This window comes from Poecile atricapillus, chromosome 2 (assembly GCF_030490865.1).
Source record: "Poecile atricapillus isolate bPoeAtr1 chromosome 2, bPoeAtr1.hap1, whole genome shotgun sequence".
NCBI lineage: Eukaryota > Metazoa > Chordata > Aves > Passeriformes > Paridae > Poecile > Poecile atricapillus.
In genome coordinates this window covers 37159822-37304000 of record NC_081250.1, presented here as the reverse complement: position 1 = coordinate 37304000, position 144179 = coordinate 37159822, and the positions used below count along the sequence as shown (strand labels likewise).

Sequence of the window (144179 nt, the reverse complement as noted above, 5' to 3'; positions counted from 1 at the left end):
GGTTTTGACTGTTGTTTTCTTTCCACTTCCCTCCTCCATCCTGTCACAAATTTATGTGGTGTTTTCATACTTCTTTTCAAGTTGACTCATCTATTTATTTTAAAAAATTCTTGGTTAGATGGAGGACCATGTGGGTACCCCAAAGAGGTTATACCAACTGGTCCATATAGGGAAAGAAGACAGTGAAGAAGCTCTTCTGGAGAAGCATTTATCAGTTTCAATATATTTCTACCCTCATCCATTTGAACAGCATCTGGTCAGAAAGCACTCACACTCCATCAGGGCAACATTTGGGGCAAACTTACCACAGGGGTTAGCGAACCAAGAACACTGTGGATTATTCTGCTACCAGACTCCTGCTGGATTGCACTCTCCCTGCTTGGATCAGGCACTGGGAAAGTGCCACTTAACCTCCCACTGTGGCTTCAGCTTTAATTAGTCCTCCAATTGTCACAACATTTAGACATAATGTGATCAGCACCTTGCTCTGCTAAGATATCCAATCCTTAGGAACGTAACCTCCATAGAAGGTACTTTAGAAGTACAAACTTGGCTTTAAAACTAGGTAAACATTGAGGAATGGAAGCTGCTCTCTTTTTATGAGAGCAAATTCACCACTCTATAATTAAGATGTATAATTATATAAGGCCTGAGTGCATCAAGTAGCAAGAGAGTCATCCTAAGAGATTTGTGTGTAATAGGTCAATTAGTCCCTAGATCCCTATCCTGGATTTTGAAAACAGTGAGAAGATCCAAGAAAGAGTGATTTTTTTGCTATTAGTAATATATACCATGTACCCATCTTCAGGCATGGTCATCAATAACCACTATACTTGTTCAGTATCTGTGTGAGGAGAAAAGTTCTTTTTCAGGAGGCTTTTCATAAAGCATAATTAGATGAATTAAACTGTCCCTGCTAAATCTGCAGTCTCCAGAATGCCACTCTATGGTTAATTTACTTGTCTTTGTTCCAGCCCTATTGTACTGGCTTTTGTTATCCATGGATTGATATAGCAACCATCTGTAAACATGAATATAGTCCTGGCATAATAGGAAAAACATGCAAACAAACAAACAACAGTTTGCTCTGCCATGTAAAGGAATACCTTTATCTCAGGCCAGATAGTTTTTATGCAGAGCATGGAGGTAACTAGGAGAAGCAAGTGGCTTCTGAAAGTCACTTTTGTTCTCTATGCCCCATCGGGGAAGCAGAAGACACAAAATAAAGGAGACATTAAAGATATTTTGGTCCTCTTTGCCAAAAAGCTGAGTCTGGAGGCTGTTACTATAATGATGCCTTGAGAGGCTACCTAGAACAGAGGCTGTTAAGATAGTGTTAGAGGAATAAAGTAGGTATTTACTTAAAAAGCCTTCAAAGGACACACCTTGGGCAGTACAAGAGCCCAGCCAAGGCTCCACACAAGATGGACAATGGATCACACGTTTTTACACTTTTATAAATTTTGATCCATTCACATATTGGGGTTTATTGTCGAGTTACAGCTTCAGGTTATGAAGTCCCATCCTCCCAGATTGCTTTCCTCAATTCACTGCTGTTTATACATTTTGGGCCTGAAGCTGCAATGGTGCCCTTGGTTCTCGGGCTGGAAAAGGATTGTTTTGTCCATCTACCCTGTGAAGAGAACTTGCTAATGCTTAATATGAAGTTCATATACCAATGCAGTACAGAATCTGGAAAATATGAAAGCTAAAATTTAAGGCATCATTAAAATGCTGCTGTAAGGGGTTTTTGTAGTGGAGCAACAGTCTGTTAACAGTAAACAGAATGAGAACACAGCAGAAATATCATAAGTCTTCCAGTTCAATGCAATCAATATTAAATATTTAATCAAGAATACAAAAATGGATAGCAATGCAAGTCTTCAAGGAAAACAAGAACAAAAGTAATTTAAATTTAAATTTAAGTAATTTTAAGAAATGACTTATCAAGTAGTTTTCAGAAGCTTATTCTGTAAGCAGAGTAACCAAACATCAGAGACTACAGATTACACAAGTCTTTCCCCTTTCCTGGTCTCCTTACACATGTTCCAACTTATATTCAACTTTACAGCACAACAGGTAGCACTTATCTATATGAATATGGGATAACCCATTTGCAACACTCTTAGACTATGTTCTGCCCACAACCCCTCAAGCATCAACCACGCACATCATCCCAATGCCTCTAATTTATGCCCTTCCTTAACAGCAGTGAGGAGAGTGATCCTTGATTCACTTTGCAGAGCAATATGATACTAATACTAATACTGAGTAAAAACTGATCAAAAAAACCTCACATTAAAAAGTAAACTACCCAGATGTCAAGCAAACATCTAAAACATACATACTTTTAATGTATGATATTTGAAATTGAAGGGCTATTCAAGTAGCTCTACATAAGTTGAGGAATACAGAAGTAAAAAATTATTAACAAATCTCAGAATGAAAACTACGTACAATTTTGACTTGTCGAGCTCTTGGCAGTGGAACTGAAACAGCCATTCCTTGACTGAAGTGCCCTTATACCATGAATATCATACTCAATAAATACAAAGTAAACTTAGCAAAGGAGAGACCAGTCAGAACAGAATGATATTTGACAATCACCAGGGTGACCTTTCAACCACAGGGAAATTGCCAGAATTCAATTATAATATTGAAATATCTTGTTTCAGAACATTTAGAATACATTTAACAATTTAACATAACATAGCACAAAAAATATTTCAAATCATCATAAAACACATTCTTTCTATGAGGTGGTGAATTCTACCAACACTAAGCTCTGCCTATATTTTGGAGCATGCAAATCAGCTGGAATTTCAAATTTAAGGTCCAGTTGCTAACATGATGCCAAAACATTCTTGCTCAGCAGCCCTGGGACTAAAACATGCGTTTGCACTGATTCAATTGCACTCTTGCTTTGAGTTGGCTCAAACCATTTGCTGGCCAGTTCAGAGAAAGTTTGCAAGCCTAACCTAACAGGCTTTTTCATCAGCTCAGAAGAAACTCTTGTTGACATGGCTGTCCATGTGGCAGTATAGCTTGTTTCAGTGCTATTTGCTCAGACAAAATCAAAACACTGGTCATGGTGCTTGGAAGCCAACTACAACTTGCATGTTTTATATCTGTAGGAAAAATACGAACAAATTAAAGTTTTAAGAATGCTCCCCAAAATGCCAGGTTTTCTTTCAGAAGACAGAAAGAAAATTTTAAGCACTGTTTTAGTCAGCTAATCTGAGTCATATTAAACACTTGAACAACTTTGAGGGCTCAGAAAGAATAAAAATTAACGGCGTTTAATAAAAGCACAATTTCTATCTTGCTAACCTTAAAACACCAGTGCTGAACTGGATTCAGGGGACACTTTATTGGTACAGAAGGCAATTTCTTGCACTCCATCACTGTTTGGTGATGGATACTTAACAACCTGCCTGATCAAGTGTACTAATGAGGCACTAAAATGTTTTAAGGCATAAAATAGGTATTAAAATTTCTTTAATACATGGTATGCATTTAAAGGCAACTCATTTAAAAGTTGCAGGTCTTCTTAATGGGCATATAAAAAGGTTTGTTATCCAGAGATTTTTCTCATTATTTGCTTTCAGAGTTCATTTACCCTTGATTCACTTATTAATTCCAGCAGGCTTCATTGTTCTCAGACAAGGAAAAAAACACCATTTCATATACTTTGGCACAGTTATGGTGGGTTAGGAAAGAAAAAGACAGGAAACAGAAGAACAATCCATAACTTAAAAATGACAATAAACTTCATGTATATTGCTCATTTCTCCTCTAATTTATCTACCCTGTAACGATATAGCTAAGGGCTGAATTCAGAAGGCTTCAGAAGAGAAAGACATGATTCTTTTCAGGGGCAAAGTGAACTGGCCCTAACTATTCCATGGATAATTATGTTTCACTAGCTAGTGAAGAGTTTTCAATGAGCCTTCATTAATTGAAATTCAGGGAGATTTTTTGCAGTGCAAACCAGAAAGAGTTTTGTTTTATTTCCTGTACAAACAAGCAGAGGGTATGAAACTGAATTAACTGCTCTTCAGGAAAAAAGGAAAGAACTAAGCAAGGCTGTGAATAGTTATCACTTAGGGGAAAGCTGTAAGGAATAGCAAGCAACAAAATTGTCTGTAGGTTTCCTTACCTACTCCTAGAGAAATATTACAAAAATTTAGAGATGTTTTCCAGACTGTATCCCTAAAGTCTAGATGCTTAAAGTCACAAACAGCATCATAAACTTTATTTTAGATCTAAGGAGATCCACTTTAAGGCACCTGTAGGTTTTTGCCCTATTATCATAAACACACTGTTCTAAAATCTGCTTGTAACAATAGCTAGAAGCTTTTGTAAAGTCTAAGCCTCTTTTTCCTTATGGTCAGACTGTACTTATTTCCCTTTATACCAAGGCCAGCACTTACCATTTTTTTCCTTTTGTTTTTGGTTTTTTTTTCCCCTCTCCTTTGTAGTGTATCAGAAGCTTTGTCTCCACCTCTTCTTTGTTTTATTAAACAAGAACACCAGGTTCTCCAAAATCATTACCTTGGCAAGGGCTGTCCACCAACAGTGTAAGTACATCAAGATGGTTTAACAGCTGAAGCAAATAGCCCTGCTGAGAAACAACACCTCTTAGCCCAGGGATTCAGTTAACACATCCATGCTGCCCCAGACAGCCTAATGTAATAGGACACTGCTTTGGGGGGTCAGTCATCACTCTTGGTGATGGACCATTTTGTTCTGGATGTTTCTGGGATCTGCCAACAGATTTTCTTTTGTATGATGTAATTTCCTTAGAGTTTGCCAAAGTCTCATTTGGCCAACCAATCCATCAGGAAAAGCAACACATCTCTGTGAAACTCTATAATGGGAGCAGATATTAAGCACAGATAAACCAAGATACCTTTCACCATTTGAGGTACTGACAATTGAACTGTTTCAAGGTAGAGTTGCACCACTGAGTTCTTTCCAGAGATGAGACTCCCACGGTTTTACTTGCTTGACTTTTACTAGTTGTAATTTTCTGTTTGTAGTTTACTAGATGTTGGGACAAAAGGCAAAAGAGAACATGAGCAGTTGTTAATTTTTCATAATTGGGTTTTTTTTTAAAGGGATTGACAGAAGCTTTTTTCCCCCAATTATAACTGCTGCTTTGAGAAGACAGTCAAACAATGAGCCCCATATCCATGGCATAAATCTTTTTTTGTTAGGCTATGTTTTACCATTAGCATTTGGCCTTCCTGTGCAATTACAGTTCATCAAGCACAAAAAGTATTTGTCAGTCTATTAATTTTCTGCTGGAATCCTCAATTATTGCTCACTTGAGTGTGCAGATCAAGCTTCTTCAGGATCCAGCTGGTAGTGACCACTGTCATTTAAAGAGGAATTCCATCCACTGCACAGCCCTCCCCTGCATCAGTGGCTCCTAACTTTCTCATGCAAATTCTGTCAAGCCAAAATGTCTGCGCCTGTTCTCAGTCCAGTGATGAATTATTTTGGAAAGCATGAGTAAAATCAATTCAGTCACTTCAGTTAAGCCAGCATGAAAAATAAGCTGTGCTTTCGCCATATGTGCTGATTGAAATTTTCAAGCATGGAAATCTTAAAAATGGCTAATTCTCCACACGTCATTCTAGGTTGTTTTATAAATCCTCACAAAGGAAGGAAAAATTATTCATGGCAAATGAAAAATGGTCCAGTAATTGTAAACTTATGAGCATTTGAAGTCACACATTTGTTTAAATTTTTCCTGAAATAAGAGATGTGTTAATACTGTTCAACTTTAAAGCTAATCAATTATCAATAATGTCCCTTGCTTAAGCCTGTTTCAGTGTACAATAAGTGTGGCTGTTTCACATTTTTAGATATTTTTTTCTTTAAAAAAAGACACTAAATAACACTGACACAACATTTATGAATCAGGATCTGGGTTTCTAAGATATTCCCAGAAATATGTAATTCTTCCAGTATCAACTCTACCATATTCTAAACACTCAGTACTTACAGTGACTGTTTCGCACTGCATGAACCTTGACAACCTTTTTTTTTCTTGTATTTAAACTGTTATCTTGCATACAATGTACAGAAAGAATACAGGGGCTAAAACAACAAAATTATGCTAGTGGTCATATATCAGGGGTAGGGACAGGGATAGTTCCAGGTAGTAGGAAGGGAGGAAGAATGGGCTGTGCAGTCAGCACAACCATATTACCTACAAGTATGAGTACACCAAGTTTGTGAGTCACTGCTTACAGAGAAAAGGGGAAGAAGCCTTGAGCAATGCAGGAGCCAATATTTCCTTGGGACTCCATAGAGTCAAATGGAAGAAAACAAATCCCTACTTTAAGAGCTTTCAGCTTTGAGGATAATTGAGGGCAAAGGAAAGTGAGATATTATGTCAGTAGATCATTACAGGTATGACAGTAACTGTCATCTTGGATTTATTTTATTTGATGGCCATGGAGGTAAAGTCCAGAATTATGGAAGATATAGAGTTAAAACAGTCAAAGAACTATAAAAGAAGAAAGTAGGGTAAAAAAACTGAGATGAAGCAAATGAAAAGAGCTATAGTGCAGAGCATACGAGATTAAAAGACCTACAATCCCTTAAGGAAATACCACTACCTAAAATGTAAATCAGTAAAGAGTATTGAGCTAAAGACTATTTTTCTCTCTCAATTTCCTAACTGATCTCTCTGTTGGAAGTTTCATCCATCTAGAATTAAAAGGACGAAAAAGTGCATAAAAATGAAATAAGGATCCCAGAATTTGGTCTCTAGTATTTTCACCTGACCCATTTTTCATATCAGCACTAACAAGCTACAGCTTTATGTTAGAAAGGTAAAGCATCTGTTTAATTGTAGTCAATAGTGTTCTCATTAGGAGTAACTAATGTTCTTACAATTGTTTGAAACACTTTATTTTCTATAGGAGGAAGGTCAAAGGCTTGCAGAAGGAAAGTAATTGTAGTAGTGTTTGTGCTAGTTGAGAACACCTGCAGCTATTCCTAAGACCCAATGGTATGTCACTAACCTTACCTGGGACACGATGATATGAAAGTAATGATCTTGTCAGGTAAATAATCTTGCTGTTTTGAAAGATGAGGAGTTTAACACTCCCCCCCCAAATAATATTTTAGCATAACTAATAATTTTAAATAACTACTAAGCTGTAAAATCAACATCATGGGATCAGTACTTGCATGGTGCCTTTTCATCTACATTTATTACTTTATATTTCATTTTAGTGGAGTTGCATATGTTCAGCCAAGTCAAATATACAAGTGTACACCGTTCCATGTTTACATTGCAGGCAGTGTCCATACAGGTTTCTTCACATGTCTGCTGGATCTGATCAGAGCCCAGGCTCTCTCCCCCAGACAGTGTCCAAATGCTTTTAAACAGTCCATGTAATAGTTGATCTGAGTCGTGAATTGAGTCTATGTGCTGCAGAGCTAATATCATGATGCTAGTCAATGATCAAATGTTCTCAGTGAGAAACACTGAAAGGAGTGTTTGGAGAAAATGCCTGTTGCCTCAGGCTCTTTCAGATTAAAGTCAGATCCAATGTTAGGTTTTTTATGTAATATGTATTTGTATTTTTTAACTTTTCTTGAAAGATTTTAGCACCAATATAAACACATAATTTAGAGATTCATATATTTTAACCATTTTTATTCTCTCATAATATTTCATAGTTGTGAAGTCCTCACGTGACCATTTCCTGTGAAAACAATAACAAAAAAAAATTTTTCATCTTGTTAATAGTATGAATAGATGTCAGTAACAGCGGATCCTTCTACCTCTAGCAGAGCAGACATTACTGGACAGATAATCCATCCATATGAGAAACTAGGAGTAGGACACCTGATATGTATCTGCCCCATGCTAAGACAGCAGGGATTCTCTGATTTGCACAGGGTTTTGAACTAATCTGCAGCAGCTGCATCTTTTCAGTGTGTTTTTGTTATGGCCCTTTTCCTCTATCAGTAATTGCTTAGTGGCTAGGACGTTTAAAAAGTGTGCAAGAGAGTAGAACTCATTTTTCTTTTACCTCAGGGGATTAAAACTTATTTTGACAGGAAACTTAATCACTTGACTATAAGTTAAGGGTGCAGTAGATGCTCTGCACTCTTCTTTGTGTGGTTATGTGACTGCATATCAAGAGAACAAAGACTCCATGAGAGGTAATGTTTCAGCAAGACTGTAGCTGAGGGTTAAAGCTTTTCAGTTCCCATATTGAGAATAAAGTCACTTTTTTTAATCAACTGTACTTCCCTATTGTGACTTTTACAGGTTGGCAAGCAGCAGACTTCCAGAATGGGTAAAAGGACTTAGTCATCATGTAGCCACACATGCCTGATAAACTGGAATCAAACCTCCTGGAATATAACAGAACTATTTTAGCTGATATGAAGTTCATGGATCTAAATCAGTATTTTAATTTATGGAGCTATAAATATTGGGTGAATATCTAGATCTTCACTCAACACAAGGATAGGGTATTCCAAGAACTGTCACTGAGGCATTTTTTTGCAAGTATACTGGAGAAAATAAAATACGTAGGGCCCTAAAGACCCTCAGTTAAACAAACACTGTAGCCATCTGTTATCCTTTCAGTTAATACAATCTCTAACTTCAACAACTACAAACTCAGTGCCAAATAAATGAAGCAGTGCTGCCATCTGAAAAATACATGAGTATACCCTGAGAATATATAGAGAATATATAGAGCATATACTATGCACCACCTTATATTTATAAAATACAACCTTATATTTATTTAGTAAATAACTTCTATTTAACATTAAACCTCCTTGTACTTCTCATACAGTTGCCTAGTTGCAAATGCAATGTCAGGTATTTTTATCTTGTGCAAGACTATGCTTCCATGAGCAATTATAATCTAATTAAAGTCATTAATGTTTATGCCCTAGGGAAACATTCAGTTATTTGTAGGCATCTGAGTTTTTTCCTGTCTTCCGATCCTTGTTGTAATTTATGCTTTGTTGAGCACTTCTAAATATCCACAAGTTACTTTACTTGCCACCTCAAAGCTGTGCCACCCTGTAGCCTATGGCACTGTTTTCAGTGTTTCTATTTAAAATTATACTGAATAAAAATGGGTAATATATCTATTAAAGTGTCAGAACTGGAGCAGCTTTTGAAGCCAGGATTTTTTTCCTTTTACCAAAAGATGTTCAAGTTTTTCATACCATAAATCATGCCTTAATCAGAGTTCAGAACTCTCTGTGCCTTTCAAATGCAAGCAGATACCTAGGAGTGTCTGGAAGAATACACCAGTGATTTCAGAACCTAGAGCACTACTATAATCCTCTATAAAAACTATTTTGGAGCTAGGAAGTGTCAGTGAGATAAAGGTATTAGACAGAGTTGGAAATTTTCCTATTATTTATCAATCATATAGCAAATCTTTTCACCACTAAATTAATAATATTTTGTAAACTGCTAGAGTTCTATTTTCAGAGTTCTGCTGGGACTCGATCCATAGACATTAAGGCAGATCCAAAGGATCCCACTGATTTAAGAAAGCTCTGTAGCTAACCTCAGTGTCCATACACAAGCCATGAGGCAAAAGAAGGAACAGTAGTATCATTTTCACCGGGTATCTCTAGTAACTTCCCAAGTTTCCAGATTAGGGACTTTTCTGCTTGGAACTGGGAATGTTTGGGTGCAAGGTGAAATAACCAGCCAAAGAGCACATGATTGCATATCAAGCAATCCAACTCAGTTACTGCAGAGGGTGTGGGAAGTGATCTGTCTGTATCACTGCTGTCAACCCAAGGGAGGATCACTGCCGATGGCCTGTGACAAGCAAAACATTTTCATGGCTGTGCCTACCAGTCTATCACCAAAAAATGTTCCCCTTCAGAGAAAAAGTGATTTTAACTACAGCTGTAAAAAAATGTATTTTCTCATGTAATTCCACATTTCAAATATTTTTCACTCCACATGAGTATGAAATTTAAAGTTTCTTGAAGGTTTTCACCAAGAGAAAGCATGATTCCAGATCAGGAAGTGTCAACATGCTGTACAACCTGGTTTAAACAAGGGGTGCAAGTTTAAGCCTTTTTCTAACATAGCATGAGCACCAGGTTGTCTTGGGGTGGAACTGTTTCACATATATGTTATCTATAAACACTCAAACATTTTACTGCAGCCAGGACTTGATCCCAGTAGAGTTAGTGAACTTGACTGTTGTGGTTTGGGACAACAGCTTGTCCATCCTTATTTCGTTCCAGTGAGGGGTCAAGACAGCTATCCCAAACCAAGCTAAGTATACTTCAGTTTGACAACCAGTCACTTAATGACAAAAGTAATTTCAGTAAAATATTCCCAACCAGTGGCAGTAATGCTCCTTTTGGAACACATTCTAAATAGCAATCAGCATGGCCAGCCTGACCTTGTCTGAAACCTGTTCAGAAGACATTTAATTAATGAGACTAGAAAGCTAGAATAGAGTCTGACGTGGCCTGTATTCTCCACAGACTGGGGTGCTTTTTAGCTGGAGCGCCCTTTAGTAGGGCTCTGCTGGCTATAAAATACAGTCCCATGGTCAAGGCAGTAAGGGTCATTAACATGGAGTCAGCAGGATTTAAGCACATATTGTTACATACCAGTTGTTCGAAATATGGATTATGAAATCATTGATCCTTGGGAATTATTCTTAATATCTGCAGAATTAAGAAATGCAGGCAGACATTCTGTCTCAATAACATAAGCTCTCAATTCTGTCTCAATAACATAAGCATAACTTTATTTACAATGTTTTTTAAGTTCACTTGGGAACATGTGTAGAAACAGTCTTCTTTCTACAAACTGTTGCACCCACAGTTTCTAGGAAAAAAAATATAAAAACTAAAATATTTTTCTCTATTTTCAAACTAGAAAGATGTCAAGTGGTTCTGAACAGATGAGTTGCTTGCATTACTCAGAAGTGTTCATCAACATTTAGGAATGTAAACTCCATGTATTTTAGGTTCCTTTAACACAGCTTGTTTAGTGTGTGTATCAGGACATCTTAATTTTAAACATTATGCTGAGAAGGTTTAATTATCTGCTACTTGCATCACATATCTCCAGCCCACACTTTACTGTCCAAGCTATTAACTGAAAGTTTGGAATATGACTACAGGTTAAAATGGATTTATTTGATTAATGTGTGTATACAAGTGTGGGTTCTCTTGTGAACTATTCAAGTGTTAAGTTTAATTGAGCTACATCTGGTGCTGACTGTGTTTTCAGAGAGTAGGGATTTACTGACTGATTGACTGTCTCTCCCTTTTAACCTGGATGAAGATGCGTTCAGGAAGAAGTGAAATTTCCTGATGATACAAAACCACAGGGAAAATATTAAAAAAAAAAAAAAAAAAAGAGAAGAGCAATAAAATGAATGAAAATAAGAGAACATAAAATCAAGTAGTTTATATAAAAGGAATGAAACTAGACATACCAGTTAGAAAATGCATGAAATCAGGGATTTTGTTTGTAAATCTCCAATTCAACTGGGGAGGAAGGATGAGGAAAAAAAACAGATAAGAGCTACTATTCCAGTGACAATACAAATCTCCATTGGAGAGGCAGAATAAATTAAACTAATGAACTTTTAAAACCCTTCAGCTGAGAACCTCTCTCCCTTGTTGGCAGAGCTAGATACAGCTGTTCCAATGGTATCACAGAAGGAAAGCAGAAAAAATAAAAAATAAACAAATTTCAAAAATTCTCTTCCCTGCTCAAGGATGTGAAACATCCTGTGTGACTTGTAATAAGTACTGCTTATCCTAAGAAAAGGCAGTGAAACCAAATGCAAATAGGGTATAACTAAAAGTATAAAAGATAAATAGAGCTATCCAGTTAGAAATTAAAAAAAAAAAAAACAAATCAAATCCCCCAAACCTCCACAGATTTCATCATCTGGAAAAGCACTGCAAAATTTAACACTTGTCATCGTTTTGCCTAAATAGAAGTTCTGGACAATGATCCAGAAAGAGGCCACCACAAGGGCCCTTTCCAGCTTTCTGGATGTGTAAAACCAACACTCCACATCTATCCTGCCCCTATTCCATCTCCCAGCATTAACAGAGCACATCCTGCCCTTCTGTAGGTGGGAAAGTCACTTCTGTATTTCAAGTTTTTCTTCTGTTTGACCTTTCCTCTTTTTCACTAGTAATATCATTCCATAAATCATCTTTCCATAAAATGTGATCTGTTCCTTACATGAAGGTTTAATATGCCCTTTTTTTCTCTTCCCTTGCAAGGGAGAAATACAGTAATTTTTAATTTTCCTTAACATATATCTTGTTGCTCCCCAGTTATAAATGAAGATGTTCTAGAAATATGGCTTGTTTTCATGATGTATATTTTTATTCACTGAGAAAGGCTGTGTTCTATGCAAAAATAATTAAGGAAATATAATTATTTAGATAATCTTAGTGTTTCTGAATAATGTCCCTAGTATGTTTTTGTATGAACAGTCTAGGAAGCTGTAACATCAGATTTTGAAGAAGTTTCTCACTTTTTTATACTAGGATAGAAGAATTTATAAGAACACTCTGTGTCAGGTTTGCCAGTGTCTTGAACGCTTGAAAATCTCACTGTCAGCTGACTCAACAGATCACAGAAGCAGATGTACTTCTAAAAACACACACGGGAGCTGGGAGCAAAGACATACAATGTGTGGGATTGTGATGCCATTATGGTACTGAGAATTTTGTCTTTTAACTTGGATTTCAGAGCATAAACCCCTCTAGCTGGCCAATCTTAAGCTCCTCTCCCCAGTGTCGTGGCTTCTCTCCTGTTCTATAACCCTGGTTGCCAGATATATGTGTCAACAGATGGCTGGTTGGAAGAACGGTCTCTTTTTGGCACAGGAGGTCACCAACCAGGAAAGCCATGTGCTCAATATATTATGCAATAAAATATGAAGCTTGAGCTTAAATGATAAAGTCTATTCCCAGTAAATGAGATCTGACAAGTCTAAAGAATTTATTGAAAGTATAAGATTTCATTCACATGGTAGTCAGAACAACTCAAAAATACCTATCCTTATCCATTTCAGAGGAATTCAGTGCACATAAACACTAAAAAATGAGAAAAATAGAAAAAAACCCAAAACCACAAGAAAATACACACACTCCCAGTAGTAACCTCTGATTCCTGAGTATCACAATAGCAGAGAGAGCCATAAATTCCCCAAGTTCTTTGTTAGAGTATGCACAGTACATACAGTGCAGAATAAGAAGTAGGTGCTTCGACTGTTGACACTTCTTTAGTGTCCCATTTATATGGATAGAAAAGAAACAAATTGTGAGGAAAAGTTACTGAGAGTTATTCATACTTAGCAGAGTATAGAGAAGGTGTTTACAGTGTGGTATCTCTTTTTTTCCTCCATGTATCATCTATTGTCTACACCAGAAATAAATTAGGTATTTTTCCAGATTTTATGAAGAACATTAAGGAGAGAGATATAAGTATGGCATAAATTTAAAGTATTTGTGGGAAAATAATGTAAAAAACATATATAAACATTAACATGCTGAATTTTAAAAAATCTCACCAAGATTGAAAGCTATGGCTTCATCCTTGCAGGTTTGCATGTACATTATCAAATATACATTATACATTATCAACACTGTATTCCTATTTTATTCCAGCAAAAGGAGATAGCCTCTGCTTTGCCCAACAAGTCTGATACTTCTTCTGTGCTAGAGTAATTAAAAGCAAAGACGTAAAGCTCCTAATTCCTAAAAGGATGTACTAAAATCCCACAATTTTTTTTTAATCTTCCTCCAAAGTAATATTTATAAATCCTGTCTTTGATAGCTTTGCTGAAAACTATTTGTAAAGCACATTCACATGCAGAGTAATCTGGCTCCACCAAGTGACGATTGCTGTGATTGCTAGTCTACACCTGGACCTAAGAAAACACAAAAGGGTACTAAATATTAAGCTAATTTTGGAACATGGGATTTAGCTGGATAGCTTTGAACTTCATTATATCATAAATTTTAAATAGATTATCTTGTAGTGTAGATGGTAAGTGAAAACACTGAAGCAATGCAAGACATTTACTTGTCCCACTGGATGGTGATGAAATTTTGTCTTACAAAAGTACACATTGGATTACTAATAGTAACTCCACCAATAACACCTGTGAGAATAATTGTAGGAGGGTGGCAGGAGAGTAAATTATTTTCCTGAAATTCATTCCACATCTTCCAGGTGCAGATAGATAATGAGATAAAGCCTGCTGGAATATCAAGAATGTGTATAAATGAATTTCCTACACAGTCCTTAATGTAAGGTCTAAGAGAACATGCTCCGGATAGCTAAAAACAAATTGGATGAAAATCACAGGTGCAAAGAAGAGTATTATAAAATGTATTCTGAAAAACTATTTTTGAACAACAGGAAGTTTTTCAAGCACTTCAGGTGGCCAGGGAGATACCATGAAATCTGACAGTAAAACTGTAAAACTGGAATTGCTTTGGATGCTGCCTGCATTGACTTTGTGAACCCACCCAAAGACCCTGAGCATAGATTTTGCAACCTCACAGGAGCATGAAAAAGTAGATCTCCTGAAATTTGAAACTACCGTGTTGCAGTTGATAAGTTTTAAATACCACTATTAATCAATTGTAAATTTTACCATAAACAGCAGGATTTCCTTTGCCATCGTTGTTACTTGCAGCAGTTATTTTTTGTGAGGAAGACTATGAGGAAAGACTGAGCAAACTGTGTCTTTTACCTCAGAGTTTGACTAATCCTTAACAGAAAAACAAACACAAAGGTACAACATCTATTGGAAAGAATCATAAATGCCCATGGATATGCACACATGTGCACACATGGGACATACAAACTATTAGAAATTAATATATTAATATCTTTGGATTGCCATTCTCCCTAGCTATACAATAATGCAGTGTTTGTTTAAATTGTGTGTTCTCTGTTACGTGTTCTGTTCCTTTGAAAAGCCTGGTTGAGGAGGAAGCCTGCTTCACATAACAGGAGATAACTCAGCATGCCCAAGGGAGAGAAAGCCAGAGGGGACCACAAGAAGGAATAGACAGGACATTCACAGGAAAGAATGGCCTGGCTGTAGAAAGACTGAAAAAAACTTGCACACAGGACTACACAGAAATCGGGGGCACCCAGCAGCTCAAACCTAGGGTCAGTCTGCAGCGATAGTGGACAAGAAGAGAACAATGCATAAATCTTTTTTCTGTGCTGTTACCTCAAGTTGCCTTAAGTTTTCTTTATATAAAAAAGTAGAAATGCAACTATTTATTTAAATAAAGTTTAGCTTTTATTTTGCTTAGAATGTTTTTGGATCTTTTGGGGGAGCTCATAAGATGAAAGCCCAAGGCATCTCACATCAAAGTGTATTCCACTCTGCATCTTGTCACAGGAGGGAAGAGACAACCTTGCAGAACAATAGAAGCTTCTAGTGTCCTAGATCCTGGTGTTATTCTGAGAAAGTGCAGGGGGGTATGAATAAAATAGCGGGGAAAATCACCCCTGGATTTGAACTGACTCCTCTTGAAGAACACACTGAGATGCTTCTTAAAGCCAGATTTTTGCTTAGATTGCTCATTAGTCCGATGCTGCACCTAAGGCAGGCAGGGAGGGGGTGGGGGAATTACATGTATTCTCCATGCTGAAGATCAGGGGCAAATAAAAATCTTGGGGGTTTTTTTTCTAGATTTTCAGTAAGATTCTGTCCTTAGCATTCTAGGAATTTATTCCTTTGAAACTGCAGACTTTTTATGACTTATGGACTTCAGTATCAATTAGTCAGAAATGCAATCCTTGGAATCCTGAACAATTACTGTTAGTTATTGTCTCTAACAAAAGCTAGCAACACCAAATTCCACTGGCCCATAAGAAGACACCCACTCCAGGGTTAAAAATCACAATTATCTCAAACAATAAACTGACTGTCCAGCAGCTTAATCAGGAAGCAGAGGGTATTAAGCTGGTATAATAAAATACAAATTAAAAGAAGAAAATATAGATCTTAGCAAAATCTGTGCTGAAGGCTGCACTGAAGAAAATAAATACTCGGTTGAAATATCTGGCAATTCTGCATTTAAGTTGTGCTTTGGTGCAAAAATTTCAGGATTAAAAAAATCGACGTGAGTTTTCATGAGGCATACTATAAGCTATAATAAACCAGTACTAAGGCAGACACATGAAAACATTATTTTTAGCAAAAGAATTATGGCAATTGCAGACTCCCTCATTTCTTGCTCACTAGTAAGCCCTCCAGTTGACTACAGAAGACCATGTACTAAGACCTAAGCCTCTTTAGTATTAAATAATGCACAGTCTGACAAATTATATAAAAGTAACAGAATTAAAATGGGTTTGCAGCTAGGTTCTATGTGGTTGTTCAGACTACAGGCAACCAGATAAAATATGGTGTGCACATTGAGCTCCTAATTTTACGCATAGCAGTACCTTCCTCCTATTTCTAGAACTTCTGTGTTTCTAAGAACTCTTTAAAAAAGAGAGGCCTAGGGTTAGCCATCATTTCTTAGCTGGCCTAAGCTGACCAGGAATATCCGTATGTGTGTGTGTGTGTACTTCCTTCGCTGACTGGGGCAGCAGCCAGGGTATCTGATGCAGGTGCAATAGTACCTGTAGAAATTAAACTAGGAAAACCAGAAATAAGTAGCTTTATCTAAATGTATATAACAGGAACCCAGAGACTCCTCTGCAACAGTCTACATCTACTTTCCAACACAAAAATGGTAGGAGAGATGTGTAGGAAGGTGACTACATGTTGAGTGGGCTCCATGTCTGCAATTTAATTTTCCCTACATCATCTGCACATAAAACTGTCATTTGAGCAACTGTTCAGATTTGTGCTTATTTCTTGGCAAACAATTACTTCAATCTAATTTATCTCATGAAATTTCTTTAAAACTGCTTTGTACTAAAACATTTTGAAAGTTTTCTATTAGATTTCCCCCCAACCTTTTATTTTAAAAATTGTTGGCTTAACTACAGTGACAAACTTTCAGAGAACATACTGATTACATTAAAATTTGTGATATGATAGTTTAATTACTTTTTTTCGGCAATATTCCAGCATTTTACAATTATTTTATCATGACAAATGCTGTGCTCTATTTCTATTGATTTAAATAGTTCAGATTGAAGGAAATTTGGTCATAGTATCTAATTTTTCAAATGTTCTTAAAATTTTAAATATTTGAATTACACAAAATTAACTAAAAGAACTGTGGAACATCCAATAAAACATAGTCTTTTTCAACATACTGTTTTTTCTGCTTCCTCTTTCTTAATACAATCTCTAGTTCTTACCATACCTCTTGTATCTGCCTATAAATATAAAATAACAATATTGTACCTTTTTATTCTGATTTCTCCAAAATAACTGAGAGAAAATATTCTGAAAGGACAGAAAATCAGATTGTGGGAATGAAAGGCTGTAACACTGGACACTACAGTACAGTTGTAAAGCACGATAATAGAATGATAAAATGTACCAAGATACAGAGGAACACAAGAAGAGAGAAGTGCAAAGATAACAGACCTTAGAGGATTCTGCCTCTGTTCCACTTTTCTGTCAATCAAAAATCTTGTCATGTTTGAAGTTCACATCTGCAGCAGTTCAGCTGTCTTTCCATATCTCTTTACCAATGTCATGCCACTTACAGCTTTTGCTGGTGACAGATCTGTTTCAACTGTTCAAGTAAACATCAGGATGTTAGTGGCAAGCTAAGCTACAGAAACAAAATAACCTCAAACCTTAGAAGCCATTTTAATGTCAAATGTTATAATGTCATTTTGGCCATACAGTTATGATTTCAGTTGATCCTCAGGAGTGTTTGTCATTCGAATCCCTCATTTCCTCAAAAGAAACTGCAGCCTCAGTGTGAGTAGAGCTGTTATCACCAGAAGCACAGAATGATGATTGCAGGGTATTGCTGTATTCTGGAACTGACCGCTCTTTTTTTGCCTTTGTTTTCTGTCTGGTATTACTTACAGCATGTCCCACAAAGTGTTTAAGTAATAAAACAATCCTGTTTTTTTCTAATATGGGCAACATATCTAAAGCAGAACCAAATGGAGTACCATGGGGCAATGGTGTTTGCTTCTTTGTCTATCCTTGGCTATTATTGTTATATAATTTATTATAACCTATTTTCCCCTGTCTACCCTGTCTTGTTCTCTGTGGTGAACTAAAGTCAGTAAATAGTGTGTTTGTGCAGGACCTCTTGTGAGAGAACAAAGTGTCAATCTATATCTCTGTCTCCTACCTATGAACAATGATTAGCTCTTTGAAAGTCATTCACCCATGACCCAAACCTTTGAGAGCTGACTGCAGCAATACAACCCCAGCAGGAAGGAAAATTGCTTTTCCACACTTCATAAAAATCCTCCTTAACTGATTATTCTGATGTAGAGGAAGTGCTGACTGTCAAGACATTTTTTCCCTACCCAGTACCAGTGTGCCCCAGCCAATGTGCATGCCAAATGCTGCTGTTAATTTCTTCAGTCCTCTGTCTTTCACCATGTTTTACCAGGTGGCTTTAGGAGCCAGTAAGGATTGTTCACTCTGTTACAGGGCCTCAAATAAATACTGGTATGTAATGTGCGCATATAAGAGTAGTTGTGTTTAAAGAGAATGGTCAGCTTTAATCCCAGGTTTATGCATATAAACCAAGACCCTCTCCACTGACACCACAGGACCTAGAGAGAGAACATATGCAAGAGTGGGAAGCTACTGGCACTCTGTTCTATCAGGATCCTGGATTTCTGCACTTATTATCATATGATTAATATTTACCTCTCAGGTTATGACAGGTGTATTAGCATTAAGAAAAGCTACATTAAAATATATTCTTGTATCCATGAATGAGTTTTTCCCTTTGTCTCATTATGCTACAATTCTACCAGTGGCATATTCTACTACTGAGCTATTTATTCATCAGGAAAACTGGGAAATAACTGGTGGAAAGCCATATATTTGTACACACAGTAGAAGGGAAAGAAATAGTTTTGCCAGTAAATATTCCATTCAATGCCAAAAAAAAATACCCAAAAAACCCCAACCAAACCAAGAAAAATCCCCCAACCTTCAAAGCTTAAAAAGAAAAATGTTTCCTGCCTGGTAACATAGAACCAGTGCTAAACTGCACTTTGGTCATGTGAGACAGAGGTTAGTAGGAGATTCGGGGGCAGGAAATTTGAGGAGTAAGATGTTGTTTCTGACAGCATGCTCTGGAACTGCTGTGTACTGGAGAAAGTCAGGGTTCTGGTCTACTGACAGGTGGTACAATGATAAATGAAGATACGTACTCAACACAAACGTTGAGAAAATGTTAAACATTTAATACACACTTTTGTTTCATTATTCCTCTTTGCTCATTAGACCATGTAGTTTCAAGATTTCAGATTGGCACTTTTATTGTTGCATACTGCTATGGATTAAGACACTCATTTTGGATTCTGGATTTTCCCTGGCACTGAAAAGAAAGATTTGATGGCAGCTCAAGACATGTATAATTCAGAGTGTCTAAAGTGGAAGACAGCTGTATCTGACCCATATAATAACCACTGCATATATTTTTGTCTCTGGAATATCTGTCATGAACAGATCAAGATACTTATTAATCTTTCACATCCTTGCTTACATTAAATTGATTAATAATTGAAAACATTTAAGAATTAATTAGAACATAAAGGTTTATGTATATATATGCATTTAGAACAATTTAGAATACATATTTACATCAAAAAGACACTGATACAACTAATGTAGAAATGCTGATTTATAGCTAATTAATTTTAGCTTAATGAAACCATGTTGCCTCATGCTTCAATTAACTCAGGCATCTTTTCCTCTTGCATTTGTGGTTTTCCTTGTAAGAAGAACAAAGTTAGTTTTGAGAAAGAAAAATATTAGCATTGTAATCAGAAAGTGGTTACGGATAACTTAGAATAGAAAATGTAATATCAACAGTATATTCCAAAATAGAAATGGTCTGAACTTTATCAACTTATGGCTCTAATTTGATAAAACTTTCTGAAATGTGAAAGAAATAGAACATAGGGACATACATAAAAATAATGACACCCAAAAAATGCTCACATTTCTTTTTAACCTTGCTGAAGGAACAAAAATCAATCATCTGGTTGTCAAAAATTTTCAGGTCATTATTTCTACAGCATTTTCAGCCAAACTTGCTCAAGCCAGTAAACCTTTTTTGCTCAAATATGTCTGTACCAGCTTCTTAAAAAAATGTTTGCTGCTTTTCTGTTTTCAGGAAGAAGAGGGTGCATCAGCATCTTTCAGTCCCCACAGTTCTCACACATCAAATATTCTTAGACTCCTGTCATGATACTTCCAAGACGATGATAGCTACAAACATCCTACTCCAAGCTGATCAGAGCTGAACAGTTTGAAGTCAGCTCACACACAAGCCATTCAATGGCCAAGCAGAAAAGCACTGCAAGGCATCATCAGTGTGCATGTCACAGCAAATGAGAACAGAGCTGACTCAGCAAGACATAAATGATCTTCCCAAACCACAAAGGTAATGGAAAGCAAGACAGTCCTGTGTGCCACCAACCAGTCTCTGCTAAAGGAAGAAAATACTGCTGGTGTGTAAGAGCCACTTCTCAGGATGTCCTCTAACAGAGAACAATTTGCAATATTCATTAATTTGGTACTACACGTAACAGTATATTGTATACAATTTTCCTCTTGTCCTCACAGTAGGCACTGCATTTCATATACTGTGATTTCCAGCTCTGTACCTCTTGGTGGTAGAGGCAGTAAAGTATGAGTCATATCTATCACACTGAGCTACTCTGACGGCTAACACCAGACAGTACAAACATCACCACAGTGCCTGTCTGATGGAGGGCTGGACATGAAGCAGCTGAAAAGATGGGTAGGGTATTTAAGTAGGGTATCTGGAAGTCATCCAGCTGCCTGCATCAACAAAAGCTTGCTGTTGGTCACCACATCATGGCTGCTCTTCTGTGCCCTACTGGTGATCACCAAAAACAAGTGAAAAAGTAGATACAGCAAGTCTAAACATCTGTTCTTATAGAGCCATACACTTCAGCCTGTTATTGAAACCAGTAGAAGTTTTAAAAATATTTTCCATCAAGTACTGGATTATCAGTGCTTCTCATAAGCATTCAATCAAAAAGTTAAAACTCCATTTATTTGAAGACATTGGTTTTGGTAGCAATAGAAGAAACTAATTAAAATTTCATAGGATATTTCACATCTGATTGTTTGCTTAGTTGGGAAAAACAACTTTCTAACTTTGAGCCCTAACAGAATGTATTGGACATCACCATGCAACATCACACTCAGACAACTCTGATAAGAAGTATCCAGAAATGCTCCCAGAATCCAATTCCTGTAAATTGCTGTCATTATATGAAGCAACTCTTGCCTCGTAATGCAAGACAATAAATCTAAGATGAGAGCAAATCTTTTCATACTTCAGTTCCAGTCACAGCAGCAGCTGTTTTGCCACATGAGTACACCCACTAGAAATAAACTAATAATCCACAGCAACTCTGGCATCAATGACAGCATCAATCTTTATAGAGGAAAACGTGAAATTGCTTACAGCAAAGATTCAGTTGAGCTAGAAAAATTCACTACTTGGAATCCTCTGCTATAAATAAATAAAATGATACAGAGGGTGTAACCTGCAAATAATTTAATAGAAACACAACTGTCTGGAGATGAGACTAATACACAAATGAGCACACCTCAGTAACAGTGAAAATGTGATTATCAGGATATAGAAATTCAAATACAGAAAATCAAAGATAATCTGCAGAAAGATTCCAAAGTGTTTCTGAAAGAGCTGTAACAAAATTAATGGAAACAACAGAATGAAAAAAGGTGAAGAGAGGATTTTTAATCTTGATAGAAGTACACTCGGGACAAAAAAAAATAAATAATTAAGAGTAGCACTTAAGATAGTAATGATGAAAGCATTATTTTTTTAATCAAAACACGTTTAATTTAATCACAATCAGTGAATCTGTGCACCCAATTATTGCCTTTAAAACAGTGAGAGGCCTGAGGGAAAGGGATGCAAAGTTATGTGTACAATTCCAGAAAACCAGCACTTCTAGAGACTATGTGATTTTTAATGTCCAGTATGCCTCTATTTTTCTTCTGTTTTGGGGGTGGGGAGGTAAAAAGAGAAATTGTGGCATTCTTGGCATTTTCAGTTGGGCTTTTAAAAATTTATATTTTCTTTTTTCACCCAGGTCTGTGAGATTTTGTTTTGTTTTTTGGGGCTGGAATGATGTGTTGGTAGATGTTACTTAGGCCCATCAAGCAGATGAGAAAAAAGCAAAAAAAATGTAATGAGGAACTAAGATAGTGGGTTGCCGTGGGTTTGTATGTTACTAGTAAGTAAGCAGGTCTAATGTGTGCAAATTGCTCATAATATTTTATGATGAATCCTAAAGAAAATATGTTTTTTTTTACATGATCTCATGTCTCCACTGGGATTGTCACACTGCATCAAGGGCTGGGTTTGGAGGACTTCTTTGCTAACAGGTATGCAACACCAACTTTAACAGTTTCTATTGATGAAGTAGGAGAGTAAGTAAAATATTCATTTATACTACTGCAAAAACTACACAGATGAGGCCTTCAAGGCTGAACTGGAAAAACAAAAATTCCATGACCTTGCAAGGAGCGGGAAAGACAAAAGCACACACATCGCAATTTCTGTCATGATCCATGAAAACTTTCCAAGTTTGAAATCAGACTGCCGCAACACATCCAAGCTATAATGAGTAAAACCCGGAAATTGGGAATAGCTGTAAGAAGAAAAAAATGTGTAACATAGTGTAGCTATGAAATGCTGATTTAACAGAATCGAGAATACCATTTATTCTTTTAATAAGACATCGTTTAGCTGTTCGGGGTTTTTTCCCTCCCACTTCTCTCGGTGGTTAATCAAGGTTCAGTACGCCGTGGTCAAGATGCATATAAGCACACAGAAGATGTAAGTTCCCTCACACTTGTCAGGAAAACCCACAAACGCCACAGAGGCTTATGTCCGAAAAGGACACAGAGGAGTCCTGCAACTTTATTCGAATAAACGGAGATTCCACTGTGACACACCCGGGGTTTTCTCAATCGAGGTTTTGGAGTGCACAGATCCCTTTTAAGATCCCGAACTCCCGGCCGCATGTTGCCCTCTTCCTTTCCCCATTGCTGAGGTACAAGGAAGGTACAGCCTTCCCGAACAGCCAAGTACATACTCCCCCCTTGAACCTGCTATTTTACCCCAAAGCTCAGAAACTCAGGCTGTGCAGACCCTTGTCTGTTTCACAAGCCAAGCTGTCTGGGCTTCAACAAACCTGCTGCCCAGTGTTAGTAGAGACATCAAGACATTTCAAGACGTTACCTCCACCCCTCAAATCGTTTGTAAAGACATTTGCTTTCCTCTCACGTTTGTCCTACGCTTCACGGCCTGGCCGTGAGTAACCCTCACAGCGCAATTCAGAGTGTGAAATGCCCATCCTGCTACTGCTGCAAGAAGCGACCATTGAAAATAAAGCACCCCAGATGAGAAATTTAATCTCCCGGCCCTGCCATTTAACCCCGCCCCGGTTGCTGAGGCGATGCCGGAGTGGGCGGGGCCGGGCGCGGTGCGCGCGGCGCTCGCGGCGTGACGTTTGGCTCGGGACGCGCCAATGGGAGGCGGCGGCGGCGTTTGAACGGCGCGTGGCGGCGGCAGGGGCTCGGGTGCCGTCTCGCGGAGCCCAGCGGCCGCTCCTGCGCCTTCCGTGTGCGGCCGGAGCGGGAGCCGAGCGCGGAGCGGGCACAGCCGGGCCGCGGCGAGACAAGGAACCGGGCGTGCGGAGAGGTGGAGCACCGAGCTGCTGGACGGGAGGAAATCCGCGCCGCCGCCGTTGCTGCAGCTGCTGCGCCCGGATCCGTGCGGACCCTCCCGCCTCCGCCGGGGGCTCGAGCGGCCGCGGCCGGTAGGGGAGAGGTGCCCGGCTCTGCGCTCGCCCTTCCGAGGAGGTACGGCCGGCCGGTGCGGGGTGCTGGAACGCTGTGCCTGCAGAGTTCGAGGAGCAGGGGGCCGGCTGCCGGTGGCTCGGGAGGCCCCAGCCGAGCTCTTGGCTCCGGCCCCGGTGTTTAAAGCGTTCCCTGGACCTGCTTCGGGCGCCGGGAGTTTTGCCGTTCAGCCAACGCGCCGCGGCCACGCCTCAGCATCTCTGGTGAGAAAGGACATAGCTGCGTGGCTTTCCCTGGTTGCGGGTGTCTGCTGTTTGTGTGCCTCCGCTAAAAGTGCCCCGACCTCTACGCGTCTGGCCCAGCACCTTTTCTTTGGGCTTTGGAGGGGCGAGGTGTAACCCCGGATTCATGGGTTCACTCTTTCTACTTTTAAAGGTAGAAGATGGCAGACTACTCGAGGAAGTCCTTTAAAGACAGTCTGAGTGATATAAAACAACGTATGAGAGAGAAAAGAGCTCAGAAGTTGTCAAGGCTGGGTAAAACTATCCAGTTCTCCACCGTAAAGGCCAGAAGAGCAAGTAAGATGATTGAATATTGTAGGATTTATAATTTATTTGTTTTCTTTTTAATCCCCTTTGAAACACTCACTGTTGTGTTGCAGCCAACAAATCCAACAAAATGAAGATCATTCAAGCAAACAACAGAGATCTGGCTCTGTCCTTGCAAGAACAAAAGCTCAAACTGAGGGAAGCTGAAGCTACCATTGTTCAGCTAAAGAAAGATTATTACACTTTGAAGGCTCAGATGCTTGCCTTGCAAAGAAATCATAGGTTCCAGCAAGAACAAGGACAAATGGAGGTATTTTTAATAATAAATATATGAACTGTTGAAGCTTAACATCAGAATCTGTACCAATCCATTGGTAGATATCTTTATGATCTTAAATGTTTCATAAAACAGTAACTGAGTATGTTCAACAAGGTTTTTTTCACCTTAGTATGATACCTAAGTAGGTGTCAAGGTTTGGATACCTTGACAGCTGGAACTGAACTTTTTTTCTCACTACTCTTTCTCATTTACTTAAAATAAGAAAGAGTAAACATAAGATCTTAAAAATCTTAATTTAAAAAAAATTAAAGTCTATCTTCTGTGAATTTTCCAGGGGGTTTATCACATGTGAAGGCACCTGACAGAGGTTTTTTCAGATTTTAGTTATCTCATAATGCTGATAAGTTTGTAGTTGATATTAGACTATGATAGTAACAGTTACTGTCCTTCCTTTGTCCATTAGAATTCACTGTCAGCCTTGAACGAGATAATTTCCGAAGTCTCTCGGAGTTTACTGGACTCAGTCACTGCTCTTGGCACAGCGAAGAATTTGTGTTCCATAGACGTGGTAAGTGCCTTTTCCTCTTGAGGAGCAGGACTTCTGTTACTGATTGCCTTTGCTTCTTCCACCATAGGTGCACACAGATTTTTAGATCTGTGCCCTAGTTCAGGGGAAGGACTAGTCCCACAGTTCCCAGTATCCCAGGGGTGCACACTGTGGGGGTGTGTCAGGGGATTATAAGTGGGACTGAGGCTCTGCTAGGTGATGGTTGGGGCACCCTGATTTTCTGGGGTTCCTTCCCCTGTCCACTTGCTGTAAGATTGGGCTGGTGATAAATGTGCTGATGTGCGGAGGCTGAGAAGGTGCCTGGCTAACACCCACAGCAGCTGGCGTTAGCCAGACAGAAAGAAAGAGTCACGGGCTTCTTTGGTCCTTCCTTGGGTAACTTGGCTGTTGTCTGAAATTTGTAGATGGTGCAAGCTTGTTTCAGCCATTTAATCACAGTAAGATTTATTTTGTTGACAGAAACAAAGAGTGCTTTCTTCAGGTCCTGGAAACAGTTGCAGTGTCACAGGACCAATGCATTCAATGTAAGTATCATTGATTAATGACTGTGTATGTTATAGGAAGTTTAATTTTCTGACAGGAAAAAGGGAAGAAACCCACTGTAACAAAACTGTTCCTTGTAATAAACTTTATTGCTGTTCAGTAAATGCTATCTTTGGTATTTTCTCTAGAGAACCTCTAAAGTGTGTTCTTCAAGATAGTCCTGTACTTCCGAGTGAGATGGAAGCTGATGGTGACAGAAATTCTTTGCCAAAGATCTGTGTAGCATCTGACAGTGACATTTCCTTTACCAAAATAATTCCAAGCGAAGGTAACTAAATCAAAGTATCACACATTGTTCTATTTTGAATTTGGAAAACAATGTGTGAGTAGAAGTTTAACTAACTGCTGCTTTTGAAAGAACTGACAACTTTTGGCTTATTGTCAAAAAGGAGAAATATTAATGCTGTCCAATAGTAAAATGTTTGAATGAAGATGCCTGGCAAAATGGGGAGGAATTTGAAACTGCTTTATGTTCTCTATACCTGCAGTCCAGTTTCATTATCTACCAAGCAGTTCAACCGAGTAAAATGACCTTTAGGCACTCATTAGCATTTATGAAATCAATAAAACCTTGTTAACATGCTTTCTGCATGGAAACTGTATTAAACAGAGCTTATCTCAATTGCCAAATCCTAGTTTATAAAAATCTATGGAGAAAATCCAAAGAATAGTCTGAATTTTTGATACATTTAGAATTTTTGCACAAAATCTTAACATGTTTTTTCTGTTTGGCTTTGACATTTTCTCTTCAATTACAAGGACAGCCATCTGATTTTCATCTGAACAACACAGAGCCAGAGCTGGAAAACGTTTCTTCAAGTGTAAAGTTTGGACTTGGTAGGATGTTACCAAAACATGTATCCACCAGACGTCGCTTTTCAAAGATGAGGAACCTTGATGTAATGTGTACTCATGTCTTGGACCATTTAGAAGCACCTGATTCAGTAGAAGAACTTTCTGAACAGAGTGAAATTAGGCTTGAGGAAAGTCTAGAGGAGTGTGCTACAGAAAATATAACTGCAACTGTTCCTCACTTGAATGAAAGCAACGTCCATTCAGAGCTGGCAGAGTTGAGGCAGAAAAATTCTGAAACTACACAGTTCAAATTAAAACGTAATTCTGATCTCAAACAACCAGAGTGTAAAAGCAAAGAAAACCCTCAACGAAAGAAAGAAAAGCGCCAGAAAGGAAAACTGGAATGGCCACTTACTTCCCAACAAAGACCAAGAAAACTGGGTAAAGAAGCTTCTAAAGAAAACCTGAATTTCTTGGGTGACATCAGTGATGCTTATGACTTTCATTTGGAAGAGAGTGTCCATCTTACACCTTTTCGACAAAACAAGGAGAGCAATAGTGATACTGAAGAGGAGGACGAAGAAGACTCAACTGAAACCAATACCATTGAGTCAAGCAGTACTGCAGGTGACTCAGATGACAGCCTCTATGAGCCTTACAAGAGTAAATCAAAGAAAAGGCAAAGTTCCGTGGACGAGAGCCCTACGTCATCAATCCATCCAAGGCCAAGATCTAAAAGATGTTTGGCACAGCGTGAGCAGAAGCTCTGTCACGAAGAAGAGACTGAAAACAACAAATCAAGTGATAAGTCTATTAGTAAGTACAGAAAATGTTCTGTAAGTGGTTTTGTCTCCTTGAAAGATAACACTGTTTAGGAGATTTAGGCTTTTTTATTTTAATTTTGTTTTTTTTTAATGGCAACTAAATAGTAATGTTTTAAGAATGGTTAGATTTTCTTTTAAGCTTGCTTAACCTGAATTAACTGAACTGTCCCTAATTTCTTCACAGGGCAGCCTTCTGAGCCATCTCGTGGGCATCTCTGTGATATTACCAATACAGCTGCAGTGCTCCCCAGCACTGGGAATGCAGAAATTGTCCCTGAAGGTGAAGGACTTGAGTCTCCAAAACGCAAGCGGCGAAGCTGTACTATTACTGTGAACTACAAAGAACCAAGTATTGCAGGGTAGGTGTCTTTACTTTCCAGTTTGATACAAAGTTCATGATATTCCATCCAACAGAGGATTTGAAAGGCTTATATAGATCTTGAAAATAAGATGCTAACAAAAGAGCTCATTCAAACAAGTCTAGAGTTAGTAATACAGCCTAGTTCATGTGAAATGGAACTTACTAGCTAAAAGTTATTGTTTTAAGTGATGTAGGGAACAGAACTTAGTTTTGCCTTTTTTTTTTTTTTTTTTTCCAAACAGGAAACTCAGGAGAGGAGATCCATTTACAGATACAAAGTTCCTGTGTTCTCCAATTTTCAAGGTGAAAAAAGATGCTAAACGACATTCTCATAAGACTGAAAAAATACAATGAGAAATTGGTTAGTTGTCTTTGAGATTTTCAGCAAAACCATGCTTCTGCCATGAAGAAAGCAATTTCCTGGATGAAATATTTTGTTGCACGGTATGTTATATAAATATGTGAATAAGTTGTGTGTCTAGTATTAAGGATATCACATTAAAGGTGCCTGGATTTATTCTAGTGCCTTATTTTTAATGATTGATTACTTTTATAACTAAAGTGATTCTATTTAAGCTCTTTTTGAATGGATCTGGGAGCATATGAGAAATGTCTGATGGATAAGATGGCAAATGTCATTATCTGGGTGAACTTTTAGGCACTTCAAATGTTTTGGGCAGGAGGTATTTTTAATAAGTGTTTATACAGATCTTGTTCATGTGATGGTAGTAGTTTCATGTTGAATCTTGTAATAAACGTCTTAGTCTTTGGAAACAGCTTGGAGTGGGTTGGTGATCTTTTGGCAGTTTCCATGGTTGCTTCAAGGGTACTAATGTCAGCAGTGGGTATTACAGGTCTGTGTACTCTGTCCCCATCTTCTGTGGTGGCATAAGCAGTTCAGAAGCAGCTTAGCAGCACCAATTTGATTCTGTAGCTGCAGCTCAAAAGCAGCAATTTAGGCTTAGTTGGTATTGAGTGCAATTTAGAATCAACCAGACAGAGACAAAGCAACCTGCTCAGGAAGATTGGTGAAGGAGACTCCACTTAGGTCCCAACTCTTGCGGGACATTCATAACAGTTTATAAAAATTTATAAAGTTTATAAATTTATAAAGTTTATAAAAACCATAAAAAAAGTCCCAGCTTTGAGCAGTGACTTTCCCAGAGGAAGAGATGCCACATCTGCGCTTGTGCTATTTGGTGCCACACTAGGCTACATATGAGAACAGTGTTACAAACTGTCCACCACTCAAACATACTTTTGCTTTGTTTGAGACACACTTAAGTATTAATGGGTTTGTGAATACCCAAAGAAAAGGTACATTCCAAACACCTAACAGGGAAAAACCAAAAACTACACATTCTTCCTTTCTTTTGTAAGACTGCCTGTCCCACTTCAATAGGTGCAAGATCTCTCTCCCTTTCTTTAATAAAGCTGTTAATTATTATTTTACTTGTAGCTTCTTCTATGGCTTTCAAAAATAATACTAGCTGTAGCTACTGCATGTTTGAAAATCATGTTTCACAACACAGCCTTTGGATGCTTGAATGGAAACTTTATCTTTGTATCCCAAAATTCTAGTCATAGGCCCTCACCATCTCAGTCTGGGATTCTAGTACTAGGGCAATTTAAGCAGAGTGGTTGAACTATATTGGTTAGAGCCTGGTGCTAATAATGCCAGGGGTTGTGGGTCCAATCCCCGTCTCAGCCATTCATGCAAGAGATGCACTTAATGATCCTTGAGGGTATTCTGTGAACATCAGGTACTCTTTCATGAAACAAATCTGCAACAGCTGTTTTATCAGGGAAAGAAAAAGAACAGGGTGATTGCAGACCAGCCCAAGGCAGGGGTGTGGTGGTTGGTCTGGGTGGTTTTTTTCTTACTGGATTGAGCAAGTTTGAAAAATTGAAGTGATGGAAAGCAGTCTTTCCTGATCTCAGCTGCTTTCACTAGAAGTGTTCAGTAAAACAGCTCTTGGCTACTGTTGCTACCCTCAGAACAGAACACCTTCACAGGAGCAAATATGAGTGGATGGGGGGAAAGAAAAATCTCTTCCTACTCTAATTATCTGTCACATATTGGACAGGTGCAGGTTTTATTGATGTGATCATAACTGACCATATGGCGATGGTACAAGCTCAACCTGGACTGTAGTTTGCTGCTACATATATTATGTATTGTGAGTAAAGGACTCTTGAAGACAAACACTGGCAAATAGCATAATCAAAACTTTGGACAGCTAAGTCAACATCACTGTATCTCAGTTACCATAAACCTGGGAATGATACTTGCACTGATCACAGCTCAGCCCAGCCCATCATGAACTCGGAGGCCATTTCACATTTTTTCTGTCCTACCTGGAAGAGGCACTGACAGCACTCCTGTAGCTTCACTGTGCTTGCTTGTGAAAGCGCTTTAGTATGCATGTTTGTATCACAAGTACCAAGTAATGAAAAAAAAGAGAGACCAAAATAAGTAGGGTTTTGTACATATATAATTTAAAACTATTCTGTACCAGTACAATATATTAATTTGACAAATGTAAAGTTCATCAGCTGTTAAAGCATTTGCAAAACCACATATCCTACCATAACTTTATTGCACAGTATCTATGAAAATATTAATTCTTAAATTAGAAAACACGTTTCAATATAGAAGAGACAATCTGATTGAAAGACTATAAGAAAATCTACTCTGAAAATAACAAAAATTCACAGGTTACCAAGCTTAACAGGTGCATCTGTAGGCCCAATCTACAAAACAGGTTTATAGCATCCTGTTCTGGCTATTAAAGAAAAAGTACTCACTGTACCCTTGTTATAGATCCCAATGTAAGTCAGACTAAATTCATACAAAACACAATGGCAAGTCCAGCATTAATGTTTTGAATACCTTGGGTACCACATTTACTACTTCTAGATAGTTCCTGACATCTCCTTGCTGACTTGATCTGTGATCTAACACTGCACAGGCATTTTGCAGGAATAGATTCTCTGACACATCACAGGATTGGTTTTCTCAGTCTCATAACTTGAATTTTACCAGTGTAACATCTGTAAATATAAAACACCAAGAATGAAAGTTTAATCTGTTTTTCACAAAAGCAGTTATAACTTACAAACTCTAATTAGAAAATGTCAAGGGACAGCTTTTTGGCCTGCACTGATCTCCATTAAGGATTTAGGTGTACCTCTTAAATGTAGTGTAAGCAGCAAAATGTATATATATTATATGCATATATGAGTGTGTGTTCTTTTTGAAGATATACTAAAAGCTGTAAAATGTTAATATGTTCCTGGGTCTAAATAATCACAGTTAATATGCATTTACAATAAAGCTTGGTAGAAAATCCAGTTTACCACAGAGCCAAGTATCTAAGCTCGAAGCTGTCCTATGTTGTCTTCCTTTGTGTACAATAGTCTTATTTCTGCTGAACAATCTAAAGAATTTAGCAGTGAGGAGTAGTAAGTAGGGTGGATCATGAAGTGCATAAAATCTTAACTCTACTTAGCCAATTAAAATTGTCTAGTAGATGCAAAGTAGTCTCCAAAGTTATTTTCCAAAGTTATTTTGGGTACTTATGTCCTGCATAAGCCAAGTCACTATGACATTATGCATATAGCCAGATTTTTTTATTTTCCTTTTTTTTTTTCCTTTTTTTTTTTTTTTTAAAGAGTGGTTATGAGATTACAATTTGCAGGTAAAATATTTATCAAAACTGAAAATGAATAGAAAAACTTGCATCTATCAAAGATCACAGGCAGTCCTTTTCCAGAACTGACTACTCTTCTCTCACAGCTTCTCAACCAGCTGAGTGTTTCTTTTAAAAAATAATATCTTATAAAAAGATTCTACAAAGAAACAAATGTTTCAGAACCCCCCCACACCTGTTGTTTTCCCTTACGATTTTCTTTTTTACTGGAAAAAATAATAAAACTTTATCAAATAGGTACTGCATTAGGTAAGCTATAACATTAGGTAAGCTATAACATCTGTTGTCTGGGAATTTTCTTCATCTTCCCAAACATGTGCAACTTCCCCCAGGTTTGTGGGGTTTCTGAGGCTGTAGCTGATAAACTTATTAGGAACATAAGGTAATCGGCACACAAAAGAAATATTCCGTAATTAAATACATTATAAAGCATTTTAATAAAATAATTTTTGTAACTTCATTATAATACATGTTTGCAAAACTAAAAGGGTTTTTAAAAGTGCTAAGTATTAAACAGAAGTTTCTTGAAAGTCCCACAACTCAGATATAGAACGGCTTTCCCTGTCCATAACATAGGCACACTATTTGGTTGTAAAAAAGACAGTGTCACTTGTCAATTAATCCAGCTTCTTTAATTTTTGTGTAGAAGAATTTCTCCAGTATATTGGCACATTTGTAGTATTCACTCTCGGGGGGGTTGTACTCTCTGCAGTTTGTAAAGACTCGCTGCAAGTCTGCCATGAATAATTTCTTAGACACGTAGTACCTGTTCTTGAGTCGCTCACTCATTGTTTTGAGATCTGCACAGAAGAAAAATATATGAACAGCGTTGGATTCAAATATGTTTTGTGTGCAATATCCCTTCAGACCGATTTGCCATTTAACATGAACAGGCAAAGCTAGGATTTGGAATGGAAATTGCCTTCATCTAAGGCATGGTCCGTATTTTAGTTTCAAAAGCAACAAAGCTGCTGGAACTAAGCAATATTTCACTGTGAGGATGAATTTATGTAGAGTTCATTTTTAATTCCTTAAAACATTAAGCTTTTTTTGCTCTGTTCTCATACTTAGAGCTCTGAGTTTTCTGTGGGTAGTAGATGTCCCTAACACTCTTCTGATTGTCCTGAGACAACCTGTTCTCAGCTCTGCTGGAGGAGGCCTTAAGAGTATATGGGCAAAGAATTCAAACATCACAAAACACGTATGTTAATCTAAAATCCTTACCGCTGTGCATACAGAGCAGAGAAGATACATTGGTCTACACTACAAGCAGGAATTGCAGCTTTGAAAAAAAGATTAAATTTGTTCTACGCTCTACGTATATTTTTATTACCTCTTCACGGTTTATAGTTAAGTATATGCTTTTTAAGAATCATGTGGGAACTGATCTCCCCTGCTTTCAGAGCATCATGCAAAACATTTACTTACAGAACATTCTTTAAGGAGTGTTCTCCTTTATACTAAAATCAGTCATCCATAAAATATGTAAATCATCTCAGTGTTCTCCACATAGTTGCTTTCCCAGTAATTCTCATCAGGCATTTAAAAATTCTGTCTACATTACAAGTGTTCTAGGAGTGAGTACAGGAATAGAAGTAGTGGGAGGTGTGCTGGATGCCTTGGCTTTTCTCACCTCAGATGCTCTAACAACTACTTTTTTAGCAATGTTTGAGCCAGGCATCAGCAGCACCTTTGTGAAACTGTAACAGAAGCAGCTTAAATGAAGAAGACTTAATGTCAATGACTATTGCAAGGACAACAGACCCAAAGACCTCCAATGCAAAGGAATTAAACTTCTTAACTTCAGATTTAAAAATATGGGTTTATTTTCATTTTGGTAATGGTTAGGGAGGTTTTAGGGGGTGGGTTTGTTTTTTTTAAGGGAGACTTGAATTTATTAAAAGAGAGGAAACCCTGTCAAATTGTCAAGATGGGATTATGTAAGGGAAGTTTGAGGGATGCTCTCAAATACTTTTTCCAATGGTACAGAACCTGCCAGTCCCTAGTTTTGCACAATATTTTGTGAGAGTAAAGGCTCATTCAGCTTCTATTAAGTCTGAAATTCAGGTGCCAATGTCTAAACTAGATATCCATGGACTAATTATAGCACCCATCTGAGAAGGCTGCTCAGCTCACCCTAAAGCAAATGTTGCCTGGCTAAAGAGTTAAGCTGTTCTCCTCTTAAGTACAGTGAAAGTTTGGTTCCATCTGTCACTCAGCCATACAGCTTTTGAATGGCAGATGAAAAGGGGAAAAAAGAAATCTAAAGGGTATTGCTTGATAGATTACCTGAAGAGCACTTAAAACAGGGGTAAAAAAGCATTTATACATGAGAACTGACTTCAGGAGGTAGTAAAAAAAATTTACAGCCATACCTCTCAAAAACTACAATTTAGTCTGTACACAAACATAAATGCAACTGTTATATCTTATCTGAGAAACTTCTTACAGTATCAATATGCTAGCAGGGAGAGCACAAAGAAATCTGAAGTTAATCATGAATCAAGGCACAGTTTATTCATGCTGGGTACCTTAGCTGAAAAAAAAGCAAAACTAAACCAATGATCTCAGCTTAATCCTAGTGCCTCTAGTGTAACACATCTGAACAATGAAAGGACAGACAACATTCCTACTTTGAGTTTCTCCTCAGGTAAGTTATTTGTAACCACTGTTCAGATTAAACAGATTTCTGAGCTAGATCTGCTCACAATAGCAGATAGAGAAAACTCTGCCACAGAAGGGGATTCACATTCTTTTTCTTCATTGGTAGAAAATAAATTTGTGTTGGGGATACATGAAGCCAGCAATTGGTTTATAAAGTATATGTACATCTGCTCTTTGGGAATGATAAGTTCAATATAAAAAAAAATAATTAAACTAAATTGATATACATGGGCTTGGATTCTATGCAAAGCAACATGAACAATTACTTTTATTCTCTGAGAAACTGATGGCTAGTAGCTTGCCATGAACCTGTATTTCCTTCTGTAACGATATTAAAGGGTTCAGAAACTGTAATCAGAATGATAGAGGTGAGTACTCCATAAACAAGGAAGGAGTGCCAGAGTTCAGTTTTAAATCTGGTGCAGTACAAATCAAGCATCCATTCAGGGTATCACTGAATTATCATTGAAATTATATGTCCCAGAAGTCAAAAGCTGGGTCATAAAAGAAGCAGTCAAAAGAAAAACATTATTAACAGTTGTGTACTTCCCTTTGCAAGCAATCCTACATAAATAACAGCTGTGTTACTTATAAGTGAAAATAAATAAACAAATAAATGTAACACCTCAGATAACTGTGGCAGATCTAAAAGACAAAGATAAAAGTTAGCTTAGAATCAGTTGCATGAAGCATTTTCCTAAACTTAAATTGGAGCAAAGTGTTAAGACTTAGTTAGAAAACCCTGTGACCTTTGAAAGTGTTTTCTCTATGTGACTTAGAAATCTTAAATCTGTATTTCAAAGCAACTCAAATGCTCAGGTGTTGCTGAAAGTTTGCCTTCAGGTTTTTAACATATGAGTAGGATCTGCAATGACCAGTTAACCACACACAAGAACATATCCCTGCAACTCACCTACACCAGCTCAGTCCTAAAACTTTCTAGCTGACTGCACCATTTAGGAGCTTGTTAGGGTTCTCTAGGGCACACTAAGGTTTCAGATAAGTACACCATGCATGTTTCACAAAGGTCACAGAGCACTCATCAATTTCAAATGACAGCATCACACTCTTGACACTTCAGAGCTGCAAGTAACACGTATCTTTTACCATAAAACAATCAGATTAAAATTTATCTGCTATGTCTGTAGCTATAATGATTTTTAAACTCTACTTAAAAAATGTTAATGGCATTACCCATGGGAAACCTTATAACTTCATAATATCCAGGAGCTTCTGTTCTCTTCACGGGTTCCATGAAGGGCCAAGCGCTTTGATGGCTCTTTGGTAAAGAAAAAAGTAAGGTATCTAATATGGAAACTAGATATTGGAAATAATTTAAAAATCTTTACAGAAAGTAAACTAGAACTGGAACTCACCTTCACTTGCTGCAGGATGGTTTTTAATGTGCTGTACAGTTGATCTGGATCCTTGGCCTCCTTACTTGAAGGAAAGCATGAATACAAAAACATTAGTTTGAATCCCTTATCTTCATTCCTACAATTTGCATCTTACCTAAAAGCAACTCCAAAGTTTCAAGAATTTTATGGAAGAACTAAATTTTAAAACAAGCAAACAAACCCAAACAAAAATCCTCAAAAAAGAGCCCCACTACCAAAACCACACTTGCCCACAATAAAAAAATAAAATAAAAAATACCACCAAAAAAGACACTTAAGAACTTATCTCTTGCAGATTATTTGACTTCCAGTGGATGGAAGGAAATATCAAGTGATATTGTTTAAAGACTTTTCTCAAAGGAATATCTCAACTGCTTCAACATTTTACTTTCTGTAGCACTTACCCTCTTTCTTTTCCACTTGGTTTCCAGCCAGTCTCTCCTGTACACCAACAACATGAGATATTATATGGGAACTACAGTAAGTCAAAACATTAACTGAGTTATTGCAACTCAAAGAAGAAAAGCCATTTCAGCACTACTGCAGTAAAATGCATTTGTTTTAATAAAAGCTACTCCTAATAAATAACATAACCATCTAGCCCACAGCTCCATTCAATTTTGTACATGCATCTTCCTCCAGACTGCTGAAAAGATTCTAAAATATTTCTATATGAAACACACTTCTTTTCAATAATTCAATACATATTTTACTGCAACCCACCCCTGTAAAGAATAATCACGGCAAAGTTATCCTATCTGATTCCTCAGGGACAAAGAATAAATTGCAGAAAAGCATAGCTGAAAAAAAGTCACTCAAAATATGATACTTTTTTTTTTTTCTGTTTTGTCCTGTAAGTTCATGCCTAGCATAGAAACCATTGTTGTTCAGGAGTGCAGTGCATTAAAATGGTGCCAGGAGGAAACTGCCGCCTACACTGTGATACAAATCAAAGAGGGATCACATATAAGTAAAATTATACACACATACATAAAAGAAGATCAGCCTGGGATGCCTTGGGGAAATTTCAAAGACAGAAGTTGTAATGGAAACACAACAATCTTCACAGAAATCAAATCAGCAGACCAAAACAATTACATTCTAATCAAAAAGAACTATGTGACTACATTGGTAATTCTAGTCTTGGACCTTTCTTGGGCTATTCTGCTTCTGTTCTACATTAAAAGAGATTGATACATACTAATTCCAGGAATGCTTTCTATAGGAATCTGCCGTACTCCATCTTTGAAGCAAGAAAGGCCGGGATAAACTTTTCGTATTTGAGCTTGCTTCCTTTCTATGAGCTTTTTAATGATCTGTAATAAAGCAGCAGAGAAAACAAAAAAATAATTTATTTGGTGTAAAGTAACCCAGAAGATTAATGCAAAACTGTGATGAACAGAAACATTCTCACTTCCTAACCTTGCAGTCCTTTTCCATGAAGCTGGTAATGGGGCTGAGCTACCTGACCAAACACTGATTCTGCAAATGAAGTTAAGTCTCTCAGCTATTTTGGCACGAATCTAGCAAAAAAAAGAATCATTGCTGGGTCTACTGATCATAAGCTGCACAGCTCTTGGGAAGACAGTAGCAGAGGCAGAGAAGGAAATTTTCTGAAAGAAGGTTTGAGAACTGGCTATAAAATTTTAACAGCTGGAGCTTCTGAAATTCTTCAGCACAGCTGGTCAAAAATTTTAAGGCACATATTGAATGCATGCATTTAGATGTACCTATATGTTCATATTCCAAAATTTTAGAAACAACCCATTCACTTCAAAGACTCCATATATCTATCTGTAGGAATTGCTTATGTATTAATCAAAGATACTCTCATTAAATATTTTCTCTGGAGGATGCCAGAATGATGCCACTCTTCAGAACAAAAATTCTACTCTCTTTGTAAATGCTAGGGAAAGGCTTTTCCCACTCCTAGGTATACCCTCTTATACTTTGCAATCTTATTAGCTCAAATTCTAAGCAATTTGCTTTGGTGCTCTTGATACCCACTTAGATACTTATCTAAGCTTTGTGTGTCCTGGATATGTGACTTTCAAAACTTCATAACTTGGAGTAAACAAATCTGCAGCCATGCAGACCAACAGTTTGATAGAATATTTTCATTGGAAATAATAAAAATTGACATATTTACATTTTTAAGGACCTTCACTCCCTCATACATAGTATTTCCTCTCAAAGAAGAGAAAAATATAAAACCAGACTTTCAAAAGAGCTTAGAAATGTTAAGAGGAATACAGTATACAACAGCACTATGGCCAGATTCCAGCATAATACAAAAATAATTTCAAACTAATTTTTAAATCCAACTTAAGCCCTTCTTATAATTTAGGAACTTGTGGCTCTTCCTGATTAAAGAAAGCTATTCAATCAGTGATTAATCACAAGTCAGGAGGTCACAAAACTTTGCATAGAGGGACTTGTATTTTTTAGAATGACTGTGAACAAGTATCAGGTGATATGGTCTTAGCAGCCATAGGTCTTAGCATGTACTCCAGTTCTTTAAATAAAAGCTTAGACCCCATGAAAAATTTCACTTTTAAAAGGACAGATCCTGAAATGCCTGATATCTAGTACTGGGAAATAGCAGGATTCAAGAAAATTGGTACATAATACAAACTGTCAACATCCAAAATTCTTTTTATGTCCAGGTAGAGTTTTCAGTGCCTTTGATATGCACAGACAAGCAAACACTCTTGATGAAGCTGCAGATTGTGAGGCTATTTCTAAACTTCCTTTCAACAGGGAGAATAAAAAGGCCTGATGGGTGTTTTTAATGTTAGGCAGGCAATCCTAAAATGCAGTTCCAAAGCTGTATGTAATCATTCTCAGAGAAGATCAATAGTACAGATCAGTGCATAACAGCAGCTTTCTTCCTAATAATTTTAGATACGAGATGTCTGGAGGACCAAGGCACTTTATCTGCAAGAGGAGTGTCTCCAAGTTCTTTAGAATAATGTGGACATCCCGACAAATAAGAGAGTGAAGAAAGCTAATAAAGCAATCCCAGAGGCAAAATTTTGAAAACTAACAAGTTTTCGGGAGTGGCATGTCACATTGATGGTTTGGGCCTAGAACTGTACTACTGCAATTAGGCATGTCTGAGATGTAACAGGCTACAAGAGACACATCCACTATCCACACTGACAACATCCCAACCCAAAGGGACAGCTGGCATGTCCAGCAGTAGCCTGGAATCTGAAGGGTAATGCAGCCAAGAAATGAAAGAAATTTTCCCCCTTTAAGAAATGAAGGGGGAAAACTTATGGTCCCTGTTGTATGGACTTATGAAAACTTTCCCAATAAGTAAAGTTAAAAAACCTCATAAATTAAACGTTAAACCATCAGATAGTGTCTTTCCCTCTCCAATCACAGGCCAAATCATTCTTTTGGAAGAAAAATGATTGTTTCATAAAGAGGCATTTTAACAAAATAAAGGGTCAGGTTTGAACAATCTTGAAAGAACAAATTATAATTTATATTTATTTAAAAATCAAGGAAATATTTAAACACAAGTGGAAATAGCATAATTATTTTGCTAATGAACTGCCTTATTATATAGAATATTATTAAGAACTAAATAAAGAACATCCCACATAAAATCCAAAGAGGGACAGACTGGAAATTAAGACAGTCCACCCTTGATTTTTATATTTAAAAAATAGCAGAAAAAAAGTCTTTTATTTTTCAAATAAAACAGGACATGCAACACAAACACTCCATTTAAATGTAGCTCTAATGAACACTACTGATATGGGAGGGAAGGAACTGACAAAGCCATAAAGAAACCAATCTCACAAGATTTTGCTTAGTTAACTACCACAAAATTGAACTGTGAATTACTCCTCAAAATACCAGTACTTTAAGAGTCTTGTTCTTGTTAAGTCAGTTAGAATTTGATGTTTCAATTACAAAATTTTGGCACCCGGACTTGAATGAAGGGATTATTCTAACTAATAAAAGTATGCATTCAAATTTAAGCACCAAAGCAGAGAGCTAACCTGGCACCCACTGAACTGCTTCTAAACATCTGAATAGAGGGTAACATTAAACATTTCATTTCAACTCTCACCTCTTTTTGCTTTTTGATGATGACAGAAAATTCTGTGTAGGGGATCCTTGGATTTAATTCACATCCCATTAATGTGGCACCCTCATAATCCTTGATGTAGCCAACATATTTTGCTTTTGGTACTTTAATATCTTTGGAGAAACCCTGACAAAGAAAGAAAGAAAAAAAAATTATATTGTCATGATGCCATTTTCCTTTTAGATTTGTTTTAACTGAAATGAATGAGGATTTAGAACCAAATTCATCATAATGCTAAAAAACAAAAAATACAACAATAGTTACAGACCACAATTCAATGTTACAGAAACCTCAACCTTCTCATGGGAGGCACTTGATAAAAGAACAGTCAACTGCTAAGAAGGACTATACGGGAGATTGTATTAATTTTGAATGTGTGAAAAGTTAATTGTATCAATTTTATATACAGAACCATAGAACAGGTTGGAAGGAATTTGAGGAGGTCATCTAGCCCCATCTCAGCTCAGAACAGGTCTCATCATATCTGGTTGATCTAGGCTGTCACCAGTCTTAAAGACTGAAAAAGGACAGAGATTTCACCATCTCCCTAGGCAATATTTTCCAGTATTTCATCACCCTCAGGACAGGAAAGGAAAAAAAAATTTCCCTTTTACCTAGTCACAATTTCCCACTATCCAGGTCATCTTCACTGCCTAATGCTGTACACCTCTGAGAAAAATCTGACTCCATTTTGCTGGCCAGATAGTTGACACGTGTTTATCAAATCTAATTGACAGAATAGACATTGCCATCTTTCCCGAATTTGAACTTTCATGTTTCAAATCAGGAGGAGCTGCTAAGTGCAGATCAGGTAAGTTTTAGTCTGTCACAGGTATGCTTAGTCCTTCTTTATACTTCTTATAGAATCAGTGAAGGAACTGACATTTTACTAGTTCTTAGACTAGATAATTATAGACTATACCATATACTTATATTCAGGGGATTCTATCAAAGTAAAATGTATTAGAAGCTAAAAACATTGCACAAGATGAACACAGAGCACATTTTACAGATAAAAAATATGCATGTAAAATTGCACTATGCATTTTATCCAATTACTTTGTCATGCCTAGTTACTTAGTTCCTCACTGCTAGATATAAAACTTCCTGCAAGAAGTAATTTCTTGCAATGAACTTACTTGTTTCTTGAAGTAGCCAATAGCATATTCATCTGCATACGTGAGAAAGTTGAGAATGTTGTGTTTGATGTGGTACTCCTTCAGATGGTTCATTAGGTGAGTCCCATAACCCTGTGTGAAACATATGAGGAAAAAGCCATGACAAAGCCTTTAGGACCTGCACATACTAGAACCTGTGGACCCAGGGTTATTACACACAATTTTTCAAAATGCAGTCTTTCCTCTAGATCCTGTTTTAAAGATATTCTCTTAATTAACTTGGTGTTGCACACTCAGGAGCAAACTCTTTTGAGCCTTGTAGGGGTATCTTTGTGACCCAGCATGGAAGTTGTAATTCAAGGTGCCCACTGTTTATTTTTTTTGTTCCTCTTTTAAATTAGATATCAACCATTAAAATCACATATTACACCAATAACAAAACTGCACATGCTGTAACAATAGAGCATCCTTTCTGAGCCGTATCACATCAAAACTACAAAGCAGTAGCAATATTGAAATTATTCCAGTGTTCTGTGCACCTGTAGCAAAACCATCTCTGCCTCAAAAGATTTATTATCTAAATTTATCATAAAGCATAAAAAGGAACAGTGAACAATTGGCATAATAAGGAGCAGAAAATTATTGAGTCCACAATCAAATAAATAGCTGCACCTTCTGACTGCACACAGGCATGATTTCCATTTAAATTTAGCCACAAGTAAACAAAAGGTTGCATTTATTCACACTGACAAGTAAGCCATAGTCATCCCCTCCTGCTGTGATATGAAGAAATATAAAGTAGATAGCAAATCCCATAATAATGTTTTGTTCCTGCATATGTTCCAACTTTCTCATCACGCAGACTAACAGGACACTTAGAGAAGCATACATGGATTTCTTTTTGGTACGCTGTTCTTGAAAACTGGGAAAATTTTTACTGATGTAATAAAGTCAGAAAAATAAATTAGAAAATACAAACTTCTGATTTTATTTACATTTGAATAGCCCCAAATATGGCAATTGCCATAGAGGAAACTAAGCCACATCCAGTAAAACTTAAAATTGTTTTGTAACAGGGGACCGAACTACCTAAAAAACAATTCAATTTGAATGAGAAAACTGTTCTTATATTTTTTACTCCAGCCTCAAACTGAATTAAAATAGGAATTTATTTTTCCTAAGACTAGGCAGGTCACCCATGTGTGAACTTTTTTTTCTCAGTTATATGTTGACATGGTCAGATTACTCAGAAAGAAAGGTGGGAAGGCAAATTTTCAGAAACACTCAACTGATATAGCGAAGCACCCAGAGGATAAAAGAAAAAATAGTGCATTACACAACCCTGGAGTCAATCTGATGGGTAAGAATTATCTGCTCTATTACTTCTAAAGATTATTCCTAGAAAATCACGACACACCTTTGGCAGCCTCACCTGTGTAGTGCAGTTAAGCACAACTTACTCATATTCTGTTAGGGTTTGCATTTGCTAAATTACTCTTAATGCTGACAGGTCACTGCTTAATGTAGTGAAATGCTCCTTTCTAACACCAGAGTTGAATAAAATCAAATATAACCTGATATTAGTGGTTGTTACAGACTTTCAATCCCACTGTGTTACTCTTTTGCACCAGGGTGTACAATTTTTGTATAACTGTTATACACTCTGAATTAACCTACATCTCAGCTCCTGCTGCTTGAACTAAAAATCATGAAGCTACAGCACCATCTAAAGGCAAAACAGTGAACCAAATGGTTGGAGTTAGATCAACCTGTAGTAGCTGGAAAAGCTGGAGGAATCTCATGTGTTCATAGTGCTCTGCATTCTTTCAGCACAGATGCTAACTGTCAACATTCTGATAAAATGTTGTGGCATTTTATAAGTCAAAGAAGAGTGTACAGAATAGACCTTGTGCTTATTTTGAGATGTAAAACCTAGTAAAAAAAAAACTAGTAAAAAACCCAATTTTTTATTATATCTCATTTAGATTAAAGTCATGTAATGTCACAAAGTGACTGAACACAAATTACTGCCCCAAACAAGCAATATGTATTTCAGTCAACCATGAGACGTTACACTACACAAAGACACAGCTACTGGGAAAAGAGGCATGAAAAGTCCAAGAATGGCAGGCTACTGCTCTGCTGAGAAAAATAAATACAGGTAATCCTAGAATTATGATGATAACTATAAATCTGCACTTTTTAATTTGGTTTTTGTGTATTAAATTCATAACTGCTGTATGTTTCAAAATCTGTTTCTGTCTGGAAACTCAGCAGTATATTCAACATGACTAAAAATATTAGGAGCACATGGCAGAAGGTGAATGGGACTCAAATCCATTTAAAAAACACTTATAATACAGAATTCTTTTTACCTTGACTTGCTCATTGGAAGTCACAGCACAAAAAACAATCTCTGTAAATCCTTGGGAGGGGAACATCCGGAAGCAGATACCACCGATAACACGACCATCTTTTATTAATGCAAGGGTTTTATGTTTCCTGAGCAGACAAAAATAACAATCACTTAATTCATGTACCTAGTACATAAAGTGCTATTAACCTTCCTTTTTTCAGAAACTTGATTCAATTCTTTCCATGACGATAATGCAATTGTATATGCCTCCTAAGTTAGCCTACTGGTATCTACAGAAGCATTGTTACTTTAATATAAAGCTTTCAATATACCATAAAGGTCATCATCATAAATAAAGCAAGCTTTTGGCCTTGCCAAGTACTCTGAGATACTCGGGTAATATCCAAAAAATAAAAGTTGTATTGCCTTCATTGAATCTATTGCTGATAGTTACACCATTGCACAGTTCTCAGGATGGTTTTATCCTGAGTAAATTGGAAATTAATGGAGTTGCAGGAGAGCAAGTCCTTTCTAATGGATTCCTGTTTGCTTGCATGCACTCTCCATAGTTATCAGTATCAAATGCAGCTGATGAAGTAAGAGAGGACATTTCTTAATTCTTATCACCCATTCCTCTGAGAATCAAGACCAGAATAAATATCCATTTCTCTTGCACTTATAGTGGCTGCCAGGAAAGATGTAACAAGGTGCAATCTCAACCCTTATGTTCCTTTTAAGGAATTTTAGTATAATCCTCAAGGGGTGAAAACAGTGCACTTTTCTTTAGATTCAATACGCAGTATCATATAAATCATATAAATTATATAGTTAATATTCAGATGATGTATATTGAAGTTATATTGTATGTGACACCATTTAAGAAGAATTTATACATATTATATATTCTTTTTGTCTTGTACTTATTTCAGTGCATTTTACTTGTGGAATGACAGCAGCAATGCAGTAACTTGAGCTTTCATACCCTGGCTGGATGCCAGGTGCCCACCAAAGCTGCTCTGTCATTCCTCTTCTCAGCTGGACAGGGGAGACAAAATGTAATGAAAGTCTCATGAGCTGAGATAAGAGCAGGGAGAGATAACAATTACCACCACAGGCCAAACAGACTTGACTTGGGGAAATTAGTTGAATTTATTGCCAAACAAAATCTGGGCAGGATGATGGAAAGTAAAACAAATCCTAAAACTACCTTTCCCCTTCTCCTTCCCAATTCTCTACCTTCTCTCCCAAGCAGCACAGGGGAATGGGGAATGGAGTTATGGTCAGCTCACTACATGTTATCTGTGTCACAGTTTCCTCCTCAGGCAGAGTTCTTCCCCTGCTCCACCGTGGGGTCCCTCCCATGGGCTCCTTCAGGAACTGCATTAGCACAGGTCCCTTTCCATAGGGAGGCAAGTCCTGCCAGCAAAGCTGCTCTAGCAGGTAGTGTGGGAAACTCTCTTCATAGGGCTACAGGATCTGCCATGAACCTGCTCCAGGGTGGGCTTCCCACAGGGCCACAGCCTTCCTTCAGGCATCCACCTGCTCCGGCATGGGGCTCCTTCACAGGCTGCAGAGGGACACAAAGCTCCCCATGGTGTACCATGGAAGGTTAAACTGCTGGAGCAGTTCATGAAGAACTGCAGCCTGTGGGAAGGACCCATGTTGGAGAAGTTCATGGAGAACTCTGTCGTGGGAGGGACCCCATACTGGGGCAGGGAGAGAGTGTGTCAAGTCCTTCCCTGTGGAGGAAAAAGCAGCATACAACACATGGGAACTGACTGCGGCCTCCATCCCCCAGCACTGCTTGGGGAAGAAGGAAGAGAATCATGAATAAAGCTAAGCTTGGGAAGCAGGGAGACATGGGGCAAAGGTATTTTAAAATGTAGTTTTTATTTTCTCATTATCCTACTCTGATCTGATTTGTAAAAAATTAAACTCATTTCCCCAAGCTGAGTCTATTTTGCCTGCAATAGTTGTCAATGAGCGATCACTCCCTGCCCTTCTATCTGAGAACTTCGTACTTTCTCTCCCCTGTCCAGCTGAGGAGGGGAGCAATAAAACAGGTTTTGTGGGAACCTGGCATCCAGCCGATGTCAACCCACCACAGTCCCACAAGAAACTTATTAATACAGCCACCAAGATGGCATTTGGGTACAATCCAATTAGATTGACCAGGAGTCATGAGAGCTTGAAAAGACGGCAAAAGTGTAGCACAGGCAGAGCTGCTCTCCACCCCACCTCTGCTGCAAACAGCACCAGACTCCCTCTGCCTCACACGCCAGCCCCCCCTCCAAGGATACCCACGGATCAAAGACCAAGCGGGTGATGTATTCCTTCGGCATTCGGGGCAGCTGATGGGAGAACACATTCTGCAAACCAACCAGCCACATCATGATCTTCTTGTTGGGCTTCTGGTTCAGGGAGTTGCCAACCACATGGAATTCAATCACCCCCCTGCGCTCCTCCAGCCTCGCTGCCTCGTCCCGTGCTGAGTGTGCTGAGAGGAAGTTGGTCTGTACCACACAAAAGAGTAACAAAATCACAGTTTTGAGATTTCACATCCTCTGACAGAACATCCTTAATGAACAAACAAATTAAACCCTCTCTCTTTTTCCAACAGAACTGCCCATGACTTCCTTTGTAATGTACCTTTGCAGAAGGGACACCGTCAAATAAACCTGATGTAAGTCTACACTACAGTCTACAAAGGCCTATCTGATTTTATATTGATACAGATTTAGATAACAACAGATTTATATTGACACAGATTTAGATAACAATAGTTATGACTCAAAAAAAGTTCCAAAACCTCCTGAGGGATAGCCCTCATCCAGTTGAAGCATACACCACTAAGTCTTCATATTCTCTTTAGTCTTAGCCAGCTTGGGCACGAATTGTGAAATCGCCTACACATACTGCAAATCACACATTTTAATGGTGGTGCAGGAAAAGTCATATTCTTTTTTATTTTATTAGTGCTTTCTAGTATCTCTGCCACTACTGAAAGACTCAAAAAAAAAAACTAATTCCCACAGAATTTGCTGTTACATATCTAGCAATTGCATCTATATATCTAAATGCAGATTAAATTAATACAGAAAATTTATTTAACTTATTCTTTTCAAGATGATTTTACAATGCCAAACCATCTCTGTATGCACATACTGTTTACTTTTTTGAGCAAAGTTTGGCTGCTGGGTTTCAAGTCACTGCCAGCCCCAACAGCCAGGCTGGCATAGCATTTGTAATATGCAGAGCCATCAGTCACGGAACATAGTTTGAATAAGAAATGTAGGTGGTTCCAAATCTTCAGCAGTGTCTAGCTAAATCTTGGCAAATGAGCTGCTGGCAAAACATAGCCTGGCAGAGAGAACAGAAGGAGGAAAAGCCAGCCAAGGAAAAAAAAAGTGCAATTCTGTACATGGCACAATTCTGCATTTCTGTTTGTTTTTCTCTTCCAGCCGAAAAAAAGAGCAACTGGGGAAGACAGCAAATAACTGTTTAGATCAGTTTCTGCACCAGAGAGAAGTTTTAACTTCGGATCTTTCATTCTGCTGCAATTCTTGAACCCCATTCAGCAGTATTTTTTGTTCACCTAATCATACTCTTTCAAAGTCTATTTGTCTTGTCTTAGCTTATCACATTCTATCCATGTGGAACATTCACTAAAAACAGACCACTTACAAACAGACTATTTGCAACACCAAGTCTATATCTCACCTCTGGCCCAAGCATTGCTGCAGGATCTGTAATTGTTGACATTACTTCGTTGATTAACTCAATAGGGATATCTCCTACAACCCTTGGTCTTTTAGAATCCTCCAGAGAATAGGGCTCATTATTTTTTCTTTTTTCCCCTATAAAACAAAACTTCAAAAAATTAGAAATAACCAAACTGTCACAGACTAGGACTATGAAGTCTAGCACTTCTGTCATATTCTGTAGCTTATATGACAAGTTTGAGGTTGGGTTAGCTGGTCTGGCTTTTTTGGTTTTTGTTGGGTTTTTTTTAATCTCCATAGACAAAGAGAAAGATAAACAAATGAAATCTGAAAAATACCACTTCTCAATTTTCACTTTGCACTGGGGTATTAGCATGAAGCAGGAAAAATGTACCTCTCCTTCTTCTACACCTCTGTAAACTCAGTTTTAAACTGTTTGCTTTTTCTTTTTGCTTCAAAATCCTTTGCATGGAACCTCTGTGCAGCTGGTTTAGAAGGTCAGTACTCAATATACAAATTGCAGCACTTATTTATGGATAACATGAAATCCCCCTTTTAGGATTCACTGGAACTAAGTATCTGTCTTAGGTTACAATACAAGACGTAACCAAAAGTATGTATTCCATTACCATCTGTTAAAACCAGGTGAGGCAGTGCTCTTTATCTCTTCCATGACCCATCCTCCCTCCAGAGGGATATCTGCTATTAATGGGCCATTGAGTTTCACTGCATGACTGATGAAATTACATCATCCCATCCTGAGGTGCTCCACCCAGGGGGAGGAGCTAAGCATTCCTACCTGGATATAATCTGAGATTTGGAACACCACAGACAGCCTTCTTCCACTGGAATCCCAGAGGAAGACCAGACTCATCAATATCACCACTGGACCTTCAGAAGAAAACTACACCCTTCTACGGTATCACTGCTTCAACAGAACCACATCTGTCACTCCAGGAGAGCTGCAGCCACCACTTAATGATACTGCCACCAACACCCTGACCAACAGGGTGTCAAGTTGTATTCTGACTCTGTCAGTGGTTTTTTGTACTACTGCATTTTATTTTAATTTTTCTATTAAGTTGTAGGTTTTTGTTGGTTTTTTTTTTAAATTTGCAAGGTAAAGAATTTTTATTCCTAATCCTATATCTTTGCCTAAGAGCACCTTAATTTCAAAATTAAAATAATTCAGAAAGAGAGTTTACATTTTCCATTTCAAGGGAGGCTCTTGCCTTCCTTAGGAGACACCTGTCTTTTCAAACCGAGATAGTACCCATCATATATTTCTTTCACCTCTTCTGTCAACCCAGCAGCACATATAGATAAATATACATACATATGTATGTATGTCATACATATTTGAAAATCTGTGTAAGATTTCCAAATCAAAATATACCAAGTTAATTATTAGCTGCCCGACTGACTGCAGAGACGCATGCATTATATAGCAAAATAAACTAGTTAAATTCATAAAAGAACAGTCCACCAGGGACTAGCAGAGGTACAGTAATAGAGATCCAGCTGCATGCTCAGGATTATCCCACTCATCATCCTACTCCCTACTCATTGCCACTTCTGAGGGACAGCTTGGGAAATTATTTTACAGAAAACTGCAGTTTAGGAGCCACCCCAAGTTTTTCTGTACTGAATACTGAGACTAAAAATTCACTTTGGTTTTGGTTTTTCTCCTTCCTTGAGGACTCACTTTACATAAGCTTGGGATCATCTCTCTGACCTAGCAACCTCTCTTGACAGGCTCATTAATCCTGAGGTGTTTGAAAAACAATTTATTAGGAGAATTTATGCATCACCAACTTTTTTACTTGCAAGGTTTTTGTTTGTTTGTTTGTTTTACCTAACCTCATTCAGGTTTTAAATTTAACCTGGTTGGTGTGTCTGTGTTTTTCTTCACTGTTTAAATGTACACATTTTCACTACCTTGAAAGATTAAAATACCCAAATGTGATGGCCCCTTCTACTCTGCCATTATTTAAATGAAACCTCTCCTCATGGCTTATAATAGATGTACTCCAAGAAAGCATATTTTTCAAAAACCTCTGACACCAGCATATCTTTCCCCATTTTAAATGAATTTAAACAAATCAATTGGGTTTTTTTGCAAATACAGTTGCCATTTCTGTAAGTTAAACTTTACTGTAGTGGAGAAAAAGGTATGTGTGTGCAAATCTTTCAGCAAAAACACCTCAAGTTTGCTCATGTAGAGTGAAGACAAAGGTTACCACATACTGCAACTACTGATAAGATCAACATAAGTCAAAAGGCGAGGCTCCTTCTCCATTACCTAAGTTTGGGTCAAGGGCAGAAGAAACTTTACAAGCTGGACTCATATTCCCACTGTTGGATTGCTCCAGAGATGAAGGACTTGCACTGTATGCAACAGACCTTGCAACAGGAGGTGGACTGATAACTGCAACGACATAAAAAACAAGCACAAAAGAAATCAGGTCAGGGAACCCATTCTGGAAAGATTGTCACAGAGATGGACCCCCACCACCCAAAAAGTAACAGTGAACACTGTGCAACAGAGTAATGCCACCAGTTCACACGTACAGACATTAAAGCTTTATATCAGTGTATTTTTCTAAACTAAATTCTACCTAAGAGGGGACTGCTGGATAACATGGATGGCAAACACCAGGCTTTATTAGTTCTCAGTGCTAAGCAGAAGCTAAGAAAACAAACTTCCCTCACATACCTGCCAAGCCTGCTGGCATTCAGCTTCATGAAAAGGTTTTTTGTAGGGCTCTATTGAAAAGCAAAATCTCATCATTCAGCTTCATCTGTCCAATTTACAGTGCTCTAAGACTGGTTGGACAAGTCAAACTCAATCAAGGGAGAAGTTGTTTCACCAATTAAAAGAATGAAATTTTTAAAAGGTCACAGACTAACACCTCTCTCTCTATCTAATATATATATATATATTAAAAAGCCCCACATTAGTCCTAAATCACGCAGTTTCATGCAGTTTTCATTTGTGCTACCCATCACTAGATGCAAATTACCTGTCTGGATCCCCAACTGGCCGGTTCGGGAACTAGACACCATGAAATCCTGATCCCAGATGGGAGAATTCTGGCTGTACACTTCTTCTTCCAGCATAGACAGAAACCTAGGCACAAAACGAGGCAAAATATCAACTAATGGGATAATTCCAAACAGGTTCTTTTTCAAAATAAACACTTGCAATGTTTTTAAATTAAAAACATTTACTAAGTCAGTAAGAAAATGCTGTTGGCCAATGCTATTAAAAAAAAACCCCACACATGCAAAAATCACATGCCAGAGTAGACATGAAGTACCACAATTCAGTAGAGTGCTTTCATTTACAAAACCTTGCTTCTGATTACTAGCAATAGTTATCTAATTTGCAAGTGCAGAAAAAAACAGTTACAAACTACTTTTACAGAGCAAAACTCCACTAGTGAGAAAGCTGTAAGTTGACTGATGTTATACAATGATGGCAAAATATGTCTGTTTTGATAAACCAGTATTTTGCAGATGCATTTGCTTTCTGCCTTTGCTAAAATGCTCTTAGACAGATATTTTCATTCCTTTAAGTGTCCTACTCTAACATTTAATTGCCATGTTCGTGCTTACATAACAGTATTTTTAACCTTACTTTGGTACAGTTACAGAAACAGCACAATTTTAAACTTTTCTTAGCATTATTTTATTCCACAGATCAGACTCTCCAGCACACTCACCCTCTCAGGGCTAATACACCAATTCCTTCCCCACAGCAAGACAGCTGCTTATCCTATGTTGCACAAAAGAGGTTTTCAGACCAGAAGTTGACATGCCACATTTCTACTCTCTGGAGTAATCTATATGTATAGAAACTGTTCAGCTGAAACCAACAGGACTGATGAGTAAAACTTCCTTGAACAGGATAGGGATTTTCAGGATCAAGTCAGACTCTTGTACTGTATATGTAGGACACCCATACCTAAACAATTTGCTGTTTGCTGCTGCTGTCGACACAGGTGATAATGGCTAAAAAGTTTGTAACAGTGACCTGACCATCTGTGACAGAGCAGAAGGACAAATTCAAGTTTAGCCAAAGCTCTATTTCCAGGCAGTACAGAGGCTCTGCCTCCAGCCTTGATAGCAACTACTTCCTAGGTATGCACTGACACAAGCTGTGGGTGCTCCTTTGCCCAAAAGGAGAGCCCAGGGCAGAGGGGAGCCCTGTGCCAATGCCAGGCTCCATGCTCTGAGACACAGCTCCTCTGCAGGGTTCATTCAGCACAATGCCAGAGGAAAGACAAATGCTTCAGATAAGTACATGAAAGATTTAAAACATTATTCATACTTCCCACAGATCATCTGGAGACAGCATTTGTCTTTTTTTCCCCCCAGCAGAATATCAAAAAGAATTGCAGTGAATAGTAATGCTTTTCAAATTACTGCAAAAGGCTTTAAAAGGCAGTGAAAACAGGGGCATATGCACACCTACTTCCACCACAAATCTGCTCCTTGCATCAATGGGGTGTTAAGTCCTTTTTTATGTTTCAGGGCCAGATCATGATCCTGTTCCCAGACACACACAGACATTCCTGTAACCATAACAGTCTACCCCAAAGACAGTGCACATTTTTCAAAGTGGTAAAATAAACTATTAATAATAGTAGGAGCAAGAAATCCTTACTCTACTCAGCTTAGGAAAGTTCATGTTGTTTTTCATTCCCCTCAGCTCTAACCCATCTTCTGGCCCAACACAGTAGCTTGCATAGATAGCATCAGTGCCACCAGGTCTTCTGTAGGTTCACTTCATTTGTTGTTAGGAGGCTTTTAAAGTATGACTTAAAGAAACAAGCTACCCTTGTAAAATAAGGATATTTTTCAAGTGATACACTATTTTACAGGAATTCATTACAGTGAATGATCCTGTTAACATCAGTACCCCTCTTCATCATCAGTAAAATGTTTGAAATTAAGGACTATCAAAGTTGAGCATGTTTCAATACACCTGTTATTGATATAATTATTGGTAATAATTGCTGTTTTATTGTGAGAGATTGTCATCAACATTCCAGTACTGGAAAAGATACTCAGTATTAAATTTATGAGTTTAGGATTCAATGATGCAGTTTTATACTGACTCCTGTCTAATAAACCCATTTCTTCTAGGGGTGGGGTATCTGTTACAATATTGAATTAAATTGAAATTCTTATAAACTCTGTACAACATCCCCCCCCCCCTTTTTTTTTAATGCTCCATCACCAAAGCAGATGCAAGCATGTTTTTGCAGGTCTGGACCTACATTGTTTCCAAGGACTACAGAAAAAGAAAGTAATTGACCTACAGTACCTGCTAATAGGCAAAAAGCACAATCCCCCAGCAATATGAATAATCCTTTTCATAAAGTAAGGCCTAGGATAAAACAAAGCAAGCATTTGTGTACATAAAATACACTAATCTAAGTTATGGCAGTAAAGAAAGCTGCAGTGTCTAGTTGCTACTGAATAAAAAGATATTATTTTAAGCTGCAGGTAATTTCTCCCTTTCCACAACGAAGTTGCTGGTTAACTTTGGAGGCAGGCACACTGGGAACCCTTACTTTGGAAAATGAGTGAGGATTAGTGTTCGTTTTTCTTGAGGAAGCTTGTCTTTTTCTTGCCTGGCCTGCTCCAGCAGTTGTCGTCTCATTACAGTAAAAACAGAGCGAAGCAATGTCCTACCAAAAACCTGGGTGGTTTCATACCGAGGTAGACTGTCACAAAACTGAGGGACATTGCAGTAACAAAGCCACCTGTAAAGAGAAAAAAAAGCCACGTAATTATCACCATCTAACATATGACAATGCAATAAAACCACTACCCACATCATTTATAATGCAGCTGAGAGCTATATGACCATATAAATCAGTTCCACTACCAGGCTGGACAGAGTTAAGCAGCATTTATATTGCCCATTTTTTTACAGAAATGACAACCAAGTACTTTTAAGTTTTCATATATTCTTTTTCTCTGCAGTCTAGTTTACACAAAGTGCTCTTGTTCCAGACAGTAATCACAGATTACAGAAAATTCATGGGTATGTCAGGGATTCTCTCCACAGCTCATTCATTCACCCTCACACATCTCTTGCTCCAAAGACCCTTAGCATAGCCTGTTTTACCCTCTAAAAGTCTACCTTACCTCACACAGAGGCCAAATGGGTGACAATTTTGACTAGTTCCATCTCCATCCTAATCCAGCTGAGTTCCTGCCCTGTATTTCCAATTGGCTTTTTCCCATTATACTCTGTCTTATTACTCTTTTGTTACCAGTACCTCCATCCATAATAAACTTGGCACTAAGGAAAATTACAGGATGTCATGTTTCTTTTCTAGGAAAAGAGATTATGGTACCAAAGAGGTAACTCAGGAATACACTGCCTATGTAGATCACAATATCTGTTAACCTTATAAACAAGATTTTGATATCTATGTGTCAGTGAACAGTCATTTGTATCTGAAGCTTCAGCAGAATCAGACCACAACCACTATTTCATTGCTGGAAAGCTCCAGCAATGAAAAGAAAATATTAGGATTTGGATGCAAACATACTGTGCTGGATCCTGCACACATTTCCTCATCCAGATCCAAAGTACAGCCTGTCTCAAAATGTTCTCCCAGACTCTGGCGCCTTAATCTTTGCAAACATGAGTTGGAAAAGAGTTGTGAGATAGAGCTGCTCACAGACTTCTACTCCCTGTTCTTGGCCGATAAAGCACAGCTCTCAAAACACAAGAATGCACGTGAAACTCTGATATGGTTTCATTCAAATCCTCAGGTTCTCAAACGAGATTGGTGACTGCAAAAATTCAGGTGTGCCCATGGTGCACAGCAGCACCCTGAGTAATGCCTCAGACAACACAGAGGAGAGAAGCTCACAATGACAAGAGAGATCTGATGGGAAGAGCACTTTGGGTCAGGGAGGGACCTTAGGGACTGTGGGCAGGATAGTTGGAAAAACACAAATGACAAAATAATGAACAACAAAAAGCCACCAACCAGAACCAATTATCAATTCCTAATAAGATTTAACTCCTACCACCCCTGGATGACACTGGTTATCACAAACAAATGGAGGTCAAACGCCCACCAAACATGGTCTTAGGAGCACCATGGATTCTAAGTGTCCTTTATGGCACTTATTCAAGGTGACAGGACACCTGGGTCAGACACAGCGCAGTCTTCTCTGTCACTACCCAGAGTCGCAACTCACACCAGCTTTGCTGCTGTTCTCCTTCATGGAGAGGAGGTGTGTGAAAGGCCACCAGGAAAGCCGCCAGAAGGTGGTGCTCCCCCACGGCCAGCAGAGATGTCCTGGGCGTTGCTGAGAACGGTGTGCTGGCAGAGGTTAACTACCTGCTGCCAGACCGGCAGGACCCTGAAACTGCTCTCACTCTGCTTACTGAAAAAGGCACTGCACTACTCTTGTGAGAAAAAGAAAATATAGACATGTCTTTTTATCCTGGCTCTTAATCCTCCTGCGACTAAGTTATTACTTTGAATTCTAACAGCTCATTAAATGGTCATAACAAGAACTATAATTTTAAGGAACCTAGTAATATCTGTCCCCTATTTAGCATTCAAGCACTTGCAAAATTAGTTTAATTTTTCAACTCCTCTGTGACTTGGTTTCAAACAGTGATGCTTTATAATGCTACATGTTATGTTCTCTCTTTTTTTTTTTTTTTTTTAAGTTGAATGATAAATAAGGATCTTAATTGAGGCTCATATTTAAGAAGACCAAGAACGCTTCACAAACACAGATCTTGCAAAAGCATTGTTAGATACGAGTGTTCCAGCCTCTACTCCCTGCTCTTGGCTGATAAAGCACATCTCTCAAGACCCAAGGATGCACGTGAAACTGATACAGTCTCACTAAAACCCTTAGATCTTCATGTTAAATCCACGGCTGCAAGAATTCACAAGGTCCATCTACAGCATAAAGACACTGGTGTACTCCTGATATTTGCACATGCCCTATTTGTAAGGAAGACTCCTAACAAGCAAAAGCAGCATTACCTGGTATAATTCACTTTATACCCTGCAATATCGTCATTGGGTGATCTTAGTCTTCGCTGAGAAGGTGTCTCCAGGTGCCAGTAGTTAATGCGGTTCAGAAACATTTTAGCCAGCTCCACTATTGTTTGCCTTTCCTTCGAGGGTAAGTGGCTAAATTTGTACTGCACAAAATTATTCACACCCTTAAAAAAGTAAGAAAATTCTGTTTAATACTTTAGCCATAATTTTTACAGGAGCATCCTCAAACATTCCTCACTTTATGTTTATAATGAAATTGCATTGCATGAGAAAGAAAAGAAACATCAGAGACCATGAACTCCTTGCTCAGCATCATGCATATGCCACAGGCTGGTACCTGTGTACACAGCAGGAGGTACATCTAGGTATTTTTAACCTACTCTCAGCAGCTGATGTAGAGGGAAAGAAGAAAAAATTCATTTTTCCCTCCTTCTCAAAGTCAGAAAACAGAGAAAGTTCTGGTAGGCTTTCATCTATATATAAACCAACTATCACCTCTCCAGCTACTTGTCAATAATAAATTAGATCTTATGGACTTCTACGTAACTTTATGTCTACAAATCATGTTATTTTTTCAAGAAGTCTTAATACTTCACAATCATGTCTCCTCATTGCACTTTGGAAACTGTCCAGTTTAAAGAAAAATCTACTGAATATGATCAAAATGGGTGACTAAAATTGCTGCAACACATATTTTATAAATCCATTATAACACTTAGTGCTTAGCAAATAATTTTGTTTGATTGAGTGGCTGATCTGCTAAAAACAGAATTGTAAATAATGGTCTTCTTTAAAGGGAAAATTATTTCAAAATAAGCTGTAAGAAGAATTACTCTTTTGTCCCTATGCTTTATTTTCCTAAGCAACTTGAACATTATGAAAAATTTGACAAAAAATTGCATTGAATAAAACCTTTTTAATAGTATATTTTAAGGATTAGGAGCCTAGGGGGATTACTAACACATTTTTTTATACTCAAACTAAAGGAGAACTTAAAGTGAAGACTTTTCAGAAATTCAGCAATAAAGTGGTTTGATCTTCCTAAATGATAAGAAGTGAGAATTGCAAAGAAATAATTACTAAACATAGCAGTCTTCACAGCTAAATTATCCCGTTTAACAACAGAACATCATTTGGATGGGAAAACACTGAGCTCCTGTTTCAGGGAGGTATGTGAGCCTCTACATAGTCTCACTGGAGTTCATGGGCCCACTTGTCTGCCAGAAGTGCATTCTTAGGAGCTTGCTTAACCAAAAACTGAATTTGTCATATGTTCTTTATCTACTGAGAGTCACAAAAGCCTCAATTATTCTTTGGTTTCTGCTTTGGCATTTTCTTTGCACCCTTTGAAAGAAAAGGCTATGATCTCACTGAATTGGACTGTAACATTTTTCTTGATATACAGAAGGCAAGTGCCATTTTAATATTGGATTTCAAAACTTCAACAGGCATTTTTCATCACTTGGAACAAAGAATGATTTGAACTGCCCACATAAAAGTAGCATTTCAACTTAATTCTCTAAACCCACAAAAAAGTCAGTTTCATTAAAGCATAAGACCAATGATGAGAAGCCAAATAATGTAACTATTGTACAAATGCTAAAAGTGGAACCAACAGCAATTTATAGCCCACTGTTTTATCCTAAGCAGAACACAGAAACATCTGCGAAGTGTCTAAAAAAACGTCCTGTTTCAAAACCAGTGTTTACATTTACAAAAACAAGCCACAAAAAATCCCCAAACAAAGCCTCCAAACCCCCACCAAAATAAAATTTTAAAATACATAAATAAACAAGAAAAAAACCCATCACACACCAACAAAAAACACATTTTGACTCTTTACCTGTTCAATGCTAGGTTTCTCAAATGGGGGGCTTTCCAAAGATCCTTCTACTACAGGTTTTCCCATCTGCAAAATGCACTTCCTCAAAAGCTGTTAAAAATACACAAATGTTGAAAAGTTAGTGTATTTTCATACACAGAGTCGATGAAAGTCACAAGGGCACAACACACTGTGAGCAGTGTTGGAATTCTCCTGGCTATATACCTGCTTGTTCAATCATCTGAATTTGTAATAACTAAACGTCACTGTGAAATCACCTTCTCTGAAATGCATGCAGGAGGCTCTCTGAGGAAATGCAGGCAGCTAAGTTACCATTCATGTGTCAACTGACTCTTCCTGGTATGTCAGTGAAGAAGGTTGCCTGGGACTCAGGGTCAGTTCCTCAATCACCTGGATGACTTTTGGAATAAGAATCAATATACTGCAAGTACCAGAACGTCCAGCCCACAGTTACTCAGTAGAGCATTGTCCCAGAGAAAAACTGTCTCAGCAGACAAAGTCAATCCAGGCCCGAGCACCAATGAAATTGGCTTATGTGTGAGAAAGTGAAAAATCTGAGAAGATGCTCCACAAGTTCAGCTTACTTTGAACAGGTAGAAATAAACTTGCTTGGTGTCTGCATCTTCTTCTTTGTGGACACAAGTGAACAGATATTCCACATCCAACACAATCCCCAGGAGCCTGTTCATTTCTTCTTCAGACACATTCTCCAGGTGAGAAACATGAGCAGCTAAACAAAATAAAAACCCAAACTTGTAAAAGGCTACTGAGAGAACCCACATCACAACTATAGCTCAGGAGATCTCCAGCTAAGCCTTAACTGTAAAGGCACTGATGCTGTAATAACCTACTTAAACAGAACACATCTTATCTGAGGTAACTGAAACCTGTGTCACATCAGAGCAGTTTGTAAAGGTTGACCAGCAGTGGTAACTTCCACAGCAGAGGAATGGCAGCTGGTTGGAATCACATCATCTGTTAACACTTAAAACAGACTACAGAAGTCAGGCTTGTATTAATACGTTGCACTGTATAGCTAACATACATTTTTGTCCTGGAGCTACGTCTTTGAGACAAGGTTTCTTGACTTAAGAAAATAAATCCATAATTTCCATAAATTATGCAATCCAGATGTAAGCATCACCTTATTTTGTGAAGAGTGAAAAAGACCCAGTCCCAAAAAATGACTTTTTGTTTTAAACTGGGCGTTATTGGCTAAGTCCCTTGCTTTTGTATCATGTAAGATCAAACTGTGCTTTGTGCACACTGTATTAACAGAGATTTTGCAGACTGTACACACTCATTTGTTCAGCAGTCTCCAAGTGACAAACTCCCTTTTATTGTCTCCAAAGGTAAATACAGTCTCACATCTGTAATTTTCAAAAGCTTGAGGTTTCTCCCTGTAAAGCGGGACATTCATTTCAAGCTGGTTTGAGAAACTGGCCCCGGGAAGAAGGAAGGCAGTGTAAAACAAAAAGTCAACTCCCAAAAAGAAGATATTTGCATTACAAAACACAATGATCTTACTGACTCCAGGCCAATATAGATGGTATGCATATCCTTTCCTCAGAAAGGACAAGAAAATATCCTTTCAAAGAAAGAAAAAAAATACTTTTAAGTTTGCCATATTAACTTTTTATATTTTAATACATTTTATCTATATTTGCTTCTTAAGATTAACATATATTTTCAACAGAAATCTGACTCCTTAGCTGGGGAGTTAGAGAGGAAAAATAACACTTGACTTGAAAACGATCACATTTATTGGCCACCCAGCAAAGATGGTTTGTTTTGAGAAGTAGTATGATACCAAAACATTTAAATTTAATACCTTTATTTGGCTTCTAGTAAAAAGTGCACTGTAATGCAGAACTTTAAAAATATGTGAGCAACTGTTTCCACTTAAATGAAAATTTATAATATACTGTCATAGGCACATGACCATCATGAGCTTCCTTTGAGGATAAATAGTCAGTATTCTGGGCAGAATAAAATTATTTAACTTCTGTCCTTAAGACAGGTATGAAGGGTTAATATTCCCAGCAGTTTGTCCTGATCATTTGCAAGGAATAAACATCCTCCTAGAGGAGCTTTGCATTAGAAGCTGATAACATACCAAAGAAACCTTGCCTTCAACAAATGAATAAAACATCAGCATAAGAAGCCATTTCTATGCAGTTTCCATAACAATACTGAACCATGACTAGTGGTGTTTAAACATTTTATTAAACTAGAGAATTATTATTATTCATACTGAATCTAAAAGTTAAGTGTATTACCAGCCATTTACCAGACACCAATGCTTATACACCAGGCCAACAAACTATCTTTCTTCAGATGTTCACAGCCCATTCCCAAACTCTGTGGCCATTAGTAAGCATTTTATTAAAATTAAAGCTTTAGTACACTGGCATCAGATACTGCATCACTCTTGACTAGAGTTACAATCACAATCACATGCACTGCCCAACTGGTACACCCTTCTTCCGTTGCTGTTATGCCTGGAAAAGAAATTTAAATATCACATGTATCGGTTGCTAGAGCATGCACAGAAAAGCAAGCAGAAAGAACAAGGCTCAGTGGTAGGAAGACCTTCAACTCCAGCAAATAAGCACTGGAGTGTACAAATTAGGAATGGTGAAAAAATGGATTAACGAGGAATGTGTCCACAGCCTGTCTCAAAACACTAAAATCAAGAAATACCCAAATGTGAAGGTGCATAGCAGGAACTGAAGACAGTGTTGGGGAAAAAAAAGAGACTGAATGTGTATATGGTGTATTAGCACATTAACCAACTAGTTTTAAAAGTGATCAAAGACTGACAATGTTTACCAGTTAAAAAATGCACTTTGCAACACAGGAGAAACAATCAAATAGAAAAGAGAATAGCCTCTGACTATGCAACACCATAAAGCACATGGACAGTGAATTGTCCCAGCATCTAATCCTGTCACAGTGTTAGAAGATATATCACCCCAATAAAAAAAAATAATCATTAAAACGACCACATTGAGCCAAACTGTGGCACTGAGCACCAAAAGGATGAATATAAGTTGTAGATAAGTAGACAATAATACACAAAATCAAATAGATTTATGCACCAAAAGCTGCACCAGCTTGAAGATCAAGCCACACCCCCAAAAACAGAAATCTCAAACAAGGTAGTATATAGGAGTACCTTGGGATGAAAAATTAAATTCTATGGAAAAAAAAAAAAAATTACGTCAGGTACAGGTTTAACCAGCACAGAAATTTCTACCTTGCTACTTCAGCAGCTTTCTGAGAAGAAGAAAAAGCAGCACAGCTAATGTGAAGCCCACACACCTTGTGGTAAATCTGGTTTTAAAGGTATTCAGCAGAAATACAATAATTTAGAGGAGATGAATAGGAAAATTATATTGAAAAACACAGCAAAAAGGCATATTTTTCCAGCAGTATGAGGAAGAACACAGCAGCTCATTTCAGTTATTTTAAATGAAACATCTTCCTCATTAGCTGCACCCAGAAGTATTTTCTAAAAAGAGCAGAAAATAGAATACTTTTTTTTTTTATAGAATACTTTTTCTGGTTTTACAGTACTGGTTTTCCTTGGTTTCCTAGCTAAAGAATGATTTAATATTCCTTAATAGACAAAACCAGGCCCATCTTTTAGAAGAGTCAAGTTTTTCTCATACAAAGCATCCACAAATTCTGCTGAAGAACAGAGAACTGACAGGCACATCTTACAAGTTTAAAAAAAAAAAAAAAGAAAAGAAAAAGCTCTTTCTTCAAAGGCCAGGATTGATAGGGATGGGTAACACAAGCCACTCTAATTGCACAAACAGAAGCAGCACAGAGAAGCTGTGTGATGAAAAGTCGAAACTAACTTGGCTAAAGTGACTGAATTTTCTGTAATATTATGCATTTGTTAATCTTCTCCTGCAAGCAAACTCAGAGATTTTGAATATCAGGAAAAAAATGAGAACACATGTAATAAGAAAGAGTACTAAAAAAAAAAAGAAAGGGGAAAAAAATTCCATTCGAAGTAAAATATTTTTTTTCAAAAGTAAAATAATAAGTGATATATTGTGAAGGTTTTAAATTTCCCTTTTCTATTTTTTATTTAATTGTCCTAAGTTTTGTGTGGCAACAAAAATTAAACAGCAACTGGCTTTTTTCAGCTAGTTCTGAATTTTATTTTAGCTGAATTTTTATTCAGTATTTGCTAGAAAGGATGTGGATCTATGATGAAGCAGGGCAATGAAGTTGATCTGAGGGCTGGGGCACCTCTCCTATGAAGTCAGGCTGAGAGTGTAGGGATGCTCAGACTAGAGAAAAGAAGGCTCCAGGGAGACCTTAGAGCAGCCTTCCAGGACCCTAAGGTGGCTAGCAAGAAAGCCAAAGGGGGACTTTTTCAAGGACATGTGACAAGACAAGGGGTGGTGGCTTTAGATTGGTTTAGATTAGATATCAGAAAAAGGTTTTTTTACAATGAGGGTGGTAGAATACCGGAACAAATTGCACAGAGAGGTGATGGATGCCCCATCCCTGGAAACATTTACGTTATAGTTGGCTGGGGCTCAGAGCAACCTGATCTAACATCAAGTATCCCTGCCTGTGGAAGTGTTGGACTAGATGATCTTTAAAAGGTCCCTTCCAACTCAAACTATTCTCTGATTTTGATAAATACAGAAACAGCCATCAGCTTTTATTTTGGATAAAAATATAAATTCTTAAAATAATAATACAGTGATTCAGCACTGTTTTTCAGGCTATGTGGGTAACAAATCGTTATTTATTTTAAGTCTGAAAACCAAAACCAGAAACCACGACAGTATTTAACAGTGGATTTTGAGCCGTTTCTTCCAAGACATGCAAGCTGTCTGCACAATAACTTAGACCATGCTAAGATGTACAATCCTAGTTTTATTTTCTGTGACTCAGAAAAGATAGCTCTTTTAGCAGGTAGGAGCACCTCCTTAGTGATGTTCAAGAATATTTTATACATTGTTCTAAAGTAAGGAAACACAATACAGCCTAAAGGAGAGAGTCATTCACTTTGTAACGAAGGCAGCTGGCAGGCAAAGCTGTGTAAGGTTAAGGCGTATGTAAGACAAAGCATTAAAATTATTACAGGTAGCTTAACGGTGCTTTTGCATTTTGGCACCTTTGAATGTCGGTGTTGTTAGAAGTTGCACCTTACCTGAGTTCCTTTCCAATAAAACTAATTTTAGGATATTTCCATATTAACCATATTTGTAAAATATTAACCATATTTCAATCTAAGCTATTTACACCTAGCAGTAACTCCCCTTTCTAGGCCTTGGCCTGGCATCCTGACTGGTGGTTTTGGGGCTCACCCAGCGTGTGGCTGCAGCTGCGGCAGGGCTCGGCCAGGCTGACCGCTGCCTGCTGCAGCTCGGCCCGCGGCGGCGTGGCAGGCGGGTTCGGGTTCTTCCAGCCATTGCATTTACAGGACTCCTCGGCCTGAAAGCAAAGCAAAGGGATATCGATCAGCGCCACAAAACACAGGAACTTGCTGAAACTGCGTGATTTCAAAAGCAATAAAAAGAACTAGCAAAAATATTTCAAAAGCAATAAAAAGCTTCTTTTTTTTTTTTTTGGGGGGGGGGGGTTGGGGAGGAGCTGAGAGGAGGGGGAAGTTTTGTTGTTGATTTGTTTGCATTTTTATCCGCCACATTACTAACCCTTATTTTCTGGAAATTATCAGAACTAGAATAGTATCACGGAGAGATTAACACAGTTTGGTAAGCAGAATTCATAACAAACCCTGGCTAGTTCCTTTACAGAAATCCCTCACTCTACTGAAAAAAAATATTCAAATATTTACTAGTAAATCAGCATTTACAGATCCTGCCACCGAGACAGATTTAATTATTTAAACATAAACAGGTTATCTAACAGGCAACACATTTATCACTGCCTCATCAGCTACACGGGCACCAAGGAATCACACACAGCTGAAACCAAGCCCATGACAAACCAGGCAGGGTTAACTAATGCTGCAATAACCAAACAATAAATGCACTATTGGAGAAGGCTGTTTAAGGCAAGGAACACTTGGCCACAAAAGCAACAGATGCCAAAGACAGTGACACTTCCACTGCAACCTGCTGCTTTCCCTAGGAAGTTTACTTAGGCTCACTGAGTGTCAACCAGCCACCAAGAGAATGCAGCTAGAAGGGAAGACCATGAAGGAAAAGGTTGTGACTTTGGTAATTGTGTCTCAAATCATTCAGAAGTACAAAGTACAGATTCCAGTTATCCAAAGAGCAGCTTTACAGAAGGGGATTTTCTCCTGCATAGCCAAAAGTTGGATATTTGGTCATTCTAACTTCCCTCGTGCTCCTATTTGAAGATCTGATTGGAAAGAAAGCCTGCTTTTCTACTCTTCAGAGATATCTGTGCACTGGGTTGTAAAAAGACATTCATGAAATTGCACTGCCGAGACCTCAGTGAGGAAAGTATGCCAATTGCTGCATAATATTTATGGCTGAAACAATCTTAGTAGGAAAAATTGTGATGGTAATATATGCAGCACTAATGTATCATTTTTCAAAACTGATTCTGCATACATTTAGTGTGATCTATTTCGGGAACCTATTTAATTTTCCTTTTAAGTTTCCAAATCCCATCCTACCTAAGGAAGAAGAACCCAGGAGAAGCAGAAAGGATCACAGCTTGACAGCTCTTAACACTGACAGCTTTGTAAATGGCTGGTAAATTGTTCTTTTAAACTCATTTCAATATTCAGTAACCTGAGAACCAAGAGAACTGCTGCCCGCAGTTTGCTGAGCACCACATGATGTTTTTACCATCCCTGAGGCTTAAGCATTTATCCAGCTGGGCTCCTGGCCCTGGCTGCCCTGGCCTCTGCCTGGCAGGCACCAAGGGATGTGAGTAGCATTTTCTGTAGGCACCAGCATGACTCAGAAATCCACCTGCAAGTGCCCAGCAAAGCCATTTCCGCACATTTCCCTTGAAAAAGGGACAACTTGCATGGCCTCAACCTCCTGGCTCTCCAAACTCACTGAGAGGGTGCAGACCACCTGCCAACCCACACATTTATAAAGTGAAATTAGCGAGGCTTCAGGATGAAACGAAGGGAAGATTAAAACAATTTTTTTTTCCTAAGTCTCATAAAATGCAATCTGAAAAGATTTATGGTGAAGTTTATGTTCTTTTTCTATCGTGTTTTCTGTGAGTAATATGAGTGGCAGAGAACTGAAGTGTAATTTTCTGGCAGAAGCCGTCTCTTGCAGTTTCACAGGCATTGAGCCAGTTGTGTTTGTCATCCAGCCCCAGAGGCTCTCGGAGCTAAATGGACTTGAGAGCTCAGTGATTGAGGGATACCTGCGAACCAGACTGCCCCACTGCAAGGACTTTGGACATCTGGGAGATGACATAAAACCCCTTGTTTTCAATTAGCTTCCCAATGCAAAACCAATGCCAAATAAACTATACATATTTGCTTTAAAAATGTGAGAAAGGCAGTGTTGCCATGAAAGTTTTTGCATTTAATATGAGGATAGAGAAACTGTCAACAAAAAAAGGGGAAAAGTCTGGAAATTATATTATTGACAAAGAAAATGCAAGAGACAAATGTGAAAGAGTTGTCAAATAAAAAAGGATTGAATATTATTTTAGGGAAGTAAGATTTGACCCTTCCCATACAGCTGTCTGGACAAATGTTCAACAGTGTAAATTACTGACATATCACCATTATTTATTGCCTTAAATCATGCCACAATGAAGCATATCCAGAACTCCCTCCTAAAAATAGGCACAAGGCTTTTGTGATTTTTTTTCTCTGAGTGGAAGCAGTATGTCACAGAAGCTCACCAAGCAATGTTTACTATCAAGCCAAAAGACTCTAAACAGTGAGTAACTATGTAAACTTTAGTGTCACACCATAATTAACAGCAAAGATGCAAACAGATGTACCAATCGTGGTAACAGCTCAGTTAAACTGACAAAAATAAACATCAACCCACCCACAGAAGAATAAAACCAGCATGTTCAATGGCAAATTTTTTTCTGCTCTTGTTGGTGTTTCCTCACCAGATCTTTTTGCAACAGCTGTTAAATGACATTGTTCAAATTATTCTAGAGACCTTAACCAACCAACCACTAGGGTGGGTTTTTTTGGTTAATCTCTATAAAACACCAGAATCGTCATAAATGTTCTGTTAACCAAGGCAAAACAGAACCTGAAAATGTCCTCTTTAAAACTTGCTTTCACTGTAGATGTTGACAGTGCAAGTATTTTGCAGTGAATATGCAATATGCATTCCTCAGTGGCTTAAATTGCTGAGTTGTTTTAAATCTTCCACAGCATTTTGCTCATTCAATCCTTTCTTTGACTATCTTTGTATTTTTCCTTTCTTCCCTTTTTTTTTTTTTTTTTGTTTTTTAATGTCACTCATCTGCTTTTCATTAGAAAACAAAGTATGACTTCACCTCTGCAAAAACTTAATTTAAGACCAAAACACTTTTGAGGGAAGGAAGGAAAAGTATTTGAACTAGCACATCCAGTCCTTGAAGCCTCGTTTTCTGGGACATCTGCACAGCTTTGATAAATCCACTGTAGAACAACGGGGACTTCTGCCCTAATGAAACCAAAAAAATAATGACTGTCACTTTTGCAGGCCAAGGGACCATGAACACCACACCTTCATTTGTGTTTTTCAATAAAATGGGATGAGTATAATAAAATAAAACACAACAACAACATGCTGTTGCCTGCCCCACTCCCCACAAAAAAACAAAACAAACAAAAACATTACAGAAATTACGTTTATGTTGCACTGCACAACACAATTTCACTTTTCTTTTTAACTCCTTTCAGGTTTGATGGAGTGTTACAGTGGGAGAAATCAAACTGTCCAGTAGCTCTGAGCATTGAAAACTGTAACTCTAGGCAAACTAAAGTTATCATTTCCTTTAGAATACTGAATACACAGATAAGTCAAATATGGACAGAGAAAAAATACAGAACATTTTAACACAAATTGTCAGTATTTTATTTAAAAAAGAAACACCTGAAAGTTACAATATTGCACATATCTCAGCCTCTTTTAGGCAAGTTTCAGCTGTCCAAATAATAAATAAACCAAAAATGTTAAAATAATAACGTATGGACTAAAATACCCCTCCCCCATCTGGATAGTGAAATAAGCTTGAGAATGTGCAAACTTCAAGCTAACTTAATTATAAGGTAAAAGACCCCAACAGTTCTGAGTTTCAAATAGCTGTTGTGCAGGGTTTTTCTTTCCAGCTTAAAATTATTTAGGTTACCCTATTTGGTAATTGAGATGCAAAGCAGGCTCAACAGATTATACACAGAACGTTACAGATCTTCTCTATTTCCAACAAGTATAATTACACTAGAAAACATCATCTTCTTCCCAACACAAGAGCAGTGTAAAATACCTCATAAGCTTTTTCCTGCTGCTGGCAGCAAGCTCAAAATGGTGACTTCATCAAAGAGTATCACATAAATGATAATAAGTATATTGACGAATTTAAATAATATATTCTTCCTACTCATATGTCCAGTACCCAAGAACCAGACAGCTGGACACTACTCAAAGAGCCACTCATATGTATTAGGAGATTAGCTGACTCATTTATCTTTAACAATACAAAATAAGCAGTTTAATGGGCAGCTTAAAGGGCATATTCTTCATTTATTGGTAGATCAATTATTTCATTCCTTCTACTTTCCAGTTGCACTTACAGAAGAGAAGTAGGCTACCATATAAAGCTTTTATTAATAAGCATCCAGTTCCTATCTTGTAAAGTTAATGGTAGATTTCCAATTTAAAGGAAGATGCTTTAATAGGGCCTGTAAGACATTATAAAACAGATTCACCTCACAATGAAAGTGATAAGAAAGCTTTGGATGTCTTCTTTGTCTCCTATACTTTTGTAGAAAACAATACATATCGAGTTGAGCTTAAAGGAGCTGTACTTCCACTATACAGAACACAGCAGTAACATGGCCAAATTGACCCCATCTTAATCTGCCTTATAAGAATCAGGAAAGAAAATATTTTATAATGGAAAATGTGGTACAAGTTTACCTTATGAACTCCTTTTTTTTATGAGTGGGAAAACCAGAGGTTACTCTAGAATGAGCAGTGGGAAGAAGTGGTTCAAGACATGATCAGCAGCTGGTCTTGAGCCTGGGGCTGGGATTTGGCTTCAACATCTGCCCTTGCTCACCTGCTGCAGGGCCTTGGCCAAGTCATCTCATCACAAACCTTCTCATTCTGTCTACTTTGTTCATCTAAAGCAAAAAGCTTTTCTTCAAGGAGGTATCATTCCTTGTGCAAGTGCTTTAGGCTACTGAGTTCTCATTATATCTGCAAACACCCTGGCATTACTGTTAAGATACATATAATGAAAAATAAACAAGTCTACAGAAAACTTGGTGTACTAAAATAGTACATATTTCACCTTATTTACAAAAAAAGCTCCCAGTGAGACTGGAGAAAGAGTTGTATTTTCATATAATCTAAACCAATAGGGGGGAAAAAGTAGAGAGAAGACTTCCTCCTACATCTTCATTAAATATATTTATGTGTGTAAGTCACACAGTGTTGCTTTTATATAAAGTGCTGAAAGCTCGCATGCCTAATGCTCAATTTCACAGTGGACAAAACCAAAATGCTGTATGCAGCCATTCATACATGCACAGATACAGCAGGTGCCAAATACAAAACCCCTCACAGCACACAGCACTACTGTGTACCTCCAAAATCATGAAAACTGTACCAACTCCTATTATATATATCTTGTTCAGAATGCCACCCTCCTCCTTCAGAGTTGGGCTTTTAAGAAGGTTTTTTACTTGGAAGAGCCTGTTCTATGCCTTCCACCCAGATTTTTCCCACAGAGGAACAAGTCAAGTGGAGCAGCTCAACAGATTTGTCACTGTTTATCACTGCTACAACTCTCCTGTCCAGTTCTTTTATCAGGAAAAAACCCAAACCCCACATTTTTCTAGTCTCAGCTCCCTAAACTTCAGGCTCATTCTGCTCAGGATACGTGCACACCAAGTATGTATTTACCAGCAATCTTTGCCTATGTTTCACATGACAGAAAGGGATGGGTTGTAAAGAACGACCAGGAGGTCCTTCTTGGGGACCAAGCCCCCGCCCCAGAGCAGCGCCTTTTACTCTCCTCTGCTCAGCATTTCTGCTGTCACCAGTGAGACTCACCCTCTGCACAGTCACTGACCGCTCCACCTTCTTGTGTGCTGACTCTTACCCCTAGCAGACAGATGCTCCCTGCCTCTTACTCCAAACATCTCTGAGGTTAAGCTCCTAATAAATACTGCATACCGAATTTTGCAATTAAACATATGTGGGAGAAGGTGATTGACGTTAAGGATGTCGTTACATATTTTAACACTCCAACTCGTACAGCTCTATGTAGATTTACATAAGATCCATGTATAGTCACTACTTGAATGAAAACAGACTCTCCCTTCAGAGATGGGCTTGCCTTCTCTCGCTCTTTTGTGCTCACACACACAAATGCAAAATCAATGGAAGAGAAGTTACAACCCAAAGTAAGAAAAAGTTCAAAGTTACAAACTGCACTGCTACAGTTGTCAAACTAGCTTCTCCAGGCTACAGTTTCCGGCAAACCACTAATGTTACAAACCAAGAAGTGTTCTGGAGCACCTGCCAGGTGTTTGGGAAGAAAAATAAAACATTCTTCCACCCTGCACCATCCTTCCCACCTTATCCCACAGGATAAGCTTACAAGGAGCTTCCAGTCTGCTTACTTGCTTCTGTTATGAGATCTGAAAGCAAGCTGCCTGCCACTGAACTACTGTACAGAAGTCATACAGCAATATTAATCTGAACGCAGTGCAGTGTTTAGTGCTGGAACTGTGCCTATATCCTGGCAGGAAAACCCTCTGACCACAGGTCCTGCTCCATTCATCACTGCAGTTCCAATGGGACATGCATCCAAGACTTGTCACAGACGAGGGCCAGCAAGGGCACCCAGCAGAGCACTGACAATAGGAGCTGTCCCTGCTCTGTACCCCATCACCAGCGTCCTGCAGGAGGGAAAGAGGAGCTGACAGCAGGCCACAGTGTGCCCTCCTCCACTCACAAAAGGCGCTCATGCCCCTTACCACAAAGCACCTGCAAGAGTGGTGAGCTGGTGAGGACCCCCAAAAAGCAAAGGGTTTCAGAGGAGATAAGGGTTTTCTATAGCACAGCAACCTCTACGGGGCAGAGCACTACAGGAGAAGGCTTTCACCTTCAAAAACATCATCTGGAGGTGCATCAGAGGAAAAAAAAGTACCAACCAGGGAAGAAAAAAGCAATTCAAACACACACACACACACCTCCCTAACAGCCCATTAAAAATTTACACACTTCTAAACCAGCTTCATCTATTAGCCAGCCTTGTTAACATTAAAATAAGGGGTGCAAAGGGTACTCATCACTGGGAAAGCTTCACACCATATCACTCTGCCCACAGCGTTGCAAAGTTCAAGTACACCAGCTGCTCTTTAACCTTATCGGCACCGGTGTAATCTCACACTGTCCCATACATGCACCAGAGCTGAAGTGTAGGTGCCTGCACATGTGGAAACAGGCAAATAAGACATTGCAATGTGTGGCTTCCGTAATTTGCCCTCCCACGGCAGCATTGCGCCATGCTTTCAGCATACAGCTAAATCCACTCACACCACCAGACTGGACTACAGAGCCATACAATGATGCTTCGTCTCGTTTGTTAGCTTGTCCTTTCACTTACCATCTGCTGAAGTAGGAGAACAGAGAAAATAAGAACAAACAGCTACTCTCAAAGCTGAAAGCATTACTAGAGGATCTGACATCAGCACTGCCAATCTAAACATGTCAACCCCGCTGTGCATCCAGAAATTGCCCTGACAGCAGCAGCGCAGCCAGCGGCCCGTGCTCTGAGCACAGGCGACAATGCCCGCGGTCAGAGCTCTGAAGGCGGGAGCGACAGCTCTGACCGAGCTGCCTCCCTCTACAATAAACTGGCGAGTCCTGCTTCTCCCACCAAGAAGAAAATCGCGGGCGGACAGAAAGTGCTTGTGATGGGAAACCAGGAGTAGCGCTCCTGAATGCGAGCACCGGGCAGACACGGAGCAGAGAGCCCCGCCGGGGCAGGGTACAGGTGGACAGGGGACCCCGCTCGGGCACCAGACAGCGGACACCGGCCCGGCGCTACGTGACCGCCGGAGACACAACTTTCCAAAGCGCGGAGGCCGCGCCCCTCCGCCCCTTTGCCAGAGCTGCTGGCGACGGCGGCAGCTCCAGCTCGGAGCAGCGGTTTCAGCGGTGTCAACAGCTCCGCGCTGCGAGGCGGCCGCCACGACCGGGCTGGAGCAGCCCCCGCCCGGGGCCGCGACCTCCGGGCAGAGCAGAGGGCTGCCCCGCTCCCCGCCCGGGATGTTTACGCGGGGAGTGCTGCAGCAGCGCTGCTAACCCAGCGCTCACCGCCGGCACCGGGAGCCGCCCCGCCCGCCGCCGCCTCCCTCCCGCGGAGGGACTGACGGAGCGGCGGCGGCGGGACCGGGCAGGAGGGAGACGGCGCTGCCCACGCGGTCCCGTATTCGGTGCGCGCGGGTTTAATTTCTGCGGCCACCGGCCGGAAAGCTCCGGGGGGAGCAGGATCCACCGGCACCACCGTAGCCACCACTTCCGCGGACAGCGCCGGGCGGCAGCCGGGCCATCCCCGCGCCCCGCAGGGGTGGGGTGGCAGGGCACGGCCCTTCCCCACCGCCTCCCTCTCTTCCTCCCTCCCCTCCCCTCCCGTCAATCCCCACCCTCCGTGGGCGGAGGGGCTCCCGCGGCCGCCCGGCCGGCTACCTTGCAAGCGGAGTAGACGCCCAGCTTCTCCAGCTTCTTGGCCCGCGGCGCGGCGCGCAGCTGCGCCTTCTTCCCCGCGGTGCGCGCCGAGCCGGGCCCCCCGGGGCTCTCGGCGGCGCTGCGGACCGGCCCCGCGGCGGCCGGGGAGCCCTGCTGCGGCCCGCCCGCCGCCCCGGCCCCGCCACCGCCGCCAGGCTCCGCCATGCCCGCGGCGCGGCGGCAGCCGCCCGTCCGTCCGGCCAGCCGGCGCGGCGCGGCGCGGTGCGCCCGGCCTTAGACCCTCCCCTTGGCCGCTCCGCCGCCGCCGGCTGCTCCCCGGGGGGGCGGGAGGAGGGACCCGCCGCTCCGCGGGCGGCTCCTGCCCCGCCGGCGGGGGTGGGGGGCCGGCACCCGCCTCCCGCCGCTGCGCACCGCAAGGGCGCGCCCGCCTCCCTGCGCGGGGGCTGCGCGGGAAGGGCGGCGGCACCGGCACCGCTGCGTGCGGAGCCGCTATGGAGCCATCCCGGCCCGCCGGGAGGCTGCGCCGAAAGTTGCCCTAGAAAGAGGCGGCATCGCTGGCGGTGTCGAACCGTCCCGAAAGCCGGGGCGCCCGCGGTGCTGCCGCAGCCGCTGTGGCCCCTCGGAGTGCCGCTACTTTGTTTGGCTTAACCATTGCCTTCCCGCACTGTGTACTCTGCGGCCACCTTGAAGGGTTCAGCCTTTTTCCCCAGAGGGTTTCTAATTGAGTGTTAAAATACGGGTCAGTTTGAAAATACCGGCCAGTTCAAAAATTCTCTGCTCAGTTCGTCGTGCCATGGTTCTGGGGCTTGTCTTTTTGTTGTGTCCAGAAACAAGTGTTGAGAGCAGGTCAGTTTATGCCTTCAAGGGATAACCCTCTAAATGAAAGTTAAATTAAGCAAATGGTCGTGCCCCAGAGAGCGCACTACATGCACAGCAGCAAGTGCACCGGGTGTGAGGCGGTTCTGCCCCGTTGCACGTATGTAAAAACCGTGGTTGAGCCGTGAGAAACCGCAAATGGCAATTCCGTACTACGGCACCGCGGTTTAAAGGGTTTGGATTGAGGCTGGGCGTTTGCGTGGGATTTACGGTGCTTTGATGTGTAAAGCTAAACTATCAAAGTAGCAGTATGAGTTCGGAGGGAAGACCCAGCGCAGAGAGAGCTCTTGCAGGCACAGGGCCTTGGCACCTTGCATGGGGATAACAAAAATAACTCTAGGTTTGCGCGAAGTACTATTTGGGGGGAAGGGTGGGTGACAAAAACCCTGCGGTGTCCTCCTTCCCTTCAGCGCTCCTGGGGATATTTTCAAGCACGGTGTTTGTTATACGGCGCTCTGGCATATTCGTGAAATGACAGGAAAACAGAACGGAATAAAATGAGGTATTTCATGAAACGAGGGGAATCTGTTGTTTTTCTCTATTTACTTATTTATATTTTTATTTCGCTGAGGTTTGTAAATCGGCAGGGTGTTGTTGGGGGTCAGACCCGCTGCCCGGGCTCGGCGGAGCCGGGGTACCCGGGGCGGTCGGCGGCGGAGGCCGGCGCTGGTTCGGGCTCCGCAGCAGCTGTGACAGCGACCCGTAAGATGGCTGCTGCCATCCCCGGCGCTTTAAGACGGACTGGTTAAGGCGGAGGAGCCGCTGCCCTTGGCGGTAGCAGCCTCAAGATTAACAGGAAATTAAACGTGATACAAAAATCCCGTTTCTCTGGAATTTAGGAGAGAATTATCTTCGTCTTTTATTTTTAAATTTTTGTTTAAAGTGTCCGAATCACGTTTTAAAATAGCAAATAGCCGCTGTGTGTTAGCAGCCCCTAAGGAGCTCTTTCTTTGCTTGCATTTTCTTTATGCCGGTTAGGTTTCTGCTTTCGGACTTGAAAATGAAACTGTTCTTGCTTAGTTTCACTTTCAGCTTTCCCACGACTCCTCTTCGGCAGCAAATGTTACAAGCAAAGAGCACATCTGGAGTAACACCCTGGCTGAAATGGACCACTTAATATCTCTGCCTGAACACAAACTTCTAGTTTTCCTGGGAGTTGATGTACCTTTACATCCCCCGGTATGTTTTTCTTTTTATTTTTTTTTTATTTTTTTTCCCCAAATAACAGGGTTCTCCTTTAAGCAGATAGATAGTTATATTTAACACAGCATTAAGTTTGCACAGTTGCATGTAATAAATTACAGTTTTGATATTGAAAATACATTTACTGCTGTCACAAAGGTGAATAACTCTACTGATGTGCATTGAGGCCACTCGGTGGGCATTTGTGTCTGAAGCTGCACAGGTGAATGCTCATAGGATCACAGCCCAGGTAAATTGTTCTTTAGGATCCTTAAAAGCCTGAAAACTTACTGCTTCCATTAAAGTAAAATCAAAGATGAAAGTTGTCAGGATAATTTTACTGTAATTCCTTCTTGAATCCTCAAGGGCATGGTTGCCTTACAATACTGTGCCTCTTTTTTTCCATTATATTTTGATGCTCACCAGATAACCAGCAATGTAAGTCTACCAGCTTGTGGCTACTGATACAGTTACTATAGTAACATTTATAAACACTAATTTCACTACACTTGCAGAACTGCTGACTGCTAGAAGCAGCTTAGAAAGAAACCCCTCTAACTGCAAATAGGTAAGTCTCTCTCTATTTTTTTTAAATATTAAGCCTGATCATTGCTCACTTTCTAACTTTGTGCAAATATGTTGTTAAAAGCAAAAAGCTTTACTTTGTCTTAAACTGCTCTACTGAAAAGTAAAATATTACATTCAAAATTTCAGCAAGACTGCAGAGTGAAAAGAAACAAACCCCCTATGCTCTGACACACGAATGGATGCATGACATTGTCAGTTGCATATATCCAAGCTGTTTTCTTCTGTTGGCTGAATTCACGAGTACAGTACATACTAATTTTCTAATTATAATGCATACATGAATCTTAGCACCATGTAACCTCTCTGTTGCTTGTTTTTAATCATTAAACATGAAGATATTAAATTAGATTCAAACTCATAGTATTGTCTGAAAAACCCTCACCACATTTTTCAGTTTCTGTCCTTTGGGGCACGTCAGTGGGTTTGTACAAAGTCAAGCTGACTCTGAAAGCTGAGTTGAGGAAGTACAGGTGGGAGCAGATGATCCTGCCTGTGCTGCTCAGCTCACAAGCTCAGGTGAGTAGCCAGGTGACTTCAGGAAGGCAACTCATCTGCATCAAATTAGGGAAGCCAGGAGCTAGGTGAGACACAAGTGCCAGCTCATGTGGGTTTCAGGTCTCAGGCTGCTGATAGCCCCGAGGAGAGGCCTGCTCAGAGCCCATGCTCCCAGCAGATCAGATATGCATTTCACATTTGTTTCTCCTGCATGAATTCACCATGAACGCCTGACAGGCTTAAATGCAAGAGTGTGTTTGTGTGTTACTATTATTGCGGCAAAGGAGGCAGCTGAATTCTTGAGTCACAAAAGAAGAAATCAAAATACAGTTTAGGGTGTGTCGGACTCCTGGTTATTACTTAGATGTCATTTAGGGCTTTTGGGGCCTATCTTGCTGCCACAAATTAAAGAATGACTCAGTTAATAGCAGCCTAATGCTGAATGCTACTGCTCTGACAGGGACCACCCAGCCCACAACTGAGCTCTGGGAATCTACCCTTAACCCTCATCACTGTCTCACAGCCCAGTCATATCCAGCATGCCCAACCCAGCCTTGTCTCCCTCCTTTTGTTCAAGTGAGATTTTTCTTCCAGTGCTCCCACCTGTTTTTATTCTTGCCATTCAATTAAAATAGGAAAAGTGTAGCTCTTGCTCTTCCAGGGAACTTCTCAGAGTATAAAATCCTATTGCATCCTTTCATTACTGCATTCCTTGTGGGTGAAGTGACCTCCCTCTCGGCCACCATGCATTCAGGAGTGCTATCAATATTTTATGAATCACTGGAAGTATTAACAATACAGAAGTTTTGCTCATTAAGCTGCCTCTAGCATCTCATCAGCTTCCCCATGCTGCTTACATGTGACTCTAACAACACGGATGGCAGACCTTCCCATCAGGTTTTTGCTCTGGTAGAAAACCAGATTACACCCCAATTACACAGTTTCTAAAAGGAAAAAATGCAGAAAAATAAATGGAGAAAATGTCATTGCAACACCCATGGCTGCTCTAGTCACACAAATTTCTTGTTAATGATTGACCATTTAGCAGTTTTTATATGCTTCTTACCCAGACGACACTGTTCTTGACTGCAGTCAGACTTTTGATTTAACCCAAACCAAGTGAGAAAAATAAACTATAGGGTCACTCTTGCCTTTGAACAATTTAAGGTGTGTGTGTGAAGTCCAGAAGATGTTTGGTGAAGTTATGAAGCCATCAGCAGTCACTGCATGGGCTTACACTGTGTTATTTCGTGGTAGTGAGAGCTCTGGATTTCTTCATCCAAACATGGGATGTGCTATCTATTTTTCTCTTACCTTCTCTTTGAGTCCCCACAATTCTTTTGTTTATTCCTTTCTCTTATGTATTTTTCTGTTCTTTCTATCCTTTAATTCGTGGCAGAGATCCCTGCAACCCTCTGTGACTCCACTTGGTGCATTTTGACTGCTTGTGCCACGTAAGGCAGGTCATTTGGTGCTGGAAGCCTGAAATACCCTGGGAGACTGGCACAGGCACTGCTGGCAGGGATAGGAGAGAAAGGGCCTCCTTTCTCCTGCCTGCACACAAGGTGCAGGTGCCAGCCAGCATCCTTGATACAACATTGACTTAGATAAAGAAATTCTGCATAGAAAATCCCGATTATTTCTGTAAGATGGAGTTACAGTGGCCTAAGCACGTCTGATTGTGCAAATCCAGTCGTGGGCCTTCCACGTATCTGTCTGGGGCACCCCCTGGAAATCCTAGATTTTCCAGGAACTAGAGGCACCACTGCTAACCACTTGGCTAAAAACTTCCATTTGGACCTACTGTAATAGTGCTGTGTACAGCTGAACAAAGCAGAGGAACCCCAGCACCAACCCCAGATGGGGATTTGTGGGGAGAGGGAGGCAGGATGTCACTGGGAGTGCAGAAGGCACAGCTACATTATCATCACCCATCTTCTACCTTCTGCCACAGCTTTCTTTGTGGATCCCCAAACCCTCACATTCCTCACCCCCTGTGCCAAGGCCAGCAGGCTCATCATCCCCACTCAATGTTTTGTGGCCTCTCTGTCCCATACAGGCCCTTAGGGGTACCAAACTGCTACTTTTGCCTGACTGAGACTGGCTTATCTATGAGGAAGAGCTGCAAAATATCTGGAGTGTAGAAAGAGTTGGTTTTGTCATTGTTTCACTACTCCCATTTCCCAGTTTGATGCTTCCTCCCAGCTGTGGAGCTGCATCTCTGCACAAGTGGACAGTGTCACAAATTATAACTCTTGCCCGAGAAGACCTAATGACAGGGACTCTTATTTTATAGGGTGTCACAAAAACAGAGGGTCTGGAATCCTGGGATTCCAGTTTTGGACAACACTTTAGAAGATAAATAAGGAGACTAATTATCTTAATTTATTCCATAATTATTTTAATTATTAATCACTTCCTTCTTTCTTACCTATTATCAGGTTTACAGGTGGGAGTGTTCCCGAGTCCTGAATGCAGGCTCTGCCCCTGGCATGCTCCTGTGACTCACCAAGTTGGTCTTTATCTCTTCCCACACCTTTCATAACTAGACTTTCTTGAAGCTGCATCATTGCTTCTGGGGATGCAGTAAGGAGGCTATACAGGCATACCTAAGTTGACTCACTTGGGAGAAGATGTCTTGCTCCTTCTGCACCGTTCCCTCTGTGGATGGTTTTAGACAATGACAGGGCCAGCTCTGGTAAAAATTCATGGATGGTGTAGGCCATGGCTCCTGGGTTAGCAAACGAGTTTTTTTTCAGGTGAAGACTATTTTCAGAGGTATTATATGAGTTTAAGGAAGGCTTTGTAAGGGTTTTCACATAAGGTATTTGCTCTTTGCTGCTTTGGCCAAAGATGACCACGTGAAGCTGGGACCTGCTAAGGCGGCACCCACCCAAAGCAAAGGCTGGCTCCAGCCGTGCTGCAGGACAAGAGCTGCACAGCACAGCCACACTGCACCAGACGATGCCAATGCCTCACTGGCCACCCAGGGTGGCTCCTTGGCAGATGCTGGTGGCACCAGACACCCTGCAGCTCAGGGACAGACGGTGGTGGCCATGCTGAGAGTCTCTGTATGTGGGTGTGGTGCATTCACAGTTTTCCAGGGGAGGTGCTGCTGCCAAACTGTGATGGGCAGGGAAGAGGGAGCTGTGCTGAACGTGTGGAGGCAGTGAAGCCATGTCCTGGTGTCACAGGCACATGGGAAAGAGAGGACTGAGAGGGAAGCGCTGACTGAGGCATGAGCAATAACTAAATCAAGGAAGCAGGAAAAGACAGGCAAGGAAGTTGGTGCTCACTCAGCAAGAATCTGCACCAGTGAGGCCTGTTTTTATGTATTAGTTGATAATATTTTGATGAGAAACTCAGGAAGACCATGACCTCCATTTTACATCACACAGCCCTTCTCTGCTTCTTCCTGTCACCCACAGGCAGGTTTTCACATAAGGCAGGCATCTTTCCACCTCTGGTTTCAGCATCAATAACAGTCACCATTTTCTAAGACCACAAGTATGTAGCAAATAATAAAACCCCCAAATCTCACAGAGGAAGGAGTTCAGGCCTGGAGATTGTGCAAGCTGAGTTCTGACTGTGTCAAAGGGAAGTGAGGAAGAAGCACTCTCTGGGTGGAGATAGAAACAACGTGTTAAAGGGAGATAACTGCATATGGGACTTGTCCGTTTGGACACAGATCAGATCCTCGATCCTCAAAGCTCAGGAACATCTTCCATCTTAGGAGATTAAAAAATGGTGATTGTAGTGCTGAACTGCAGAAACAGAAAATAATCTTGCCTTACCCTATTAACAGCAAGCAGCTCCAAGTGTCATAGCTAGAAAGGTGTTCCAGAAATATGAGAATTACTGAGATAATGGTATCGTCTGCTATATGAGCCTCACGCTCTGCCTCAGTTCTGTCCCTTTTAGATAGGCCTATGTATGACAGACTAAGCACTGACCAGGAGGCTTTGTTATGACACATACAGTAAATATGATTTTTTTGCCCTTGAAAACATGTACAATCTCAAACTGGTTCACTCCCCATTCTTCTCCATCTAATTTCTTTTTATCTACTTCTATTTTCATCTCAGAACATTAAACTGTGTTGGGTTTTGGCTCCGTGAATAGGCACAGGGAAACTGCAGTGAGCTAGAAAGCTGAATTTTATCTTTCACTGTGAGTCTGGGAGTGCTTTAGCTTGCTGTATTGTGCTGTCACTATCTCAGTATTATCCTTTAACCTGACAACAAAAAACCTCCCAGTCTGTATTTGTTCCTGATGAGAGAAATGCAAGAAGGAAACACAGACTAATCTTTTTACTTCATAAGAGATCAGCAAAGTGAAGTTTTTTTTTATTATTTTTACAAGGTTTTTAGCTATTAACATAAGCAATTTATGCATATCATAAAAAATTAACATCAGGGCTGCCCTTTTAATAATTACAAGCAAAATTATTGCAACTGAAGAGTTGTAGCCTATCTTGCTACATTAATTATTATGTATATTATCCTGGTTATTTACACATTGTAATTAACTGGGACTGTTTTGGTGCTTTGAAAATGTGATTTGTTAGCACTTACAGACACTACGGAGATACAAACCCATGTAACATGTATGTGAGTGTTAAGGCTTCAGTTTGCTGAGATCAAACTAATGTTTTGATGAAAGTTTTCAATTTCCTGTCTCTAATCCAAGGGGCTTTTATATACATTAAATATAAAATGAGTTCATATTTAAAAGACTGACGAAAAATAGCTTACCAGGTGTTCTGTATGCATTAGTCCTAATTTTTCTCAGGCCTGAATGCATCATCATAATGACAGCAGTGAAAAGTCTTGTGCCATCTCTCAGTCTCAAATTCACACAATGCAGAATAAAGGAAAAGGGACCTGGACAAGCTGTTTTATCCATGTACCTCCTTACCTTGCCCTGCTGACGTGGTGCAACATTTTCAAAGGAGTCTGATGTTCACCTCTTGTAGAGAGACAGACTTTGCTATAAACTGGTCCTGCAGCAGATTGAGAATTGTAGCCAGCTGCAAACCACCTCCGCAAGGATAAACTATACTACACTGTCATAAGGGGTTATTAAGTAGTTCTGCTTAATACCATCACCCTTTACAGAAGGCATGTTGCAACTGATCTACCTCAGCTGATCAGAGGCACTTGATTCATTAGGATGTATTATGATTAATTTGAGCTGAAGGAGGTTAGGGCTTTGACTTTGAACAAAAATTTATCCAACAATTCCCGCCACAGAAAAGAGGCACACATTGAAACACAAACTGCAGGAATCCTTATAATACACAGGTGATGGAGAGAAGTAGTGAGACCAAAAAAATGTGCTTCCTAGCTGAAATCCTGGAAGAGGAAACAGGTGCAAAGTATTCAGGTGTGGCTGTATGGAATGTAAAAAGAGAGACTCAGTAAAGGAATGAGGTGCAAGTAGGATGAAATTCCCAAAGGCTGCTCTTGTAATGTGGCTGTGGGGTATTGCTGCTAAACTACCTCCCTTTGCCCTGGTGATGAATTATCAGCAGTTAACATAAGATTAACTGAAAGAGAAATCTCGTAACAGAGAATACAACAGCATATGCATTTTGTCTGATTTTTCTCATCCATACAGACATAAATGGTAAATAAAAAAAAACAAACCATAACTTGAATATAAACACTATGTTTTAATATTTAGTAGATACATGACATATAGGCTGGCAAGCTTAGCTGCTCACATGGTGTCAGGAATTTTTGTGTTATGGTGTCTGTGCATGTATGTCACGTGACGGTTTAGGGCGAGAGGATATTATGAAAGAAGCAGTTCATACTGTAATTTTCCAAGCCTGAAGCAGAATCACTTGGAAAAAAATTCTAGGTAAAATGGCTTAGCTGTTTCTGAGAATAGGATTTGGAAAATATGTTGTTTTGAATGGATTAAGCCAAAAGTCTAATTTTTTCCTAGAGAAGCTCCAAGATGGTCAGGTTTTATTTGGCTGAAATGGCATCAGCAGTGCATCTTTCATCATCCTTGTAAATTTGCCCAAATCAGAGCCAGTTACAGTATTTAGAAAGCAGCACCAGTTTGCCCATGCCAGGTAGAGACATGCCAATGTGCAGGTGCTGAATCCAGACAGGTCCCTGTGTGCCACCAGGGCTCTGTCAGGAAGCACCTTGCTTGGAGGCTCTAGAGCTCTGACTCCTGGCTTTGCAGCACCGGGTGCCAGACCTGGGAATAGCATGGGGCATGCAGAGTGAGGTGAGAGCTGACAGGGGAGACTGGAGCAAGGAGCTGGAGTGGAAGAAGTGGAGGTACATGGGGACAGGAGGAAGATACGAGCTCTGGCTGGAGGATGGGCAGGCTGGTGCTGACTAGAGTCAGGCCCTTGCAGTACTTAAATTCTATACTGCTAAATTCCCTGAGACACATAGGCAGCAGATTCATTATTCACTTGAATTCCTTGTGGATAATCCCACTCCCACACCATATTGTGATCTTGCCAATATCAACAATCCTGGCACTTCTAAGAAAGTAAATAATTCTTTAATAAAAGCATTACTGATTTGCTAAGATAAAAATTCCACATGGCAGAGACATGGAAGGCAGGTTTATTGTGCTGGACAACCATGAAAGTAGGTCAGATACATGCTTTCTGTAGATTCTTGATGGCTGTCACGGCGTGACAACTACAGAAACAATTGTGGCAAAGCTTCCACTTTTATTTCTTGAACAGCTTTCTCACATAGATTCCTCCTACAAAAATAAAAATGAGAAAGAACAAATTCTAGAATATTTTTTTGCCACAGTAATCAAGGCAGATTACAGGGAAAAAGAGAAGAACCAGACAATGAGGAGACGAACAAAACTAATCTATTATGAAAGTGTATGCCAAGTCCTTTTGGAGAATGCAGATTTTCACAGCTGGGAAGGAATGAGGATTCCAAAGTTCACTTTTGTGGCTGTTCAGTGGTAAAAAGAATTCCTAGTGAAGAGATGGATGGCACTGAGGAAGAAGAAAGAAAACAGCCTGAAAACAACGCACAGTTCATTAGCCAGGACAACCAAAGGTGTTGCTGGGCTACTGCACGTTGCTATTATAGGTAAGTACATTCCACATCAGGATTCTTTTCCCCTTCACCCAATTAAGAGGAAAAAAGGAAAAAAAAATTAAAAAGGCAAGCATAAAATAATCTTAAGAGATTTCTTGGCAGTTGGTATCTGGAGATAAAAAGCATCAATTCCTTTAGCTTGACAATGTGAAAAAGACATGATAAATTCCCTCACAACTGATACTGCTATCACACAATATTATTCAGCTTACTAGATAAGTAGCCTGAGCACAATACTTGAATTAAAGCATTTAATTCAATCTACTAAAGTAAAAGAGTTAGGAAGCATTCTGTAATACACAAGTGACCTCTTGACCTCTTTAAGAATACCATGTTGTTTGTTGTTTTGGCTTTTTTTTTTTCTTTTTTTTTCTTTTTTTTCTTTTTTTAATCAAGAGGTTTAAGGTATCATCACTTTAGGACAAGCTTCTGATTTTTGAAATGATAAAGTCCTTGTGTTAATAAAACATGCTTAAAATATTCATTCAATTAATTTGTTTCATTAGATTAAGTGCCACCACATTTTGCTACCAGCAAACTGAAAACATGATTTAAGGGAATAATCTGAATTACTACTTTCTGAAATAGGAATTTGTTGTATTTTACTGTTAGGAAGAACTATTCAGACTTGTTTCCTTATGAAGTAGAACCTTGCTTTTCTTTAGTACAGAATCAGTTATTTATCACAATCAGAAACAATGATACATTCAAATGCTTCTACACCCACCCCTGCTACAAGGGACACTAGAAAAAGCCCTTGCAGACTAGCAACTCTAGTCATTGTATCGTCCCACCTGGTGATTTTTGTTACCACTTAAGCCCTCTTGTGCACATAAAACAGCTGTGAGATTACAAGCAAGATACTTGCTTTCCCACAAAGGTGTGCACAAGCAGTTACACAAATAAGCTGGTGAAGAGTTCCAGATGGATTTGTGTCTACAGTTACATTCTCTTCCAGCTTCTGCTAGAAGCACGTGCCCAGCACACCACTTTTCTATCGCTTTCCCTGGCATCAGTAAGGAACGGGCTGACACTGCAGCTGACATCAGAGGCACTCTTTCTTCCTGTGATGTGTGCATTCACACAACTTCTAAGACTTCTTCATATTTTTCCATATGAAATTTTACCAAAATTAATGAAGAGGGTCAAAGATCAGTAGGAAAAGGGAGAACCATCTGAGAAGCTTCATTTTTGTCAGGAAAAAAAATTAAAAAAAAATCATGTTCCACATTAAAAAAAAAAAACCAATTCCAGATGAAAAAAAAATGTTTTTGCTTAACGATAATTTGCACTCTGCCAGTCTGACAAACACTGTAAACCAACCTGATATGCACTGACACTGAACTAGGTAACTGTGGTGAATCCCACTGCCTCCATTCTTCAATGCTTGCTCACCTCAAACAAGCTTTCTGCAGCCACACGAACTTTACTGGTACAGGTATGAAAACAGGCAGTTTAGCACTAGCCCAGCTATTCTTTCAGGAAATACAGTCAACACCTTTACTGGAATACAGCATTAACTCAAAAAAAGGCTGCAATGTTTTCAGATGCATTAGTTTCCACCTTATTGGGACAGAAACACATTTTATTCCAGAGATTGATGAAGGCAAGAACTGAGACTGGGTGAATTCTCTATTAAATTGCTTCTGGGTCTTCTTACCTGCCTCCATCCATTCCTTACAGAGAGGATTTCATGCTGGCTGCAATTAAGGATATCATAAATTCAAGCTGTGCTAACAAGTTAAGGTTTGAAGTTCGTCAGAGAGACTTATAACTCTTTATGATTAAAATCCACAATTCTGAACCATCACTAAATACACACTTATTTAATCTAATACAATTAATTTCCCACCAAATGTACCACAAAGAAAAAAATTCACGCAACATGAACCTTCATTTTTCCCCAAGGAGTGCATTTTTACAGAAGTACAGATGTTCCTCCAGCTCCAGATAAGCAACTAGAGTATGGCCAGATACAAGGAGCAGGAGATGGTGACATGGGGCATCTTCTTCATTTAGTCCCATATTGATAGGTCAGCTAAGTTTTGATTCTGTTGCCCTATCTCTAGTTTGCAAGAGAGATGCAAAAGAGACTTGAATCCAAAAGGGATGAGATTTTACTCTTTCTGCAGTCAAATTGTTCCACATGGGTTACATTATGCCCTTTGCTAGGATTACAATTGGTGGTCTTGCTCCAAGGGTTCAAAGGATATTTTACACATTCTTCTAGCTCTCTATGGAAATCAGAGGAAGGAGGTGGAAGCAAGTACAAGGAAACATACAGAGAACAGCTTAAGGTATCTAAAATTTATAATTAATTAAAAAGGTGCATCCTTCAGTTTGGCATTTTGAATCACTTTCTGATTTAAGGCAGAAGAAATCTGCCTCCACAGACTACACTTAAACTGCCCAAGAAACACAACTCCTGTGTAAGCAATGCTTACTCATACACCCCTTTTCAGAGGTCTGTGCCCCAGTCTAGCCCGACGATATTAAAAATGCAGTAAAAAAGAACACACTGCAGCCAACTTCATATCTAGAAAGCCACCGCATCCCAAGCAAGTTCCTTCCGCCTGACATTGCTTTTGCCCTTATGTTTTGTCCTTACACATCAGAGCAGACCGAACATCTCCCCCAACACAAGAAATGGTCTCCCAGGGCAGGCACAGAGGATCTCAAACAATACAGCACTTTGGTTCTGAGCTCTTTCCTTTATGTGCTGTGTTCAAATCTGACACGACCAGCCCCCTGCAGTGTTGCAATTTCTAGCACTTTTAATTCTCAGATTTCAGAAATGTTCAGGGACAGGAAAAATACCTCTTCCTACTAAAGAAAATAAATTAGTCCTCAACTTCCCACAATGACTAAGAATTCTTGCTCCCTTGGGTGCCTTAACCAAGAGATTTAAGGTACCATGTAAATAAACAGTAAATCCCACATAATGTCCAAATTATTTTCAGGTACTAAAAATTGTAGGCTGCTAGGAACAGTCTGAGCCTGAAACTTCTTGCTGAGTTCATTCAGACACTTGAAAGCACACATTCTCATAGGAGGGGGAAAGAAAGTGAGAAAAATGGAGAAGCTGCACCTTGACTGTTTTTAAACAAGAGTGCACATTTTTCATATTAGACTGCACTTTAAACTGAACTAAATATCACCTAAGACGACTCATAAGAGTTTACTTGCAGTCAGGAGACTAAGATTTCATAACAGTCTTCTAAGAATGGAAGGGGAAAAAAAAGAAAACTTTGCTGTAAAACCAGAAATTGATTCAATTATGGACATACTGTTGCCTGTGGATTATTAACTATGAGCTCTGGTTTTTTGTTTTTTTTTCCAGTCCTTAAATAAAGGCTGATACTTTAACAGCAGGATCTTTAAAAACCCAGTATGCTATAAATATTATTTCAACTTCAGATGATGTGCAATATTACACACAAACGGAGTCACACCTCTCAAGAGCACAGCACTTCTAATTTGAGAGAAAACACTTCAGAATGGTGGAACCATCAGCACTAATAAACCAGATTAATAGAGGGATACCTGAGAACTACAAGGGCTCTTGGACATCACAGAGCTCCAGCAAAAAGAACATCTGTTATACCTGTATCTCATATTGCATCTGTCTCTGTCAGTGTTACTTGCCAGTTTCTTATTTTGGCTTCTAATGGGCTTTGAGTTTTGGATTACCTGAAGTACTTGCACCTACTCTTAACATGAACTCATTATTTGAGAATGCATGAACGCTGTTCAATGAAACAGGACTTTGTGTGTGTCATTATCTAGTATCCTTCACTGGAGATAACTGACTCAAACACTATTAATCATCTGCCAGATTGAATACAGTTATCTTATTCCAATAATTCTTATTCCAATGTATCTTCCAATATCTTATATTAGAATCTTATATATTCCAGTGTCTTATTCCAATAATTTGGGTTTTTTAGAGTGACTCAAAACCTGAAACAAAATCAGTGAGTATGTTCTAGGAAGAATTACAGGCAAAGTAAAAATGGAATTCCTAATAAGGAAACCAATGACCACAAAAATCAACCTAATCCAGAATCATCTCTTTTTAGTAACAATGAAGTAAATTCATAGAACAAAGATACACTATTCCAATTCTAGCACACAAGGTGACTCTGAAGAACTCAGTTTGAGGGCAGAAAATTTTATCTAAGTTTTCATCCACAGTGAGACTTCAGAGCAAGAAGAAACCAACACTTTCTGTGCAACTTGTCCAAGTCACAGCTATAACAACTGCCAGGGAATGTCCTGACATCAATGGCTAAAGCCATGAAAGTGCCCCCAAATAGACAAAACCATGCTAATTCTGACTCAAATACTCAGAGCTGGCAGAAAAAATGGACTGATTCATTTTGTGACAAGCTGCAGGTGATGTTGGTCAAGAACTGCTCAAGACTGTATCACCATTGGGTTCAAAGCCACTACCACAGTTTGAAAAGAACACAAAAATATACCCAATCAATTGCAAATCACAAGCTGCAGAAGAGACACAGTCAGCTCAGAGACACTGCAATGCAACAAGTCACCTTGTGAACAGCTGGCAAAGACTGCATTAGCTGCAGGTTCAAGAGACAATATTACTATTTTGATTGTACTTCTAAATGGATGTGATAAGATACCAAATTACCTCAACATTTAAAGATTTATCATAGGATAACTGGAGTGCCACAGTATATATAAGACAAGCTTATATTTAGCTGTGCCATGAATTTATTGTAAGTATCTTAAATGCTGACCCATACAGTGAATCAGACATCTTGTCTGGAACTGTACAAATGTGATAAAACTTTCTGAAACTCTCAATAAGAAACAGTAATCAAAAAATTTTTAAACCACTTTATTCAAACCTGAGCACCTCAATATAAAACTAAACACTGGTGAACTGTCATTTTTCTTGCTAAACCCAGATTACTGCAAATTTAAAATCTGCACAAGTAAGTTTCTATCAGTTCAACATTTAAATAGACTAATTCATCTCTTCTGACACACTTTGTAGATTTCATATAATGAAAATAACTAAACGAATTAGTGCAATATACTGGACTGATCAAAATAAAATGTACTTTGGAAAACAAAGTTGCGAAGTTCATTACTGACAGACAGCAGTACTTATGTTACAGATACAGGAGCATCATTTATTACTGTTCTAGCCATAAAGGAAGAACTCAGAACCCCCTTTGATTAGAGAGGAAAAAAGTTAGCTTTAAGTAACTGTACATTCTGTATACCTTTAAGCAACTCTTAAATATTACAGAAAGTATTAAACAAATGTAGACTACAATGCAGAGTACCTATTTACAGTACATTAATATCCAAATTTAAAATCAAGTTGGATGTACATAATTGTTAGTGCACTATGTTTTTTTCCTTAGGGGAAAAACAAACTGTAATGGCCAGCAATGATCAGAAACAAGAAAGAAGTCACAGACACCAAGTTTGTTGTGGTTTTACTTGAAGAGCTCTTACAGTTTGTAGAGGACAAAAACCCCATATCCTAAGTTGTAGAGTTGAATTTACTGGTCTGTACCCTCTGAACAGATTAGAAATGAAGTTAGGCTTGATTCATCACTAATTCATTAAAATAACTAACTGGGTTGATATAATTTACATACAGTGTACCAACTAAAACTCCACTTTCTGGCAAGCACAGGATTCTTAAAATTGTTAATGCAAGTATTATTTGTAATAAAATTATTAACCTATGGAATGTATAACTAAACAGTGGATACCTGCAGAAACAACTGGTTGCATCAATACTGCAAATAAGTTTAAGTAATTTTTAGACCCTGTTTCTAAGGAGGTTTTAAAGCACAATTGAAAATTATGAAAAGACCCAATTCTATTTATTATAACAGTGATCAGTATCGAGGCTACAGGAACTGGCCAATTAGGTCCACAGAAAGTATTTCTTCTACACCCCTAATAATAACAACTGATTTTTAAAACCTTTCAACTGAAGGAAGTTTATTCCGCTTCCATCTCTCCTCTACTGCTGAAACATTACAGCCAGTGGTGGATACATGCATGTTAAAATTTTAGGTCAAAAGAAAACTGTATCATGAACTTGACTATTATCGTAAGTCTCTTCGCTGTTTGGAAGCTGTACTGGACCAGGTTAAGCACTCCAATTCCATGGTTATTAACAGTTAGGAAGCAGAAGAATATTCAGAACAGTTTAAAGCAATTGATCTTTTAGTTACTACAACATTGACTCTTAGGTGGTTGTGTGGGTTCAGTAAGGTCTACTCCTCTTCCTCTGGCAGAGCTGGCTCCTGCATTCTGTGGTTCATTCTTGGGCAATTTTTTTGCTGTAAGGTGAACAGGAAGTAAAGAATTAAACCTGAGATTTTACTAAGATTGAATCACCAGAATAAACAGAACAACACATTATAGGCATATCAGCATACTCATTGTATAATCAGATTTGATTCTGTGCATTGGTTATGGAAGAAGGGAAGACACTTTACTTCTTAATGATTAGCTACTTTGTCTATGATTTCCAGGAGTGAGATACATTGGTAACTTGAGCAGCAAAATGTATCTGCACAGGTGTGCTATGCCAGCAAATGACAGCTCTTGTGGGAACCCACCCACACAGAACAGGCTTTAAGATCAGGATATTAATGCAAAAATATAGAGAAATATTGAAAAGGCACAAAATACAGACAGAAATGGGTCAAACAGTTCCCAGATATCCAGCCAGAATAAGTGTTTGCAGACAACATATAAAATGGCCCTCAGCACCAGATCAAGCCACTCATATTTTTTTCAAGCTGTCTCTTCTCTCCAGTTCTTATGAGTCAATTGACTGGCAATTTCTTTGTTGCCCTTGTAGCTCCAAGGTTCCTCCTCAGTCTTAACATGAAAACTAAGGGTGAAAGCTGCCACCCTTCTGAGCAGTAACTTCTCCTAGATTTCCCTCTATCAGAAAATTGCTAAGTTCTACACAAAGGACTTCCATGGGCCTATCTTACCAGGGCCCAACAACCACCGTTGTTCTATAGGTTGGCTGAATGGCCTCCCTGCAAAGTAATTACATCTGTCAGTTTTTAAAAGAACTTTATCAGCCAAAAAAAAACCAACTGCAGAGCAGACATCAACTTGTTGTGGTACCAGATAACCTCAGGGTGCTGGGCAAAAGGGTGGGCCACAGGGATCCTCTGAGGGCCCCTCCAACTTGGGCTGTTCTACAGTTCTGTGATAAAACCCAATAATCCACATGGTACTAAGCTGCTGAGCCAGTACAAAGAGACAATGCACCGAAAGAAAAATGTCCTCAGAGCAATGTTTTGGATTCTAGAACTGAATTAACACTGGGTTTTTGAACTGGAAGTTCTGAATGAGTGTTGAAACAGTCAATTTACAAGCAGTTGCAGCTTGCATCCAACAGCTCTTTCAACATTCTCATTTTTTATTTTCTCTCATCTTTAAGATCATACTTGCACATGGTCCTGAAGAATGCATCCACATTTTGCACGCTGTTCCAAATTACATGCAATATTATAACCTCATCAAAATTTCCATTCAGAGTCTATTGCTGCACAGATCTTGTTCTGATGCACTGACAAAACTGAATTTCACCCCACTGATGTAAAATACTTACATGGCCAAAAAACATTGCAGACACAGTTACTAACTGGACATTTTTTTCCTCAAATTTACTTTGTAGGCTACATTAAAATATGGAGGCAAGAATTATTGTTGATATATCAAATTAAAGAAAAAGAATCAGATTTTGGGGATTTTTTTTTAAACAGGAAACCAACTGCACCATTAAACACAGTAATTCTGAAATTTCACCAGAACAATACAATTGAGCATTTCTGTATCATTAAATGCAGAACTATCTCAAACATTTATGAGAAAAACATACTTTTCTGTCATACAGCTAAGTGATTCTATCCCCCTTCTTCAAGTGTTTATAGTAAATATGAAGCAAGTACTTGTTATAAAGTGTTGCTATACTGATAATTTAATTTGCATCTGCTGGAAGTTTGAAAGACACCACAAATTACCTCCTGCTCTCCTGACTTAGAAAGCAGAAGATTAAGACCTCTTTAAAAACATTTAATTTTAATATCAGTGATGTTTTTTCACAAAAAGTGGGTTAGAGAGGTGCAACAGACAAAATAAAATCGAAAGAGTTTATTTGATGCTATACATTACTATTACCCACTAGCAAAGCATCTACTATAATTAAGGTTACTACTAAATAGTTTATTGGCCAGCCTTGAAAATGAAATCCGTTTCCTCCACCTTCAGAAGTTTATTAACAATTCTATATAATTTTGGCTATCAATGGAACACTCAAAAAATCTTGCTTTATGCTTACTACTACATGTTAGCATCTTGACAGAAGTCCCTAAGATTATGTTAAGTTAAAAATATATGAGTAGATTTACTTTTCACATGCAGGGTCCTTTACTTATAACTTGGACACTGAATTTAAGCACACATTGCCATCTTTGGCACAGCTTTTGGATTTCAGATAGGTGCTTAAACAAAACTGAACAAATGAAAAGGCGTAAGGACACTTCAATACCAGAAATAATTTACATGAAAACCACAGATCTTAGGTTAGGAAGATTGTTGTGGTCTGAATCTCATGAAAACCATTCTCTTTACAGTTCTGTTTGTTCATAAACTTACCAATTGCCATGAATATTTCATTTACGTTCATAGATGTTTTGGCAGACGTCTCCATGAACAATAGGCTGTTGTCATCTGCATAAGCCTGTGCTTCCTGAAATTTAAAATAAGAATACAATACTTCATAAAAACAAAACAAAAAAACCCCATACAATCATTACACACTGTACTGTTAATTGCTACAAAGGAACAATCTCTACAGCATTTTAAAAGAAAGACAGTTTGTGGAAACACTCATCTGACAATGTTATACACCAGGTATGGAGAAGTTACAATTCCACCAATCTGTTAAACAATTAGAAGTGGAATCCTACAGATCCCTACTAATCTTAAAAATATCCATGTGGAAAAATCTCAGGCAAAACTAAATAATAAATGAAAATATTTATGAAGGAGACAACCCCAATGCAGAACATTAGCTCTGACAGTAAGAACAAATAAACTTCAGGAAATGCCATCAAATTTCAGCAAGTCCATTATTACCCTGGAAAAAGGCAGTTGGTGAACTATCTTGAATCTTTCAACCACTGAGGCAGATGGTTCAGAACACTTTTTTTACCTTATACAAATTCACAATTACAGCAAATAAGCAGTATTCAGTATTTTGCCATGTTATCTCCCGTTTCAGTTATGAATTTTAATCTGATACACTGCTCATAAGAACCTTACTATTTTTGCCCCTTATTAGTCAATTCAGCTGAGAATCTCTAGCTTCTTATGATTATGTAACCGCCTTTGCATTCAATAAGAAATCTGCAAGAAAGCTGAACTACAGAACACCTATGATGGTAAGAATAATCTACAGCACTCTGTAATTGTGACACCTGCTAAGATCCATGTAATTATATCTGAAACAACATATTAACAAGTACCTAGAATCTGTGATTTGCAATGAGAAAGGCCTGTCAAGCTCACAAGGAGCCCATAAATTCACATAAATCCACAATAGCAAGCCCCCTAACATCTGAAAAACATTAAGACTGTAATTGTTCAAAAAATAGTACAGGTAGGTCTACTCTGGTAGCTAAATGTGATTACATTATTAACTGCAGTCATGTATGAAATTTTTGTTAAATATCATATTTTTTGATAAAACATCAAAGCCTCCTGTCAATTGTCAAAGAAGTATAAAATTAGAAAACTGGCAGCAAAACACCTAAACCACTGCTAACCTTATAATTCAATTCTCTATAGTTACAAAAAGACTCATTACTACATGCAGCTGTATCTCATACGGTGACCCCAAACACAGATTAAAAACCGTAAATTACTGAGTAATAAATATGCTCTTAATTCAAAATCAGTCAGTCATGAATAGACCAAAACTACCTGCAGTTAGTTTAATTCATCTTAAAGGCTATTTTCTGATGACTTGATTAAACTTTCTAGAAGATAAAATACACCAGTGAGAGCACAGATGTAATCACTAAACCAAGAGAAATGCCATGAAAAGCCCAATTAAAATTTGAACACTGCTTCAACAGTATAGCCTAAACAAGTTAGGCACATCAATCAGTTTTGTATCATACGATAATCAAAACTCCCTGGCTGACAAGCCAGACAGAATAGTTTGCACTAAGTTAATGCTATGTCATCCACTGAAACTCTAGTTACCAGTAATCTTGGATAGAAGACAGAAAGAGGTCACATCAAAGAATGGGTATTCAATTAGCCTTAAAGATATGCAAATAAATTAATTATTCCTCAAAGTAAAATTAATTATTCCAAAAAGTCTATTCCTCCATATTACTTGTACAGAAATAGGTTTTTCAGTAGCATATATAATTTAATTAGTCTCAGTTGACATTTATATTTAACAGCTTGACCTCCATAATAACTAGCTAGGCTATACATATAATATCCCCCTATAGTTTATTTACTATCTATTCAAACAAAATGTAATTTCTGTGAACAAAAACTATGTACATACCTGGAAATCCACAGCTCTTTTGTTAGCTAGATCAGCTTTGTTTCCTGCTAAAGCTATTACAATGTTAGGACTTGCTTGTCGCTGAAGTTCTTTGACCCAATTTTTCGCTCTGGCAAAGGACTCCTGTTAATGATTGCAAAATGATGCAACTGAGTTTTATCATCCTTCTGTACTCACCTATTATCCCCATCTCTGTTATCTACACTTCAAGCATGAAACGCCAATGCAAGGCTTGCTACCTTAGTCCAAAGGCACACTCCAAACTGCCAACTGAGCTTTCAAAATTAAACATTCCTACCTTAGTACTCAACTGTGCTTAGATGGGATAATGCTGAAGTAAGTAGGTAGGACAATCTTTGTGTAGACAGAGTAAGGAAAGAAGTGGTTAAGAGAGGAATTTCAGTTTCTCTAGAAGATTCAAGTGTATGAACAGCTATATTGGAAAGGCCTCAAAATTACTTTTTAATTATTGACGACTGTTCATTATGGTACATGATTTCTGGGGTTTTTTGAAAGCTTTGGATTTTAAATCTCATATCAGAAACAAATGAAGTTTATCTGATCTAAGTTTAAATAAAAAGAAATTTAATAACATTAGGTTTTGGTCCAAATAGCTTGTGCTACTTTTCAAATCCTTAATCAAAATTTGCAAAAATACAACATTAAAATAATGTCTTCACTATCAGAAATAAAAGTGCCACCAGCAATGTGATGAGAGCAACAGCTCAAACTCTATGAACTGATTTAAGGGTGGTTTAGAAACACTTCTACGAGAGGATTTTTTCTCTTTCTCTCTTTTTAATACAAAAGAACCCCAAACAAACAAAAGAAACAAAAAAACCCAACAACCAAAAAACCCCAAACAAAAAAACTCAAAAAACCCTGCAAACCAACCAAACAAAAAACCACAAGACAAAAAAACCTCCCCAAAATACCCAAAAATCCCAACCCTAGAAACAGTCTTTTAGCCAGAAAATTTTAGAGACATAAATTGAAATTACACAGTGTAGTATGAAATGAGCAATCTAGTCCAGCAGAAGTGGCAGGAATGTTGGACTAGATGACTTTTAAAGGCTTCTTCCCATTCAAACAAAGGTTGGATTATTAGAACTATGATTCTACAAAATGATGAATTGATTTACACAAGTCAGTGAGAAAAAAATAAGTATATATCAGTGTGAGACTGGTAACTTCCAAATGCCCCTTGTGCATCCCTAATCCAGTACCTACCTCGTTTGTAATGTCGTATACCACTATAGCTGCTTGTGCTCCTCTGTAGTACATGGGTGCTAAACTGTGGTACCGCTCTTGCCCAGCTGTATCCCAAATTTCAAATTTTACCGTTGTATCATCCAGACATACAGTCTGGGTTAGAAAAGCAGCTACAAAAAAGACAGAGGTGCTGAAACCAGAAGTTTGCTTATATCTCTACATTCATATATAGTTATGTCCACAGACATGCAAAACAATTCAAGCCTACTATTACAATAGATTTGATACAAGCATTAGCTGACAGTCTGCGACTGATCAACACAAAGGAGTTATTTAAACAACCAGACTTTCTGCAAGTTAGACATAAGAAAGCAAAAATTGGAAAGAATTCCCCTTTTCATAAGAGTGAATCTGAATAACCATAAGCCTTCTCTTAAATCTTCTAGATACAGTCTGTTGAAGCAGTCTGTGTATTAGAGTACCAGTAACAGCATCCTATCATGCTATAACATGCTAACAGCTATACATATTATATATATACACAGTTAACAGCTCAGATATTTTCAGTTCTACACATTCATATTATTTGACGAGTATCTTAAAACTTTGTTTTTCAGCTCCTAACAACTTCACCTTAACTAACAAGTCTGGAAGGAAAAAGCACTTCTTGTAAGTTCTTGCTCTCAAAGCAGCTATATTTTTGACTTTGCAAGTGATCTCAGGAATTAATTTCAGCACGATTTCAACACCCTGCAGTTTGAGGAAAATTTGCAGCCATTGCTACTACAGCTGAATGCCTTAGCATAAATAATGGTCTTCCAAGTTACAGAAAATACTAAGTAACTCATTCCAAGTATTCAGTTACTCCTAGTAAAACTTTTCCATTCTGTTTATGATACAATCAGAAGTATGGAGGTAAGTGGCCACACAGCATAGAAACCAGTATTGAAAACTAAGGAAAGCCCACTACTTAGTTGAAGCAGGAACTCTGATCACTAGGCACACTGACAGATTGTGGCAAACTTAAATCAAATGTCTGAAGAGACAATGACCCATAATGCTTGCATACCTGGGATTTCGTCCTGCCCTACATACTCTGAGACATCATAGCCTATGAATCATTCCAAAACTGCTGCAACCTTCAACTCAACACATTACAGAAACCAAAATGAAGCCAATCTTGCTCTGTAAAGGACATTGTAACTAGCATACAGAAGTGTCCCTGTCTCATCTGTGAGCAGCAGCTGCATGGTACTTAGTTGCTGGCTGGGGTTAAACCATGACCAGAAGCTGACTCCTTAAGTGGTCAGGTGCTCCTGCTTCAGGGGTATTAGCATCCATCACAGATGAGCAGGCAGGCTGGAGAAGGTAAAAGCTTTGATGTTCCAATGTTAAATAAACATAAATCTCTCTAAATGCTACATATCAGAACACTGGTAGAACAGGCTGCACTTGGCAGCTCCCTAGGCAGCCCAGAACCAAAACAGAGTGGAAAAACACCATACATCCTGCACTAAACTAAGGGCTTCCACCCCAGAACCAGCTCAATATTATATTTCTCCAAGGCAGAGACAATAGGTTAAATGAACTGATTTTGAAGTTTTCACACCCATTATTCTCTTAACAGAAAAATATACCTACACTGCATAAATGAAGGTATGTACTTAGAAAGAGAATTAAACATAAATGGTTTATTCTATATTCAAAAGTAACATTTAAACCACTTTAAAATGCCGGTTAAGTTTCTTTGACCTTGCCAAGGCCATAATAAATTGACAATTAATCATCTGTTAATTATCTGAAAGTCTATCATCTTTAACAGCCATACTTTTGTCTTAAACAACTAACAGGCTTTGCTACACTAGTCTGAAGTGGCAAAACCACACCACGACCATCCAACATGTCCGCCTCTAACTGCACACCCTTTCAGATGTTTTTATCCAGATTCACAATGCACATAAGCCTCTCTTTGTTAAACGGCCCTTCTGTATACAAAGAAAATTATGCCTTAGGCAACTACAAGCCACAGAGTTAGACAGCTTTCTCTAAAGAAAACTTTTCTGAATCCTAACATTGCTGCATGTAATAGCTCTCAGCTGTATTATATAGCATCTCCTTGTTTCTATTTGATAGAGAAGAGGCACAAGTTAATACAGATTACACTAAGTCTCATATATCTGAACTTGAACTTAGGCTCTTGTTAAACCTTTGTTTAGATTTTCAAAAGTGTGACAGGGTTCGTGTTATCCCAAACACCCAAAAAAAAAAAAAACCCCCCAAAAAAAACCCAAACCAAAAAAACTAAAAGGAGGTTAAACTAATTTGAGATCACTGAAATGGAACAAAACACTTAATTTTAACAGTTTTTTTAAACTAAAAACCTTGTTGATACTGGAAAGTTAATTCACTACACATCTTTTGAGAACTCTCCATATTACCACACAGCTGTTTATCAGAGCATACAGAAACTTTCCTACCAACACCTATCCTCAAGCTATGATAAAATGCACAAAAGCCAGAAGTGTGCATTAGTAAGATTGCTAAAGTAGAAAATACGTGGCTCTCTATTCACACTGACAGATAGAAAAAATAAATACATGTAACAGCTAGATATAGGGCAAAAGAAGACTGCAATGAAATTCAGCTTGCATTTATTTTTGTAAGCTTTGCAGAGTTTTTACATTTCAACAACTGCTGGTGTGTGAAGACACATACAGAAGACTGAAAGGCCTTCACATAAATATTACAATGGAACAGGCTGACTCATCCAAGCTGCAACAGCAACTACTGGAGAGTATTTATCAATTCATAAAATCCATACTTTGTAAAGTCTGTATGCTGTTCGGCAGTTTTAGGATATGTTTAAATTTATCCAAGAAGGAATATAGCTTAAAGCACAAACAACTCCAAAATACAATATAACTGAAGAAATCTGCCAAGGTGAAGAGTGTCATAAAATCTGTTTAAAGTTAAATAGATTTTCTTTAATTCTAGTAGCCAGCACCTGTTCTGTTTGAAGTCACAAAATGGAAAAACAGCACAATAAATTCTGTGATTGCTAACACAGAAATATATCCAGAAATGTAGCAAGTTCTCCAAAATCAAAATCGAAGTCAGCATACATAAGTGACAAACACAAGCTTTTTGGAAGATGCAATACTCGTGGTTTTTTTTCCTAGAAACTAAGCTCATAATTCTTACTGAGCAGTTACTTCATGCGTTAAGCATACAGCACAATTGAAAGAGCCACACACCCACCTACATACAAAATGTAATATTAAGCCCAGATTTCAAAACTATGCAGTTCAAGAACACATTTACTACCTCCACTTGAAAAGGATGTTTACATTTAACTCAGAAAGTTACAGTTCTCAATTACTGACACAGGGTGCAGTTTTGACCCTTGCTGCCAATGACCCACTCTAGAAGTGCCACTACATTAAAGGTTTTCAAGGGCAAGGACAACATAAAAACATAACACAAAACAAATTAACAGGGTAATTTTCTCACCTCCAATCGTGCTTTCTTGAAATTCATGAAACTGTCCTTTTACAAAACGAAGCACCAAACTTGACTTGCCAACTGCAGACTCTCCTAAAAGTACTAGTTTGAATTGGCAAATTTTATTTCCAGCATTTGGCCCGTTGGGCCTTGTTGCTCCTCGATTAGCCATGTCCAAATTAGAAAGCAGTCCTTTGTTTCAACAGCTTTTGAAAGCAAGTTCCAATGAGATCTGAATCCTGGTTCTTCGCCAGTAACAACCTATTTTGTGAAAAGACAGCGGGTGCATTAGATTTACAAACCAAGTAAGACAAGTCTCATTCACTAATGCAATGTATTATATATAACTGGACCTAGTATTTACCAAAGTCAACAGTCCAGACTACAGGTACCATCATTGGTAAGTTGTCAACTATTGCCAGAATTTATGACACATGAACCAGTTATCCTCTTCAACACCTAGTCTTCTCATTAAAGCTTCAAATTAGCACATTAAAATCCAATTATGCTGCTTCTTGCAAGACCTCATTTTCCTGTTAGTTCTTAACAAATCAAGGCTGATGTATAACACAACAGATTCAGACTTTCAAATTGCCAGTAAAATAACAAATGACAAGAAGCAGTAACTTTTCATAATCATGCTATTGCTAACCAGTATTCCAAAATCAGCACTGCTCAAGGATGCTAAAAAACTGAGCGAATTGGGAAAACTCAAACACCACAGTATAACTTCTTTGCAAGTGTAGTTCATCAATTCACTTCTATCCTATCTATCAAATACAATCTCCTTAAATAGAAGTGCAGATCTTCACATACAAACCATTAATACCCTCTCTAATTAACAACTGTACTGAGAAACAAAAGTGAAGCCTTCCATAAGAAAACCAATTGACCAGTAAGGATTGCAGGCCACTTCGTACAAGCTACCAGAGAACTACCATAGGATGATAAATTTCTATTTCCAATACTTACACTTGTCCTTGATCAATATTAACAAGAGAGATCTTTCTTAACAAGCATGAACAGCATATTGCTTAGTCTGCCTACTCCGATCTCCAGATGCTTAAAAAAAACCCCACCCACAGTACTTACATACTTCGTATGGAAAGGGAAGCCTTTAGACTCTGCTGGTATCACTTCTGACCCTAATATTTATGCTTTTACACATTTAACAGTAGATACAAAATAAAAGACCTCTAAAACTAGCCCCTAATTTTGTCCTATTCCAGCTAATCTTTATTTGAATTGAGCACACTTCACAGGGATAAAACTTTTCTAACATCTAGGATGCAAGTCAGGTTAGAGCACATGCTCCTAATGCAAAAAAATGGTTTCAATTCATATGTTGCAAAAAAGTAAGCAAACATAATAGTTTCAAGTGACTTCCTGTTCTTTATTCCTTTAAAATTACATTTTAAACCAAGCAGTAGTCTTTAGCCATCTTCCTATTTCAATCCCCTTGGCACACAGATCAGGCACTTGAGCGTTCCAGTTTGCTACAGGCCTAGCTCAGATGCTAAGCCTTCCTTCTCCTTCCTAACTCTCCCTTTCCCTCAAACCAAGTCTTGAAGTACCTTCTTTCCTGCCAAGTGCTTCAAGCCTAGCAGAACCGTACCCTTCAGTAAGATACTCCCTTGCAAATTAATATTCATGGAATAAATGAGAACAAAACACTCATCATTATTTACTGAATAACATAACAGCTGAAAAACAGATATTCCATTTCTCATTTTAAAAAGAATACAGACCTTGAAAAATATTTTCAGCATCTTAGTGACATTTCTATTTGCTCATGTTCCTCCTTTTCTCATATCCCTCAAAATAATTTACCTTCTTTGAGGTAGGACATAATGATTTTGCATTGTCCTGAGTTCATGTTCCATTTGACTATTACATCACACTTAAATCAAACATATATATTTTTTAAATTTCGGTTGTACAACAATCTATCCAGCATCACATTTTAGCTATATATTCTTAGAAACATGTGAAAGTGTTCCACAGTGAAAGAATGAAGCAAAAAAGCCCCTGCAAACCTACCAACCACTCTTATTAACTACCACATTAATTCTATACTAAGATTCTTATTCATTAAACTAATTTTGGTGGAGTATTTCAGAATACAGGAATGGATTCAGTTATTTTAAAATACCAGACCTTTTATCCTTTCACCATAAAACAGCAATTTTGCACTACTAGTGTGTTGGTTCTCAGGCAAGATGCTTCCCCCTCCATGCTGTGGAAATATGCACCAGAAGTTGTGGAGTGATTTGGATAAAAATGTATCAACGACAACAATTAATCTCTCCCTAATTGTACTACAATAGAGAACGCAGCAAGGCATAACCAAAATATAGGTGGTTCAGAATATTGTGAGCCATTTGTTTATCTTTTCCTTTGGAAAAGTAATGAAGACAATTAAGTTATTTCTGTTTTAAAATGAAAAAAAACAACTCAAAACATCTGTTTTCTGTAGCATTCCAGTGTGTTTGGACAACCATGAAATAATTTAAAACCCTTTAATCTTAATACATCCCATGCTTTTCCAGACTCTGCAGCATTCATAAAGACATAAGGACAACATCCAATGACTGTGTGACTTAGTACTCCTGGGGGAGAGTGACTTCTAGATGACACACAGTGAGGAAATCGAGCCATTGCACAGGTTACTTCCTATGACTGCTTTTTTGCTTGCTGTTTCCCATACTGAGAGCAAAAGGAGGTATGAGAAAAAAAAACATGTAACTCACATAATATTTATCAGTTTTACCTGAGCATTTAGAGTTTGTAGGTAATTCAGATTTTTATCACTCATAAAACAGTAATTACTATCCTTTGCAAAACTACTTCAGAACACAAGGCTGACACAGGTTGTCAAGAAAAGTATCTAGTTGGATTTTTACAGATGCCCAAGCTACAGAAGCTGTAGTTATCAGAGAACTTCAAAGTTTACATTCTTACAGCATCCCTCCCCTGAAATCATTCTAGAATCAGATACCATGTACAAAAATAACCAGCTCTCAAGCTGAATAGCAGACCACAGTACCTCAGAGGAAGGCCATCTAAGAAACATACTGCAAACCTCATTCATTCAACAGTCGCATCAATACAGCTAATAAATTAATAATGAAACCTACTAGTCATACCACCCACTTTTCAACAGCTCAGGATAAAAGAAAATGCAAGACTGAAAACCTGATAGAGCATATCCAGGTGATTGTGACATATTAAAAAAGTCACTAACACCTTCCGTAAGTGCATATGGAAATCATAATCTTTTGAAGTTTCAGATGATGACAAAAATCTGTAGTTAAAGTTCACAATATGGCAGCATACTTACACAATAAGCAATGGAAGTATCTGCTTAATCTGAAGAGAAGCAGTAGTGCAGTTTGACAGCCACTACAGAATGGTTTTGGCCTGTTTTTTTCACATATGTGAGCTGAGCTCAGAGTGCTTCACAAAGATTCAGAAGTAGATTTCAATGCTACAGTCCCCCATGCACACTCCAAGTCTCAGGTCACATTCATTCCAGTATTTCTTAATTCATCAGTAAAATACAAATCTGGAGAACCCGGGTGGAACAGGACACTCAGTACTCTACATCAACATTGCAAACTCAGCTCTGGTGAAAATTTCCTGGGGAAAAATCCATTAACATGGCTCCCCTTCTCTTCCCCTTCCAATTTTGTATGCAATGTAATCAATATGTTTGGAATATGTAAAGAAAGAAAACTTGAATAAGACATTTTCATTCAGCTACACAGAAGCAAGTACACAACTGCTTGACTTGAAACAAGCTCTTAAACTTGCACATATGGGTGTTACAGAAGTGATCTTCTAATATAAAAATCTGCTAAAGAAAATACTGTAAAAAATTTTGAGATGGATGGAAATGAAGGACATTTTCTTGCTTTTCTAGAGTTTAACATAAAAACTCCATTGGCCAAATCTTTCATAATCTTGGACAAATACATGGTGCTAAGTAGGAACGTTCACTCTTCTGAATATTTCCACCATGATGGAGCAGGTCCAAGCCAAAATGCCAAAACACAAAGCCTGGAGCATATTATTAGCCAAGTACTCCTGGTAATCCCACCAACTAATTTACTGGATGCTGGGTATTCATTCTCACCCCAGAAGAGAAATTTGTATGCTGTTGGGCTGTCTGAGTTTTATTTATGAAAGAGTCCTAAGTATTTTAACTGATCAAACACAAATCTTATGCTTGAGTCTTTGTACAAAATACCAATAAGCCCCCACCAATACCAACAAATTCTCAATTTAATGGCATAGTTCAGTCATGTAAGCATAAGCACTGGCCTATTTTCAACTACAAGACAGCTAATACAGAAGTATCAAAGTAACACTTGTGACAAAAGCCAGCCTGCTGAAGAGCTTAAGACAGTGAGCAGTGTTCCTAAAATTAATGTGATTAAGTGTATTATCAAGTACAAAAGCCACACAAAAAAATTCACAATAAATTTAAAATTGGAACATTGCACCACTTTTATATTTCATAGCAAATAACACTTTTTCTTATTAATAAACTTCTATACCTTGCATTAACAGACATAAAGCATACAATGCTGAGGCTGCAGCTACTACCTATCTAAATTTCTTTATACTGGACTCTTCTGAATGTTTTAAAAAGCAGTAATTTTCTACTTTTATATAGCCTTATATATTAGCCACTCCTACTAACCGAATTTTCTGTTATTCCTTCCAGGTTCAGCAGAATTAGTGTGACACCTTACTGCAGTGTTCAAGACAGGGATGGGAACAACTAGCAAAATGCTTGTCACATGTAAGCCAGTTAACATTGAAACATAATGAGACTGTAAGTTAAACAAGTGAATCAATAGAGTTGCTGCAAAAAAATTCAGAACCCTACAATTAAAGGTAATAGCAATCTCATAAGCTCATCTGAATGGTGAATGGTACCAATTGCTTTCAGATAAACTGGTTTATCATACAGGAAATGTAACCAATGACTATAATACCATTGTCTCTAGCCACCTCACTTCAGCCAACATTTACCTTTTCCTGGCATTGCTCATTATGGAAGAACAATACCTACATGCAATCTGTAGGTAAGCCTGACTGCAACTCTGAATAGTCACTATAAAACTGCAAAAAATAAAAAATCCCACGATTTTTGCTTTGAAACGTTACATGAAAGAAACCGATTAATTTCATCTGCTTAATCAGCTGTTTACCCTTTCATTTCCATCCCCAAGCTCTGAAAGAGGTATAAGGTAGGAAAAAAAATCATTAAAAAGACCGAGAGAGCAGCGTTTCATGGCCCACTTTTGGAATATTTTGATGGTTCTTATGCAATTCACCTCTTCTCTAAAACATAGAAAGCTTAGGTGTGTTCCTCCACCCTACCCTAGCTTTGTGTCTCTCTCCGATTCAGTGCAGTGCAGAAGATATCCAGCATACTAGGCCTGTCGCGATACCCCCGATGGCGACGCCTTGTCGGGAGCATTTTACTCCCCACCTAGCTCACCGTCCTTCTTCCAGACGCAAGCGAAGGGGAAAGCGAGGGACCCATCACCCAACCTCCCCTTCCATATCTCACAAGCAACTCGAGGGGCACAGCCCTCACGGCCGGCCCCAGACAGCGATACCTCTCTGCAGGAGCGCCGGCACGCAGGGGAGGATCCCCGCTCTCCCGGGCCCAGCCCCTCCAACCCCCGCCGCCACCTCCCCTCCCCCGCGGCTCCTTTCCAGGCACAGGAATAAGGGGAAGTGGGAAAACCGGGGGCGCCATTTTGAGCCGGGAAGGGAGAGCAGCGTCCCCTCCCTTGCCCGCCTCGGCCGCCCGTACCGCGGCGCGACGCTCCCGCAGCGCCGGGGGAGCGGCCGCCGGCAGGAGCCCGGACAAGGCGGTCTCGCTGCCGCCGGGGCCCCCCCGCGCCGCCACCGCCTCCTCACCTGGCCGGGGTGGGGGAGCCGGGGCGGCGGCGCAGCGATGTCCGTCCGTCCGCGCGTCGGTCGGGGCCGGCGGGCGCGCCGGGGCAGGGTGGGCGGAGGAGGGGTAAGAGGGGAGGCGGCTCCTCGGTGGGGGCGAGGGGCGGGGGCGCAGCCGTGCCTCACCCAGCCCCGCCGCCGACTTCCGCCGCCGCCTCTGCCCCGACCAAAACACACTCACACACACACAGCACGCACTTCCGCCGCTGCCACGTCACACCCGCACGCGCCGTGCCCTTCCGGTTCGCCCGCGCCAGTCACGTGGCTCCCTTTCTTTCCCACCTTTTCCCTTTTCCTCCCTCCTCCTTTTGTTCCCGCTCCCGCGGCCGCCGAGCCGCGCTCTGGCAGTCGGGTGTTCCCCGGCTCCCGCTTCTCCCCAGCGCCCGGGGGAAGAGTCCCTGGGAGCGATCCGCGCGTCTTCCATCTTCCATTTACGGTGGGGGTGGTGAGACACTGGAATGGGTTGCACGGAGAAGTTCAGGATGCTCCATCCCTGGCAGTGTTCAAGGCCAGGCTGGGTGGGGCTCTGAGCAACCGTCTGTAGTAGGGGTGCCCCTGATCAAGGCAGGGTGGTTGGGACTGGATGATCTTTAAGGTCCCTCCCACCCCAAACTATTCCGTGATTCTCTGCCAGTCCTCTAGGGACTGCATTGCAGCCTGAGGAGGCCACTGAGGTGCCAGGGATGGGAGCTGGGTATCTCACACACACAGACAAGTTCTGCTTTAATCCTTTAAAATAACCACTTTCCGAAGCTATAAATGAGTTGAAAGGAGGAACTGCATAAGAAAACCTGAATTGCCATCGTGAATTTGCCTTTTTTAAACAGTGAGCAGGCACTGATAAAGCCTTACGGGTTGGCTCATTTTTGTCAGAGTGCTAAAAACTGAAGAAAACGGGTTACTAATGCAGAACAAGTCTTGATTGCTTCATAGCGCTAAGCATGACCTTGTGAGAGAGCAGGATATAGGCCAGCTGGCCACAGGCTGCAAGCGGGTTGTAGCAGAAACAGAGCCATCATGATAAGTATTTCTTCGGTATAGCACCTTTAACAAGGTCTAAAAGTTGGAATTCTAAAGAAATAATAAAACAAACAAACTGGTAAGACATTTAGAAAGTTTATCAATAATGGTATTTAGTAATTTGTATGATTTAATGAAGGTTGGTTAGATACTCCATCACAGGAAATAATCAAAGCGATATTGTTGTATTCTTAAAATATATGTTTCAGTTCAACCACATATATTTAAATAAAGCAGAAATCAAGTTATGTAAAGCCTGTGGTCAGTATTATGCTACTTTCCCCTTCCGTAGTATGACATTTCAATACTTTAACATACTGAAGTGAATGGAGTGAAATCAATGTTCCTTTAATCTTCATCACTTCTTTTTCATACACCTTTCTGTTGGTACCAGTTTACTCTCAGAGTAACATTTTCCCCTTTCTGCTTTATTAAGTTGATCACTTACATAAGTGCTTTGTGAAAGGCCAATATGTAGCTTCAAAGAAAGTACAATAGTCTTTGCATTCATAGTGATACAATAGTGATACAGAGTGCCAGACTAGCTCCAGAGAAACATGTTTGAAAGTATACAAAATTTTTTGAGCTGTGAGTTTGCTGAATGTTTGTAAGAGCTGTCCTTTAAATCATGTAATCCTGCCCTAATACACTGCTTATTTGTCATAACCCTCTGACTGGTCTCAGTATATTCAACTGGATTTCAGGATTTGCTGAGCAAACAGGAGATTCCTGATAAACAAATATGTTTTACTACACACCTGATAGGCATGCATTGGAGCACCAGATAGCATCCAGTCAAGCTGGCAGCTGCTCACTCACTCACTCACTCACTCACTCACCTCCCTGCAGTAAAAGAACATACCGCAACGAACAAACGCAGGAAATCTCGTGGCTTAAGATAAAGACAGTGTAATAGATGAAGGAAAGTGGAAGTGAAAAGGCAATACAAAGAAATTGCTGGCTACCTCCCATAAATAGACCAGTGTCCAGACAGTCTCCAGCCGCCAACTTGTAAGACATCTCCATTGTCTACCTCCATTTTTTACTGCTGAGCGTAATGCTGTGTGAGATGGAATATCCCTTCGATCTGTTTGGGTTTGCTCTCCTGGCTGTATTCCACTCCCACATTTCTGGACCATCAGCAGCGTTTCTGCTTGGGTGGGGCTGATGACAAAGTGGGGAAAAAGAGAAAGTCCTCACCCTGTGCAAGCACTGTTCAGCAGTAGCTGAGGTATTGCTGTGTTATCAACAGCAGTTTAGTCACAAATCCACAACACAGCACCATTCAGGCTGCTATGAAGAAAATTAACTTCATCTCAGCCAGACACAGAACACACATGTACAGATTTTGTGGAAAAGCATTACACTGAATCTTTAGAATTACCTGAACTAAATTCAGTTTAGAGATTAAACATGTCAGACATGACATTTTGTGTTTTACTTAATCTTATAAAATAAAGGACTATACTATTCCATATGTAAAGATCGCTATCTATGCTTCTAATATAAATAAATACTTTATAAAATTTAAACAATCAGATTATCAGATGTATCTTTAGTTCAAGGCTAAGTGGAATTTTTGATTCAGGAATTCTATTCACATGATACAGTTGCTGTTAGGAAGTCTGTTTTACATCCAGGAGGTTCCTGCTGTCTAACTTAACTCTGACTGCAATGCAGAGCTGTAGCACATCTCCCTGGCTTTGTGAAATACCCAAATTGCTCACATCTGGTTGATGCTGACAGACTGCGACAGCAAACACCAAAGGTTCACTGTGAATGTGTGAAATAGAGGCATGAAAGAATGTGGCAATAATCAAATGACCCAGTTCCAGTTACTGTATTTCAGGCTTGACAGGTCTATGTGAATTCTAGTGGTGAAGAAAAGTTTCTTCTGTTTTAGTCTGCACAAAAAGATGTTGAAGGAAAGCTCTGAAATCACACAGCCCCTACTGGTGGTCATGATTTCATGTTTTATTTCATCGTGCTTCATATATCATATACCAAAAATGAAACTGTGCTGGGTGATATTAACAAATTTATGTTAGTGGGTCATGGTTTCACCAGCTGGCTTTCCATCTATTTTAGCATTTCTCTGCAGAGTTTTAATATTATGTTCTGTTCAGCCTTTTTGTGTTTAAATCTAATGCTAGACATGTAATAATAAGTGGGTGTTGACTTTAGAGGACGTACAGAATCTTTTTATTGTGTTTGAACGTCCCAATTTTTGTTTTTCTTCAACATTCTTTTTTTCTGTCTTCTATCTCTACTTGTATACATTTTCTCTGTACCTACATTGGCTTGGTCATATAATTACATACAGAAGGGGTGTAGCACATAAAAAACAGTCACTTGCTATCCATAAATTACTCGAATAAAAAAACATGAAAGCAACCAGGCAAAGTAACAGCAAAGTGCATCGACATGGCTGACGTAATCCAGACATTTCGCAACATTTGCAGTGTTTTACATTGAGTTCTCTGGCCTTCAGGGACCTAAAGGAATCTACAAACTTAGTGCTTTGACTCTGATCTATGCCAGCACCATAGTCAGAGTGAGAGCTGTGTTGCAGAACATGGGGTGTTTGCACCCCTTAAACAAAGTAAAATGCAGGGCTTTAGTTTCCATTCCACTGTTTTAGCCTAAACAAGACAGAAAAAGGCATTAGGTTGTGGGGATTGGATGTCAGAAACTAGTGAAATGTCAAGTACTGTTGAGGAAAAAAAGTGCTGCTGTAGAATGGAAAATTCTGTTCAACTTTTTCCAAGCAGCTTTCTCTAGAGATCCTAGTTTTGACATAGGAGATTACAAAGTAATTCTGAAGTAAAGAAAGTTTTTATCTTTTTTCCTTAAAATTGAGTTCAATTGTTTTTTGTTAATTCATCATCTTATCTGTAAATTACAGGTCCTTCCCACTCCACAAATATTCTTTTGTGGCCAAAATAACTTTCAGCATAAGAAAGAATGGATATGACACTGATTCCAGAATGAGAAGAATTATAGGAAAGAATATAAATTGTCAGTAGGTTTCAAATTGATTTATAGGGAACCCACGTTTCTGCAAAAAAGAAAAGAAGCACAGAGAGGCAAAAAAAAAAAAAAAAAAAAAAAAAGTAGGCTGTGGACTTCTGCTCTACTTGTTCTTGTTTCTGCGATAGGCACTTTTTACCTGTCCAAATCCTATTTTTGTGCCTTTGACAAAACCCACTCCATGGAGGCTGAGTGGATGCTTTCAATTAGCAAGTGTGGCCACCTACTGGGGAAAAAACAAGGCAAAAATAAATCAGCAATGCACAGAATATATAAAAATGGTAGCACCTTGAGCACAGGTAGAGAGCCATCTCATACAACAAACACAAGGGCAAAAATTCCATTTCCTGAATTTTATCCTGGGATAAAAAAGTCCCAGTTTCTTGCACCCTATTATTACTATCTATTTTTTACATTACTGTACTTTGCACTTCCTCTCTATAAACAGTTCTCACTTCTGACAACTTTACTAGATAGAAATTACACTTTGCAGATGAATGGATCAGAAGGCAAAACATAACCAATCATTTTATTTATTAACCTACCAAGAATTATTGCTTTATTTGGTAGAAACACTCTGAACTTCAAGCAATAACAAATATGATTGAAATATGAAAATAACTGAACACATTAAGACTTTGCAAGAGCTTCTTTAGTTCCCAAGTGGATGTGGATGTTCCATATTAGGGGTGTGGTGCAGCCATGTCTACAGCAGAAAAACACATAACTTCTTTTGAAAAAGGGCACCAGCATTGCCACAGCTAGATCACAGTTGATGCTATACATGATGGTTCTGCCTGGAGAAGACAAAGATACATATGTATGTGCTGGAAGTTCATGGATCATGGCACTGACAAGTATTGTTGGCGACTTGGACAGCTGGAGCAGATCATTACGCAGCAGTAACTGCCAGAGCATCTCACCTTCCATTTGTAGGAAATGAATTTAGTTTTAATTTAGCATCATTCATTTAAAGTCCTTACCAAACAAATGTTAGAGCAGAGAATAAAATGGTAACACCTGGTAATATTTTGATTAATTATGATTAAGGTCTGTATATTTATCTAAAATTTGTTTTACCACCAAAGGACTATGGAGAATGGAGCAGGATGTGATTAAATGGAGATGTTTTGCTGGGAAGAAGGGGATAGTTTCCTAAATGTCGTCTGAGAATAAAAGTCTTTGTAAGAATGGAGGGTCTGTTAAACAGCAGTGAAACTTGTTCAGTCTTACCCATGCTGCTTTTCTGAAATAATCCACATTTGTTTCTAAAAAGCAAGTACAGTGGGTTAGATATACGAGGTGTTGACTCATTTAAGACAAACAGTGAGAGCATTCACGTGTCTGGGGTAGTGCTGACGGGCTTCTCACCCACCTCCATGCTGTGTGTGGGTGGGAGCGGCAGTTTTCTCTAGAGGAACAGCCCCAGCATACAATATTTTAATATGACATATTTTAATGACATCCGTGAAAGGGGCAGAATTTTTTATCACAGTAATAAAGATTGAAACTTTGATCAAACTTCTGACCATATAAGATTCAACCTGCCTATCTGAAAGCCGGTTTATTTTTAAAGATTTAACAATCGTTCTAAGAAATGTGCGACCTCTGTGGCTGGGCCTTAATTATTTTTCTAGATCATGACATTTACGGAACAGCCCAATGCAATTTATTTCCTGACTTTCGCCGAGGGGTGTGAGATGTAATGGACGTGGCGGGTGCTGAAGGCGATGGAGGGAACGCTGTGAGGGGAGCAGAAATGGGAGAAATGGGCGCCGGTGTGAGGAGGATGGCGGGGCGCTGTGAGGGAAGTGGGGTACCCTGGGTGAGGGGCCAGGATGGAGGGCGCTGGGTGCGAGAAGGATGGCGGAGCGCTGTGAGGGGCAGGACGGGGGGCGCTGGGTGCCAGGGGATGGCGGAGCGCTGTGAGGGGCAGGACGGGGGGCGCTGGGTGCCAGGGGATGGCGGAGCGCTGTGAGGGGCAGGACGGGGGGCGCTGGGTGCCAGGGGATGGCGGAGCGCTGTGAGGGGCAGGACGGGGGGCGCTGGGTGCCAGGGGATGGCGGAGCGCTGTGAGGGGCAGGACGGGGGGCGCTGGGTGCCAGGGGATGGCGGAGCGCTGTGAGGGGCAGGACGGGGGGCGCTGGGTGCCAGGGGATGGCGGAGCGCTGTGAGGAGCGGCCGCACCGCCCGCCTCGCACGAGCGCTCCCGGCGCCGCCGCCAACGCCGTTACCGAGCGAGCAGAATAAGCGGTGGCCATGGCGGAGCAGCCACGGCCCTGCCCCGAAGAGACGGCCCCCGACGGGGCTCCGGAGATGCCGAACGTGAGTGCCTTCGCCGAAAAGGTCCCGCCGGTACCGCGGAGCTGTACCCCGCTAGTCTGTGCCTTTCCAGGGCGGAGTCCCGCCGAGGGAAGGGGCTGGAAGAAGGACAGTGTGTGGCGGGGAAGGCGCAGCTCCCTCACTGCGAGTCCCCTCTCTCCCAGAAATGGGCGCGGCTTCTTCCCATCCCCATCAGAACGGGGACAGTTGGACAAGATCCCGTCCGTAGTGTCAGATCCCGATCTGACTAGTTGTGTGTATTATTAAAATGAAGTTCGTCAGGCGTTATTTATTTTTTTATTGCATTGTTTAGGCTGGAAGGTTGCGTCCTGCGGGAAACACGGTTGCGAGTTGTCTCAAAGAGGTGGTACCCAGGGTGAGTTGATTTTATAGAGGCTCCAATGTTTTTTCTACATCCCTTCGCTTTTGAAACTAGCATTTATTTCATTGTTGGTTTTTGTCATAAGGAATTATAGAGACTAGCTGGCAGGATTGGAAAACACTTCTGGCAGTCCATATTTTTTTTCACATGTTTTACAAAAGTCACCATGCTTGTTTAGTTGGGACTAAATATAATTTGTTTTAGACAATTTCTCCCTCTGGTAATGAAATTGGAGTAATTATTGGGAATTATTATTACTTCTGATGCAGGTTCTTCTTTACAAGGATGCCTACCAGAATTGTGATTCCCACTGGCCCTTCCTTCCCCATGGCCCTGAAGAGTCAGAGGCTACTGAGACACAAATGGAATCTGTAAATAGCAGGTTTCCCTTTAAACGATAGTTAAAAAAACCCCAGCACTGTGGTCTAAATAATTTCCAAAATTGCTTCATTGATGGTGGAATTGCTGTGAATCAGGTTAAGGGTTTCTGAAATTTATAAGTGTAACATCTAGTTTTCATCAAGAACATGTGAAATAGCTATTGTCCAAATTAAAAAAAAACCAACAAATGATGGGAAGCGTTGGAACTTAGCCATGCTGGTTTGATAAAATTTAGTCTGGGTTATTTTGACCTTATGCTCACAGTATCAGCTTCTGCAGGAGCATATGCATGTACTACAGCCCTAAAGCATCCTCATATTTTGTTATTATATCTGGAATGACACAAATGTCTGCACATTTTCTTTTCATTAACGTTTTGTGTATGTCTGTTGTAAACTTGTTTTTGCTTTGCCTTGCCTATAGCCTGTTACTCCGACTGTTGTACGAAAGTTTCGAAATACAACAGATCCAGCTCCTGGTGTTAAAGTAATATTCTATGGTGCAGCAGATGATCCTGATGTTGCAACTCACTTGACACATGGCATAAAGTCAAGCTCCAAACTCACTGTAAGACTGTGACTCATTTACTCCTGTTAAAGAATGAACCTCTTAAGAGCGTTCTTAATAAAAGCAGCTGATTTCATCATAGTCAGGGATAAAGGTACATAGCTGGGTGATTTAAACTGCAGCATTTCACAGCTGCTGTGGATTACCTGAGTTCTGAGGTCAAATCATAGGACTTATTTAGCATTATTGAAACTGGAAAATATTTGAAGTTCAGTGACTGTTATCAGTGATGTAATTTTTGTTGTGACTACTGAATTATTAATTTTATTTCAAGATTTAAGTTAATGAACAGTCTTCTTCCCAATAATTTTGCTGCTTGCATTTTCCAGGTTACAGAGATAAAATCAGCTAAGCTCCTTGCAAAAGAGCTGTTATCTGAGAATGTATTTGCAGTTTGGTGTAATTATTCTGTATGCTTTCTTACCTTTGGCTTGAAACTGATTTTTTTTTTTTTGCTAAAAAGTGATGGTTTGGATATATCAGACTATTTTGTGTTGTAATCTGTAATCAAACAGCTGAAGAGATCATTGGTAGTTTTATCACACAGTTATGTTCCTATCTCTAAAAATAGCAGTTGTGTTAGTAAAGTGTATCTTTATGAAGGAAGTAAGTCCTAGTATTAGAGGATATTGAGTAGGACATTTATTAGGCATATCCAAAATGAAAGACAGCCAGGTTTTGGTGTCCTTCCTTGGAAGCTTTTTGTTGAACGGATTGATCTGTGCTGGATCTGTACTGGATTAGTCTGCACTGTCTATTAAAGACTTTGCATTATTAATTACATATTATCTGCAGGAAGGGTCAGAAGCCTAGTCAGTTTTCTAAGCATGTCTTTGGATCAATTGTATTTGCTACTACTTTTTTGAATATTTCTTTATAATATAATGTTCAATGAGAGTCTAATAATAAATTTTCTCTAGAACCCCCATTACTTTGATGGATAGCCCGAAAAATCAAATCACTTTAGTTTTTGTCACATTATAATTTGACTATAGTTTCTAATATGTGCTAAGAAAAGAAAGACTGCAGTTAATAAAATATATATATTAACAAGTGGAAAAACTAGCATAAAATAAAAATGTCTCACAGAAAGTATTTTATTTAGCTGGAAATTTAGCATAGCAGTAGTTATTAGTGGTCTTCTCTCAAGACACAGTTTTGGTTTGCAGCTCAGTGGATAAAATTATATCAGTGTAACCATGTAAGATCTCATTACAACACTTATGAGCAAACTTTTGTTTGTGTAGGTAGTCATAGTGATGTGTGAATGATCATAGTTTGTTGGTTTTCCTGCCTCTGGTGTTGTTTGTGATGTCTTCAGGTAGCTTCATTGATAAGTCCAGTTGCTAAGAGTGAATTTCAAGAAAAGATGCAAGACATGAAAGAAGCAATTTACTCCAGTAAACGTGAAGCACCTTTGGGTAGATCACATGATCAATCTTCTAAGTTACCTGAGGGCTTGGATATAATCAATACTACATTTGGAATAAAAGTCTTCAAAGGTAGGAAAATGTGCCATTAAAACATATTTCCTGTAAATACAATATAATCTGCAATTTATTATCTAGCACATGCTCTATGATTCCAACAACTCTGTTTTAAGAGAAGAGTTATTATATGACAGTTACTGAAAGGCCTAAAATCTTTCAGTTATGATGAAGAAACAAGCAACTGAAAACACATGGTAACTAGCAGGGCTTTGGGCTCTTTTCCTGATCTGTCTTTATAGATTTCCTGGGAGAACTGCTTAGGTAGCTGTCAGCTTCCTTTTCTCAGCAACTCTAATAGGCATCTTGGAAGAAACTTCTTTGGCATATGTATCTTTCCTCCACAGACTGGAGGAAATCACATCTGTGTTGCCCATGTAGCTTTCTTGCAAAAGTCCTGTTCATCTGGGTTTCTGTGATTCTCTCCCTAGTTCCATGTCATTCTGTTATTAGATTGAATATAGATTGACTAGAAATGTGGTAAGAAGTATCATCCTTCTACTCTATTAGCAACTTCTCTAACAAGGTATTGTTTACAATTAAGAACAAACCAAACAAGACATCCGCCCCCTCTTAGTTCCCCCAACTATACATTCTTTATTTATTTCCAGATTTAACAGCTGGAGAGCTTGTAAATCCACCAAAAACTTTTGAGGAAGTGGATAAAGAAGCGAGAGAAGGACATAATTTGTACATTCTGTCACATGAGGATTATTATGCGGGTAAGTTAAAAGGCTGATAAGAAGCCATATAAAAAGTTCCTCTGCATGTGTTCCATGCATACTGTATGCTGTTTTGTGAGATGTAAACTATTAATTTTAACCACTGTATTAATACAATATAAATTATTAAAAAAAAAAAAAAGTGAAAAAAATGCAACTGAGAGAGCATGATCCCAGTTTCTAAAATTATTGATCATTTCAGGATGGGTGTTTAAAACAGTATAAGAACTTCATGAAGGAGTTAAAAGCCTGATTCCTTTTGGGAGCTGTTTGAAAAGCTAAATATTTCCAGGAAACTAGAAACTCACAAATACCCTGGTTGTTTACTGAGTTTGGCATTGTCTTTGCCACTGGAAGCAATCTCAGATTTGAAGTCACAGGCTGAAAATACAAATTTTATCCAGTGTCGAGTTTTTTGTGGGTCTTGGGTCTTCAAAGAGACAAGAACAGTTGGTTGTTGTAAAGTTGTTTATTGTATGAATGCATCAGTCTCGAAGGCAAAGAGTTCAGAGTATTGAAGTCTGTGCTAAAAGCTTTCTTGTATATAGTCTCGATATTTTGAGCAGAAGCAACAACAGCCACAGAAGCAGCAGTGTCTTCTTTCTTCTTCATCGTGTGTTGTCTCTTTTCATCCCAGTACAGGGGAATTTTATTAATAAATCATCCAATCAGCTAAAAACACGATTCTAAAACATTCTTTCTACGCCAATCTGAACTTAATTCTAGTGTAAGAAAGTAGTGTCAGTTCTTACCTAAAATCTATGTATAGAGTTTTATCTATTTACGTAAATAGCTTTATCTGTTCTATCTAGAAGTGCAAGCTATGTTTTCATTATGTCTAGAGCTAAGTTAATTATGTAAAGGGTAACACTACTGAACTTCAAACTAGGCTTTAGGTCTTTTTACTAGCTAACACAGTCTCTTAAGGCACTTAAGATATATTTCTACTTACTTAAAACTAAAACCTACACTCTTATTCATGTCTATGTGATTTAATGTATTTCAGTTCCTTTCTCTGTCTGAGGGACTCAGAGAGGCTTCTATTTCATGTTCCAACAATGTGGAGACTGTTACATAGATGTGAAATTATAGTACTTTGTTGTCTCACTAAAAAATTCTACTATTCTACTATAAATAGTATGGGTATAAATTGGCCAAACTTGTAACTTTGTTTTCCCCCTTCCCTGCCTTCTTGGGTATTTTAGTGGAATTACTCATTATCTGTCTCTTCCAATGTTCCTGATGTAACTTCCATCCACCAGATCATGGAGAGGCCAAGTCAGAAACAGTGACAGAAAAAAAGAGTCAACTATGTGCCACAGCAATATTGTAAAAATCCCATGCTGCCAAACAGCCTTATGAAGCCCTTATTAGAAAACATGAAAAGAATAATATTTTTTTTGAAAGTTCTAAGTATCATTCTTTTTAAAAGGTGGTTGAAAATGACTTGAAGAATGGCAGTTTTTTCTGTGACAAAAAGACATAGCAAGAGTATATCTGAAAATGAAGGACATCAAAAATTTTTTTGGATTTTTTAAAAACAGTAAATCAAATGGTACATGTTTCTGAGGTGTAGATGCATGACCCTCACCACTTACATGGTTTCATTTATTCTGTTGGGCTTGTGTTTAATCAAACTGAAGCAGTTTTTGCTTTTTATTTTGCCTTTTATCTTCATTTTTGACAATTGGATTGTTCCTAATTACTCAATAAACAGGGGGAATGCAAGTTATTTATCTTGAATTGAATGGGTTTGTTAGTTATTTGCCTTTGTTTCTTCATTGTTTTGTCTTAAGAATGAAGATACTGGGTACATTTTTCTTCCTTAGGTGTTATACACAGGTTGAAATGCCTACTTCTTCTGCAGGGGAACCAATCAATAGGAAGTATAACTCACACTTCGACAAGTCTTTAGTTTATGGAATGGAAACCCCTCACTATGAAGATGGGCGAAATACAGCCAAGACCTTAAACTGGGTCTTGGACCTGGAATCGTAAGTTGCAATCAGTTAACTAGTTAATAAATGGGATGAATTATGAGGAAGAGTGGATCTTCAAATATGAAGAAAATTCTACAGCTCACAATCCTATCCTTGGCTGTATTAAACTGAATAGAAAATGCAAGATGTGATTATCAGTGCAGTTTATTCAAATAACTTTTACCATATAACAGCACTTGGCATGTCTTTATCATTATGCAAAGATTTTAAGTAGCAAGATATTTAAATTACTAAGTTGACAGGAGTTGCTGGTTTTTTTATTATATAATAACATTTTAAAATATTATTGAAAAGCTTTTGAATATTTTTAAACAAATATGTGCAGAGTTATTTTTGTAATTTGTAGGAAGAGAGCACCACACCTTGTGTCAAAAAGAAGTGATGATTTCAAGGAAAAATTCCAGCCTCTGGTTGGAAAAACTTTTGATCCGTAAGTAAGCAAAATATCTTCTGTTAACGAATAGATCAAGCACAAAATTCACTCACTTTTGCCATTTCTCCAATATCTTTTTATGTCTAGGATAAAAAATATAACTGTGTGTTTAATGCTTCCAGTGCAGCACACATTAAATAGAAAAGGACCTTCTACCTGCCCTAATTAGGCTGATTACAAGTTGCTAATAAGGGATGTACTGTGTCCATGTAGTAAAGTTAGATCTTACTGTTTAAGTGGTCTGTATCTGACAAGCACTCTTTAAAGACATTTTTCTCTTTTATTTTGCTGTTAGGAAGGTTTGAAAGGACTGAAACATCTCACCTAATGTTTCGGGATTCAACCATTTTGCTTACTCTGACACTATATTTGGTCTTCTTCATTACATCATCTATAATCGCACTTTATTTCTTCCTTGGAAAAGGATGTGGAACTACATTGTGTTGTTCTCTAGAAACATTTACCAATCTCTGTTGAATTATTAGAATGACTGACATTTATGAAGTGATCTGGAAAAGTTTTGTAATTTTACAGAAGAGTGCTTAAGAAGCACCACAGAATTCATAAGGTACAGTGGAGTTAGGTTCCAGGTGCACAAATCTAGGGCTCCTGAATGAATCCAAAGGTTGTCTTTGCAAATGCTCTAGATTTCTGCAAAAATATGTCTGAAGGCTCACTAAAAGCATTATTGACTTTGGTAGCAGAAGTTAGTTTTGAACTCAAGATCCCAGACTTGATCTGGAGAAGTGTTCCCGTAAGTACATGCGTGGAGTGATCACAAATAGAGTCAGTTTCTTCTCTCCCCTTCACTGTGTCCCAGCTTACTGTGAGATAGACCTAGAGCATGAGCAATATGAAGGAAGCAGCGTGGTCAGAGATGGGCTGCAGTGCAGGCTGAAACCCAGAATTAATATTACAAGACAGACACAGGCTATCTTAATTTTATTTAGTGAATTTTATGCTATCCACATCCTATATGTGATATGAAAATGATAAAAGAAAAATATACATAGTAGTTTTTAGATTGTGGTGTTACCGTTTCTGTGTGTGGGTTTTTGTTTGTTCAGTGCTTTAGAACAAAGCACTGATTATCTTTTCAATTCTGATGAGGATTTTTGATTCAGATAAGTGTTTTAATTATTTAATTACTAAAAATAAAATGAGCATTGCATCTTTTTTAAATTAAAAAAGGAAACAATTCTTTAATTTCACAAACAGAATCTTCAATTTTTGGTAAATAGAACTGAGCCAAGTTTTCTGCATGGATATGAGCTTGCTTGCTGGTTTTGGTAGACATGAAATTGCTTGTGGGAAAGAAGAGATGCGAATCAATTTTTCCACTTTAGCCAGACACAGTTTATTTTAGACATTTCAGTTGGACATTTTGTCTAAATATTCCTATTGTTTGACTACAAGGACTCTTCTCATACATTTCTATAATTTTCTTTGGAAAAATGGCATAGGATGTTTTTCCTTTTAATGAGCATAAATGTTCAAAAAGTTTATATTTGGCTGTGTTACTTTACAAAGAGTGATTGTTCTTATCAGCTTTGTAAAGGGATGCTTTTTCTGGAATGGTAACGTTGAAACAAAGTCCTGGTAAAAAAATTTCAGGTGAACTATGACTGTCACTCCTGTTACATAATTGCTTCTTTTTTAATAGTAGCTGAGGTTTTATTTTGGCTATTAATAAACTGTTTGACAATTAACAAAAAAATGTCCTTGCTGACAGTATAGCAGAAACTATGAATGTTCCCCCGGACCATACATTTGGATTGATGATCCCTCCAGATGAATATGGTAAGTTCAAGGGCAGAGTAAAATCTTGTCTTGCTGATGAAACTGCTGAAGTAATAACTGTTGGTTGTATATACAGTTTTCCTAAAATTTTAGAGGCAAGGTACAAAAATTTATCGACAGTGAATTTTTGAAATGAAAATTTGAGTGGATTTGAAGTTGCTAGTGGGAAAAAAGTAAATGTCAAAAATAAAGAAGCTTTATGTTTGGGATTATGATCATGCTGGGATTTTTTTTTTAAAGACTTTGTATCTGAATGTAACAAAATGGGAAGTGGCAGAAAGCCCTTATTGACATCAAAGTGACAAATTAAAATGGCTATTTAAATCAATCATGCATCTTCCCTCTCAATGATTTCTCAAGCACATCTCTAAAAAGAATAAAAAACAACAAGCAATAAATAGGAAAATAAGTTTTTGAAGGTTGCAAGGAGATAGAAAGCAGAGTAAAAAAAAAAAAATTAATTTTCATTATGACAAAATTTTGAAAGCTAGTCAACTCAAATAGTCAGTGTTGGGATTGATGATGTTGTAACATTATATTTAGGGAATTAGGGAATACAGTCAATAATTGGGAAGCAAAAAAATGAAAATGAAGAGGATCAAAGTCATTCAGTTAATCTGGGCCAGAGAAAGCTTGCATAAGCTTTTACATGTTTTACTATGTAGTGTATTGAAGTTCATGCTATAATGAAGAGCAGAAGGAACTGAACAAAAGAATTCATAATAAATTCAGAATTAATAATTAAGTAGAAAATAGTGCTTGTACACTGCTGTTAGAGGGGGATTAGGTGAGCTACTCATGTTTGTTACTGAGCTCTGAATGAACTTCTTCCACTCTAGAAAGTGACCTTGGCATCTTGGGAATTTGGATGAAGATTGTAGCTCAGTGTGCTAAAGTGTTTTAAAACACTAATAAAGTTAAGATACATAGAAAATGGGAACAGTAACATAAAAATAGTCTTTCTAGAAACCGGTGATATATAATTATCCAAAATACTACATTGGCTCGCATAAGTATCTGGAACATGACAGACTGGAAGTGGTAGATTAATTTTTTTTGCTCAATTATCCGGACATTGAGTAACAGCTACTGCTTTTAGAAGCTTTGGAAGCATTGGATAGATTTGTGAAGCTACATTATGATGTTCCAAAATCTTTTATACTAACTGTGTGTGTGTAGAGAAATAATGATATGATACAATTTGATCTTGTAATGAAATGTCTGTATCAGCTGTTCAACAGTGCTGAAAATCAGCATCTTGAAACTAAAATTCTCCTTTTCCTTATGAATGCAAACTTTTCTATTTTTTTAAATAAATATCTGTTTATTGTAGATACACAACTAATTGAGGAATTGTTAATTTTTATAGATGTTCATGATCTTCTTCATGTCCGGGTTCCACGTGAGTTCCTACGTGGGAAGGGCAGAGAAAGAGTTATCTTGATTGCAGTTCGGCAAAGTCTGAAAAAAGCTAACTATGAGAATTTTGATGTGTTACTAGAAGCATTAAGACATTTTGATAAGGTTAGTGCTTTGAAAAGGTGTAAATGTAAAGAAATGTGTTGCATTAGTGCTCCTGTGCTATAGAGATACAGACATGAAGAAACACAAGCATAGCAAGGTAAATATGGATGAAGACTGTAACTGTGAAGATAACTTCATGGTTATTGTATGTTTCATCCACTGTGATATGCTATGGAATTAGACACAAGACTATTTGGAGCTTTTCATAGTATCATTTGGAATATTCAGGTTAGAGGGAGCAAGGGACACACAATCAGGAGTCATCTTAACAATTTTTGGATTTCAAAATCTGGCGTTTCTTTGTAAAGGGAAAACAGTGGAAGGGATTATGTTCGTATTTTCTTCCAAGCTGTACCTTTTGACTGAGTTGCCAAGCATCAGAATTTCAGATATTTTCTTTTTTTCTCTCTGGAAAAAAATTGTAACTGACATTTCATATATAACATTAATTGCAATGTATACAGAATGATTGATGTCTTACTTTTAAAGACACCTTGACTTTTCCTCAACATTCATGATTAGATTGTTATCTTGTCACAATAGCCTGTCACACCTTTACTCTCAAATCTCTGTATTATTTAAGTTGAAAATTACTTTTTGACACTTTTCTATTCAGACTTCTAATTTCTAAATTACTTAGGGTTTATTTTTGTACTCAGAAATATTACTTTTCTTGAAATGGTGTGTCTGGTGCTATTTGTATATATCTATATATCTATATATCTATATATCTATCTGTATAAATGCATACATGTTTCTTTTGCTGGTTCCTTTATGATGGCTGTTAGAGAATCATAGACTATAACAACTGGTTTATTTTCTTTGTAATAGAATGGTGCTGGAATCATACACAAGGACAACCTACGAAGGATCTTTTTTCAGCTGAATGTGAATCTAGATGATGAGCTCCTGGATTCCTTATTTGACTGCTGTGATTTGGATAAGGATGGTCTGATTAATTACCAGGACTTTGCGAACTTTCTGAACTGGAAAGATAAAATGGGTGTTAAAGAGTTTGAAGAAAAAATAATTACAAAAGGTAGATGCTTTGGTACTGGGAAATTGTGGGGATGATCTTTTTCTTAGAATAGAATTGAAAGGACATTGATGTTGTAAACTAGGTGCTCCTTTAGAAGGGTAGGATTTAGAGAGTGATTTAATTACCAGCAAAGTCTCAGGTACAGATGCATTTCAGAATCCTGGATTTCTGTGTTGCATGCTGAGATTGTCACTGGGAAGTTTCCTTAATAATACAGATCACAGAAAGTAAAACATCCCTAGAAGCATTATCAGAAATGTAGATGAATTATGTAACCTTCTTTACAGTTCTTCAAGAAAAGTTTTTTGCCTCTTAGTGTATAATGTGTTGATAATATGTCTTGGCTGTACCATAACTTTTTTATATAGGGAAAAAATTAGATGCCTGTCTTCACAAAGACACAAAGAAAGAGGATGAACCACTACCAGAACAGGAAGATCTCAAGTTAAAAGAATCAGGAAGCTCAGAAAAAATGCCAAAACCACTTAGAAGATCAACAGACCGTGTATATACAAATTATCAAACAACATCTTCTCAGTATAATGCTGTTGTAGGTGGTATCCCAACATCCTGTAAGTACAGTGGACTGTTCTGCTCACTTCTGAACATTATTTAAGGCAAAATTAGGAGCAAAGTTAAGTATTGCTACAGGTTCTACTAATGTAAAATAGTGCATTACTTTATCTAAGTTTTTTTTAAGATTGAGACTTGGAAGTTGGAAGGGATAGTCTATTCAAAACATTGGAATTAATATAGATGTATTTGAGAAATTATGCTAGTAATTTTGGGAGAACCATATCTACTTGGAATCACCTCAAGTACTTTCAGCTGGGAATACTAAGTAGGTAAGTAAGTACTAGTATATTACTTCAAGATTCCTTGTTTTCACACTTCATGATGTAGCTGAAGCCAGGATTTCTAAAAATGCAAAAAAAGTTACAAGGAAGAAAACTATATAACTTGTTATTGAACCTATGTCAAGCATCAAATTTCTTCTTATTTAATGCAAAATGTTTTATCCTCCCTGGCACTATTTATCCATGCTGCCTGTTGATTGATTTTCACAGGTTATCCATTGTGTGGTGTTCCAACTGTTCGTTCAGATATTCCTGCTCCTCGAATTCGCCGCCTCAGTGACACAACTAATTATGGTGACCAGGGCAATGGTTTTACAATATTGTTCCCTTCTGTCTTCAGTCAAAAGGGAGTGTATGAAAAGGATCTTTTAAAAAAGAGACCAAAAGCAGAGGTATAGTGAATTTCTTCAGAATATTCTTCCAAGATAATTGTTCTGCTAGACATGTGGGAGTGGGAAGTAATATCAGCAAGTAAACAGGCAGTAAAATTCATAGTGCAACATTTCCATCTTGCTTTACTTCCATTCAGCTGAAAAATATGTGCTCTTCACATTTGAAATTATTAATAAAGATGGTAGATATTAATTTTATTGAGATCCAACCTATTCAAATTTCTGAGCAAGATCTCAAGCAACATGGTTTAATTGTAAAGTTAGATTATATCATTGAATGAATGATTTCCAGAGATCTCTTCCAATCTAAGTTATTCTATGACTCCATGAAATGTCTTAAAAAGCCATACAAAAAGATTTTACAGGTATATAAAAATAATTTCTATCACAGAGGGGTGTTTAGTGGAAAATTTTACCAGGAGCGTCTCTCCTTAGACAAACTTGGCAGGTTTTGCTAATGACAAATTCAGCAAATCACTTGAAAGTACCTTGGAAATGAGTCATGGTTGTAGGCTCAGATCTACAAAGGATCTGTACAGTGATGGAGGACATTGGGAGTCACACAGCAATGCTGTGCTGTCTCATAATTCTGAAGACAAAGATGGGACATGAGACTCTAGGGACTTGGGAACTCCATGAATTTTCTGATATATCTTCAGCCTCCTATCACTCTCTTTTCTCACAGACCAGAGTTTCTCTCACATAAATACTAAACCAGCTTTGTTGCTTCCTCTTCAGTATTGTTTACCACTTTTTTATACTTGGGTACAATTTATAGTGAAAAAATATTGAGAGAGAGTTTTGTTACCTGCAATACAATTTATTAGACAATTGTAATGAGATGTGAAATTCCAATCTGAAATGAGAAAAGAAGCTGTGGCAACCTCTTCTTTTCTACTTCTCATTATATTAAATATCCAGCAGTCATGTTTGGAAGTGGATCTGGAACTTGAATATATATTTTACAAAAAATAGTGTTGCTAGTTAGTGACTGGGGGTAAAATGTGTGGTGTCATGCTTATCAAACGCCCTGTCAGAATGTTGCATACATGAGCATTTACCACTTTATAATCTAGCTCTGAAAGCAGGAAATGTGTGCATGCAGCAAATAGCTAACAGTAAATGGAATTCATGCTTCTTTGAGAAGTCAATTACATCTGCCAATTACATCTGTCAGGCACTAGATAGGACTGTTCTTTGAAGTTACAACATGTCCTGAGATGTCATACTCTATTGTAGACTACACCAACTATATAGAATTCAGTGCAGAACCACCTCTGAGTGTTAAAACACCCTATGTTCATGAAATCGGCTGTTTGGACATTTTATAATTATTGTTTTGATATGTATAATTAATGTTTCCAAAACTTTCATGATTAATAAAATTATTATAAGATTATATGATATTATTATTTGATGAAAGCCCAGAGTAATTTAATACCGTGTTTGTATAGTATGGTAGAAATGAATGCAAATTCTGACTATAAAATAGTTTCATGAGGTGACTCATCTTGTTGGAAAAGAACAAAGTAGTTCTTGGGATTGCTGGTTTTTTCACTGAAATTCTCTCCAGTCTCTTGAAGAGAATAGAAGTTATGTAATTGAGGAATAGTGTGTAATTTGTATGCAGCATGATCTTGTTGATCATAGATGAAAGTGAGTTTTATCCTGACTGCACGCAATGTTTTTGGTTTCTGTGGTTTGGTCAGTGATGATTTTACAGCAGTTGATGACTGAGGACAGAGTTCTCTCTTAATATGGTGAAGCCAAATTATGAGAGCATGTAGTCCTTTATTCTCCCTGCAGTGTTGTCCTGTGAAGGAATATTGCTTTTAGTTTAACTTCTATATTTCACTAGCTTGTTGAAGACACTGGATTAGATCTGGTTTGTTTTACTTGTGGGTAATATGATTGATTTAACTGAAACAATACCTATGCTTAAAGAAACAGTGTTCAGTCCCTTTTTACCTCCTGAAATATCAGCGTGCACAAACTCTCACAGATTTATTGCTTAAAATGAAGCTGAAGATTTGCTGTATGGGGGATCAGGCCTATATTTATACAAAAGACAGTTTTAGAGAAAGATGATCAACAAGGTTGATTTGACTGTGCTAAAGGTCTTTATCAAAGCATGCATAAAGTATCCATAGCATAAATATAGCACACATGTAGACACACATATATGATACAACTGAAGAAGCCAAATGTTTGCCGATACTAACAGAAGCACAGGGCACATCAATATTCTTCTAAAGTTACCTTCCGCTAATGAGTCAACAGGTCAGTGTAATGAGGCATGCAACAGGAAGCACCCAAGTGAGAAAATATGGAAAAAATCCCTTCTGCTGAATTATTTTGGTGTAAAAATTATAGCAAGGCTCAAAGTTGATGTGAACCATTCCATTTTAGTCACATCACCCACTTATCTATACCAGCTGATGACCTTGTATATAGTACTCTTGCTGTGAAATGCAGATAATATAATCTGATTTATGTTGGTAACTGCAGACAGCAAAAAATAGAGTGGATAAACAGAACTTTACTTAGGGCTTTTAAAAAACATTTACTTTTCCCTGAGTCTTCTGTATTTGATTTTTTTCCCAGTGTTGAAGTAGCGCATCAACATTACTGTATTAATTACAGACAATTTTGTACAGCTTTCATTGCAATAAGATTCAGATTTACTTAAATAGGAACTTCTTTCATTAAGGATGCAGGATGTGGCCTGTAGTTTTAATTTAAGAGTGGGAAAATATTCTTTGGCAAATAGAGATTGCTAAATATGTAAAAGCCAGACACTGTATAATTTAACAAAATGTTGATTAGAATTACATGAATTGCATTATTTTGTATTATTTTTGTAGATTAAACAAATTCTCCACAATATGGGCATGAATGTTGCAGATGAAAGGTTTGAAGAAATATGGAAGCAAGTGTGTACAAAACATGAGATAAAAGAGCTTTGTGATTGTGAAGAAAGTATGTGGAATATACTGAATAAGATACATGAATCACGCATAGAATTCTAGTCTCTGATTCTAGTCTTTGGGCACTGCTTTTATTTAACATCAGTCATAATTCTGATGCTGAATAAATAATAAACAATAAATATTTATGTGTGTATTGTCTTTCTGAGTAGTGGGTTCACCTCATATATATGAATCATTGAAGTTGGTAAGAACTGGTATTCATGCTTGTAAATGTAATAAAAACATTTATATTCAATTTTGCATTTTTTTAATTAACTTTTTCTCTTATAAAGGGAAAGGCACTTTTAAAACTAGTAAAGATAAGTGTGTCAGATATTCAAGGCCTCTCAAAGATTATTATCATATAATGGCATTTTCTCTTTCCTCTCATGTTCCATAATTCTTGTCAACAGAGAAATGGTTGTGGCAAAGTATTTGAGATGTTTAGAAGTTCATGTTAGAAAGTGCTTTACAGTAAAATAGTGAGGAAGGTACATAGTAATAGGTGTGGGATCCAAAGTGTTGTCATGAAAGAGACTCCATAAAAACCTATAGGTTAAGAAGGACCAGAAATGAATGTCCAGTTGTGTGGCAGAGGGCTCCTATTCTTTATTCAAGCTTCTGACTATTACATAATAGTATTCATCTTTCACTATGAAGAAAAAGGAATGGGTATTGAGAGGTGTTTATGTAATAAACATTACATAGAAGTGCAGGCTGAGGAGTTAGAAGAGGTCTTTCAGAAAGCCAGCTGTTCATCTGTGACCAATGTGGTTTCTTGGGAAGAGGGAGATTCTTTAATGGAAAACACATTAATTAATTAATTAATTAATTAATTAATGGAAAACATAAGTTTATTATGCAAGTCTCTATGAATATATATAACGTCCAGTAAGAATAAACAATAAATAATACTAAAACCTGCAACTGTGAGTTGGAATGTTCACTGTTCTTCTACAGTACTGAACTTTGGTGTAAAACAGATGGAAATTGTTCACTATTAACAGTGAGAAATATTACTTCTAGACTTTCAAATTCAAAAGAAACATCCTTGACCAATGTAATCTTAGCATACAGGATTTCAAGAAGGATGTTACTTCATCACCTATTGGTGCTTTAAATACCTTAATAAGATTTGGAGAATGTTGCCAAAAAAGCATTACTGAGTTTCACAATGGAAGTAAAGGTTCTGTTTTGTTAAATACTATAAATACACATGTTATGCCAGGTTTAAATTTTACTATAACCCTCTCTTTTTGTGTTTGTTAAGATTTCTCTTTTACCGATGTTCTAGGAGCTGGTCATTTACATGTAACTAGCTTGTTATATGAAATCTGCAAGCCAGACCCTTTTGTACATTATTTTTATAGCATTAACAGTAGCTGTTTTACATCAAGTAGAAAGAGTTTGCTTTCTGGTATCTCCAAGGTGCAAGTGGTGGAAATGCTGCTTGATGAAGGCAACTTCTTTCCTGCTGTGAATGAATGTTCTGCACTTGTTGCTGCCTTGCCTCCCCATCCTTCTGGAACTCTCTGCATGCACTCAGAAATGTGCAGGAAGCTGACTGACTGTCCCAAGTGGAATCATGACAGAAAGATAAATGTACAACTATTTTGTACAACTATACAATTGAATTTATTATGTTAGACTTTTACCACCTTCAGTGAAATTCTCTAAAGCTTCTTTTCTGCTTACATTATGTGGGAGGGAAGAATACTTTACCTTTGTTGCAGCTAACTTTCAGTAGCATTGGAGAGAATTACTTTAGAAAAAACCCAAGTGTTTTCCTCTTCAACAGAAAATTTTAGATGAAATATTCAAGCCCACTTAAGGGGAAAATTAAGAAAACTTACTGAATCTGTGTATGTGTGTGTATACATGTATATGTATGTGTATATATATGAGATCTGTTGTGTTTGTTCAGCAGCTTGAAATTCTGTGAAACCTATTTTTTTTAATCTACCATAAAGATACTTACTTGTGCTCCTCTACTTTCAGTAGAATCTTTTCCTTTGTCAATAAAATAGAATTAATGTTGTTCTTGGTCAGTCTGCTAAATAAGTTCTGAATAAAGAAGACTGATAAATCACGGTTTAAGTTTTTGTGAGTATATTTGTAACCACAGACTAAAGATTTTTGTTCAGGTTGGGGTTTTAAATTATCTCTCTGGAGCTTTAAAAGATAAATTACTGAAAAGAGCTGTAAATTCTGCTTTTAGGTGCTTGTTTTTCATCATGATACTCATTAAGAAGGCCCTGAAAGATTTAATCACTGTGACACAGACAGAGACTTCTCAGGAGTTTCCCAATTCTTTTGCTTCCTTTTATTAAATACTTTGTGTAAACAGAGCTTTGGTGCAGATTTTTGTGTTTCATGTCTGACTTTCCAAGCTGTGAATTCAATGACATGTTTTTAGGCTTTAAAGGTGCAAGTTGTGTTCTGTAATTTTTGTGGTTTCCTCAATATGTTCCAAATGACAGAAAATATAAGGTTTGCTTTCTTCTATATTTCAGTGTGATTCTAGGCATGGAGTAGGTGTAACCAGGACAGCCCATTACCTTGTACTAAATCAGGGGCTGTATCCAAGGTAAAGTTTTTGGGAAGAGATGTGAAAACAACTCAAAAGCCATGTGTTCTAAGAGCAAATGTATAAATTTAGTGCTTGAGGCAATTTATTCTGTTAGCAGTTGTATTAATAAACCCATGTTGACTGAGACGGTGGACAAAACTAATAAACAGCAAATTGTAGCAAAAGTTGTTAAAAATTGGTGAGTTCTAGACATTTGGAGTCAAATTTTCTTAATGGAATTTTTGTAAAAATCAACACTGGATAAGAGACACAGCACATTCAGATACTTGTGAATTATTTCACTATTAATCTCTGTTTCACTGTGATGAGTATTCAAAAAAAAAATGTATTTGATAATGATGCATTTTTAATTGGTTCTGTCAAATGAACAAAGTTCATTTTAGAGCAGATATGTTGGTTTCCAGGGGCAGAGCAGGGAACTCTTCCTATTTACAGAGATAGAGGCAAATGTTTGATACCCCCCAAAAGCCATGACAGGGAAACTGACTTTCAATACCTAAAGACACCTGTAAAAGATAAGGCTGGAGATTTGAATGTGCAAAATTACTTTTCATTCATTCTGTACTTCTGGCTCTTTAGGGTGTGAATATTAGCATATATAAGAATGTGAATATGAATGTACACAGTGGTATGACTTATTTGGCAGTGACTTATGCTAAGTAAAGCAGATGTTGGACTTGTTTATTCTGTTATTATTACGGTTATTATTTCAGTTTTCTGATGAAAAAAAGATCTATGCAATGACTTTTGTTTGATCTGCTGGAAGATCCAGCCCACTGTCTTCCATAGAAATGTATGTACAAATAAATGTAGGCCTTTCCTTGATATTATTACTAGATAACATTATTGTTTCTGTCTTAAAAATATTTAGTATTTTTGTTCTGTACATCAAGAACTACTGGTTTTCAGTCATTTATCTGATCAAGTAAATTTCCTGGTCCTTGAACTGATTCCTTGAAGTGAACGGCCAGTTTTGTTTGTTTATTTGATTTGGTTTTTAAACAGCTGTATATAATTATTTGTGGGCTAAATAGAATGCTAATAATCTCTTATACTGAGTACTTGAAGTGGATGTCTAAGCAGAAAAGATACTGGGGAAATGTGCCTAGAAAGATGATTAAAGTCTTTGTGTTGCCAACAGACAGGAGCAGGTATGATGTTTTACAGCAGGTATGATGACTTACACAGCCTAATTAGTTTATGTTTACCATTAGGATGCATTTCTTCGGACAGTAGTTATTGCATTGACAGTCTGTCCTGGAGGAACATGTGCCTGTGTGGCTTCACCTTGCTGGATGGCACTTTTCTAGCAGGTAGGTACAGGTTTAGGCATGCCAGAGAAACATTAAATGCTACCATGATTGAGTAGTTCAAATAGGATCTATATTTCTTTACTACTCTTTAATACCCTGCTAATTTTGAAGGTGCCAAGATAGATTATGCAAACCTGTAGGAAATATTTTGGAATCTTTGATCAGGACTAATCTGCAAGGGGAAAGGTAGTTAAAACAGTTGCCGCTATGCTCTGAATTTCCTACCATAGATACTTGCTGATTTCTGCTAGATGTGTGTGGCTTCTCTGAGGCTTGGAGGATGTAGAGAACTTTTGCATCCTGGGTCCACATTCTTACTTCCAAATGGGGACATTTATTTTCCTGAGGACGCGGGTATGCGCAGCGGTGTTCTGAGATTATACCCTAAGACATGAAGTATTAAATTCTATAATAACTAAAGAGTAGATCTGCTGTATTCTGAATGTTTTTAAAGCTCACTCCTCATTCCAGGGCCTAGATATAGATGAAAATGGCAAAACTAAGACTTCATCTGAAAGAAAAGAGAACCTGAGTACTACTGACAGGTTTTAGTTGTGGCTTTTGTGAAGGCTCTATTCCTCTAGTAATAGGGATCATATGTTCTGTTTCCTAAAAAAAATAATTCTGTGTGTGGTGTATATTCACTAGATAAGGTTCTACCACACAATCAGATCAAAAGTAGACAGAGGATCTTAAGAACATGTACTTTTAGAAATAGCTTTCCTATAAGCCTTGACATTTTCTGCAGATTCTAGAAATTGTTAAGTATTTTTTTGAATCTAGGGGGGAACCAAGGACTGAAATAAGAGTGAAGGTTTGTTTTTTTTTTCCCAGTAGTTTTCAACAGATTTTACAGACAGATATACACAATCCCATATGATTGCTTTACTACAAGTGTGTTCTCCAGTGCATGACAAAATTTAGTGCTCTTTGCTTGTGAGCAATGAATATGGTAATGTAATGAGTATCTGCACAGGGCAGCAGAGTTCTATCTAGCCCGGTGTGCCAACTGACAGTGGTCAAAAACATGTGTATGAGAAGTAGCCCATCAGGGTAAATGTTTCAATGTTTGTTCCAAGCAGTCTCACAGTGCTCCAACTACTTGAGCCTCTAGTGGTTGAAAGAAAGGAAGACCTTTTCTGAGAAGCATTCTTAACATTCAATGATCTTAAACACGTTTCTCTTCATAAACTTCCCCAGTGTGCCCTTGAAACTTTGGGATGCTCTAGCTTCGCAACATCTTTTGGCACGGATTTCCATAGCTTTAGCAGTACATTGAACAGGAAACCTAGCTCCTTTGCTTGTTTTAAAACTCCTTTCTAAGGTCTTGGTATGATGTAAGAAGATCAGTCTGTTTGAAGAAACCACAAACAAATCAATTTCCAAATGCTGTCAATGATACAGACATTTATAAACCTTTCTCACATCTTTCCTAAGTCCTGACTGGGGACTACTTGCTTACCTGTTGCCTACATAGAAATTATTCCTAAGTGTTCTTTTGACTGGTTATCTTTTTCTGAGATGCTTCTAATTCTGCAGCACGTTTTCTGAGCTACTGTGAATATGGATTTAAAAGTGCGAGACAGGAGCTTTCTCTGCACTGTCAGTTGATTTCCCTCAGTAACAGTATAAGGAATAACTACTGTATTTCAAACATGGGAGCAGGGGCAGTTTCAAAGGTGCGCAGTGATTTTCCACTGAGTCAGAAGTCATTGCTGAGGGCAACAACCATGTAATATATTGTTGTATGCTTACTGCAAACATAGCTCCCCATGATCTGCTTGCTCTTATGTACTGAGTCAAGTAGGTTTGATTCCAGGTTGCATGTTGCTTGGAGAACAGAATTTGGTTCACTTTATACACCTGGACAAAATATGTGGTGGTTTTTTTCATAAGAGGCTTTGGGGGTGTGGGATGGAAGATGAAGCCTAAAATTAAATGGCTTTGCTTTAATAAATACTCAGTTGTTGTCCAGTTGCAGTAGGAATGTAGACTAGTGCTATCTCTGTATTTATTGGTCTTATTCCAGTGGATTTATATCAATAACAAAATATCACTCATACAATGTTTCACTCAAAAGACAGTCCTGTTGAAAGCCAAAAGTAAATGGATTCCAGACTTCTGATCATTCAATAACAATGTCTTTTGAAGTCCTTATTTGCACCAACTTTAGAATGGAAAGCATTACGAAGAATTTCTGAGGCAAAAAACAAGCTGGTGATTAATTACTTCATATGAACTGGGCTTAAATTGCAGTTAAAATAGTAACATGATTAATAAGGATGTAGGATTGGAGCAGTTTTTGTTTTGTTTGTTTTGTTTTGTTTTTTTCCAAGTCTTTTTTTGTCCTTATTCTACAGGTGTGGAAGCAAACACTCATATTACCATTTTTTCTGAGAAGTGCTAAATGCATTTGTAGCTGTGCAGTCATCTAGGACAGTAGGCAACTGTCTCTGTACACATGCAGGCATATAATTGTCTGCCACAGACCTGGTTTTCTGTTCTAATTTAATCACACAAGTGGCTAAGTCAAGCCTTGTTAAACCACCAGTAAACCCTTATTAAACCACCATCCCTGCTTAAGAAAGTAGACAGTTTACCTCTCAAGTTGCTTTGATGTGAAACCTAATGCCAGTAACAGAGATAAGATTGAGACCAAAAGCTTAGATATCATGCCAAGTATTTATTGTTTGATTAACAGCTGTTGTTCTTAAAATTGTGTTTGTTTGGGTTGGGTTTGTTGTTGTTTTGTTATTTTGTATTGCTGGAAACAATATCAATAGCCTGAGTATGTTGTCACAGAAAGTGCTGGTACTTTGTTACTGACTCATTTTTTGCTTCATTTCCCACCATTTATTGTGTTTGTCAGCTTTTCTGTTCCGACAATTTACTTTGGGCTTGTGAGATTGACATAGCTGGAACACACAGCCTAATAGTGTTTGCAGGTGGTCAGAGATGTGCTAACAATGTTCCAGTGTCATGATTACTGGTCTTATTATTTGAGAACAAAAAGAACTGAGAGATTACTCAATAAAATTCTGCATAACAAACATTTGTTCATAAAACTAGGCATGGTTCAGATGAGTGATGAATGCTTCCCTTCCCACTGCTGCTCCACTGGAGAATTAAGGAAGCAGATTGCTATCCTGGAAAGAGCTTTGCATGAATTGGAGATTTTCTGCCCCTGGGGCTTGAAAGATGTCAAGTGTCATGTCCAATTCTCCTACTGGTTAACAGTTAACAGAATTGGTGGGGAAAACTGACTCTGCTTGGAATGAAAGGAAAAGAAATGAATGTTTTGTATGCTGTTACACAGTTTTTGTCAGTTATTTCCTTCTTAAATGCAAAACCAAACCAACCAATCAAAAAATAATATGGGGGAAAAGAGTGTCTCCTTTTTAATTTTGTTCCACTGAACAAGCAGAAAAAAATGTAATAAGAAAAGTAAAATTGGAGAATGTTGGGAAATTGGAAATGAGTAAGGTATGAAAAGGAACATTTTTCCTTTTCAAAGAAGAAAAATGTGCATCAAAAGGAGTTTGCTTGGTTTTCTTTGATAAGAAGAACAAAAGTATGAAAAGACTTTTCAGTCAACTCCATCCATTTCCGCCAATGAGTCTACATGGAAGAAAGCTGTGATTCCCTAAGGGAAATTCCTGAAAGGACATTGAGCCTTTCTTGAAATATAGCAAGAGGTTTGAGAGAAAAACATATTGTAGCTGTCTGTAGAGTGGTAGTTGTTCTACAGTATTTAAAGATTCTTTGAAACGTTGAAAGGAATGTAGTGTATTGTATGGATTGTATGACAGCAGTGTGCCAGTACCGTGTGTGCCTGATTCTTTATTTTGAATGACTGTATAAATATAATAATAAACCATTATTCTTCCCTAAGTTGTTAGTCATGCAATAGAAATACAGCATTTTATTATTCTTTTTAATTTCCTTGGAAACTGTAGGTATATTGATAATTATTACTTTATTGAGTGACTGCTGTTGTGGTGATGTAGAAAATATACTTGCCCAAATATTTTTTAGTGTTTCATACAAGTGGGAGGATATGTTGTATTGCTTCAAATCCATTTTCCTGTCAGAACTGAGAACTGCAACCACTGCATTTCTGACAAGCAACCCATTTGTTTGAATTTCTAGATGTCATTCACATCTTTAATTCCAGGATCCCAAGTTAGTAATGATATTCTGGAATGGTGAGTCATAACAAAATAGTTTTACCCAGCATTTAAGTATATATTTAATTTTAAACATAAATATTGTGGTAATTGAGATATGTATTTGTGAGATAGGTGATATTTGTTGGTGATATCAAACACAAGATCCCTCTGTCTTCTTAACTGCAGGCAATCTATGGAAGCACCCACTTTCCTAAAGGTTCCTTCACATTAAACAGAAGGAAAGATTCTCAGCCACATGGCAGCTGAGTTTCTGAAATATTTTTCTCACCATTCCATGACTAAGAGGAGATTTAGAATCTCTTTAAATTAAGCACATGAGCTTGGTGAGTGTTTGGGGCTGTTCAATGTGGAGAAGAGAAGGCTCCAGGGAGAACTTAGAGCAGCCTTGCAGCGCTTAAATGGGGCCTACAAGAGTTGGAGAGGGACTTTCTGCAAGTGCATGGAATGAAAGGATGGGGTGGTGGCTACAAACTGAAAGAGGGCCGCTTTAGAGCAGATGTTGGGAGGAAATTCTTTACTGTGAGGGTGTTGAGGCACTGTAACTGGTTGCCCAGAGAAACTTGTGGATTCCCCATATCCCTGGGAGTGTTTGAGGCCAGGCTGAATGAGATTTTGTACAACCCGGTCTAGTGGAAGGTGTCCCTGCCATGGCAGGGTGGTGGAACTGGATGGTCTTTAAGGTCTCTTCCAAGCCAAATCACGTTTCTGTGGTGTTTCCGGACTCAGCACTTGTTTTACCTTCCTCAGTCCTTAGCCTTCATTTGTGCCTTCCATTTCCACGTACATTATATTATCGTGTGGAACAGAGTACTTTTCCTTAAAATTATTTGTGAGTCAGATCTAGGACAATATTTAAAAAACAAAAGATACCTTGTCTTGTAGCAGCACGGTGCTGCCTCAGCAGGTGCTCTTGGCGATTCGTGCGGCTTAAATGTATTTACTTTTTTCCCGGCGGCAGTGAGCAGGGCGGGGGGCACTCCTGGTGCCTGCGGGACGCCGTTCCGCAGTTTAAGCTCGGCCGTGCCAGCGGCAGGCGGCGCTCCAGGATTTCCAGAGGATCGGGGGCTGCTGCCCGACCGAAGGAAACGCCTAACGCTGGGGTTTTTTCCAAAGCCAACACCGTCAGGCGGTGTTTCCCTCATCTGGCGAAGCACAGAGTGAATGTCGCCCCTTCCTCCGCGTTGAAGTCTAAGGCGGGGACGACAGTAATTCGGGGATGTTTAAAGTTGGCTGTTCACTCTGGTCTGTGTAACCTTCCCCGGGAGAAAGGCGGTGCAATTACACTGGAGAATTGTATGTGTAGATAAATACCTTATCGTACTTCCCCCCCGTGCTATACTTCTGTATAACTACAACCATGGTGTTGGTTGTAGTAGATATATGACTGGATTTCAACATACAGATTTAAGCAGGTAGGAGACTTTCAGTCAAGTCCAATAAGTATCAAACTAACACATAAATGTCCAGAATATTTTTGTCTGTTAGGATTAGCACAGCTACTCTCTGCAGCAGACTTTGTTCATAGCTCAGAGATCTCCAGGAAGCATCACATTTTGTCATTGATGCAAACGACAGTGCAAGTTATATAAAAATCTGTAGATACATACTTTAATACCTATGAAATATATAAGTTATGTGAAAAGTTATTATTCCTTTAGTGGTAGGGTTTTGACATATATAGCAGCCACAGTGAATGGTAATTAAAATGGGAAAAAGGAAAATGGTGGAGAAGATTCTTCAAAAGCAACTGCAGGTTTTATGGTAGTATTGCAATAATAATTTACAATAACCTAATAGGTATGGAAAAGATTCATTAGTGAGTACATGTATCAAGGAAATACTTACATCTTCAGTGTTAATATACAGGGTTTGAGCAATCAAAAGACAAAAAAAAAAAGAGTGTTTTCTTTCTTTTGTGTTTTTGTTTTTGTTTGGTTGTTTTTTTGTGTTATTTTGTTGTTATTTAAGAATTAATAATGTAAAATACTCTTGGACTAAAATGATGGAAAAGGTACTTTAAAAAATTGCTATTTCTATTTTTTAGTGATGTGACTGGTAAACATATTTTGAATTAAGCAATTGACCGTGTAATGTTAAACATGGTGTTTTCCATAGTGAATCATTCACTCTGTTGCTTGAACAGACATTGGTAATGTGTTTTCTTTTTGATTCTCATATTTTCTCAATGCTAAGCTTACTTCATAGTAAAATATACTCCAATTTGCACAGTAATAAGTTCACTCTAAACACCTGGCCCCAGGAACTATTGCAGAGCATGGGATCAGAACTGGGGAATGTCACATCTCCAGCTCTTGAAATTGAACTATATTATGTCATCTATAAAACCTTAGATTGGCTTTTGCATGTGGAATTGTTTGTTGTTGTTTAGAAGTTGTTCATTGCAGAATTGTACTGGTTGTGGTTTTTGTGTGTTCCAGTTGAATGTTTAATTGTAATAAGCATTATCTCTATTTTTGTAGTCCCTTACTCATTTGTTTATTGCTATTGATGCTTTGTTTGTAAGTTTAATAACCCCTTTTAAGTTTGTTACTTTCGAGGTTTTCGAAGCAAATCCCCTCACCAGCAGCATCTTACAAAGAATTTTAACCTGCCCCAGAAGACTTGTAACTTGACACCACGGCAACGGTGAATACTAATGAGGAACTTTCCCTCCAAAACCTCAGTTACCCCAAGGACAGCAAACTGTTGGAGGAGAAGATGTTACCAGCACCCATCAACAACAGCTATAGGGGTGGGACTGCCAGCAACAAGCTGAGGGGACAGAGATTATAAAAGGATCTGTGAAGTTTGAAGAACTGCCCCTTAACTGTGGATTAGCTGCAGCTGAGGACCCGACACTGCAGACTTCGGTCTACATCTCTTTCAGAGACTTTTATATAAATTTGAATGCAGATTAGCTGCATTCACTGCAGTGCCGCTGAGTTCTTGCTTTGGGACCAAAACGCCGGTTCGGCCAGAGGATTCCTCAATCCTCAGACCCGGGACTTTTTTTAATTTCTTTTTTTTTCTCCCTCACCCATTATCCCTTCCTCCCCTTTGTTTTTTTTCCCCTTAATAAAAACCCTAGTTTATTTAAAACCCCAAAGTTGTGTCTTTTTTCTCACAATTAAAACCTATCAGTCTTTCTGTGTAGAAAGCAAAATGAAACCAAAACAAATTGAGCTGAAAATCAATGAAATTTTTCCTGTATTAAACTAATCTTAAGAGTGTACAATCTTTTTTCTCTTAAATCTTCATCTCATAGTCCTTTTTCCAACAAACACCCAGACTCTAAGCCAGAAGATATCTTTCTGTAAGGTTTATAGAAAGATGGGGGAAGAAAATCCATCTGTTTAACAGGAGTTGTTTTTTGTTTAACAAAAAGGTTTTTTAAATACTGGAGATTTAACCTGCTTTCAATTTTTTTTTTTTCCCTGGGACCACTTGAATTACTTTTAAGAGGTCTGGTATTTGAAATGATAGGCTACCATTACTTTCTAAAACTAAAAGCCATTAAAATTCTTCACTGAGTAACAAGGTATGTGGTCACTCATAGGCAGGAGACATTACAAGCAAAGCAATATGTCTTAACATTACTTCATCCATAATATTCCAGTGATTCATACTCTAACTTTGTTAAAGGGATCCTGAATTTAACTTCTGCTTTTAAAGAAGTGAACAGAAAGCAATAGCACAATTGATGTGACACTTTCCTCATAGAAGAATTGAACCAACATCTCAATACTAAACTTGTGTATTACATTTCCTGATGAATGTAGGGAAAAAAATCAAGTCCTAGTCCTGATGTTGTCAGGTTGCCTGATATTTTATTTTTTTTCTTAAAGGTTGGTAAAAATTATAAAATTTCAGCTGAAAGAGCAAACATAGCTGTAAGTGCATTTGGACAGAGTTTGAATGTACCCTTAGGGTTGAAGAGGAATCATGCTTTGCTTGCAAAAGCATATCCTCTCCAGTGCCATCCAACAAAGCAAAACATTGCCAGCAAATCACTGTGGCCCTTGCAAAGAAGTCTCCATGTTAGCAGGAGCTCTTGCCGCCGGCAGTGCTGCAGAAAGTGATGATAGTGACACACAAGTTGCTGACAGGCTGACACTGTGTATTAGTCTGTGGACAAATGGTTCATGGTCAGACCACTGTACAAGTCACTCGAGCCACATTTCATCCTGTGTTCAATGTGTGGGCTTGTACATTGAAGTGGAGTTGTCTAATTAAGGGTTGTTTACCTGCCTGCTGTTTTCTTAGGGCTGTTGAAATTCAAGATGCTTTCCTAAGTACAACTGATTAGGTTAAATGGAAACTATTCTCTTGGAACTAGGAAAATTATGCCTTTTACTAATTTTTGCTGTTAAGTGCCTGTCATCTTTAACCGTAATCTTAGACTCCCAAACTGATGATAAATTTTAGTTCTTCCTTTTTTCTGTAAACTCTTAATTCCTGACATCCTGATATCTATCCTGCTATGGTCTCAGGATGAAGACTTGTCTTTGCAAGTCTTCTCTCTCAAACTACTCTCGTACTTTCACTCTGCTTTCTCTCCTGGAAGCACAAATTTACCAACTTCATAGGGACTTCTTTCCTGGAGCTTGTCTTGCATCACAGCCCTTTATATGGTCTTTGGCAAGTATTCTAAAGCCTGTCTTCCCTACTTACTGTAGCTTTTGGACAAAACATGATAACAATGAATGAAATATGTTGAAATTTTGTGCTTAAACTGGTTTCTTAAAATGAAGCAATTGAGCTCATGCTTTTGTGGAGATTGCTGAAGTAACCAATGCCTCTGTCTTGAGGGTGAACTGTAGGACATATGTATGACAATGATCTTCCTTTGTGAAAAATGTGTCTGTTTTGTCTAGTGTATATTTTGTATGTGTTTTCACAGATAATAGAAAGTGAATAAGTCAGGCATCTGTGCCTAAGAAAATCAGGGAGAAAATGATTATTTTTCAAAATAAATTTGGTTAGTTTCCCCATAGAAAAAAATACCAAAAACATAAAGAAACCTCAGAAACTCAGTGAAAGCTGCTGGATTTCTTTGGTTGGTTGTTTGGTTGTTTGTTTCATCTCCATTGAAATGCTTTTAAGCAACATTTGCTGTTGAGATCTCTGCATGTCACTTCCTTTAGGTTTTAACTACCCAGGCACATCAAGCAACATCAACAGATGCAGTGGACCGAAATTAGTATTAATTCACTGGTGTAAATATTCTAAATGTTGAGACTAATAAGAAGTTATTTCCATTTTAATTTTTTAATGCTTGTTCTGTTTTACATGTGGCTGCTACAATGCTATTTTATTTGTTATTTCCCAGTCAACTTTTTCCAATTTTCTTTTAGAAATCCACAGTAAATAAAACTATGGGCTAGCTGCAATACTTAATTCTGTGTCTGGCCACTTCTTATTTTATGGTATTCACCTTGTTTACTTTCATTGTTCTTCAGAACAAATACTTTAATTCAAATATAACATCTCTTTGTACTTCAATGACTCATTCACTAAATCCCTAGATAAGTTGAAATTGTCAGGAAGACTGTATGACTTCTGTATTAAAGAAAAGACAAAGGTGATCCTTAAAATCTTTGTACTTTTAAAGGAGAAGCAAAGCTATATTTTCTATTCCTACTCATTGCTTTACAGAATGAAGAAAAATAGGTTTATTGACCTACATGTCTAAACTTGATGTGTGTCTAAGAAGTGAAAAAAATTTTAAGGTAAATAGAGAAGTTTTACTACTTCAGGTTTATGAAGGTATTGTGGGTTCATGTTCTAGTTACTCAATTTTCCATAAATATGGAATTTTAGAACAAAAAAATAACAACATAGAGAAATCAGAAATTTTCAGCCTGGATAATAGCAATTATGGCACAATTCTGCTGTTTTACAGCAATCTTACCGAGTCTTCACTAAGCCCTCATATTCTCCTGCAATCTGTTTTATTCTTTGTGCCAGGTATGTGTGCTTTCATTGCACTGGGATGGTGTTTTAGTTTGGATAGCCTGGCCTCAGCCTGAAAGGGAAAATGATAATGTCTTTCACACGGGCAGAGTCACAGCTGCTTGTATTAAATGTAAATAACACTTGGATGAGAAGATGAAAACAAGCTCCTGGTCTTGTTCATGGTGGGGAGAGGGTGGTGAATTCTCCCTCTCTGTAGTATGGCAGAGTTAAGTTTCTGCTTTCCCTTGGTCTGGTGATTTTGCCTTTTTGTGGTGGGATCCCAGCTAATGCTGCAAAGCTTTCAGGTAAGATGGAATGAAAAGAGGTATGTGATGGTTTTTGTTAATTCTTGTGGTATCAATGTGGTTTATTTGCTTTTGTTCAAGCTGTAGTCCTAGAGGTAAATGGAAGTTTTACTTCCGACTTTTTCTTTGTTAAATAAAAGCCTTTCAAAATCTTACAGCCTTAAAGAAAAATTTGAAAATACAATATGCTATATGGACACTTTATTGTAGAGCTATTTTCCTGAGATGAATAATGATGTTTTTATAAAATATGCTATGAAATATTTCAAATTCACACACAGGATTACAGAATATTCTGAGTTAGAAGGGTCTCAAAATCAGGCAAGCAACCCTTGAAACTGGCATATAGAATTGAGGCAGAGGCCTGGAACTTCAGGTTTAAGTATACATATTTCCTTGTTTTTGCTTTCCCACTGGGACCCAAGGGGTTGCCTTAACAAATGTCAAAACAGACTTAATCAAAATTTATTTTCATTCATTCTCCTAAGCTGTTTTGTTTGTTTACTGTCAGTGTTTCTGAAACTCTCAGCCGCCTATTCTCTGCAACCTCACACCATAAGTGGCACTACAAAATGCTGCCATCTGGATTTCAGAGGGCCTTCAGAATTGCTGAGCTACAAGTCCTCTGCACTTCAATGCTGTCCAAGTCAAGAATTTGGAAGTGCCTCCAGTGATACTGGTTATAAACAGGTTGTAAACTATATAAAGCTAAACTATTTAAGGAAGCTGTCAAAAATATGCGAGCAGGACTAATCCTTAAATCTAACTAAAACCAAAATCATTATAAAAGTGGTGCAAATGCGGATTATGTCTTGATTGGTGCAAAACCAGACAGTGCTGCTGTCCTCAGTGGTGTCCTGGATGAGGAGTTCAGCAGTACAGAACAATGACAGTTTATGATTTTCAGCATGATCCTGGGAGATGAGGATGCCATGCATCCTCATGCATGGCAACTCATTATTTAGTACACTTGAGCCCATATGTTTAGGAGATTTGAGCACTGGGTATTCAGTTTAAGAAAAGGGACTATAATTCTTTAACTCAATGGCTGCCCTGGCTTTTTATAAACTGCTGAAAACATTCATATCAGGAAAACAGTGAATCTGTTATGAATAAATGTAAAATGAACAGAAGGTGCTCAGACTTTTTTAGCTAGTAATGATGAGAAATCAGTAAACACATGAATAAGGTGATTGCAGAGCATCCTGTAGGTGAGGTTACAGAAATCCAGCTGACATATTCCTGAAATGTTCCTTGCTTATTTTAATTTTGTCCTGTAACACCAGATATTTCTCACCGAGGGTAAATGTTTTAGTTAATGTCACAAATGGCCTTGGGTTTTAAATCCACATGTATGTAATATTTTCCCTCTTTCTATCTAAAGGGAGAAAAAAAAGTATGAATATTGGCCTTCTCTAGGTAAGAAAACCACAGAGGCATTATTTTTTGCGCCCCCTTCCCCTAAAGGAGAGGGGTTTAAAAAATGAAATTGATTCCAAATACTCTGTCTGAAATGCCGCACCTGTTCTTACAACACGCTTCCTAAAATGAACTGTTGTAGCTATATCTTTTGTATATAGTTCTTCTCTCTCAGAAGAAAAAGATTGAGTCCTTTTGTTTAATTCTGTTCTCAAGGTTTTTGCTATTACCATGGGTTTTTTGATGCTTCAGAGGGAAAATGATGTCACACTGCTGTGATAGAACGTGTGATTTGACAGTCCTTCCTTTGTGCCCCATGAGGCAGAAGAGAACAGAATGAAAGTGCTTATTCCCATTTCATTGCACATAGGTGCACAGGACAGGCAGGCAGCCATCGCTTCATGCAGGGCAATCTGCTGCACCTTGCCCATCAAGGAATAATCTCTGTATCCTTCTTGCGTGTTCTACGGATGTTACTTATGCACAATGGCTCCTAAACTTCCTGACTGTCTTTGTACCCAATTCAATGCCTAGGGGCTGACCCTTATGTTTCAAAAATATTTCCTGCATGAATGACGATGTAAAGAGAACACTGTTACTGCTTTATTTTTCCCTAGCACTGACATATACTTAAGTCCACTAGAAAATCAACTTTGAGAAAACTAAGCAAAGCTTATTCAATACAAAGATAACAAAAGGCATTAGTCTCCTAAAATAGAGGATATTGTGTGGATGGAAAGAAGTGTTGATTAATTCTCTGCTTAAATAGGATTATGAACTGTGGTCCTTTTTTTAATTTTTTTTTTTCATTTTTACACTAGATAGGTTTCAATATTTCTGAACTTATGAACTGGTATTTACTGAACTTTTAACATTTCTTGAGGTATTTAACCTCAAATTATAGCCTGGAGTCAGAGGTGCAGGTGTCTGTTGTCTACATCTTTCTAGACCTTTATTCCCTTAGTGACTTGTGTAAGGTCTCATTGAATAATGGGTGATAACTTGGGGAGTTCATTCTGGGATCTTCCGAACTGCAGCTCAGTGTCCAACTTGCTGTACTAGTCATCTTCCTCTAGTAAAAGGGGAATACTGACAATAAAATACTGAAACAGTCAAAAAAATGTGTGTTTTCAAATTCCCACTCAAAAAAGAAAATCTACGTGATATTTCAAAGGTGGAAATGGTTGGTGCATTGTGTTTGCGTGGCCAAGCTTTTGTAGCAGGAGGGGCTAAAGGGATGGCTTCTGTGGAAAGCTTCCAGAAGCTTCCTTCATGGAACCTTCTGCAGACAAAGGTTAGTGGAGGAGAAGGTCCTCCAGGCACTGGAGCTGAGATTGCTCTGCAGGCTGTGGTGCAGCTGTGAGCCTGCAGCCCGTGGAGGAGCCCAGGGTAGAGCAGGTGGGTGCCTGAGAGGAGGCTGTGACCCCATGGGAAGGAAGCCCATGCTGGAGCAGAGTCTTGGCAGGGACCTGCAGATCCATGGAGAGAAGAGACCACACTGGAGCGGTTTTTCTGGAAGGAGTTGTGACCCCATGGGGGCCCTGTGCTGGAGCAGCCTGCACCTAAAGGACTGCACCCCATGGACAAATGATCCATGTTGTAACAGTTTGTAGAGAACTGCTGCTGATGAGATGGACTCATGTTGGAGAAGTTCATTGAGAACTGTCTCCCATGGGAGAGACCCCATGCTGAAGTAGGGGAAAGACTATTCTCCCTGAAAAGTGGGAAAAACAACATGGAATGCATTGACCATAACCCCCATTCCCCATCTCCCTGCACTGCTGGAGGGGCGGAGATAGAACTGGGAAGGAGTGGGGGTTAGGGGAGAAGGTGTTTTTAAGGGTTTATTTTGCTTCTCCTTATTCTGCTCTGATGTTGCCAGTAATAAATTCAGTTAATATCCCAAATCTGAGTCTCTTTTGCCTGTGATGGTATTTGGTGGGTGATCTTTCGTGGTCCTTAAGTCATTAATCTTGTTTTATTTTCTCTCACATCCACTCTCCATGGAGGGGAGTGATAGAGAGGCTTTGGTGGGTCTGGCATCCAGCCAGGGTCAGCCCACTACACTTGGAAAAGACCTTTAAGATCATCAAATCCAGCTGGACAACTAACTGCTCATCCAAGAGAATACAGGTACTAGAAATCACAAAATATTACAGTGGGACTGGGGTTGTCTATCTCTAGTTTATATTAATTTTTCTCTTTCTTTCATGTAGTGTTATCTGTCACTGAGAAATGACCTGTACAAACAGAAACAAATGTAATTTTTGCCAGGGTTTTCAGCAGCCTGCAACAAATTTTGTGCAAAATTAAAAAAAAAAATCTGTAACTAAAGCGTGTGCAAACAATTTGCATTTTCTTAGTGGTGCTCTTTTTCAAGGCCTAGGAATGGTGTTTGGGTTTTTGAATACACAATTCACCTGTATTATTAATGAAATTATTTAAGTCTAAGGTCTTAAACCTTAGAGTTTGGCATTTTAAGTTGCCTGTTTTAATTCCTCAGGCCAATATAGGATATAGAAAAAAAAATTAAAATTCTCAGACTCTTTTGTAATAATACTTTGATGCTCCACTAAGGTCAAAACACAGACTTTAAATTTTATAATAGGAAAAAATAGTGTTTCACTGGCAACATTGGCAAATTTAAACAGGTAACAACTCATATAACAATTTCTAGGGTAAAGAAAAGGGGACCAAAAGTTATTTGGCCACATGTAGCAGCTAGTGGTTTCAAAACGCCATTTCTCTGTTAGGCCTCTTGCAAATGTCTCACAAAGTAAGCATCTGCAGTAGTTGTGTTCCTCCAGCAATTCCCATGCCCTCTCCAGTGTAAGAGGAGAAACTTGTGCAGCTGTGGCTCCACTGTTGCACTTCAGTGTAAATGGATGTTGACTGCAGGTTGGCTAGGACAATATGCTGTGAACTGTGACAGCTGGGCTCTGGATGCTGCTTCTGTTTTTTTGAGGTTTTTTTAACTCCTGCTGTGAGGACTGCAACTGCAAGGAGCAAAATACAGAATGAAGAACTGCAGATAGTAACACAACAAATTGCCACAACCTTATTTATCAGTTTGTTGCGTATGTAATATTCATATATCTACTATTCAGGGATAAGGGTGGATCCATGTTAATGTCTATCAAACTGAGATCTTCACAGGGATTTTCATTTACTATTATTAAAACTTTTCTGAATGTTCTTAGAGAAATTCAGCTAAGAACTGCTACAAAAATTAATATTAGTTGCGATTTTCTTTTATATAAAAGCCTTACAAGTCTGGAGAAGTTCCAGGAAATGGGAAGATCTCATCAGCACTTAAACAAAATAGACAAAATAACCTCAGTAACTGGGCTGGTTGCCTGGACACCGCCACTAGACAAGATGATCGAGACTGATTTGGGATGCAATCAGACAGTAATGTTAGCACAGCTAATGCCAATCAGCATGGTGCTATGGAAAGCAGGCTGCCTGTTTTATTTTCTGTTGAGTTGGACTGGAAGTGCTAAGTGAGACAGTCTTTGCTTACATTCACGTGTGACACGGAGCTTGTATGCAATGTGAATTTATCGAAGCAACATATGTGCTGACAGCAGACATGAAACAAATTAGAATTATGTCAATGTATATAAAAGTAAAATGTGGAAGCATCCAGTAATTATTCTCAAATTAGAGAATTCATGTAGGACTTGTGCCTTTAATTTTAATGGATATTTTGTTGTGGAAGCATAAAGTCATTGCTGGCTTAAAGGGGGCAGGGAGAAAATGAGAAAAGCTGGCCTTGTGTGCTTCTGAAATGGACAGTGAAATGGACTTGAAAGCAGTGGGATTTTGGGATGCAATGTATTAGCAATAATAATTACTTAAGAGAGTATTTTTGCAGACTAAATACGTGTGCTACACTGAAGTAGAAATCTCCAGGTACACCTATAAATGTGTTTATAAAAGTACCAGGGGCAAATACCTGATCAAAGTTTCTCCTTACAAAGACATCAATATGTTATTCCTGTATGCAATGTGAATTTCTTTTTCCCATTTGTATGGGCATGCAAGTCACGGAACACCAACATTATTAAGAATTCCTATGTTCATTAGACAATAATTAGTAGGTAACTGCTAACTCACTCACACCTTCTCTCTAGTACCCTTTGTGGGCTAACCCAAGCTGGATACACAGAGGCTGCCACATTCCAGCAGGCACACAAATATCCCTGTGGCTTTACCTCCACCTGATGTGGTTTCCACAGCTCCTTGCCGATGCTGGTGTGTGCTAGTGGCCTTTTACAGGTTGAGCTGAGCCTCGTGGCCTGATTTCTTCAGTCCTTGCAGGTTCAATGGGACCATCACTCTGCAGTTTATCAGTCTTTGAGCAATGGTCACACACTACCTTCCTGCAGAAGCCATGGAAACATGAGTTATTTGTTTTTCAGAGCCTTCAGCTGCACCATGTGTTTTATCTTTTTCTGAAAATATAACACTACTTTTCAAAATGACTTTTATTGTGTTTAGAAAGACTCGAAAACAAACTCCTCTGCTGCCCATAGCTTAACTGATGTTTTTCAGATAAAACCCAATTTTCTTGTGTTTTTTACCAAACAACAAAAATTCATGTGTTCTGTTGACAAATTGGAGATCTAATTTATATAGTTACATTTGTGCAAGGAGGTGCAAAAGCTTTCAGGTATATTGAAGCTGTAGTAGAGACAACATTTTTCCATTTCAGAGAATGAGCAAAAATAACCTTGGAGAAAGAAAAGCTATGTGCTTACTGAAACTGTTGACTCATTCTTTAAGGGAAAACATCTCATTTATAAGTTATCTGTCAGTCCTTCCCCTCTGTGATTTGTTGGCTTGGGGTTTTTTTATATTTAAATTTTGTTTCAGATTCTCAGTCTCATTTCAAAATTGGGTTTTGAGTGGTTACTAGTTGTAGACTGCCAAATCATGATAATCCATCAAAAACCACGTGGAAAAGGTTGGTAGTATCCTAAATGGGACTGCCTGAAACAAATCTCTTCAAATTCTACAGTAGCTGCTTCAAGTAAGAGCAGCTTCCTCTGTTCTCTGTGGGTAAACCCTCCCCAAAGGTGGTGTCATGACTGTTCACAAAGAGGTTAAACCCTTTTTTAGCAGTTTGAGTTACTTTGTTCTAATTATATGGTCAAAC

At 38.5% G+C, this 144179-nt stretch overlaps 5 protein-coding genes and 1 long non-coding RNA gene across 9 annotated transcripts; 4 read left to right on the top strand and 2 right to left on the bottom strand.

Moving 5' to 3' along the window:
- The first annotated feature begins 23923 nt into the window (after positions 1–23923).
- Positions 23924–28685, top strand: SGO1 (shugoshin 1). Its single transcript, XM_058832597.1, is given in 10 exon segments — positions 23924–24286; positions 24459–24601; positions 24685–24881; positions 25315–25419; positions 25879–25943; positions 26091–26230; positions 26722–27573; positions 27766–27940; positions 28185–28277; positions 28279–28685. Coding segments are annotated over 9 exon segments (1803 nt in total). The 5' UTR covers positions 23924–24286; positions 24459–24465; the 3' UTR covers positions 28319–28685.
- A 3383-nt stretch (positions 28686–32068) lies between these two features.
- KAT2B (lysine acetyltransferase 2B) lies at positions 32069–71038 on the bottom strand. Of its 3 annotated transcripts, none has more exons than XM_058833708.1 (18): positions 70789–71036; positions 62257–62383; positions 57502–57647; positions 56918–57007; positions 55057–55238; positions 52600–52791; positions 50041–50147; positions 49320–49445; positions 47016–47152; positions 45600–45808; positions 43315–43441; positions 40961–41071; positions 39804–39947; positions 36918–37032; positions 36121–36157; positions 35696–35759; positions 35514–35598; positions 32069–32455 (listed from the first exon to the last, which is right to left on the bottom strand). In XM_058833708.1, the coding sequence occupies exons 1-18, from the start codon at positions 70990–70992 to the stop codon at positions 32262–32264; spliced, it is 2397 nt and encodes a 798-aa protein (XP_058689691.1). In that variant the 5' UTR covers positions 70993–71036; the 3' UTR covers positions 32069–32261. The 3 variants fall into 3 exon arrangements, with proteins under 3 accessions (XP_058689691.1, XP_058689694.1, XP_058689693.1); XM_058833710.1 differs by having other exon boundaries at positions 32317–32455; positions 35514–35624; positions 70789–71038; XM_058833711.1 differs by lacking the exon at positions 35514–35598 and having other exon boundaries at positions 70789–71037.
- A 972-nt stretch (positions 71039–72010) lies between these two features.
- Positions 72011–75568, top strand: LOC131576735 (uncharacterized). Its single transcript, XR_009277061.1, has 3 exons — positions 72011–72166; positions 73362–73414; positions 75329–75568. It is a non-coding gene; the product is annotated as an uncharacterized LOC131576735 (long non-coding RNA).
- A 1085-nt stretch (positions 75569–76653) lies between these two features.
- Positions 76654–85660, top strand: PP2D1 (protein phosphatase 2C like domain containing 1). The gene is given in 8 exon segments (XM_058831065.1): positions 76654–76664; positions 76754–77000; positions 80293–80504; positions 80506–80753; positions 80756–80785; positions 80788–80824; positions 80826–80960; positions 80962–85660. Coding segments are annotated over 8 exon segments (1047 nt in total). The 3' UTR covers positions 81089–85660.
- Positions 85661–85875: 215 nt separating this feature from the next.
- Positions 85876–102479, bottom strand: RAB5A (RAB5A, member RAS oncogene family). Of its 2 annotated transcripts, none has more exons than XM_058833712.1 (6): positions 102286–102479; positions 96355–96606; positions 92863–93014; positions 91633–91755; positions 89703–89796; positions 85876–87361 (listed from the first exon to the last, which is right to left on the bottom strand). In XM_058833712.1, the coding sequence occupies exons 2-6, from the start codon at positions 96515–96517 to the stop codon at positions 87246–87248; spliced, it is 648 nt and encodes a 215-aa protein (XP_058689695.1). In that variant the 5' UTR covers positions 96518–96606; positions 102286–102479; the 3' UTR covers positions 85876–87245. The 2 variants fall into 2 exon arrangements, with proteins under 2 accessions (XP_058689695.1, XP_058689696.1); XM_058833713.1 differs by lacking the exon at positions 102286–102479 and adding an exon at positions 101051–101258.
- Positions 102480–108630: 6151 nt separating this feature from the next.
- On the top strand, positions 108631–127701 carry EFHB (EF-hand domain family member B). The gene is made up of 14 exons (XM_058831062.1): positions 108631–108918; positions 109007–109069; positions 109880–110023; positions 111345–111525; positions 112122–112232; positions 114100–114226; positions 114579–114662; positions 116398–116465; positions 117835–117989; positions 118821–119028; positions 119397–119600; positions 120096–120277; positions 124675–124848; positions 127621–127701. Exons 1-14 carry the CDS (start codon positions 108631–108633, stop codon positions 127699–127701), a joined length of 2070 nt encoding a protein of 689 aa, XP_058687045.1.
- Positions 127702–144179: the final 16478 nt, after the last annotated feature.

Coding starts and splice junctions, on each gene's coding strand:
- KAT2B (XM_058833708.1), bottom strand. CDS start 70,992: ATGGCGGAGCCTGGCGGCGGTGGCGGGGCCGGGGCGGCGGGCGGGCCG. Junction 43,442..45,599: donor ACCCGCTTGGTCTTTGATCC/GTGGGTATCCTT, acceptor TTGTCTGCTCAG/GAAACATAAAACCCTTGCAT. Junction 36,158..36,917: donor AGAAAGCATTCCTGGAATTA/GTATGTATCAAT, acceptor GTTGGTGTACAG/GAGAGACTGGCTGGAAACCA.
- RAB5A (XM_058833712.1), bottom strand. CDS start 96,517: ATGGCTAATCGAGGAGCAACAAGGCCCAACGGGCCAAATGCTGGAAAT. Junction 91,756..92,862: donor TATACGACATTACAAACGAG/GTAGGTACTGGA, acceptor AATCATTAACAG/GAGTCCTTTGCCAGAGCGAA. Junction 89,797..91,632: donor AAAGAGCTGTGGATTTCCAG/GTATGTACATAG, acceptor TTTAAATTTCAG/GAAGCACAGGCTTATGCAGA.
- EFHB (XM_058831062.1), top strand. CDS start 108,631: ATGGCGGAGCAGCCACGGCCCTGCCCCGAAGAGACGGCCCCCGACGGG. Junction 114,227..114,578: donor TGGGTCTTGGACCTGGAATC/GTAAGTTGCAAT, acceptor TGTAATTTGTAG/GAAGAGAGCACCACACCTTG. Junction 114,663..116,397: donor GTTGGAAAAACTTTTGATCC/GTAAGTAAGCAA, acceptor CCTTGCTGACAG/TATAGCAGAAACTATGAATG.